At 39.2% G+C, this 121,896-nt stretch overlaps 1 protein-coding gene across 3 annotated transcripts; it reads right to left on the reverse strand.

Annotated features, from left to right (window-relative positions):
* Window positions 1–39,759: 39,759 nt before the first annotated feature.
* KLHL4 (kelch like family member 4) lies at window positions 39,760–116,776 on the reverse strand. 3 transcript variants are annotated; one of them, XM_073360869.1, is made up of 11 exons: window positions 116,076–116,776; window positions 71,532–71,705; window positions 70,962–71,098; window positions 66,324–66,520; window positions 60,222–60,434; window positions 56,199–56,385; window positions 49,977–50,201; window positions 47,989–48,151; window positions 44,786–44,998; window positions 43,006–43,177; window positions 39,760–41,531 (listed from the first exon to the last, which is right to left on the reverse strand). In XM_073360869.1, the coding sequence occupies exons 1-11, from the start codon at window positions 116,492–116,494 to the stop codon at window positions 41,472–41,474; spliced, it is 2,160 nt and encodes a 719-aa protein (XP_073216970.1). In that variant the 5' UTR covers window positions 116,495–116,776; the 3' UTR covers window positions 39,760–41,471. The 3 variants fall into 3 exon arrangements, with proteins under 3 accessions (XP_073216970.1, XP_073216971.1, XP_073216972.1); XM_073360870.1 differs by lacking the exon at window positions 43,006–43,177; XM_073360871.1 differs by lacking the exons at window positions 39,760–41,531; window positions 43,006–43,177; window positions 44,786–44,998 and adding an exon at window positions 45,767–46,169.
* Between the last annotated feature and the right edge of the window lie 5,120 nt (window positions 116,777–121,896).

Genomic DNA, 121,896 nt, shown 5'->3' on the forward strand with positions numbered 1-121,896 from the left:
TTTGAAGTTCCATTTGGAGAGGGAAATCTTAGTTTCCAAATGTTAGCTGACTGGAAATCTGTCTGCAGCTTCATCATATTTCCAGTACATCCTGATATTGGTCAGGTTGGAAGGAGAATTTCTTGTGATATTGTTATCCATCCACTTCCAGTCTTGGATGAAACTAGGAAGTTCAGAACTACATACTTTTTTTTAACTGAATTTTTTTCCGGCATGCAAAGGTTTATATTCAGCTCAACATTTTTCATCTAGTCTTAGCGTGAGGAAGAGGCAAAGGCTTACTCTGATTAGGCAAGTAGCAATTCAACACAAAATAAACATTCTCTTTTTTTTTTAAGCAAACTATGCACCTCAAGACATTTCAGTGTTTGAAACTTAGATCTGTTTCCTAAGTCTAGCCATATTTTTTTTCTTATGGATTTTCACTGTTTTTGTCTTGATAGGGAATAATACTTACCTAAACCATGGCAAAAAACCCAATCATTTAAAAACAAAAACTTCAAATTGGTTCAACAGAATCGCATTGGAAATCATGACATTGAAGACTCTACAAAAAAGCTGAGTGTTTGAAATAATACTTAAATACTAGGTTCATGCTGTTTTTTATTTTAAAGTGGAAATCTTGAAAAGGTTGAATATGCTATGCAAACACAGTAATTGAGGATGGGATGAGGGGGAACCAAAATAAAAAAAAAAATCAAACAATAAAAACAAATAAAAGCCACCAAACTAAAATGCTAGGTTATGGACAAAACACTTAGAAAGTCCAAATGCATTATTACCATTGCATTGTATCAAAGAGAGAGAGACATACGTATTTTAGTAAATGTCCTATTTATTAGCTTATTCCACCATCTAGTGGACAGCTGAAAATGATAGTGTTGAGTTGATTTCAGTATCTTGCGTAATGCTTACTGAAAACTTACAAAAGACTGATTTTTCTAGAAGCTTCGAGCTTTTCATAGATCTTTTCCTGATAGATATCTGCTGCTGATTTGTGCTGTTGATTTTAAGAACCGATTTAGAGCCTTATTTTGTGCCTTGTTACATCCGTTTAACACAATAGAATTACACTGGTGTAAGACCAGAAGATCAGTGTATGTGTGGGAGGGTGGGGAATGGAGAAATAATCTCTTTCAGATTAAATGAAAGTCAGCCCTCACCTTCTACATCTCATTGTGGTAGGAAAGTTTTAACATTGCTTGAAGTCCGTCACCATCTGCCAGTGGTAAGACTTGTGCTCCTAAGTCAGATACGAGATTTTGAAAATCCCCTTACGCACCTAAATATGGACTTCGAAGACTAATTATAGGCTCCTGTTTTTGAAAAAAATTGTCATAATAATTAGGACCATTTCTATAGATCTCACCCTTATTTTTTTAAAAGTACTAGGAATAGAGACAAGTTTCATTTATGAAACCTGCTTTTTTTATTTGTGGTAAGTTCAAATCAAATTCCACCTGAGAGGATACTTTCCTTCTCTCTCCCCACGTATACGAATATAATTAGGAGAGAAGGTTAAATTTGTCAGTAGTACTTTGTGAAAATCAGTTGTAGTAATAACCGCCACATAAACATCAGACTAATGTAAATGCATATGTTCAGCAATGACCATGTGCCTGAATTTATGTATCTATTTATATTGTACCACTATGTCTTTCCAAAAGAGCCCATTCAATTTGTCAGTAATCCATTAAAAATGGAGGTCTTTATTACTTTCTTTAGTTTCCTTGTAGGCAAAACCAGAAATGAGACTGCGAGCCCATTCATTAGTATTCACAAGGTTTCTTGTTCTCCTACTTAGGTTCTATACTTCAGTCTGTGCCCTAGCAATTTCCACAATGATAGATAGCAGCACACAGGTCTGTTATCACTGTGGTAGTCTCCCATAGCAATTTCTACAGTGATGGCTTCAAGGGGGCACAGTAGTAGTGGACACAGCCAATTAATTTTGTCTACCCTTTTTCTTTTCATAGTTTGATACTGTAACTGAATGTCAAGTGAAAATTGCAGTTCTTGTCCCTAAAACATATCTATCCTCAAAACAATATAGATAAGCATCAGAATAGGTGGTGCTTATCCAAACTGTGAATGCTTGAATCTCTTGAGATTTGCATATCACTAATTAAAGTTTAGAGATGCATGTGCCTATAATTAGCAGGGTTTTTATGACTACAGTGGTCCAATATTCTTCCCTATGATGGACAGACTTGTGGATTTCAGATCCCAGAGGAAAACTCTTAGGCAATGTCATATAGTTTTCTTTTCCCCCTATTGCCTCATGCAGTTTTTTTCTGAGGGGGCGGAGATGTTCTTCTGCCATGTGATTAAATGACTGATAGGCATTGCAGCAATCACATGCCTCAAGAGAAGCTCATCCCATTGTGAATGTACAAAATATTGCATAACCATGCCCAATCCTGTAACAGTTCTGCAATTTGACGATAGGAAGTCAAACTGTGCTTCCCGCAGAAGTGTGAATAGTGGAAAGCTTTGTCTGGCCAGTGGGAAGAAAAGGAGTTGTGGCTCCTCTAAGGGTTCCCCTCCTCCTTTGGGTTCAGAGGATAGGGCAGGGAGCATATCCCTTGAGCCAGAGGCTGACCAGAAGGAAATCAGGTGGGCTGGATCATGTGTACCTATGGGAGGAGAGGTATTTACATATCCTGTCCCCTTTTGGCCAAGGTTAGGGAGTAAATTATTCACTATCTGGGAACCTGATTGGGGGTGTGGAGGGGTCAGTCAAGCTAATTACTTAGCATCTCCATGTGGAAGGGGTCCAGTGAAAATACGGGATCTTGTTCCATACGGGATCTGATTCCCTGGTGCTTGGAATTAGCAATGGACTTAAGAGAAGGCATCCCCTAAGGAAGCTGAGGGAGAGGAGTTGGGTAGGGTTGTCGGGCATCCGGTTTTTGACCACAGCACCCGGTGTGACCCTAACTGCTCTGGTCAGCACTGATGACTGGGCCATTAAAAGTCCAGTTGGTGGCGCAGTGGGGTCCAGGGCTAAGGCAGGCTCCCTACCTGCCCTGGTTCCGCATGGCTCCTGGAAGTGGACGAGAGGTACTTGCGATCCCTAGGCACATGGGTGGCCAGAGAGACTCTGTGTGCTGCCCCTACCTGAGTGCTGGCTCCACAGCTCCCATTGGCCAGGAATCATGACCAATGGGAGCTGCAGGGGCCGTGTCTGCAGGCATGAGTGCAGTCTGCAGAGTGTCCCTGGCTGCCCATGTGACTAGGGGTTGCAGGAACCTGGCGGCTGCTTCATGGGAGTCGTGGTAAGCACTGACAGGACCCCACACTGCAAACCCCCTCCCACACCCTAAGCCCCTGCCCCAGCACAGAGTCTCCTCCTGCACCCAACCTCCCTTCTGGAGCCCTGCACCCAACCTCCCTTCTGGAGCCCTGCACCCAACCACTCCAACCCCCTGCCCAGTCTTGAACCCCCCCAACCCCTCGTCCCCAGCCCCCCCCCCCAGAGCCCACATCCCCAGCCTGAGCCCTTACCTCCACCCCCACACACACACTTCAACTCTCTGCCTCAGCCCGGAGCCACCCCAGAGCCTGCACCCCCAGCAGGAGCCCTCACCCCCCCTCTACCAGCATCCAACCCTCTGCCCCAGCCTGGTGAAAGTGAGTGAGGGTGGGGGGAAAGCGAGTGACGGAGGGAGGGGGGGGATGGTGCAAGCGGGGGATGGGGCCTTGGAGAAGGGGCAGGACAGGGGTGTTCAGTTTTGTTTGATTAGAAAGTTCCCAACCCTAGGGCTGGGGCACCTAACAACTGGTGCAATCAGAGGACAATGCTCTTTCTCCAGCCCCTTATCCTTTGTCCAAGGGGAGGGCAGCTGGACAGGTTTGGAGGAGTGGAGGGGCTGGTGACAGCCCTGTCCAAATATGTGGAAATGATTTAAGGAAAGATAATGACCCGCACTGTACAATTTATTGCCATGTATTTCCCAAATGAACTAATACAGTTGCAGAGTAATTAAACTACATCCTTTGCATCTTGTCTTCCTTTCTGTGTGGCTAAGATGATTGGCTGATAGTGAGCCAGGTCTATAGCTATGTTATGCCTTATAACTCGAATTGCTGTTCATTTGTCATTCCAGTGGCTCTGCATATGCATCAGTGTGATGGGTACCCTTTATGTCAGTGTTACTGAAATTGGGTCAGAGGTCGGTGGGTAATTTGTGCTTGGAAGACAAGAAAGCATGATGATGGGAAGGGAAGTGTGGTGTGGTTATTGTCCAACAGTTCATCGATTGTGCAATAGGATCCAGTATTTTCAAAGGCGCATAGCATCCTGCCCCATGTACAGTAATTTTCTGTAACAAGATTCAGTCACAACTTCATGTTGAAAGCAGTGTCCCTGAATTTTGTCTCTCCCCTCTGCCAAAAAAGAAATGCATCAACTGATTTAAAATTGATCTGTAGATTTAACCTGAGCATATTTTTTTAAAAGGTCACCAACTGTTACAACTTTGTCATTATATCAAAAATAAAAAATTAAGATCTTAGCACTATTTTTCAATATACTCACTAATGAATCTTGACGAGCAAGTCAAATGAACGGCTGATCTAGATGGATGGATGAAAGAATGACAAATAATTGAAGATCAGTAATAAAATGTTTTTTTCAGTAACAATATTAACTTTCAAACTGGATTAGCAAAACTTAAAAGTGCTTAACAGTTAAACTAAAATGTTAAGTATGAAGTTGGTTGAATAGGATGAAGCTGAGGATTATCAAGTTTAGGGAATCATAATTTCCCCTACAGAAAGTCAGCTGGATCTGTTTTTGATGATACTGGCTGAATGCTCAGGAGTGGTCTAATTTATAAGAGGAAATCAAGGCTGTCAGAATGGTTCTAGGGATATGAAGGTTACGTTTCATAGGATACTGCTCACCCATGAACATCCTTTTTATGAAATTCTGGTAAATAATGTACACAATTTCATTGGGACAGTTCCACACTCCTAAAACTTTGAGCACTTTGCATTTATGTATTAATAGTTCTCTTTTGCATTTTCATGTTTCAAAGTATACCTTTTGCTTATTTTTCCCCATGTAAAATTGCAAACAGAAGCGGTACAGCACCGGGTTTCTGCCATATGGAAAAGGAGCAGGTCGGCGCATGGGGTGCTGCTTCTGCCCTCACGACCCTTCAAGAGGAAGCAGGTAGAGCAGTAGCAGCTGGTCTTCAGCATGGCTCCCCACTAGCAGAATCTTATGGCTACGGTACTGTGGGGACAGAATGCGCTTAGGCAACTGTGCACCCCTGCACTGCAGGGAGCTCCAAAGAGGGTGACAGTTTACTCGGTAAAGACAAGCTATTGAAGTGATTATACTAGTGGTAACTGCAGTGTCTTGTAAACACAGGCGCACATGCAGTGCAATGTATTCTTGTTTGCAGAGCTCCAACCATTTGTTCATATGCTAGATTAATTTTCAGCAGTAGGGTTCTCCGATTACAACACAGTGGTGCAAGCACATTTTATGCTGGGACTTTAGGCCTGAATTTCTCATGTGTCAAACAGCTGACGATGTCTCTATTTCTAAGAGTAGTTTTAGGTTGGGTAACAATTAGCTAGGTGGGAAAATAATCAGACACTTGCAAAATTGTCATGAAGTCATTTATTCTTGATCTTTTTCTTATACATAATATGCTTTATTCATAGATGTTCATGAGCAATTCTATATACAAGCTCAAGCTAACATTTAATATACTGTTGTCATAAATATAAAGGGAAATTTAAACACCTTTAAATCCCTCCTGGCCAGAGGGGAAAACCCTTTCACCTGTAAAGGGTTAAGAAGCTAAGACAACCTCGCTGGCACCTGACCAAAATGACCAATGAGGAGACAAGATACTTTCAAAGTTGGAGCAGGGGGAAACAAAGGGTTCTCTCTGTCTATTGCTTTTGCCAGGACCAGAGCAGGAATGCAGGTTAGAACTCCTGTAAAAAGTCAGTAAGCAATCTAGTTAGATATGCGTTAGATTCTGTTTTGTTTAAATGGCTGATAAAATAAGTTGTGCTGAATGGAACGTACATTCCTGGTTTTGTGTCTTTTTGTAACTAAAGGTTTAGCCTAGAGGGATTCTCTATGTTTTGAATCTAATTACCCTGTAAGGTATTTACCATCCTGATTTTACAGAGGTGGTTCTTTTACTTTTTCTTTAATTAAAATTCTTTTTTTAAGAACCTGATTGCTTTTTCATTGTTCTTAAGATCCAAGGGTTTGGGTCTGTGTTCACCTATGCAAATTGGTGAGGATTTTTATCAAGCCTTTCCCAGGAAAGGGGGTGTAGGGATTTGGGGGGGAAAGACGTTTCCAGGTGAGCTTTTTCCCTGTTATATTTGTTAGACGCTTGCGGATGGCAGCAATAAAGTCCAGGGACAAAAGGTAAAATAGTTTGTACCTTGGGGAAGTTTTAACCTAAGCTGGTAAAAATAAGCTTAGGGGGTTTTTCATGCAGGTCCCCACATCTGTACCGTAGAGTTCAGAGTGGGGAAGGAACCTTGACAACTGTTAAAACTGTATGTCTAGAAAGCTAAAAGTATTGGTTAAAACATAAGCAGCTTGAGAAGTAAGGCTTTCTAAAGCATTTTGTAACAGACCCCATAGTCTGAGGAAGTTTCCTTGCCAAGGAAACAATGACTATAAAGAATGCTGCAAATAGTTTGGACCATGTTGTATATTTATTTAGAAATACAATTGATAAGAAATATATATCTGTAATCACTACCAAGTATAACAAGATATTTGTTTGGTCTTTAAAGAATGATACATTTAGTTGATTCTTAAGAAGCCAATGTAAAATGAAAATCTCTTACCATGAAACTTACAAAAATGATTTATGATTAAATGGCAACAAGAGAGACAAGGTGGGTGAGAATATCTTTTATTGGACCAACTTCTGTTGCTGAGAGAGATGAGCTTTCGAGCCGTACAGAGCTACAAGGCATTTGTGGCTGACTGAGAGTGGAACAGAGATGGCTTAACGTAGAAAGTACTCACAACTCAAGGGATGGGAATAGCTTAATACTAGTGTACAAGTATCTACAGCTGTCTTGTCTTACTGTTTCATTATCATCAACATTAATGGGGATGAACCAAGAAAATGAGACAAATTGCTTTAAGTTGTTGCATAATTAACTACTAAACAAGTGCAGAATGTGAAGGACAGTCGAAGGGACATGAGGAGATTCTATAGATAGACTCTATGCTAATTTCGATATGGATATTTCAGTAGACAGAACAAGGTACTGCCAAAGAAATTGTAAACTGGGATTTAACATGGAGTCATGGCAAGATGGCCAAAGACCTCACCACAGGGATCCCCAAGGGAAACAACCTGTGGATATAGGTTGCTGACTAGAGGTTAACCAGTGCATGCTGAATAGTTGCCATGCTATGATGTCTTTTACAAACTGGTATGGCCGAACATGCCTTACAAAAACTGGTCTATAAGATGTTTACGTGACTGTGTGAACTTTGTTCTGGCTTCTAAGCAACAGTGTACAATTGCAAAAATGTCTCAAAGGAGATGCATCATTTTCTCTTGGATGAGGAGAAGAGCCCAAATCTGTATTTTTGTTAGATGTTTCAAATCTTTTACAGGAGCCTGGATCACCCCCACATTAACTTTGCCAAGAAGAGAAATCTAGATAAATAGGTGTGTATTCAGCACTTTGCTCAATGAAGTTAACATACCCTGACAAAAAGGACTGAAAGAAAGAACTGGATAGCCTCTGAGAACACCTATTAATTCATTCCTCTAAAGTCCTGAATTTCAAAATCCAGAAAGAGAACAAGAATACAGCTGTCATAACACCTGAAATTAATGGCTACTTGAGATAGATTGAAAACTATTTTAATAGTATTTTTCTATTAAAAATAGCTTTCAATCTGCCTCAGGTAGCCATTCACTGAAATTGTGAACATGACCTACAGAATACACCTTACATAGATTTACTTTACCCAAGAGATGACTTGGTTATATTCAACTAAATGCTTCTCAGGAAGTACATACCTGAGTTAATCCTAATAAAATAACTGTATAATGCATGTTTTTAACAAGTTTAATTTTACCTATTTAGAAATAATGCTAACTTTAAAAGTCATTGAGATTGTTGGGGTTAGCTATATGAGGCAGTTAATATAATAAGTTTTACTGGTAAGAGGAAATTATGCTTACCTATAGCAAAATATAGTGAAGAGAAATCTTGAGTATTTCAAAGAGATCAGCTTAGAAATCACACACATTTTGTGGTTTACAAAAAAAAAAAAATCCTGACATCTGTCTTAGACAAAAGAGAAGGAAGCATTGAATTGGCTTATAAAGTAAATCTTTCTGCCACTGTTTGAATATTTGGTTAAAGTGACGTAAAGAATGTACAGTACTGGTGAAATGCCAAGGAAACTAAAATAGCTTTAAATCATCATTTGTATAATTAAATTTGGAGGGGGCGGAGGAGAATAAAAAAGCTTGGCCTTGAGTATCTCTTTAAAGTGTGTGTGTGTGTTAGGGATTGCATTAAATTGACATCTTTAATAATAAAGTAACTTTAACTTTAGAATTGTTTAAACTGTCAAGGGCACCCTATAAAATAATTGGCACATACGCTTGACTCGCTAAATTAAGACAAACTCTGTGTCCTATCTCACAGCTGGAAATAGACTTTTATCTGAAGTATCCTTCAGAAGAATCCATTTCAAAGATTCAATGGTCTATAAAAGAGAGGGGTACATAATCCCAAATTATCTACCTTTCACCTAAGAAGACAAAGACACCAGCCCTTTGACTTTGGGAGATAACTGACGGAGCTCCTGGGACAGAATTTATCTTGATGGAAACGTGGTGAGGATTTTACCCTGAACCAAGTCTAGCTTGTTAAGTTTTAGGTACTAGAAGACTTTTTATATTTATTCTTTTGTAGCCATTTTTGACTTGTATTTACTTAAAATCTATCTCTTTGGAATTATATAAACTTAATCTAATCCAGTACTGCATTTCAAGTGAACTGTTTTGTACCTCCGGTTAAAGTAACAAACTGTTGGATATTGGATATTGACTCTTTAAAGGAGCAGTGAATCTGGGCATTTCTCTGATTGTTCCAGGATAGGGCTGGACATTACAGAACACACATTTATTGGGAAATTCAGGGTTGTGGAGAGAGTCACTTTACCGGTTGTTGAACAAGGCTGGTGGAGACCAAAGAAAGTCTGTGATAGTACAGGTAGGCTCCTGGATCCAAAGCATGGGACCAGGACTGCCCAATACATAGACCATAGAAAATGGATTTCTCTTTCTCTAATTAGAGTTTGAGTTCTGTCCTCTGGGATAGGCATTATGCCATATTGATGACACTCCATTCCAAATGCTGGGAAAGCAGAATACCTTTCTGAGTGGGGATGTGACCCACTACATCTTTTGCAAATGTTTTGAAACCCAGTGTTTTTTATCTTGAGACTTGCTCTGTAAGCACTTCAGGTTTCTATGTCTTTAGCTAATTGTGTGAGTTAGAGAAATGACCTTGCAAAAGAAACATGGGCAAAGAACATGGACTGCGTGTGTGTTGAGCCCTCATGTCAACTTGGGGAAGGAAAACTTGGACATGGAAGTAAAGGACGGGGGCTGGGGGAGGGTGGAATAGCTACAGCATTAAGAGATGTACTTAAAAGCAAAAGCCAGACAAACCATGATTTAGTTGTAAATTTTTTCACTTGAGAACATTGTAGTTATAATGCAACCTGTAGAATTATTGTAATCAGATGTGATTAAATGTTTAAATAATCTTCATTATAACTGTAACTTGTTTCATTTCTTTTTAATGACTAGTATGTCAAGATCCAGGGTTGCCATAATTGTTGGTTAGAGAAATTGCTCCTATATTTTTCTGCTGAAAGAACAATTTAAAGCGCCATTATAGAAGAACTGAAGGGCATGTGCTGAACAGGGAAAGCAAAATGAATAAATGACTCTCAAAAACTTGGATGATCAAAAACATTTTTATTACATCTAAGACATATATAGTATAATTTGTCAGAACTGAACATAAATTCCTTTGACACAAAACTATACTGTTTAATGAAAATAAGCTACACATGGATGGAATCCGCCACTGAATGCTCTGTCAACCTCCTGCATTCCAAGAATAGTTGGTGACAATAAATATGGAGAAAAAGTAAAGAACTTTCTACTCAATTTTACACATCATTTACTGTACCTGCACTGATTCCCCGATTTAATGGACATTTTTCAATGTCACATGCAACATTAGGAGGAAAAGTTATTTTATAGGTTACCTGAGCTGCTCAAAGTGAGCCACTTATCAATACTGGATGGATGGACATACAGACTGACAGATGCACATGTACACCAATATCTCTTTTCCAATAGTGTTCTTGACCATTTTTTTTCAGATTGATCTAAAAATAACTTCCCATGGGCAAGAAAAATCACTTTCACTTGTGCTATTTGTTGTGTATATATCTACAAAATATGTTAATATATGCAGCAACAAAACACGTTGCTATATGCAGCTTCATATAGTAAGAAATAGACTTGATTGTAGAAATAGGTTTGATTGTACTTCCATTAACAACAGAATTTTCTCAGTTTATCTTAGGTAAGAGAAGGATCAGGCCCAGTGTTGGTTGCATGGTGTAGTAATAGTAAATTAGCATGGCAAATCAGTGCTTCACAAAGTTTGGTAATAAATTCCACAGAGTTTCGGATTTGATAAATCTGATTGTTCTTCTTTGGTCATTGGGTCTTGATTGAATTGACAAGTTGCAGTAACCCAAATTCTCCCCATCTACTATCACTGATAGTATGAAGGAGCTGTTATATTTCCATTAATACAATTCCATATAGATCATATAACTTGACAGACGAACACTCTCAGAATGTAGGAGGAAAGACCAAAACAATTACAGCTTTATTTTTTTCCCCATTTCATAAAATTCTAACTAAGGTATTATGCTATTTCCATTTGGGAGAAGGGAAAACTTTATGGGTAAGACACTGGACAGGGCTCAAGATCTAAGGTAAAATTTTCAGAAGTGTCTAACTGATTTAGGAAAATCACTTTTTTGAAAATGGGACTTAGGCTCCAAGTAAGTCATTTAAGCACTTCTGAAAAATTATCTTTTACTTCCTCACTCTACCTGTGTTTTTAAACAGGTCAGAATTTGGCCATAATGACCACATTTTCAGAAAAAACATCTAAATTGCACTCCCAGAACTTGCGTGTGCACCTGTTTACCAAAAAAACCCCAGGAATTTACAGTGATCATATGATGTGTATGTGCACAATTATCTGTTTACTGTGTCAGATGCCAAACTCTGTGTGTGTATGTTAATTTTTTGAACACCATTTCAGAGGCTCCTATGAAAACCTTAGCACTTAGATTTCAGCCTAGCAACAGTATAGGCCTCTGCCTGTAAATTTTCTGGGAAAGCAAAGCTCAAATAGATATCTCTGTACATATGTTATGATTTTGTTCTACAGTCCTGTGGCACTGAGCTCGGGGGATAAATAATCTGTCATCTAAATCTTTATATCACGCTTGTCAATAGGATCTCAGTAAGCTGACTTTTTTTCATTAACTATTGATCTTTACTCTGGGAAAAAATGTGTTGTCAATATTTCAATGGGCATCAGAGTTTATTTTTAGATTCTCTGTGATTTCCAAGAAACGTATTGTCACAGCCAGGCAGGTCATGGGTTGCCAGAGCTAGTAGTCATAAACAGAGTTTCCAGTCACAAGACAGAGAAGTAAGCTGGCTCAGGATACCTGGAGGTCAGGACCCCGAATCAGATGCCAGGAAATTAAGCCGGGGATCAGGAGCAAGAAGCACAAGGCACACAGTGCAAAACAGGATGGATCCCAGTTCTGACAGCTTCTTGTTCCTGCTGCTGGCTTAAGTAGGGCCAGCAGGCCAATCAGCTGCTCTAGGACTTTGCCAATAAGATGGCAGGGGGAAAGCCTCAAACTGGAGCTGGGCTTCATGGGTCCCAGGTAAGCAAGCATTAGCAGGCTGCCAGATGGAGGGTTGGAACATGACTGTTCCGATAAACCCTGCAAATCTGAGACCAGTGGGTCATGACATCTATCCTGGAAATTGTTCAGATTGGATGTATCCTCTTGGAAAAAAACTTTCACAACAGGAGTGCTGTTTTAAATTTATAAAAATGAGTTAATGTAGCAAATTTTGCTAAGATTTGGCTTCCTATATATGATTTTCATTTAATCTATATGTTTCATATAAATGTATAGTGCTTACTATTGAACTACTTCATACTGTACTAATATCATTTTTGGCATAATATTATGAAATCCCATTTTTTAGGATCATTGGGAAATATTATTAGCAGACATTGAATTATTTTATCCATAAAATAACCAGAGTTCTCTAAAATACCATATGATAATTCCTAATGCATGCTCATACACTGTTTGAAAATGAAATCTCTCTCTCTGACGATTTTTCAAAGAACAGAACTAAGTGGTACATTTCATAAATGGAATGCCAAACAAGTTTAGGTTAAACATTTGAGAGTGCTAATGACAGAAGTAGATACAAAACTTGAACCTTGCCCTCTGATGCTTTTCACTTCAGTTTCAATGGGTCTGCTGTAAGTGGTTACAGAATCAGGCCCCTATTGCTGAAGTATTGTTTCTCAAACTGTTCTTAGCAGCTTGAGCTATAAGTTTAGTTAAACATTGTAATTTGCAGACTTGCATAATGCTTTTTTTTCATGCCAGAACTCTCACTAAAAAGATAAAATTAAAGTATTTTACAACAAAATCACCAATTTCACCAATTTACTACAATTTTTTTCAGGGGGTCAACAAGCATGTGGACAAGGGGGATCCGGAGGATATTGTGTACTTGGATTTTCAGAAAGCCTTTGACAAGGTCCCTCACCAAAGGCTCTTAAGCAAAGTAGCTGTCATGGGGTAAGAGGGAAGGTCCTCTCCTGGATTGGTAACTGGTTAAAAGATAGGAACCAAAGGGTAGGAATAAACTGTCAGCTCTCAGAATGGAGAGAGGTAAATAATGGTGTGCCCCCGGGGGGTTTGTACTGGCACCAGTCCTATTCAGCATATTCATAAATGATCTGGAAAAAGGGGTGAACAGTGAGGTGGCAAAATTTGCAGATGTTACAAAATGACTCAAGATATTTCAGTCCAAAACAGACTGCGAAGAGTTACAAAGGGATCTCACAAAACTGAGTAACTGGGCAACAAAATGGCAGATGAAATTGTGTTGATAAATGGAAAGTAGTGCACAGAGGAAAACATAATCCCAGCTATACGTATAAAATGATGGGGTCTAAATTAGCTGTTACTACTCAAGAAAGAGATCTTGGAGTCATTGTGGATAGTTCTCTGAAAACATACACTCAATGTGCAGTGGCAGTCAAAAAAGCTAACAGTGTTGGGAATCATTAAGAAATGGATAGGTAATAAGACAGAAAATATCATATTGCCTCAGTATAAATCCTTGGTACGCCCACATCTTGAATACTGTGTGCATATGTGGTTGCCCCATCTCAAAAAAGATATATTGGAATTGGAAAAGGTTCAGAAAAGGGCAACCAAAACATTTAAAGGTATGGAACAGCTTCCGTATAAGAGAGATTAATAAGATTAGTACTTTTCATCTTGGAAATGAGACGACTAAGGAAGGTATGATAGAGGTCTACAAAATCATGACTAATATGGAGAAAAGTAAATAAAGAAGTGTTTGCTCTTTCTCATAACACAAGAATTCTAGGGGGGTCACAATTTTCTAATTGTTTAAAAATGTGAATACGCTTGAAAAGTAACAGACCAAAACACTTATATTTGCCTGAAGCTTAAACGCTATCATATTAAAAAAACAAACACAGGGGTCTAACATGTATTACAAATTTTAAAAAAAAAAGATTTACGGTTGAAAGTGTGTTTCCACTGCTAAAATGTTAAAGTAATTGGACAAGGAGCTGACATAATAATTTGTTTACTTAAACTGGGCGGAGGGGAATCTCATATTCAAAGGATGTATGTATGTTTGCAAAGAGGGAAGAGATTGGGGAATCTATTCACTTAAGAAAAAAAAAAATCTCATAAGAGGCAAGAAACGCTTGGCAAACTAATATTATTTGTCAGATTCTGGAACTATACTTGAATTTATCTAAAATATACTGAGTACAGTGACTATGTAGCATGACATTCAGCTAATGTAATTTTGAAGGCCAGCGGAATAAAAACCTTGTTGGGAGATCTGGTGGGAGAGGGAAATATTTTAAAATGTTATATTTGGCTCTATTTAATCTATTCCTAAAGCAAAAATAAATAACTTGCCCAAAGTATTTTTATGGGGTCCAGGGATGATTACACAGTATCTAGAGAGGTGAATTCTATAAAATTCATTCCATTCCTTTCTTCTATATTGTAGAATAATTTCTACAAGGGGATTGAGACCACCTCCAGCACATCAGATTATAGAGGGTGCTGCACGGGGGCCCTTGTAGGTGTTCTGTCCTGCCATCACTTCCCCTGCAGATGCAAAGGAGAACCATTTTCCCCAGAAGTGCTTGACAGCAACAATCCAGCCTGTGTTCATTGGCATGTTAGTTTACTTGTCTTTTACAGAGGTTTTTTGGGTCTTGTTTCCTATCATTTTTGTCACTCCAGTACCGAGTAAGTCCACCTCCAACTACTTTGGACCCTTCTCCATCACCTTTATTCTCAATTCCTCCTCCGTTGCTCCCTCTCTGCAGTGCCATCTACCCTCTTTCATTAATCTCAGAAATGAAAAACCTAAAATGCTGCTATAATAATTCTGCTTCTGCACAAAACAAAATTCAGCAAAAGGCCCAAAATTAGTCTTCCAGGAACATTTTGAAATGTCCTCTGTGCTCATAAATGTTTACAGAATAGTGAAGAAGATTGAGGACATGTTTGAGTCGAAGTGTGATTTAGAATGAATTTGCAAAAACCAATCTCACTATTCACCAAGCACTAATCTCCATTACCACATAACATACTTAGAGCTCTTAAAATGAAAGGCTTGTGAAGTCAAGTTGCAAGATTTCTCTCATGTGGCACCTACTTAGTGTTTGTTTTCCCACTCTGTATTTGCAGGAGACTTTAAACACCAAGATTTTTGCCAGCCCCATCTACCCCCAAAAGGTGCTTGTTTTACTGAATAATTGTTTTACATTTCATAACAACATACACTCTTGTGGCTATGTTGGTAACCAGAGTGGTAACTCGTTCAGCATCACTAACAGCAGAATTCTTAATTGGTTCCTAGTGTACAGCTGAACTGATGGACTGAAACAGAAATTTCAAAGCATGGTCATTTCTGTGACTTTACAAAAATCTGCCATGTCTACTAGGAAAGCATTAGTTGAGCTAGTCAAATCTTGACTGCATTGTAATTTATGCCAATAGAAGGTCTGCATTAGCATCAGTGAGCTACTGCTAAGTGCTAAGGTCAGTTGTGCATTTCATACTTCAGCTGCAGAGGAAGAATTTTATTGCTTTTCATAGTCATGCTGTAGTGAAAAGGGTTCTTTACGATGCCACAGACGATTAATTGAGGTACATTACCTAGAAACTAAAAAGGTCACACATGGAACATAATCGACACCTCATAACCCCTATAACTGATTACAGAAATGCAAATGAGTACTTCTCAGATTCCTCTGAGTAGCATAACTCTTCTCCAGCCTTGAATTAACTCTCCATTTTCTTACCATCTTTATACTTTAAAATGCTTAATTTACCTTTTCAAGTAATATCAGTCTAAGTTAAAAAATTGTACATCCCTATTCATAAAAAGCCTATTAAGTTGCAATTATATTTTTGTATAATGTGCACAGAGAAAGGAACAGAACATATATTCTAAATAAAACACTTCTTAATGCTTCAATAATCCCCTTCAAGGCCACATGTAATACCTGTGGCATAAGAGCTCAAAAAAGGGCAAACATGGATGGAAACTTGGAACTCTACTAGAATTTTAGGTGATGGACAAACAGTGAGATTACTTAACAAAAATATCATAGCACCTTTTATGAGCAACCCCCCCTTCTCCCCAACATATCAAGAATAGGGGTAGGTCAACTAAAGGATAAGATAATGAAAGATGTGGATCTGAGTTCAACCTATTCTATTTCATGCAACATCAAACGTTGGATCCCATTCACTTTAGGAGGAATTGAGTGCTCAGAGTAACTTGTATATTGCCATGGTGTTCATTTTTTAGCATATCTACACAATGATATTGCAAGGTGTCACTGTAGCATTCCTGAATTGTCACACAATATTGCTGTGTAATTTTACTACATGTAACACTGTGACATGCTGACCCATCATTGTGACTAGCATTCATTGGAAAAATTCTGGATCCTTGGCAGCCCACCTTGTGGACTGCTGGGGAACTGAAAGCCTGGAAAGCAGTAGCTTCCAGACATGCAACTGTTTGGCAGTCAAGACTCCCAGAGCTTCCAGGGTCTGTACACCATTCCGAATCCTGGAAAATTTGGGGGATTGTTCTGAACCAGAATGAAACTAAATTTTGAAATATTAAAATGTTCTGGGAAATGTAAAAAGAAAAGGAGTACTTGTGGCACCTTAGAGACTAACCAATTTATTTGAGCATAAGCTTTCGTGAGCTACAGCTCACTTCATCGGATACATTCACCCACAGGGACAACAGCAATCTTCTGCCTTCCTTTGGTGACCCCACTGTGCAGAGCAACTTGAAAAATCTGGCTTGGGTTCCACAGTAGCTATGCTGACAAACTGCTTTTTTGATTTCCTCATGTTGCCTGGTATCCTCCTTCCTGAACAGCAACACACCTCTTTTTGGCATTATGCTGGTCACTTTGTCTCTAATCTTCCATGTACAGATAGATGATTTCCCTCTCTTCACCCTCCATTCCCATTGCCATGAGACTGCAGTATTTCCACATGCAGTCCCCAAGCACTCACCATTATCTGCCATTTGGCAGTGGAATTATAGGAAAGCTAAGTATAAAAGCCTGTCTTATTCCACATATTCAACTGTCTTATTGAATTGTCATATTCCACATATAAATCCCCATCTGGATGCTAATCTCCTGGGTAAATAAGAGACACTGAGTAGGAGTCAAGGCCTATTTGAGGGTTTTAAAAATAAATGCATAGTATATGGGGGCAGAGTTGAGACTGACTGTGGAACCTTAACTTTGAATTCCTAGACTTTCAAAGAGTATTTTTTTAAGCATCCTTTTGACTTGCAGCCAGATTCTGCTATGCTTACAAGGGGTAATACTTTTTTCACAAATAGGCCCATTGGGCCAGATCCTCACTAGTATAGATTGACGTAGCTACCTTACCTTTAAGGCAGCTTGTTGATATGCACCAGCTGAGGATCTGGCCCACTTATTGAATGGGGAGTATTCATGAAATAAATAAGGTAAGAGCATTAAATATTTTCCCTTAGAATTTTCTGTTTTGCAAAAATGTTTAAAATCTTCTAGTAAGGCTTTCTTGCTCAAACAATTCTGTGTTTGTAACCTACAATGAGTCTCAGTGAAGATTTTTTTGTTTCCTGGGAATATCTTAAAACAGGCCTGCTGTTCTGAGACTAGTGAATGTACATATTTAAATAGTTTAAAGTGTGTAACTTTATTTTATTTATAAGATAGTGTGAAAAGCTAATTAAGAAAACTCAAGACCTTCAGCTCAGGTCTTGGTAAATACAGTGAGCAGTGTGTGAAGGAGCACTGTGGCACGTTTTCGATTCACATTTAAGGTAGTTTTTTTCTCCCCTTTTATTATTATTGAGACAAAGAAAGCATCTTCGGCCCTATCTAATCCTCACAGTGCCATGATACAGGAGTGGGTGCTCATACCCTTCTATCTTCAGATAGAGGGCAATGGCAGGAAGGGGACAAAGGATTTCCCTCCTAATGCTGCCACATGGAGGAATCCGAGATGTGGAAAGTCTTGTACATATCATATTACGCAGTCATGAGAGAGCTACCATCCCACAACACTACAGCCCCTGCCCTCCCTCCTTGATATAACACTTGAAGGGTGTTGGAGCGTCATGGTCAAGAGAAGGGGACCCAGATAGTGCTACTTTGTCACAGGAATTCATACTAGCAGCAGAAAGAGCAGGGACTGTACAAGTACTGTGATTGTCATCCTAGCCAATTGGTGTAGGTATTAATTCTCCTGGTAACATGTCACCTGAAAAGCAGTTTAATTCAGAAAAGTGTAATAAAAAAAACCCTGAAGACCAATTTAGATTCAAGTTAAGCAGACATGACCTTTGACATGTCAGTTTTCAGCTATTGCAAGTCATTATAGGTAAATAAACACAGAGGGGAAAAGTCTTGCCTTCTTTGAAGTTCTCATTTGAGCATCTTGATACTGTGTCCTAACAAGTAATTAAGGTTTTATAGATTTTTATTTTTAACTAACTAAATCCATCACCCATTAGTCTTTTTAGTAAATGACAGAAAACTTTATACAATTAATATATAATATTGTCTCCTTTGCAAGAGCCACATATTTTCTCATTAGTTTTCTCATCTGTGAATAAAGTTCCTTGCTATTAAATCCAAAATACATGTGAAATGCCATATCTTTGATATTCCAATTACAAGACTTAAAAATCTGGCTTCTTAGAGCACACAGGTGTTGATGATGATCAGCAATATGCAGCACCATTAATGAGCACCATTTGAGTATTATTTACACTCATTTAAAACACTTCTCTGGACTCATTTTAAGGAGAGGTCAAATGTTTGATAAGATACAACCCTCAATTTCTCATGCTGTTCAAATACTGCAATTTGTTCCTCTTTCCCCTTATTCTATCAAGCAGAGAACTTGCTTGTTGTGGACTTTTCTATGTCAAAATGCTTAAACATAAATCTCCCTTATTGCAATATCACTATTTCTTAATTTTTTTAGTCATATAGTGTTTCCATTGTCATCTCTGGGCACCCACTTAAAACTATACCATTCAGTCTATGCTGACATATCTGTGTGTGGTGTCCCTTGTGGCCGAGAAGAAATAAAAACTTAGTTGTACTGAATTTAAAAAGGGTTATTTATGCCACTGAACAGAGGCACAACATGGTAGTTCTCCCTTGGTCCCAAATTAACACAACCCATACTGTCTACTTATCACACCAGGTTTCCCTAAAACCTGGCCTGCACTACACTGTTCTGGAAAGGATTACTGATTAATCCACAATATCAATATTAATGAAGTGCTAGGTCCTTCCTCAAAAAAGAAACTGAACTAACCCTCACCCAACATATACTCTCAGGGAGAAAGCCTTAGTAAAAAGGCAGCGTGCCCTTAAAGTCAACAAATTTGTGCTCTGTCAGATCATCTGGAGACGCAACTCAAGCTAAGACCACTAATAAGACTCCTTATTTACAACCTCCATAAGAAAAGGAAGTGATGTCCCCTCAATTGAAAGACTGTCACCTCCATTGTTTCTTCTTAATATCTCCTACATCGTCCAGCATCACTGTTGTCTTATATAGGTTGTCTTTGTAAATAAGCCCTCATTTAAATCCTGATCTCACCCAGAATCCTCAACAAATGAGCAACCATACCATCAGAGAATCATGAAATGGAGGCATAGAGCTGTGTGTCATCAGTCTACTGATGTTACCGTACCCAGAACCAACTGAATTATGTGATTCAATTTCACTCCAAGCCACCTCCAAAATCATTTTCTCCATCCCTGTTCACAGACCCTCCTTTGACAGAGGTGTGGCCCATCCAGGAGTGGCGTGTGAAAGAACACGTTCCACTGACTTTTCAAGGAAAAGGGTTTTACTCCAGATATTTCTTGATTCTGAAGAATACTGGCAGCCTTTGACCTATTCTGGATCTCAGAAAGTTGAACTCCTTCATCTGAAGATTCAGATTCTGTATGTTTACCATGACCTTCATTATGCCTTCTCAATCCCTTTAAGGCTAGTTTGGGGCTGTTGTTTTCAGCCCCATTTGTTCTCACATCAGTATTAATCCCTCTCATTGAAAATACCTGAGATTTGCCATCAGTTGGCACACTGTCTATATAAGGTCCTTCCTTTCAGACTTTCTGAAGTACCTTTAAGTCTTCATAAAGTGCCTGTCAGCTGTGCTAGCCCAATTCTGCAGACAGGACATCCATGTCTCTTCTTACTTAGGTGTCTGGTAGTTCAGAGCATTGTCCCAAGGAGTTCCAGCAGAAGCCATGCAAACATTCTGCAGTCTGTTTCCATGGTTGGGCCTTCTCACCAACTGAAAGAAATCTCTCACGGTTCCCACCCCGGGCATGACTTTATTCAGGAAGTCCCTGGATTTGGTGCTGGGGAAAGTTTCTGCCAAAGGACAGGTCTTATGACCTGCACAGCTGTAGAACTCTTACTGGAGGATTCATGTCGGTCAGTGATAGTCTTCTGTCTGGTGGATCTAGGTGGCCTCCATTAAGTGTGGCTGAGCATGAGACCTCTCCGGTGCTGGTTGGCAAGATACTATGTCCCCAACATAAATTACAGTATCTGTGTTGTTGATGCTGCCCAGAGAAGAGCTTTACACTCTCTCTAAAGGGACAAAGTTTTAGGGATCTGATCTTTTCATCTTTGTTTCTTGGGCAATGATAGTTTCAGATACCTCCAGCCACAGTTCAGATATTCACTGTCAAGGCCACTGAAATATCTGAGAAGTGAGATTGCATATCAGTAGATTAAAGCTTAGGGCAATCCACTGGGGGTCTGCTGTCTGCTTTCTTACATTCCTTCATCATTACCTTCATCTCCAGCACAGCAATGGTACGATATTGCAAAAAATCTTCAATGCACAATCAATGCATAGAGAAAATGCAACCTAGAAGTCAGATTCATCTTCCATAGACAAATTTGTTTTTAAATGGATTTTTTCTTTTAACTGAGCATAATACTGTCATACAGTTCTGGACTCTGGATGTGTAAAGAATGCTGGTGGTTTTTTTATATCAAATAACAAATTCTACGTTTACTTCAGTGAGAGCTAGACCTATGTCCAAGGGCAGAATTCAATCATACATTTAAAGAATGTGTCTATTCTAGGTTGGCTGGTCCCTGTGACTGAAGTAGATCCAGCTTACTTGTGCCAGAACAGAACTAACTGAGCTGTTAAGGGGTGGGGTTGCACCTGGGGCTAAAAGGGTCAGGAAGAGACCCAGTGAGTCAGAACTGACTGAGAGAAAGGGAAAGCAAGAGAGCTAAGATGCTGCAGGAAGCAGGACTGCCAGAGTCCCCTGGGATGGCAGGTAGTAAGAGCCTAAAATGTAAAGAGTAAGCTGAGGATCTCTGTAGAAGTTTAGACAACAAACTTACCTAAAAGAGACTGTGGATGTGGCCGTGAGCCCTTAGCAAACTGAGGAGAAGCCCTGCCCTGTGACAATGTCTTAACAGAAAACTGAAAGAAACTATTTGGATAAAAAAGAATAACAGGGAAAAGCTCTATCATAGCAGCTAATTAACAATTTCTCAAGATTCAAGTGTATGTGCAGGTCAAAATTTCAGACTACAGTTCAATGGAGGAAGAAGAATTTAAATAAAGTTATGAAAGAGAATTTGAGAGTCAGTATAAAAAATGCTGGGACAGTAATTGGAAAATGAAATCCTTACCAGCGTTGACTGCAAAGGGAGTAAAATTTGGCATGCGTTAAATGAAATGTTACTATACAGGTAATTTATCACTCAAAGTAAGTCTGTCTCAGTCCATTTCATTTTGCTTCATTAGTTCCTCCCCTTTCTCCTTTCATTCATCCTCATCTCAGTCATACACACTGTTTACTTCTCTCCTCCTCCTCTTATAGATGAGTTTGTTTTGGTGTTTAAAGAAAATAAGTCTAATGTATCCCTTTTGCCTAAACCATGTGTGGCGTAGAGATTATCTAGAAGGACTTTGTAAATATATAAAAATCAAGTATCTTGATTGTGGTATTACCGTATGGCAAATGGCAGAAGAGGCATCATGTGAAGACTGATCAGTACAGTTCTATAGATGTTACCGGTGCTTTGTCAACTTTTATTTTATTTCCTTTTGGTTGTCATGTCTCAGTCTGTAGTTTTGTGTGCAGCCTAACTAATCTGTGGTTTTGGTGTCAGCCATGTTTTTTGCTTTCAATTCTTAATTACTAGTCCTTATGCTTCCCCTTCCCCTCTATCCTTATAGTTACATCTCAAAAATGTTTAAGTCTGAAACCTCCAGGATACTAATGAGCCACAATGTCAGGAAGAGATTTAGGACTTTTAGCATATGTGGATAGTGCTAAAAAGCAGAACCTATGCTTTAGACAGTTTGATACGCACCTGTATTGTTCTACAGCTAAAAACAATTAGAGCTGTCTCATTTTTTGTAGACCTGGCTTGATGTCAGTAATTGGACATGACTGAGACCTCCTTTTTTGGAAGACGGGATTAGGGAGGTAAATGGATCAGTATAGTAAAAGTAATGTAATGTGTAGATCTATATGAAGCAAGAGGTTTTCTATGTAACTTTGGATGCACTGTACCGAGTGACCCCATACTTATGCCTGATCAACTCAAGTGTAGTTTAACTGTATGCCAATAAATGAACCTGAGCGATGAGACTGGAGTCAAATGAGTTCTTTGGGAACTGAGTGGAAGACTTCTCGGGGGAACTCGAACAAAAGACATCTTATGTACCTGTACAAATAACTTCCAGCTCATTCCCAGACAAAAAATTAGGTTTAAAATGGAGTTAAGTTTGAGAGTACACTTCAGGACATTAGAGAAGTTATCCTCAAAACAAGTATTATGAACCCAAGAAATTTAGTTAATTTTAAACCTAAAAGAAATCCTGTGGAAACAATTCACTGTAACAACTCTCAAACTGTTGTTTATATTAAAGGTGTAGTTCATATATGACACCAAGATTTATGGCATGTCCAAGAAGAACAGCAAAACCCTAAATCTGTTTTCATGAAGTTTTCTAATTGGAAGAAACTTTATTGAAAAGGAAAGAAGTTTATAACAAATTGTTGACAGAATATTAAGATGATTAACAGCTATTATATAATGTTTCTGGCATCCTGCTATAATTATATTAATTGGAGTTGTGCAAAGCATATGTTATTAGAATATGGGAAAACGTAAATATTTCCATGTCCTTTCATTTCTGCTCCTTACATTTTGCCAGAATCATAAAAATACTTCTGAACCAAAGACCAAATCCAAAATTTTGGGGTTATATTTACAGCCTTTCTCTTAAAAGTAATAGAGGGGGGTGGGGGGAATGCAACAGAGTTCTGTTTGGGTAGCCAGTTGTGCCTGTTCTATCCTATGGGCTGAGCTCTGGCTGGATGACATCTTCCATGATGCATCTGCAACCATGTGACTCTCATGATGCAATACAGTCTCCCTGCTGACTGAGTGGCATGGTGCATCATGGGAGATGGAATCCAGCCAGAGATTCTGGTTCATTTGGTCACAATGGAGCATCAGGAACCTGAACTGCAGCTCCCATGAAGCAATGTGCTACAATAGGAGGAGGCTGTTCAATGTTGGACTGATTCAAAAAAATATTTTGAGTTAGATCAAAAAATCAAAAAGTTTTGATTTGGGTTGAACCAACGTGAAACTAAATATTTTGTAGAAAATCCAATATTTTTTGGCAAAATTTTCTTGTGGAAAATTTTGATTTTGTGGAAATGGAGTTTTCTAACAAAATATTACTATGGAAAATTTCCAATCAGTTTTAATTTACACTCGACCCCTAATTCAAATTTTAAAAATTTCTGGTACATTAGTGTTCCCACAGTCTTCTGCAGATATTGGGATATCATTGCTCTGCCCTACTCCATCTGCCTTCAGGTTAGGGTTGCCAACTGTCCAGGCTTTCCCAGGATCATCCCTTTTTGAGGTCATGTGCTTGGTGCTATAAGGGTGCACAGTGCATGCTGCTAGCTATCCAGCTTTATGGACTCAGCATCATCCTGAATGGCCTCATTTTTTTTGTACCTCGGAGGTGGCAGTCATGCTTCAGGTTCATTTTAGAAGCGAGATTTTGGTGGCCTTTCCCCAAAAACCTCTCTACATACCCCCTAAAATCAATAGCATTTGATAGGACCTCAGTGATGCATTCATTCTATTTTCTTTGCCTGATACTAGGGGCAGCGATGCTTGAGAGTCATTCTCAAGTGGCAGTTGAGGAGTGCCATGTTAAGTATCCTGACACAAGGCAAAACCACTTCTCTGACACAGTCCTCACACATTAGAGAACAGGGAATGCTGACCTGGCTGTTACACCCTGACAAAATTTCCCTCCAGGCCTCAAAGAAACTATTCCCTTCTTGCAACCCTGTGGTGGCATGACCCGAGCATCTGAGTTTCAGCGGCAAATAGATTTAATTAGTGGTACTTTCTGCAGAATTTAATTTGGATAAATCCAATTATGTCTTGGTAATAAGACTACTAAATTTTAATGTCTTTAATGAGTGGTAAAATACACTCAAAAACAAACTGAACAACTCTCTCTGCCCCAAAGGTCTTTAGAGATTAATACATTTAATTGGTTATTGCAAGAAATCAGACCAGATGTGCAAAAAACGATTGATTTTAATAGCTTTTTCCTAAGCAGACCCCAAGCAGGGTTTGATATCATAGGTAAGGAGTTGGAGTGTCCTCCTTTAGCGTAAAGTCTTTCCTACAGCTGGTTGATGAGTGCAGAGCAGCAGAGTTAGTTACTCCTGGGGGAATTCTGCAAGATTGTATGCCCACAGAAAAAACACCTCACCGCAGAATTCCTGTGCTTCCCTGCTGAAAACATCAGGGAAGCCATGCCTGTGTGTGTGTGAGGAGGTCAAGGATGACTATGACCATGGGTGCAGTTTGGGGGGGGGATTGCCCCCCCAAACAGAGACTGGGCATGAGGGGGCACACGATGTTATGTGCCACTTCCTCCCCTCATTTCTGCAAGCGCAGAGCTGCCCAGCTGAAGGAGGCTGCACCTCTGCTCCGCTGACTCTGCAGCTGAATGCTGTCTCCTGGGTCCAAGTGCCGGTCAAGCTCCCCTTCTGTGTGCTGAGAGGCTTCCTGTTTTCTGTGCAATAGTGAGTTCCAGCAGTGGGGCTAGGGGAAATTAGGGAAAGGGTGGTGAAGGGGTTGAGGGAAGAAAGGGGTTGGAATAGGGCAGGTGGAGGGAAATGTGGGAGTGAGAGGAGGGGGCTGGGGCATTGGGCAGTGAGGGAGGGGGATGAGATGGGGAAGAAAAGGGGATAGAGGAATCATAGGGGGAAGCGGGAGCCTGGCATGCAGCATCCCCTGGGCAGCAGCTGGGGCTCCCCCATTAAGCAGGCCTATCGAACCCTCACCCTGACAAACCCTACAACACCCCCTCATGAGCCTCCCACACCCAGACCCCCAGATCTCCAAGCCCACTTAGCCCCAATCAGTTTCACCTGAACCCCCACCCTTATGATCCCCAACTAGCTGCACCTGGACCCCCACTCCATCAAGCCTCACTCCCCCAGCACCTGGATCCCCACACTGAGCTCCCAGCACCCGGACTCCCCTACTGAGCCCCCCATACCCAGACCCATCCCATCTCCCACACACAGTCCCCCCTGCTGAGCCCCAACCACCTTCACCTGGATACCCTTCCAAGTCCCATTGCCCCTGCATCCCCCAATGATTCCCTGTGCATCCAGATGTCCCACTGAGTCACCCACACCCAAATTGCCCCACACAGAAGCCTCTCACCCCACACCTGGATCCCCCCCACACTAAGCCACTCCACACTTGGATCCTGCTGGACTGAGGCTGCCGACCCACACATCGTGTGCCTGGTGCAGTGGGGCAGGGCCCCGGGGTGTTTTTGGGACAGACCCGGTGCTTACACTGTGTCAGGGTTGGGTGCAGCCTCACTGCCAAGTCCCTGTACTGGGAAATGTGGGGGCTTGAGGATGATCTTCCACCTCAGTGCAACCATTGGCCTGTGCTTCCCCACTGCCATGCTGGAGCCACATTTACTTATTGACAAATGTAATTTGCAGAATTAACCAGAATTTTAAAATATTGAGTGCATAATTTTTATTTTTTTTTGGTACAGAATTTTAAATTTTTTGTTCCAGAATTCCCTCTGGAGTAATTAGTGCTGCCTGATAAAGATAAATATAAGTACGGATCAGAAATTGAGGGGCATGTGAAGTAACCACACAGAATCAAGAAATGGTTGCCTGTAGGTTCAAACTTTGGCCAAGATCTGCTGTTTGCTTTGGTTTCAGGAGTCCCTTTTCTCATTGCCAAATATGCTGGACTGTGGGTAGGATTTTGTAGAGGGCACATTTCCTCCATCCCAGAAGAGGTTGTTTGTGAATTCCTTTGGATAAGGATACCAGGAATAAAAACAAATGAAGAAATGACAGTAGGCATCTTACTAAGACTACCTGAGTTGGAGAAGAACACAGACCTACTGTCTAGATCAGGGGTCTCAAAGTCCCGGCCCGTGGGCCATCTGCAACCTGAGAACCTCCCCACTGCAGCCCGTGGAAACTTTTTAAAAAGTTCCCTCATCCGGCCCTCATGTGGGAGGGGAACAGGCAGGAGAGATTCACATGCCGCTCCCCGCAATTTTGTTCCATCCTGCTGCTCCTGGGACCCTCCCGGGGTTGCACTCGGCAACGTGTCATTCACCTCGGGCAGCTCCGCTCCCTGCAAGTGGTTCCCTATTCCTGATGTTGCTGGCTGAGCCGCGGAGGAGAGACCCATGCAGCCACACTGCCCATTCTCTGCTATAGGTGCCACCCCCTGCAGCGCCCATTGGCTGGGGGAGAGGGACAGAAATACCATCACTAGTTGCTGGGCAGAGTCAGCCATGGAGACAGCATCACTAGTCGAGGAGCAGAGTCAGCCGGGGCGGCATGAGGTCAAGGGAGCGAGGGAAAAGGGTGGGAAACCGTCTGGGAGGTAGTGTGAACACCATCTTCGGTGATCTTATTGGCCCACTGGGAGGATTTGAGGACTGGCACTGGCCCTAAGGTTAATTGACTTTGAGACCCCTGGTCTAGATCAACTCTCAAGTTACTGAGAATTAGAAAGGTCAAGCCAGGAAAACTGCACCAAGTGATCACTTGAACCTCAGAGTAGGGGAATACGTGAAGCCCCAATTCCAACCATTCCATATGATTTTTAGTTCTAGGATACACTAAAAGTCAGAAGGGGAATGTTTTGTGGATGTATGTTTGGTGTGGCCCAAGGTGTCAGAAATCTCATAAGAACAGCTGATCTCTTCACATTCCTCATGTAAAATGGCAGAAATTCTGTGAGCTCAAGTAATTAGGTAGGACTTCAAGTATTTGAGAATGAAATTTTGTGACATTTCAGCACTAATCCAATCCCTGAACCCTCGACTATAAAATACCCCGGGTTGTATATACTCTTTTCTGTCCATATCAACTTCACAACTGTGGAGTGCAACACTGAGAGAACTTCATATATCCAGATCCCCTCTGCGTAACGGATAGCAGTAATCGTGCATCATAAGCGGTTCGTTTCTGTTGAAGACAACTTTGTTCCAAAGTTTTTATAGGGAGGTAGGTAAGTGGCAATTTGGTGCAGAACTGATATCTTGTGAAATAAACTGTTATTTATTCAGCCTATAAACCAAAGATTGATGTTGTCAAAACATTAATATAAGAAATATATTCGTGCTTAAAGGTCTTGGCCAGTGTTTCTCCCACCCAGCTGGAGAGTTGTTATGAATTAGACTGAGATATAGGAATGGGAGTTCAGCCTTTCCACCCTGCAAAGAGGAAAGGTGTCAGTGGATCTTTCCTTCCCGTACCCCTTCCACAAATAATCCAAACAATTCAATTGCTGTTATTAGCTAGTGATGAAATACTAATTCTAATGCAACTTCCATACTGTAAGAAAGATTGGAGTAATTTGTTTTTGTTTTGTTCCATGGTCCCATTTATAGGCCAAATTGATTTTTAAAAAATGGACAGTCACAACCTGAAAGCCTGATCTAGCTGGTAGTAATTGAGCTTTTCAAAATGGGGTGGTTTTGCTTTTTATTTTTTGGTTTCAGTCTGAGACACGTCATATTCAGGGTTTGTTTTTGTTTGGAGTTCATTTGATACTGAAACTAAATAATCAAGTGTCCTGTTTTCCTAAATTCATGTGAAACCTGGCATAATTTGCATACTTTCAGTGTAAAGCTGCTTACAGAGTCAGTCCAGGTTTAGCTCACAGATTGAAGAATGCAGCCTGTGCTACAAAAAGTTTCCATACCAACTGTTTACATCTTGGCCTGGATTAAGCAATTACGGAACTAATGGTTGAAGATATTACACTACTTCTGCCAGTTATTTTCTATAGAGGTGGGTAGCAATCCCTACCACTGCATAATCATTATTCAGATTAATAGTTCCATTGAAACCCCAGGACTACTTACACAAGTAAAATTTGCTGATTTGGGCTCTGTGGTAGTTGTGCTAAATGGCCAAAATCTGCCCTTGTGTGTGTCATGTTGTCCCCAAGTCTGTAGGGAAATTAGTACGTTTGTAGCAGAACTTTGGCCTCAGCATCACATTGAGTCATGGTGCTATCACAGCTAATCATCCTCTAGATATTTTAGAGTCTGAATAATTGCACAGAAATGAAGTAAACTCACTTATGGTTTATTACTTAATTGTAGCATAAAAATTGTGTGGACATATGTTGTCTAGTTGTGGTGGACCCTTATTTGTAGAAAAAATGCATAATATACATAATGGAATAGATGCCAGTCAGAGTTTTTGTTTAAAAAAGCAGCTGTTATATGGAAGTGAGCTAATGGTTTTTATGAAATCGGGCAAATTAAAAAAATATGATCCGTATACCAAGTAAGCAAAGTACAGTATTATACAACAAATTTCATCCCACAGGGAATTTTGTACCTTGAATTTATAAACTGCTAAATAAAATAATGGAAGTATTGACAAAACTTAACTATAACCTTGAGAAAGTAACAAGTTTTAATACTGTAGACAGCAGATATTTTTACAGATCTCCTAATTGTACTTTCTAATTAGCTTTTAAGACTCCCATCAAGGACCTGACATCCTGGTAGCACATAGCAAGGCACTTCTTAAAAAAAAAATCTTTCAGAAAGAGGCTTTTATCCTCTATTTTTGGAAAGCTGCATTTGGTAGTTATTTCACATTGATGATATTGCATCTGATGCATCATAACATATCTCTTCAGTCATATTTAAGTGCAGGGCTTGATACAGCTGAAGCAGTGTCCCAAAACCTGCACTTGGGGAATAGGAGTTTGAAAGAATTGAAATGGAAAGAATACAAGATTTTATTATTGGCTGATTTTTCACTCTTAATTTATTCAGTAGTTTTCTGTGGAAATATCTTCAATAGCAACCCTATAGGTTAGAATGACTTAGCACTCTCAATGCCAAAAAAGTGTGGTTTGTAGGCATTTATTGAAAGGGCTCAATTCTACAAGGTACTGAGAACCTGGCAGGATCATATCCTTAGAAGTGTTTTCTTTCAAATGAGGAATGTGAAGAGCCTATTACTGCATTAAGACATGAATAGAAAATAACAGGATTCCAGATCAACTTTTTCTCTTTCCATAAAATGATTCTTAAGCCCAAAGCTGGATGTGAGCAATTGCTGAGCATAGAGTGGCTTCTCCAGATGCTTACATATTCACATCAATATCATTTTGGTAAGTACTTTGGGATGTTCTGGACATATAATTGGGGGCAATGAAAGAGAGGTGGGCTTACCCATAAGCCCTTTTGAGGGGAAAGTACTACATCAAAACAAGTGAAATATAAAGGTATTTCAAGAACATATTCCCCAGGAAGCATAAAAGGTTCCGAATAAATCGTGTGGATATAAACCTTTCAAGATAGTGACTATTATCTAATCAAGTCCCCAACACCATTTTTTAAATAACTGTTGCACAAGTTTTCTTTCATCTCTAGATACAATATGTTTATGGCAAGGTGCCAGTTAGCAGAACTCGCATATCTACTTCTTGAAGGATGAACAAACCTGACAATCCTGGGAGAATTTTAAGTACTTTAGGATGGAAAGGTACTGGCGAAAAATGAAATTGGCTGTGAACAAACACAACAAATACAATGAAGCTAGCAGACAAAGTATATATAAAGTGAGGTTCTCAAAGGCTGAGCTTGATGTAGAGAATAAAAAAAGGATCCTTTCTTTTACAAAGAGTCAGGTTGGGCCCTTTGGGGTATCAAATGCTGAATGAAATATAAGATGCTGCTATATTATAACTATGAATGTTTGAATATAAAATCCAGTAACCTGCATATATGTCAGATTATTAGAATTAGTATGACTTTTATTTCCTGGTTTGGAAGTAAAGTAGCTGTATTAACAAAAAAACATGGGCTCATGCTGTTTTTAGTGTGGAATATCATTTGTTCTAAAGGAAAAGGAATGTTTCTGAGTTGTCTCATATCGCTGTTGCTTTCTGCTTTCCTTCATGATTATCGTTCTTTGTTGGTGCAGTAAATAATCAAATAAGACGGTTTTAAATTTAACAGATTAAATGTATTTTGAAAGCCCCCCTCAACTTATTTTTGAGCCAATCTCTCTACCTGCTTCTTTGTTCCTTCTCTTCACTTTCTGAGTCAGTTCCTGGCTCAACCTTCCCAATCTTTTCCTATTATAACAAAACATTGTTAATTTTGTATACACAATGTAGCCTTTGGGAGAGGGAAGCTATGATAATTTACTTTTATTTTTTAAAAAAATGTGTTTGGTTACACAACTGTTGTAGTGCGACCTCTTTCACAAAAGGAACTGGTTAATAAACGGGATTGGACTGAGTTTTGCTTTATCTGGGGAAATTTTTTTCCGAGTCTGGATGTGAATCGTACTACTTTTTATCAGCAAGGCCTCAGGCAGTATATACCATTTCCAGTTACAATCAAGAGTTGTTCAGCAGCTAGATGAAAGTATTTTTCTTATCTAGAAGATTTGATTTCATCTATTTTGATGTCTACTGGCGGAATTCTATTTTGATTGTCCGGAGCTTCTACTATTGCTGCTGGGACTGATTGTTGGCATCACATCTTGCAAATTTTTACAGGAAAGGAATGCCAAACAGCAGCTGTAGGTATATTAAAAATTAGAAGTGGGAGGATGAGCGAGTCAGGGCATCGGGGTTGGGGCATGGCATTGGTTGAGTTAGAGGAACAAACTGTGGAAGCAGAAAAGTAAGAAAATTAGGTGGGTCTGAGGGTAGATGTCTTTACTAATTGAGGAATTGAGCAAAAGAAAACCCTAACCCTAACAACCCAAGAGTTGTAAGAGATGCTGGTACCATTGCTTTTAGTTGATAAGGATGGAATGCTGACTTAAGCGAAACCTTGAGATAAGGTAGGATCTGGAGGGAATTTGTATAAACAAAGGATAACCGTTAGCCGTTGATGTATGTAACGGGAAAATATAAATCCTTATCTTATACTTCTTGTATGGGGAAGATCTGCCTAAGGTCAGGGGAGCCCCTGTCCGACTGCAGTCTTCCCTTGCAATTGCTCATAATAAACTCTCTGGCTTGTCGCTAACAAACGCAGAGTGAGGACTTGTTTTCTTCCACAAAACCTTTGAGGATTGGAAAGTTGGTGATAGCTGGGGTAGTGTAGGGAAAATGGGGCTTTCAGGTTTTGGAGAAAATTGGGGGAGAGGTCAAAGGAGGAACAGGTGGAGCTATCTCTTTATTGGGCAGTCTGATAAGGGACTCCTAGAGGAAGGAAGGCGTGAGCAGGAGAAATGATTACAAGTTTAATATACTCTTTAATATTTAAACTGCCGTGAAAGGTTTATGTACCGAGAGAAGCCATGCTGTAGCTTTCATGCTGTTTGTTCGTTGTTCTGGGATCTAGGGAATTCTAGTGTCTCAGGATCTAGTCTCAGAAAAAGAGAAACGCATGTGAAGGGCTGCAACTGAGGAAAGGAGCTTCTTTTCTCTCTCACACATGCACATTTAGTTATTTATAATACACTTTTCTTCCTACCTTAACAGTTCCCTTTTCACCTAGAAACATCAGTTGATTTTGAATGAATAATGAGATGGCAGTATTTGGGAAGTCTACGCACAACCATTCTGTAAGGGGTGTCTTTGCTAATTTGCTGTAAAATTTCAAAGCTTATTGTCATCTTTTGTACTTGTAAAGGTCAGATTTAAAATGTAGACTAAATGTAAGAAGTAAGGCTGATCAACGAAGGACAGAAAGTTTTCTTTGCCTTGTTTTCAGAACTAGCAAAGTTGCCCAAAACAACTTTCCAATGTTTCCTCCAGGCATGGTGGTCATTAGAGGGAAGAGCAAAGCATCCAAGTTGTCTGTTATGTTTTAGAGGAAACTGACCAGTAGATGTGAACCTCTCTGGATGTCCTAAACAGTGAAACATAAGTAGTGATTGTGTTTTCTGGACAAATGGTGTTGTGGGATCTGGAAGCAATGGAGACAGAGGTCAAACAAATTAACATGGCAGTATGGGAGAAATTCAGATAACAAGAAGAATAACAGCAACAAATATTCCATGAATGGGCCTCTGTGTTAAAAGAAACTGTTGGAGGATTGAAGTCAAAAAGTTTCCATAATATAGACCTGATTAACCACTGAAAACTCCTCTCTTGCCTACCCTTGTCTGTATATAATATGCTGAATGAATCATACATTTTTGGAAGTATTTGATTTAAAAGAACAAATTAAATGTGTTCAACTATCAACCAACAGTTTGTGTGCTTGGTATTCAGGATTGTTATACATTATGTAGTTATCACCTTGTTCATTCTGATGATTTTTATTATGATTAGCCAAACTCGGGCACCCCTCCCCTTTTGAGAAGAGTTCTTTTTATCCTTTCAATTCACAATTTTTGTAACCCTTATAGACTAGTAAAAGGAAAAACTCAAACACTAATTTGCTGAATGTATCATGAAATTTGTATCGAATCATCCATGTTTACTGTCACATTAAGACAATCATGGGAAAAATAGGAGGGTAGTACGAACTTCAGCAGAGCCTGGCATTGTGTCCAAAGTTGTTTGTAAAAATTCAACAACATACCTATGCCAAATATAGAGAAATGGAGGAGATGGCTTTGACAAGAAGGCAGTAGACGATAGTAAAGTATTATAAAATGGGGAAGATAGTTTGTCCATTTTATTCACAATTTAAAATAACTTATTACAATACTATATTTTCATGGTAAAAGGAGATTTCATAAAAAACCTTATCATATAGCACCATCTTCTGAGCAAACTTCATATTGCAAAATGTATGACTAAGTTAAAGATCATCTAGTTAAAATATTCTTACAGACATTTTAAACTGCAAAGTTTGGATCGAATCCAAACATGACAAAGTTGCAGGATTTTAGTTTGGGCCCCTCCCTAATGTTTGTGACATATTGAGCTTAAATATCTGTTATTCAGAAAACCTCTAGAACTTGTATGTGAAAAGTAAGATTTATTCTCCATTCATTCATTCATTCATTCATTCATTCATTCATTCATTCATTCATTCGCTTTGTGATAAGTGCAGTATATGAGCACATTCTGAGAGCAGTGCAGAATTGAATCTTGTCTCTTGTACCCTTCCTCCTTTTTTCCTTCATGGTAAGCAAACATTTTATTTTTAAAAAAGCATCCTGATTACACTTGTATAGATTGTTGGACTCATTGGCAGCCACTGGGACATTTTATGAACTTCTGTCCCTGAGAAGCAGTCACATTAATATTCGGGACTAGAAACGGACTGAATCGCTGCAGAAAGTCTTATAGTCTGTTACCTGACATTTCTTTAAAGTCCAAGCAGAGGAAAGGGACTGTGGTCAGTGAGAAAGCTTCTCAATTTGCTCAAGCCATTGTTGGCCATCTTAAAATGGGTACAAATCTTCTCAGGGAACTAACAGCTGAGAGAGAGTATAGAAGGAAAATAAATGGGATCTATTGTGAGGCATCTTTAGTAACCAGTCTGCAGGCTCAAAACCAGTAACCTGCTTATCCAATCCCATAGTCTTGAGTATGGGTTCATAGTGGGGTGAGAATATGACCACTGATGGAGAAATATCCCACTATTATCTTGGAGAATGAGTCTCAGACACGTACAATTTCACTTGATACCAACAGTATCTTAGAACAGAAAATATGACCAGAACAAAATGATTCTACCCATTCAGGTGTAACTAAAGACCTACAAGCACGACAGTGGCAGCTAGCATTTTTAGGTGCTGACAGCTACATGTGAGAACACAAAAGCAAAGCATTTTTAACTCCTGTTAAAATCATTGCATGAGCTGAGTTCAAAGATAAACTAATGCTTTAGGTCAACAAACAGGCTCTGTTATTTGCTATGACTGGATAAATAGCAGAAAAATAGTTGTTGAATCAATTATTTGAATTTTGAAATGGTTAAATAATTTCTTCTACAAATACTGCTCACCCAAGAAGATTTGGCTGAACACCACAAAATTATGTGTTGCATAAAATACCTAATGAAAAGCAGAAAAATTCACAGAATATAGTATTCAGCCAAGTCTGTTTATACTATTTAACTTTCATCCATGTATATTGTCAGTGCCTGAGATTGGGAAACCTCCTAAAAAACATCTTACAGTTCTAACCTTTCATTTAACCCAATTTTCTAATTAATAGGTAATACTTGAATGAAGTAATCTTTAATCCTTTGATATTGTTGAAGTAATCAAGTGGTGGAATTCCCCCTTATTTAAGTTAGGCTGGACAAAACTTGAGATGATACAGTTAAGAACTATCTAGTCCATCTAGAATCTTATACCAAGCTCATCATTGTGCTGTGTATTCAGTATAGGAACAACTGATGTAGTAATGGCCCAGACCTCACAAATGGTTGATTCAGTATCTAATTTCTGTAATTCCAGAATATTTGGTACTGTTACCTGGCCTTGGACTTGGGGGAGGTTCTTAAGCTACTGCTCCCTCTCCAGCCACATCACTGTTTTATTTTCACTGTTTAAAGTATAAATTAAAATCACTTTTCTTTTTGGATTATGAATGACTCTGTTAAACATTTTGTGATGCTGCATATTAAGGACATTACATAAAATATCAAGTGTTGTGTATTGTATCTCCTAGGAAGTAGAATTCTTAGACTGAGGGAGGGGAGATTCAAATACCAAACTTCACATGCACCTGCAGTGTGAAAATCTGTGTAGCATCAAAAATTAGCGATCACATATGCATGTTAGCCTCGATCACTCCTGGACTCAGTTCCCTATCAGTAAAATATGGATATTCTTTCCCTTCTTCAGAGGGGTGCTATTTTTTGTTTGGCACACAGTTATGAGGGTGATGAGGGCCTAGAAAGGTCCATGAGAAAATTTATAATTCTTGTATTTAGTGCAGGGCTTGGATGATGAGCAATAAATAAAGTATGAGGCCCACTCATTGAAAGATGGGGTTAAAAAACAATATTGAACTGAGGCCTCACATAGAATTGTCCATCATGACACCTAGGGAGCCAGAGGTTATATGGAAACAAAATAGTTTGTGATCACATAATAAAAATCTGCACCATAATGCAGTGAGGAGGGGGGAAGAATTTAGATTTATTGGTTTCCTCTCCCCACCCAGTTCTAACCTATTAATAAATAACATTCACACTACCTCTTTGCAGAAGCATCTTTGCCCTTTTTGAGAGGGCTGAAATTAATGAGCATCTGGAACGTTCTTCCTTTCTTAATGTTACACTGGACAAAGCCTTTGAGACTATAAATGTAGTTGCAGACCCTCTAGCTGCTAACACTCTATGACTTTAAATCATGGCGAATCTCAAGACACGCTCCTATCAGGGCCCTAGACACCCTATCTCTGTTACCCATTCTTCCCAACTTTCAGCAACTAATCATAAGAAGAAAAGAGAAGCAGCAGATAAACCATCTGTGCTCAGCCAATCCATCACATTCTGTAGAGAACTATCTGTTCCATTTAGGTTCCTTTGCCAAGCCCATTATGGGCATCTAAACAACAGAGAAACAATCTTATACAACATGGTGGGGGGTGAACCAGTTGAACCAATCGTTCTCTTATGTCTCTAATTACTCTGATTCTGTGACCAGTGTTACTGCTGGTCTGCCAATGGAAGGCCTGACATGGGGAGATACTGTCTTTTTGAGAAATGGTGTATTACACATACTGTACACTGAATTTTATATTACATTCTTAATATGCATGATCACAAACTGCTTTACAAAGAGGGTCACTCAAAATCCAAAGAGAAAAGGGAATTTTCAAGACAAGTCTTAGAGAGGAAAGAAACTCAGTGATTTGGACAAAGAAGGAGGGACAGCATAAGTAGCAGTCACTCCAGTGGCGAGAATCAGGTTGAAGGGGGATAATGCAGTACTGGGTCAGAGAGGTAAGAGAAGATCACTTTCTGTAGAACCTTACTCCAGAAATAGAGTTTGCAGATGGAGTAGCAGGTATGAGCATTGTATGGGCTGCTGCCATATAGTAGTTTGTAAACGATGAAAGCCAATCGTCACTTCTGCCATCATTGTAGATTCCACTCGTGCTTTTAAAATGGGAAATCTGAAGTGAAGAAGCCTCATTGTAGGGGATACCTATGTTCTCCTCTCACCTTAGGATGGTTTATAGTCTTCTTCACGCTCCCCACTTTACATTTTTCTCATTTCTGTCTTCCTTTTTCTGGATTTGGGGTCTCAGTACAACCTCTTCCCAATAGACCCTAGCGCTTATGTTTTCCTTGATAATGGTCCTTAATTCTCCAACATTTATCAAATATTGTTAGTTACAAATATTGTAGAACAACAGAAGACAAATATCTTCAGTCTGAGAGAAAATGGTGATTAATGTTCAATCCGTTCCATCTGTTACTTACTTTTATAATTTTAATTGTACCATTTTAATATTGGAATCCAGGCTTGACCTCACTGCCCTTTTTGATTGTCAAGACTTCTAGATCTAGATTTACAGTAGACTCTTTCATCCCATCACCCTAAAAAAAAATCCTAAAAAATAAATCAGGATACAAGTGTAACCATGTTTTCATCCTTAAACATTCATTTCAGTAGTCTCTCAATCCTTCTTTTTTTTAAAGAGGTCAATATTTTCTTTATCTTGAAGAGACATTTTTAAAAATCCATTTTTACTGTTTACTGTCTGAGCATGCTAGAGATTTAAAGGAGTAGGCCCGGGGAAATCGGATTTTGTTTGATTAGAGTACACATCCGTGCCAGTAATATGTGGCTTGGGAAGAGGGAGAATTCATGTTTCCATTTTAAAATTTACCGGCCAGTGGCATTCATTTAGTTCCTTTGTAGTGCTTACATGTTATCAAGAGACAGAGCATGTTATATGTAGAGGCACTTGTGGCAACTCTCATAGTTAAGGTTTTGTTAAGATTTTCAGTTAGAACAGGAATTCTGCCCCTTTTTTTTGGAAGAGGAACACAACATGTGCACTTTGAGTAATATTAGAATTTTTTGAGGATTTTCAAGAATTAATAATCGGTCCTATTAATAAACTTGTCCTGGTGAGCCTCACCTTGTTTAGTATCCCTTTCACAAAAAAACTTTTCAAAATCAGATTTTAAAGATGTATATTTAAACAAGTTATTTCCCCTCACTTACCATGTTTCTTTCTCCATTGTGCTTTTTGTCAATGAATATAGACCAAATTTCCCCATCTCCTCTCAGCCATCCTCACCCTTATGCTCTTTTCTCCACAACCAGGCTCATCCTTCATCCCCATATTATGTTGTCCCAGTTTAAAGTGAACTGGCAAGCAGGGTTTTCCTCTGGATGGGCATGGGGAGAGAAGGTCTTGGAGTCTGAATGCCATCTGGAATGATATGTTAACCTTTGTGAAACTGGAATAATGCCCTAGTAGGACTATAGCAGCTGGCATCTAATGCAGCTGTAGAATTGGAAAAATCATAAAATCCATGATGGGGATTTTGGTCAATAGATACTGTTAGAATAGAATGGAACTTGCCAGAATCCACTAGCTGCATTTAGTATTGAGAATAACAAATTAGAGTTTTCTCCTTTGGAAAAAATATACCTTTCCCTCTCTGTGTCTGCATTGAGAGCTTTGCTTCATGGAGAGTGCCTTCTAGTACCTTTTTCAACCCCCTCTTAACTGGCTTACTTTAGTTAGTTTAATTTAAAGATAGATCAGTATCACAATACCATCCTACTTTTTGTTTTTTTCTTTCTAAATATACAGTGTATTAATAGCTGGAACAGCGGTATCTTGAAATGAGGAAAAATGAAAAAGAGTGCACTTCTCAATGGTTATGTAGTTCCTAACAAAACTGGGAATTGGAGGAGGAGGGGAAAGAATATGCAGAAAGGCTGGAGAATTGCCCTTGATAAATTCTTACTATTTTATTCCTAGGATTATGTCATCTGTACTCTTTGAATTCTCTCAGTGGCTTCCCTGGTCTTCTACATTAACCTTTCACATTTCCCTTTTCAAAGGTCTTTATAATTATCCTCATCTTCACCTCTGCCTTAATTTCCAGAAAAAAACATGGGTTTTGGCATTGACCCTATATTCCTGTATTCATCCTCACTTCTCTCTAAGGACTTTTTTAGATCCTCCAATTTGCTGCTTTGTGCCTTCTTTCACCCCATTCTATATTCTTGGAACATCTTCCCATTCCTCGTAGGAACCTTCCTCTCCATCTGAGACCCATTTATTTTGCTAAAAGTAGTGATTTCATCAATGTCTCCCAACCTCCCTTCTAGCACCGGAGCCCTTGTTGTGTGTCCTACATTTGACTTAGTTTTTAAATTGTGGAGAGAGTTTGTCCTTGGTTGTTGGGGGTTTTTTTGTTTATATAAAGCTACGTAAATATACATGTAAAAGAAATACTCCATGAATAGTAATAAAACATAAAATGTGGAAAAATACAGATTTCTCTTTTGTTGCTTGGATACTAGCCAGATGATTGATTGATTGATTGAATAACTCCAAAGTGATTTGGATTTAGAAACCCAAAAGACTTGAAGTCTGTTCAAAACTGGTAATTAGTAAGTGAGATTCCATGTGCTTCATGGACTGCACTGTACAGTGGCCCCTCTAAGTAAACTTGTCAAATAGCAACCCTCAGCACTTTGCAAGTGAGCCATCTGGTCTTTCTGTAGAAGGATTGGGAGCACCTGAGTCTTTCTGCATCCATAGAAAGGGGATTCTCATGTGACTGCATTAGCATTGTAATAACCTTCTTAGAGGTCACACAGAATAGAGAGGTAAGATGCTGAAAGGATTTGGACATTGAGGGCAGGGGAGTAGATCTTGGTTTATTACCTGAACCTGTTATGTCAAGAGAGTGAGATTAGCTCAAGAGAAGAGCAGGATGAACAGCACAGATATCTGGTGGAGAGATGGGTCTAGTGTGCTGAGGGCTAGGTAAGATTTTCTATTCCTCTTAAAACTGTCATTTCTCAGCTATTGGAAGGAACACATGACCTATATTGATGCAGCATCACCAAGAAAGGAGAGAGACTTGCTACTATGAGCAACACTGGGTCTTTTATATAAAACTACTTTAGGAAGAAAATGTCTTTTTGTCACTAGTACTGTTGGAAATACATACAAGTTAGGAATCACACAATTCTTGAAATACTGTTTAAAATTGCATAGAGACTTTCTTAGCAGAGAAAGTAAAATTTATTTTAATTCAGCATGCCATATTATAAACATAATTTGTGTGAATTGATTTGCAACTTTAAAAACATTTTATTTTTATAAATAATCCCATGGTTGCTGAGTCTTAGAACTTTTCTACACAATATATAGTATAAAGCCTGTTAAAACAGCATATTGAAGAGTTCTGAAAATGCAACATTCCATTCCCAAAGTTGCCTACATATTCATAAAGCACATTTGTTACTATTTTACCCTGAATTTTTCTCAGAATGAAATGATGATGAGTTCTAAAGGCTAACATAGACACTATCCAAATATCATGTTTTACGGTATAGAACATTTTACATATATGATAACATTCCCTAATGTATAATTCCAGCACACAAAATTATCAGAAATGAAAAAAAAAATCCTTCATATAAACTGGCACATGAAAGAGATGTAATGCAGTTGAATATTTTGTGCTGTTTTTCAAGTGATCCTTTGATTCAGTGAAGTTTATCTTCATTCTTAGCATTCTAGCTGGTTTCAGATAAAATGTAAACATGCTTATTTTAATGGTACATAATGTTACACAGTACACATGTTCTTTGACTACATTATTTTCTACTGTACATGTGAGGAAGCTGGCACTCTTCAGCTGAGGTCCTAGATTGTCATATCAATATGATATACATTTTTCCATTATGCAAGCTATATTTGATTAATGTAATTACACTAACATTTTACCAGTGATAAGTCTAACGCATGCTGATTATTCCAAAAAAGCCAAATTTCTTTAAAATATTTTGACAGATGGTTAGTGGGCAATAAACTGACTGTGTGATCAGGGTGCTACTAGTGCATATCAATACATTATCAAATTACCAATTTTTAGATACTGCAAGTTACATTAGCAATCTTTTTTTATAAATGAGATTTCATTTCAGTGGCAGAAACTTAATAAAAGAATGATTTGTTCAGACTCGGGCAGATATTTTAAAATGTTAGAGAATTTAATCGTCTGTATTGCTAAAAATGATTATTCTGTCATAGTGTTTAATAATAAAAGGTTAGACAGTATCACACTTATTATTAGTAACTAGGTTTTGTAATTTGGCACAGAATCAGTTCCACAATTTTCGGATATAATTTGCTTCTATATGCTTTTTAAAAATCCACTAAATATTCTCATTTGTGAAATTAGATGTCATTAAATGTAAACTTACATTAAAGGAACTTTTTCTGTGATTTTCAGTTGCCAGTGTTAGTTCTCAAACAGCCTTTTGCACAGTTACCTATCATTGAAGATTTATTTTATCCAGTGTCTGCTTTTCACTTACTTAAACACACATTTCTTGTTTTCGAAACATATAAACATTGCTGCTGATACGGACAAGAAAATGTCTATTAAGTCTTATTCAGTGACACACATCTATCACTTTAGCTGCTGTTGTATATTATTAACAACAACAAGTAAAGTTTTATAATAGACTTGAACCATTTAAACATTATTATTGTATTACTGTGTATCAGGTGTAACAAAATATTGATATTTGCATATGATTCATGTTTTGCAAAAACCTGTCTGTGCAATGGAGATAAACTTCAGTTTTGTGCTCAAACCACGTAATGGCTCAGATCTGAGTCTTCCTCCAGTAGAGAGCTGCAAAAATGTATGTAGTTTGTAGTATGTTCTGGAACTTGTCTCTTTTCCTCCTGTCACATGGTTTTTATGGAACTGTACTCAGGGTTTATTTCACACCAGGGACATCCATCATGGCAATTTCACCACAACAACACAAGCTCCAGCTCTTCCAATATTGACAGGGACTTCCTAAAAGGAGGAAACACATTTCTCTGTTTAGTTAATTTCATGTAATCTGTCACTCATGGACTCAAAGGAAAGCAGTGTTTTTTTTTCTAGTATGTAAAATCATTAAATATGTTTAAATAGAACCATGCAAAAGAGTGATTTAAAAAAAATGCAATGTTTGCTGTTAGCAGAATTTTAATGAACGCTGTCATGATTTCGTGGCCATATGGGGCTTTTCAGTTAGTGGAGAGAAAACTCAGTTTCTTGTGCTCCAGGAGCATGGGTCATGCTACCTACAGGAGAATCTCTGACAACTATAAGTAATAGGAGGTGGTCCAGAACACTGGTTCTCAACCCCTTGGGGGGTCACAGAGGTTTTCCAGGGGGTACATCAACTCATCTAGATATTTGATTAGTTTTACAACAGGCTACATAAATTCAGTACAAACTCAAATTTCATACAGATAATGACTTGTTTATACTGCTCTATATATTAAACACTGAAATGAAATAAATCAATTGGAATGTAAACATTATACTTACATAACTAAATGGTAAAAATAAGATAGCATGCTATTACATAAAGTTGAGCAGATCTTAAAATACCTGCCAGTAGAGGGCGGTGGTGACAAACATTAGTCAAGGCAATACCAAATCTATGCAAATATCAGTATTTTGATCAACATGTAAAATTCCACAGAACGGGATCAGTCTATGTGAAACTTTATTTTTAGGCAGAAAGAGAGAACCAAAAGAATCGGAGGTTCATTATAAAGTGAAAGTATTTGCTTTGACCTTTCACTTCTGCTTTCACTGTGGTTGACACATTATAGTAGGAGCAAATAATCTTCATTGATTAGAGCTGCCTTTTTATTCGCGTTATCAAATTTTTACCTTTTTCTTGTATGTTCCAAAATCTTGTAGATTATTACAGCACATTAGAATTTCATAAAGAACTGCATAGCTACAGTACACAATATGTAGTGGTGCAATACAGCTAAATGGTCAATTGTAACTGCAATCAAACAACTATATACTATCTACTTAAGGTGTTCTGCTCATCAGACTCTGAAAGTGGCTGTGCATCCACTAGCTTGGGAAGCGGGGATTGTGGCGTTTAACATTTGATCAAATACATCTCCGTAATAGTCTTGTGTTCAACAGAGCATATCCTGGTCTTGGCATTATAAGTGTGATCAGAGCCCACGGTTGAGGACATTTTGCAAAATTGCTGAAGCTTAAAGTGTGTTACTGTAAATTATTAACATATGCTCTCAGTGTTAATTCCATCTTAATATAGTTTTTGTTTGGGAATTAAGTTGATGTCATATATGAGGCACTACCAATATTTTATACATACGCAAAATAGTATCTTGATTTTTATATGTCCCAGTGTACAGCATATATAAATTATTTGTTTTTAATGTACTCACCTCTACTGTCCCTGTAATAATTAGTGTAGTGTCAAGTTTTTAATTTATTTATATGACATTACCTCTGTCCATTCATTATTTTGTGCATCATATGACTCCACAGTGTCCAGGTAACTGTGTCCATCATAGCCTCCTATTGCATATAATCTGTCCCCAAGAGGACAGACGCCAACAGCATCACGTGGTACGCTTAAAGGTGCCACTGTTGTCCAGGTGTCAGTTTTAGGATCATATCTAGGATATTTTATGACCGTGATTAGAAAAATAATTGGTCACAGGTAAGATAATGATTATAGCATTTTTAAATTCTAAACAACTCAGATTAGATGAACTACAGTACAGAAGAAAATGAACCAATTCATGGACAATTACAGTTAACAGCAGAGAGAGACAGAAGTAAAATGGTTTAATATTTTATTTAGCCACTAGAGGACTCTTCAAGCACACGCACAAAAAATCTTCTCATTTTACAGGACATAGTCACTGCCTATCATCTTAGATACAATTATTTCATGCTGTATAATGTGAAGTGTGCAGCAATAATATTGTGACAGTAGCTTAATCAGATAAATTGCTACAGATTTCAATGCATTCTTCTTCCCCTTTGCTCATAAAGCATGCAGCCACTATTTCAAGCCAGAGTTAACATTTAAAGTAAACTTCATTGCAAACATGAAACATTTCTCATGTAGGTAATATTTATTTTGATTAAAATATTTATCTTTATAAAAGTCGACAACTCAAAATATATACAGTAAATCTAACATGAGTTTTTTAGTTTGCTTCTGCCTATACAATCGCTTCAGGATACACTGGTATAAATCTCAATTCCCATGGAGTTAAGTTATTCCAGATTTACATCAATATAACAGAAAGCAGAATTTAACCATTCTGTCTATCCCCTCTGGTGTTTTGCATGTTCACCAGTGTTTCCCTTGCCTTTCTCAAAGCACCGCACTGCAGGAGACACCCAACAGTTCTCTCAGTACATACTGCCAATACTGCTAATTAAATGTCCAGACAAGTCACTGTTTAAGCAGGCTATGAGCATACTCTTTTCCTAGTTCATATTGCAAACTGGGATGGTGTGGGGGGCAGCACATAATATAACAATATTATTGTCCTTAAAAAGATGTGTCCAGTGTCTGCATTTTTCGGAGACTCTGTACGTCTGCTGGTAGCATCTCATATGCAAATATGCTTCAATAAGGTTCATTTAAAAATCTTTGCATAAAAGGGTTAATATGAAAGCTTTTCTTCAATAAATGCATACAAACCCAGCAACTATCTTGTAATATCTTGTTGCTGTTCATACTTAGCTCATGGCTTTGAGGGTTTAAGTGGGACTTAAATGGTGCATAGGCCTCGTGTTGTTGGGTATCTGGATAGAGATGAAGCTCACCTTTGAAGAACAGTAATTTAGGGAGGGAATATGCCACATGAGATCAACTTAATGTGCTTCTGAAACAGCTTTGTAAAGGGATGAACAAGTCCTCCATTAGCCATGATAGTTTATACATGCAACCTAGGGGTTTGGTGAAAACATAATTCGTTCAATTGACCTTCTAGAAGAAACACATCAATAGGGCTGATAAAACCTTGCCGGATTCTACTGCTGCTGGGTACGGAAACCCAAACTTTCAGATTCTGTTGATTTGTGTTCTATATGAACCCCAGCCTTCAAAAAAATCTATTTAAATTCAGCAGACCCTTAGCATTTTTATAATTTTACTTTTGTAATATATTTTGCAAATGTAATGTTCCAAGCTAAGGGATTTCCATTGTTGTACTGTAAGTAAATTTGTTTCCAGAGATTTTAAAAAAATAAATAAAAATCCTTACCTTTCCACACAATCAGAAAGTCTAGAACAGTGGTTGGAAGCAGGTGCGTCATGACCTCCCACTGCATATAAAAATCCATTGTACGTTGCAACACCAACACCGCCTCGCCTCTTAGACATTGAAGCACACATACTCCATTTGTTAGTATGAGGATCAAAGCATTCCATGGATTTTAAGCAGGAGCTACCGTCCCGTCCACCAACGGCATATAATCTACAATAATCCACATAGGGATAAACCAGTGCTGTAAACATATGTTCTGTCTTCACTCATTCATTTTAATAGAGATCTTATTTGTTTATTTTAAAGCATTTTAAGTGAGGCTAATCTCACAGACTGAAATTTGGAACTAACTATGCACTAGGGTTCTTTTCCATAATGCTTTTTGGAGAATATGATTCTAATCTCAAAGGGAAAGAATGCTACCATATTTTTGCATGTCTCACTATTAAGTATTATCAGTAGTATAGAAAAGAAAAATAAGATTAAAGAGCCTTTTCACATATGAACTATTCATTAAACATAATCTGAAGAGACAAAACAGGAAACAGGTAATCTTAAAAATAATATTGTTTTCCTACAGATGCTACAAATGTTTATTTTTGGATGGTTGACTTGTTGAACAAGGTATTGTTAAACAATGTTATTATTCCATTAATAATTTAAAACTTTATTAAACTGAATCTTATATCAGTTAAATTATTTGACACATCATTCCCTGTGTCTGAAAGACCTCAAGGTAGATTTCAGCAGGGACCTGTTATATCATCCTTTCTATTAAACTTGTGTGAAGCTACTGGAGGACACAGTGATGTAGTTTGCACTGTCTTGCCATTAGTATTAAAAAGGCATTTTACTTTCGGTAGTATGGTCTTTTTTGTTTTTTCCAGTGCCTGGCTAATATTAGGACCTTGATTAAAATGACCTGACTGAAGTTCAATCCAGGTAAGACACAAATGATGCTGACTGGTTGGGAGCAGAGAGAATATGGTGGGGATGGTGCTTGCTCTGTGACTCAGGATATTTTTCAGCCTTTTGTCAATAACTTTTATAAATCCTGGGACCCTTCTGGATTTCCCAATGTTTCTTGGGGGTTGCTCCCAGGCAGCTGCAGTGGCTTGATGGTGATTAGTGTGAGAATTTATTTCAGATCTGAACCTTATCTGTTATCCATGCCTCTTTCGGTTCCAGATTAGATTTGTACAATTTCTGCTTGCAGATTACTCAGACATTATATCCGGTGCAGAAGGGGGCAGTGTATTAAATGGTACCTGAATGGGGAAAATTGAATGTGTTCTTGAAAGACTTCATGAGAGTCCTATTCTCTTTTAGATGTAGTTCTTCAAGGTCACGTTGATCTTTCAAACCTTGCATGATGTTTATCCTACACACCAGAGAAATCATCATCTATCTCCATGAAAACCATCTTTACAGGTGAAATCAGATGATATATTCCCACTAGAGCTGGTTAGGAAATGTTTGTTCAAACCAAACTTCTTACTCTCCGCCCCTAAATTTTAACATTTTGTATGCTCATGGCAGTTTCTTTGACTCTGGCACACTCTTCATGGGTTGGACCCTACGAAGCTCGAGTTTTTGAATTCAGGGCAATGGATAAAGCTCACTTCCCTGCACAGTTGTTTGGCTGAGGAGGTATATACCTGAATGATATTTTTTCTTAATGTAAGAATATATACCCAGGCGCAATGTGATGGGCATGTTTTAGAAATTAAATATAAGATGTACCTCTCCCTTTCTCTGAAGGAGAAAGACCAAATACCACTACAAACTGGTATTGTTCCTACATGTTTCCTTGGGCAAAACACATTGTGTGTACTGAAACTCAATTAAAAAGTTTTCTGGTGTAGTTAATAATTGATGGATAAATATTCTAATTTCAGTACCATTGCTTTTTAAAAAAAAATAGATCCTGGGGAAACAAGGGAGAAAGTCTTTAAAAGTCTACATGGAAGCTTTTCACCAAGTTGAAGGGCAGTAGTAGGAGCTAAATGAATCACACCTGATCTCATCATATCCCCTGTTGTGTAGTAGATTACCTCACAAAACTAACAGACATAATTTAGGTCAGGTTGGAGCCAGGCAGCCTGTTTCAAGAGTGCTTGAGGCCTGAGACACCATGGGGCTGGATTTCCTCTTTAGCAAAGGGATTTCCTGCATATCAATGTAGAAGACACTAAGAGGAGTTTCTTGTAAAATTTATACTGAGGATGTCTGCAAGGTATTTCCTCTGTGATAAAATGGGCTTGAATAGCTAGTTCTGCTTCTCTAAATGTTTTGAGTAAACATATACATGAAACTCTTTTCTTAAGGTCATTTGCCAGCTTCATTCTGCCGTTGCATATTTTGGGTTATAATTTGCTTGAATCTGAAAGTTTTATATAAATGGATTTGGCAGCATGGGATGCAGAGGGGTGTGAGCCAGGGGACCTTGTCATGCTCATCCATGCCCCACAAAACATCATACCGAGAGGCTTCGAAAAGCAGCTGTGCCATTTCACCTGGTTTTCCAATTTCCTTCCTGACTGGTGTGTGGGGAATGGAGGATAAAATTGATCCAACCATATACCAATTTAGGAATTGCTCCACCAATAGCTGAAATGCTGCAGCCCCTTATTAAATTGGAAAAGAGAAGAAAATAAAATGTGCCTCACTACACAACACTGGGAGGAGGGGCAATTTTTAGCCAAAGATGCATGGATAGAATGTCTACTTTTGTGCAAAGTTCCTGGGGATCTGTAGTGTCTCTGAAACGTACACAGAACATCCATTTTAAATTCTCATCAGAAAGATCCAGGAACAATAAACTGCCTGGAACTCAATTTGTCTAGATTAGATGGAAGAAAAGACTATATAAACCCTGACAAGACTAAAAACTATGGCTCTGGGGAGATAAATTATTTCAAACCTGTGGTATCATTTCAAATTAGCATAACTATGAATAGCTAAAATACCATAAAGATACAATTTATGAAGGGAAAATTTGAAAGGCTATTTACCACAATAATTTTTTGAGGTTGTGTGGTCTGTGATGATGTCTTTTTGCTATTCTACAATCTTAAATTCTCTTCAGAGAAGACGTTATTAAATATTGGAAGTAAATGGTCACACATACATAGCTGAGCAAAAGTAAGTAAACAACCCTCCAACCCACCCCCAGTCCTTCAGCTTGTCTGTTTACATACTTGCTATTTAATGGGGCAACCCCCACTGTGCTTCTAGGAGTTGACATGCTAGCAACATAATTCCATTGCCGTGCCTGGGGGTCCCATCTTTCTACTGTATTAAGATAACTCCATCCATCATGACCGCCAACAGCATACATTGGTCCTTCAAGCATTGCTACGCCTTTGAAAAATAGAATTGGGGACAAAATTAGATAGGTCTGACATCAGAACATTTCAGTAACTAATATTCATTGCCTGCTATAGTTATGGCTTTTCATTTCTCTAAAAATGTCTTTACAGAATAATCATCTCATATAAATCTATATAAAATCTGCATGACACTGAGCAGAATGTAAGTCACAGACACTTAATGTGAATACAGTATTTCTGCTGGGAAAACACTGACTTTCACTCAAAGATAAACAGGGAAGCAGTTTTAACATGGACGCTCCCCGCTCCAGGGTTTGGCCATTTCCATTTGTACTGAACCCTTCAGGTTAGTAGTAGTAGTATTTATTAATATGTTTAGGAGTTGCACATAAGCTCATTGACGCTATGCATTTAGGTACAGGAACAAGATCATTCAGCTACTGTGGAGCCTTTGAGTTTTCTCATTTCCCTTTAGGGATGGATGGCCCTTCATATTGTTTAGTATACTTTATATTATGTTTAGTTTTTGTTGGTTTTGTTTGAATCTGGATGCCTAAAGTTCGACTTCTAAATCCATATTTACAGGCCTAAATATAAATAGCCTGATTTTCAAAGACACAAAATCTAATTGAAGCTAATAGGAGCCATAGGTTCAAGACAGCTTTGAAAATCAGGCTGATTTAGGAACCAAACTATAAACATTCAGGTTTTAAAGTTATAGTTTATATATTGGGTGAATCCTCCCCATTGAAGTCAGTAGTAAAACTGTCATTGATTTAATTGTGGCTAGGATTTCACCTGTTTATGTCAGATATGTAGAGCTCCTACTTGTCTTATCAAAGCAAATAGTTGCAAAGTTGACAGACCTGGAAGAGCGCTAAGCTGTGATGTCAGTACAGAGTACTTGGTGGAAAGGTATAACATGCCATGGGACTGGGGTGATTGAATGGTTATGAATCTAATTTCATCAGTCATTTGACTTTTAAAATTATTATTCTTATTGTGTTTACTGTAACGATTATCTTTGTGAACAGCTTGAAGATTTTCATGAAATACTTGTTTCTAGAATTGTGTCCTTCTCAATTCACATGCTACAATTTATCCCAAAGAAGGATTTTCAGCCTTTTAAAATCCTGCTTATATTGAGCCACCCAGCCTTAAATTTGTCCCTGTTTTTGTTGTTCTGTAATGGGAACACACAATTGTATGTTTATGGTTGATTTCACATAGTTATTAAAGATGTATAGAGGGATATAGTCCAAAGGTACATTAAGTTGTATGAGCTTTCTCTCAGTAGGATAATTGGTAAAGTAGAAGAATATTTTTCTAAATAGAATTGAAAGGACAAATTCATTGAATGTTGTAAAGTGTGTTGATTATAGGATGTAGGTGTTTGTAAATATATTATTCTTTGCACACTTATATTTAATTATATTTACCAGTGTTATAGGTCCTTATTTTCAGACATGCTGAGCACTCCCAATGCTAATTGAAGTCAATGGCATCTGCAAGGTCCATCGTGTATTGCAAACGGATCCCTTAGATAGTCAATGGGAATTTAGAATTTCCTACTAATTTGTTACTTTTACCTTTGTATATATTTTTGCAAATGTTCAGAGCAAAATTAGCATTGAAAGGCCAGTGCAAGTTTGTTAGGATAATAACAAGGCAGGATTTTATAGCAGTGGGAAAGTAGCTGGATTTGAAAAATATCCTGTATAAACATTGCTTTGTACTGGTAAATATTTAAAAAAATTATGGCAACACTTAACTTTTACATTTATCATTCTTAAAATCAGTAGTATTAATCTGTAAATGTGGTGCAATATGTATTGTACAGTAACTCTAACTCTTACCTAAGCCGTGTCTGTGAGTTGACATAGGAGGCATTATAGTCCAAACTTTGGTAGTTGGATTGAAACATTCAACTGTATTAGAGGTTTTCAGGCCATCTCTTCCTCCCACAATATAGAGCTTGTTGTCTATTACTGCTACTCCAAACTGCAATCGTCTACCATTCATGGTACCAATTTGTATCCAACTGTTTGTCCTAAGGTCATATTTCTCAATTGTAGTGGTACCTGTTAAAAGCATAATTATAAAAACTTTAAACTACATCAGAAGGTCCTTAGTGTTTAACATTCAGTAGTTTCTATTCCAAAACCCTCTCCACTCCCCAACGCATCCCCGTCATGGATACCATTACTAAATTTGAAGGCTTTGACAATGCTGTGCATGGACTCTTATTGAGATCTAGTTCTTAGGTTGAAAATTGGGGACTTACTGAGACAGCTGCATTAAATGCATTGGTATAGCATCGTCAGGCATATAAAAGTAAACCAAGCACTAGAGACTGCAGAATTAGATGTAAACAAATGTTTTGGCTATAGTTAATTTTGCAAAGTTGTTAAATTCATGAGTTATTTAGGTACTGTGAGGTTCTCTTCTCTTCATTTCCTTATGAATATGGTATCTGGGGGCACTGTGGTGCCTAGCAATATTCGTACTTAAATTGTTGCAACCATAAGAAAAATTGCAGATGCCATGTTTAAATATCTGCCCTTTAATATATTTATGAATGTATATGAGTCCTGCATGTGCATCCAAAACAACATTTGATATACTTTTTATTTTATTAAAAACAGACACGGTAAAATTGTCTTGTTACCATGAATTCCAGCCATGTCATGGGCTTGAAATAATCCTATATCTGCAATAATACATGATCTGTATTTTCACTTTTCTTTTTACATTGCTGTGTTTTTTGTAATGCTTTGAGTGAAAGGGTCATTTCTACCTCTATTATTAGAACCCTGACTCCATGCCACTCAAAATTACACTTTTCAAAGCAATGGCTCCTGTCAGTCATTCAGTAGTTGCTGTTGCTTCCATAATTGTTGATTTAACACATCGGGGAGGCAACTGCCCAGTAACTAAGGTAGGCAGGCGGCAATTGTTAATCATACCTATGAGTCCGAAGATTCTTTCTAGCATGATTGGGTGGTTTCATTCATGTGGTCTTGAAGGCAACCATATGGAAAAACAAATTGATTTTCTGCCTGTCCCCTAATGTGAATAAAATCTACTAATTTTGATAGAAGTGAAGGCAAGTACCACAAGCCCTGTAATTAGCAATTAAAGTATGGTTTATGGCACCAACACAACAGCAGGAAGAAACTGGAATGAAGGTTTAGAATTTACTGCATAGTACTCTCACAAATCCAGTCAGGAGTGACTCCACACTATGTTTAAGTATATTGAAATAACCAGAACAATATCTAATGTTCTCTTTTTATCTCCTTCTGGTGGCTGTTGCATGCTTTTCAAAATCTAATGACTCTTGAAATTAATCTGACTAATCCCTACTGCTCTGACTAACACCATGGAACACATCGCTGCCTACCAGACCCTGTTTGGATATACCATTCCAGATACATTGGAGGAATAATGGGGCAATGGAACTAAAGAAATCGAGAAGTTTAAAATAACATTTTAAAATGGTTTGTCTTTTTATATTTTGGCCGCCTTCTCCCCCCGCCCCCCCCCGCTGATCTTGTCCCTTTTCCTAGTTTTAAACTTTCTTCCCCTTCCCTAGTCTCTCCTTTTATTCTGAATTTGTATATCCCTTTCACTACCTCTTTCAATGCTCTCCATTTTGTTTGCCTATTTGCTACTCATTCCTTTGACCCCTCCCCATTTGCTCTGCTCTCCTAATGCGTGAGCTTTCACAAAATCCTCCAGTCTGATTATTTCAAAAGATTTAAAGAAACATTCAACCCACTAATTTTAAAAGTAGGTGAAATTACATTAACTCTGTATGGTGACACTAGTCAGCTCTGTGTTTTTGGGGAACCAGGGCGCAGTATCTAGCCTGTTTGACTCCTGAAAGACACACCACCCCACAAGTCTCTGATTGAACCAAACTGATCAGAGAAAAGGCTTGCAGAAAGCAGTGAAGGGCGTTGGGAGACATGGCTAGACCTCTTCTGACAAGGGTGACAAGATTAAGAAATCTCCATTAGTATACAGATTGAACAACAGAGACCACTCCCCTAGCCTCATCTGCTTGAAAGATGGGACAGGGAGACCTCTCCATTTGCATACAGAATGGAGAACAGAGAAGCGCACTGAACTCTGGTACCTGAAAAGCAGGGAAGCATTGCATGGGGGATCTCTGTTCCAGACGTTAATGAACCTACACCTGCACACACCCAGATCAGCAGTTATCAGGCCAATTCTAGTAATGAATCCTTGATTGATATCCAAAATACTGAAGCAGCCAAGTTGTACTGTGAGCTCCCTGGAAGAAAACACCACCCCATAGCCAAGAGTGATCAGCTCCTATAGTCTAGCCTAAAGAAAACCCTTGAGTCATCAGTTTACCCATAAACAAAGCTAATGTTCTCCTTGAACCCTTGTTGTTTCTCTACAAAAACCCCTACCTATGCCCAAGTAAGTGTTCTGATGCATGGGCCCAAACTCTGCCTCAGTTCCACTGGGACTCCATCTCCTGACTGATAGTGCTGGGGGCTCTGCCTTTCTCCAGCACTCAGGACACTGAGCTACCACCATCACCTGGGAACCCCGACCAGTTCAAGCCTCATGGAATGGGTGAGATTTCTTTTTCTTTTTCTTTTTCTTTTTCTTTTTCTTTTTCTTTTTCTTTTCTACCTCAGGTATTAACCTTTAATAATATAACTGTTATGTTGGTTTAGGCTCTCCTTGTGTAGTTATCACTATTATTGAATAAGTAACTTTTATGGCTAAGCTGGTTGATTCTCTCTCTCACAACTTTACTCTTTTGTGTTTTTAGCTTCCCCCATTTACTCTGCAGCAACGCTTCTTTTACCTAAGCTAAAGATCCCTACAGTGCCCAAAATACTCATCAAGTGGGTTACTACCAGTATAATTGTGACGTGAAAGTGGGGATAGGGACATGTTAAACCTATGGCACATAAGAGTGGCAGCTGAAAGTGCTGCTTGGCCCAGCCTGATGAGACCAGGGGCATATAAGGATGACAGCTTGAAAATGCTGCTTGACCCAACCCATTGAGTATAGGGACATATAAGGGGGTCAGCTTGAGAGTGCTGATTGATCTGGTCTGCTCAGACTTGCTCTGTGTGTGTGTGTGTGTGTTCTTCTGGTTCTAGGGCTGGAGGATCACAGTCCTGGGGAACCTAGGTCCTGCAAGATAGCTCCATTGGGAGTGGACTTGCAGAAGGAAGGAGTAGAGCTCCATATGAACACACAAGTGACATAAGCAGTACATTAATAGAATTACAGACCCCCCCACCCCAGAAGAGTAACCCTAATAAATGAGCATACCCCAAAGTAACGGGCACATCTGGTAACAGTGTATCTGTGCATACCAGCTGTAATTTTCAGAGAAGCCTACAGGAGTCAGGCAGCTAGCTCCCATTCAAATTCAATGGGATTTGGGAACCTAGACGCCTCTGAAAATTTCAGCAAATAAGCCTAGTTTTGATCTTCCTTTGAGCTGTTTCACAATATCCTCTGATAAATACAAATGGTACCATAGGTGGTTGTGGAGTTTTTTTGGTGGTTTTTTTTTGGCGGGGGGTGGTGGGAGTGGGGGTTTTTTGTTCTCCTCACAGAATTGCATTATTGGTAGAGGTGATAATTTACTCCCATTCCCCATGCTGTTGTACTAGTGTACAGTAGTTAGGTGTTGATTGATTTTATCTTACAAATCCAATGCAGGCTCAAGATGTGAGTCAGAGTGGTTATGGGAAAGTGGGGAAGTGAGGAAATACTGACTTCCTAACCATCAAAAGGCGAAAGTTCAAACAAATGGACTCTTTCCAAGATAATGAGTAAAAAGAGTCACTGATGGGAAGTACACATGTTCATAAAAAAAGTCCTTTCTTTTTATAGTCCTTGCTTGGAAAACAAATTGCCTTTTTTTTCTTTTGATGGGGGAAAAAAACCCTAGTTTATCTTTAAGCTTACAGTTCTTGGTAGCAGATGATTTACAACAATATCATTTAGTTTGATGAAACTAACTTCAGGAAAGAGCCTCAGTTTCTTTCCTTTATCTAGTGATAGGTGTCATCACGTGTGTTTCACTTTTAAAAGATTGTAGAGTTGCAATTATTTCAGACTCTTCAGGGAACACAAATCAATCATGCTAACCATTTTTCTTGCTCTTCATAACACTGGCTGTTATGGATATTTGATGTTTAGGAGGTGAGCTGTAATTTTTAAAGGAACTCAGTATATGTAATACTTTTAAAACCTAAAAGTGGAATGGGCAACTGTCTTGAAATGCTATTAATATTCATTACATACAGCAAAATGTAATAAAGGAGTGAATCACTAGTCTTGAACCTAATTATAACATCCTATCTTGCTGCTTATTTTCTGAAGAGCAGGAGCTCTGTGACGTAACCCTATGACATTTTGGAATAATTGTATTTCCAGGCTCACATACTGTAGGTATGAGGGTAAGGTTCCTGCAGAACATTAATCAGTATGTTCCTTAATGTATGAACTATTCCATTTTTAAAGTGACATACATAAAAGTATTACAGTCCATATGAACTTGTACTTCCGGTCTCTTGTTAGTAATTTGAAAAGGCTTAATCACAGAGTGCTGTTGAATGACATTTCTATGTATAATTCTTAGTAAATCATTAAAGAATAGGATGCGGACTGTGAAAAGAAACTGCTAAGTGATATTTCCTTGATTTTTTGGTTGTGTACATGCCATTATGACTGAACATGACTTCAGGTGTGAGAATGTGCTCACCACACTGTATGCTTTGGGTTCTTGTCCAGCTGGTTGGAAGAAAAGGGTTTGTTGCATCTTGAGGGGATCCTTCCACATCTGGTAGCAGAGGTAGAGGAAGGGGGGAAAGTTTACTTGTGCAGAGCAACGAGGAGCAGGAAATAGCTGGAACAAATTGGGGGAAGTGGAAGGTGGTGGTATTTATATTTCATGCAGTCCCAGAGAAAGCTCTGCTTCACTTGGATCATTGAGAGGCTGAGAGCACTTCCCCCTCTGCCCCATAGAATCTAGAAAAAAGGAACAGTGTCCCTTCGTGATCCATTGTGAGTATCACACTAGTTGCCCTTTCCTCTCAGGGGCTATGATGGATTTTTTCCCTCACTGTCAGTATGGGCTTTTTCACCTTCTCCACAGCAGGTTTGGGACCCATTAGGGTGGGGCCAAGGGAGTTAGGTTGTAATGTTGCAATTTAGTAAGTAAAATTGTGGCATATGTCAAATGAAGGTTCCTGTTATGGAAAGGCTATAGTTAGTTATTGGATAAAATGGATTGGACAAGGTTGTAAAGGAAATCAGCCCTTATGGGAGCTGAGGAAGGGAAATTCATGGCACCTACATCTGTTACACCAGGGAACCAACTTCCTTCCTCCTCTAGCCCCCTTAATCCTCTTATAAGGGGAAGGCAGTGGCGTTCCAACAATGGGATGGCTGGGAAATGTAGAACACCACTGTAACAATTAGTCTTCAGGGACAAGCTGTAGGAATTTTCTTTGCAGTACTGAAAAATGTTATGTATTGTTGCAAGAGTGAAAAAAACCCAAGACTCTAACGAAAGGTTCTCTTTTTTAAAATATGTGATTAGCTTTGTTTAGAAGCGATAATAAATGATACTCTTAAAATGGTCCAATAATATTGAGTTAATTTTTTTTACTTTTCTATATTTTCCCTCTCACCTTTCAGGATTTGGTTGAGACTGGTGCTCAAAGTTCTAAAACAATATGCAAAAGATCGTTTCACAGTATTTCCAAACTGGCCACACGTAGGTAATAATATAATTTTCTTCTCATCATTTTTTCAGAAAAATTCTGCTGTAAACCTCTAAATTTTTGAGTGCTCTTCTGAATTGAACCTGAAGTCTAAACTTTGAGAAGTTAATCTATTACTTACAACTGTGGGTCTTCCTGCTTGAAGGCATAGCACAGAGTAAGAGGATCATTTATTCTTTCATCCCTAAATTTCTGTGTTTAGAAACTTTCTAATAACCCAATAACTGCTTTGTCACTTATTATCTGGGTGTTCCTAAAATAACTGAAAAAACTTCCAAACTTGCCTTTAGTAGCATCCATGCCTCCCACAGCATAAAGTGCACCCACTGTAGACTTCCTAGGTTTAGTTCGAGGACTCTGCAGCATGGACCTTCTTTCCGGTAGGAGATGATACTTCATAGCTTCCATAAGAAGTTTCTGACACTCAAGGTCATGTGTGAACATTGGGCTATTTTCAAGATCTGCTAGTAACTGAGAAATCAAACAGATTGATCTATACTCATTTAAATAATAAAAGATAGGATAAAGCTTAATATCTGAAACAAAATCACAGATCTAATTATCTTGGGCCCATCTTTCATGTGAGGTTTGTCATAGTCCAAATAAATTATCTGATGCAAACTAATGTAAATATAAGAAAATAAAATCTTGAAAAGGTTTTTATTTACTCTTATGAACAGCCACAATCTTGCTCCCATTGAAGTCAGTGGCAAAACTCCCTTTGGCTTGATTAGAAGCAGAAGCTCGTCCAATATAATAAAGGAGGCAACTTTACTAATAGAGAAACTAATTAGAAGTCCTATGTCCAGTGATGAGCTGCCAGAAGCTCAAGAACCAGTTCCTTCACTCGCTCCAGGTCTTTGGCAGCACTGAAGGACTCGCCGCCGAAAACCCAGAGCGAGTGAAGGACCCACAGTCGAAGTGCTGCCGAAGGCTTGGAGTGCCGCCAGGTCAGTAAAAATTCTCGTGGGAGCCTCCCCAGCTGAGAGCTCAGGCAGAACAGACAGGACGGTCCCGTGGGCCACATCTTGTCCATCCCGCCTGAGCTTCCCCACCCCTTTAACAACCAGTTCTAAACCAGCTTCAAAATTTAACAACCGGTTCGCCTGAACCAGTGCGAACTGGCTCCAGCTCACCACTGCTTGTCTTTTATTTTTTAAATGAAATATGTGTAATATCGATATCCAGCCTGCAACTGTAGAAGCTTATGCACTTTGGGAACCCACATGCAGTGTTGGAGTCTAGGTTTGATCAGCACTTCATATTCTGACATGCGTACCAGACTGACTAGGGTCCCTCTCATACCCTTTAAAAAAACTAGGAAGGAAAGAGGAATGACCTCCGATTCTGACCAACTAGCATGGTTGAAATGCATAGAGTAAAAATATTAAGAGAATCAGAAAGCCATAAAATAATTATGAAGTGATATCTAACAATGCATGTCATATAATGCATTGCAACACATTACATTCTGTTTTGATGTTGGGTTGCATTGACAGTCTCATACCACAAATATCACAAAGCTGTAATAAGATGTCAACTCACTACAGAATTGTAAAGCTGTCTCTGTGACTCCCTTTGATAAAGTGTCCATTTCAATGTTAAAGGTTGAGTAATGATGCATGTAATGAAATGTACACTGCTGGTTTCTATGTTGTGTGGTATGCTGCTAAAATTCAAGACAATAAAAGTTTTGGATGTTTTTTAAAAATTATTCAGTCTTCGGACTGATTTGCAATTTAAATTTAGTGATTTTGTAGGATATCCAAGTTTCTGTTACTAGATGAGAAAATACAGCAAAGCACTCACTACATTTCAGGTAGATACGCTGTAGACTGGTATTTTAAAAATGGGCAGATTTTCAGCACGAATAACCATATTGGCCTTATGATATCCTTTTTATCTGTTTATTGGATCTTTGCAAATCAATAATAGTTACTTGACCATTTACCAAAATATCAAATCTTTTTAGTATAGAAATATGTTCTTTACCAAACTGAAAATACGTACATCTGTGTGTGAGAGACAGAATACGCCCCTGTATTAGCACCCAACACATGATTGTAATAATCTTTGTACAAAATATGTCTTTTCAGGTATCATTTAAAAACTCATAATTAGCTGGTCAGTATCATCCTGATAAAATATTTGTGGCAACATTTTATGTAAAGTTATAAGATTTACTTGTATATTGTTGTTAACACACATTTCAAACACCACAGCCCTGCCAAAACAGAAATCAGCAAATAGGAATGTTCTAGACAAAGGAATGTGTACTTGCCTTAATTTGCACTTAAGCAATAAACAGAGTCATCAAGCTGGGAGGGAAACAAAGAAGGCTCAACCAGGTGAGAAAAAGCCATCAGGGAACATCCTTCCAAACAGACTCTTTGTCTCTTAGTGCCCAACTTGAAATATTTTTTTCAAGAGGGGGACTGAATCTATAAAAAGGAGGGACAAACGCCCCCTGGGGCCTCTTTTACTCCCCCTGCCTATCGCATTCACTGCACGTGAAGAGAAAAAGGAATCAGGTGCTGGACTCTGGGTGAGGGGTCCTGATCTCAGAGTTTGCTGAGTTTGCAATAATTTGCTGGAGAAACTTTTCTTGAATCTAATATAGTTGTTTGGGCATTAATAAATATCTGTATTTTCTGGTAACCATTTCTGATTTTTATGCCTAATTACTTATACTCAAATCAATTTCTTTGTAGTTAATAAACTTTTTACTGCTTTATCTAATTGTGACATTCCCCTGGTGTTATCTGGACCAATGATCTGCTAGGTCAATCCTTGACTCTGGGATCCAGCCTTACCCTGCTTCGTTATGAGAACCCCCCCTCCCAGGCTGTTCACTCACAGCCTCTGGCATGTAAGCTGCTGCCAGCTACGTGAGTGAGCACTTTTGGCCAGCAGCTGCTTGGATTGTACAACTGAATGACACTAGCCAATATCTCCAATCCCAGACACAACCCTAGGAACCCCCATCTTTCAGCGTCCAGTTATGCCCACTGGATGCTGCAAGCTTATATGAGTTCATCAATTTAACAAAGAAATTGATATGTACAAGGCTTATCATCCCAAGGGGAGTCTCTGACATACTTCAAACCAAACACACTGCTTCAGATAGAATAAACAAACAAAATTATTAACTACAAAAGATAGATTTTAAGTGTTTATAAATCCAAGCACCAGAAGTCAGATTTGGTCAAATGAAATAAAAGCGGAATGCATTCTAAGCTGATCTTAACATTTTCAGTGCCCTTGCAAACTTAGATGCTTCTCACCACAGGCTGGCTGGTTGCCTTTCAGCCAGGCTCTCCTCTTTGATCAGTGCTTCAGTTGCTTGATGGTGTCTGTAGATGGAAGTGGAAGAGAGACTGCATGGCAAATGTCTCTCCCTTTTATCATGTTCTTTCTTCCCTCTTGGCTTTGCTTCCCCACTCCTTCAGACTCAGGTGAGCATTACCTTATTGTAGTCCCAAACTGACCAAGGAAAGGGGGATGACTCACTCGAGAGTCCAACAGATCCTTTGTTGCTGCCTAGGCCGGTGTCCTTTGTTCCTGTGAGGCTGGGCTGGGTTTGTCCCATCCATGCCCTGATGAGATGTGAACTGCCCCTCTGCTCCTGGAGAGTTTTGCCTGGGCTTGTTTTAAGCCATGAGGACACATTTTGAGCCTCAAACTATATACATGAAATTACAACCTATAAGAATACTATAACAACAATGCTCAGTGCATCATGAGCCCTCCAAAGACATCCGACAGGACAAATTTGCATTGGATACCACACAATCATATTTTAAGGATGAACAAGGGGGTGCAGGGTGTTCCCTTAAGGTTCAGAGCATCACACTAATCTAATGTGTTTAAACTGAGGAGTCTGAATAACTATTTGAGATAATAAACTGGGATACAATTCCCTTAAAGGAATAACAAATTTAAAATATGTGTACTGTCCCAGAGAGGGCTGAGTAGGACAAACATGTCTGTGGAAAAATCTGAGACTGGGGTGTGTGTTAGGGTCACTCTGCAGAATAACCGAGGATGGTGAGTGCCACAGTGTAACCCAAAGATGGCTGGCAGGTAGCAGTTGCATACAGACCTTCAAGGTGTGGCTTGAATACTGGAAAGGCTGTTTCTGAGTGGCCCAGGTGGGAGCTACTTCAGCAAGTCATTGCAAGGCTCCCAAGATTGTAAGGCAGGAGTGACACAGCCCCCTACTGAGCTGGATTGTACCCTGGCAGCGAGGAAAGATTTTGAGCAGGTAGTGATTTAAAGCTATTACCCCTTACTATACATTCATATACCTGTGGTGGGAGTAGCGGCAGCCTAATGTAAGAGAGGAGCATTCCTAGGTCTTGTTGCCTGCTTTGCAAATCATGTCTCACCCACATCATTAAAGCCTGGAATATAGCTTCTTCATCTGGTACATTGATGTCATCGCTAGACAGGAGTTTTGCAATTTCACTAGCAGGAAGCAAAAGAAATTCCTGATTCTTTATTACTTCTGTGAAGTGTTCCTAGAAAGGAATAGATTTCAATGAACTCATGTTACTGACACCCTGATACAGTATATGAACAGAGAATGCATCTTTTGCATAGATTGTATGCCTGCTTCCCAATAGAATCTAGACAAATGTTCTACAGATTACTGAATCTAACATGGTTTCTTAAGTACAGCCAAAATTAATTTCTTTAAGAAATTGTTTTCCATGCCTAAAAAGAAATAGATAACTTGAAATGTAGAATGCAATTGAAAACCACATAGAAAAGATCTAGAGGATTTGTACTGAGTTTCTATGCCAACCTTTCATTTGTGAATTCCAGACCGTGACTTATGACTTAAGTGAGATATCAAAGTGAGTTTTGTGGCTTTAGCCTTCTTTAGAGATAGTGTATGAACAGGATAGATCTAGAGGCCAGGAACTGTTTCAGAGCAAAGCACAATGAGCCCCCAATCCAAACTGGGCCTCTGGACACTGCTGTAATACATAAATAATAGTACACCACTACTAACAAGATAGGTTAGAATTCCTCTGGATCTTACATCTTTGTTCTTGGAGACACTGGCAGTTGGGTCTGAGCCATGTGTTCCATTCTAATTACTGCTGCCTCAGCTCCTTCTAGAATCTTCTGTCAGTCGGTCTCTTTATGGTTAGCAAAGGAGCTCCCGCACAGGAACCGTGCACTGGATTTTTTTCCCCCATGGCTACTCCAGTTCTTTTGAGGAAACTAACTATTTTTAGGCAGCTCCATCTCTTTCAAGCCATTGGTCACTCCTTCATCAGAGGCATGGAGGGCTAACATGCATGAGAGGTTCGAAACATCATCATAGTTGCTTTGACATTTCAGTACTAGGTAGAAGAACAACTATGTTTTTTCTGCCTTAGCACACTAGCACCTAGCAGGCTCAGGGGTCCTCCTTTGATACATCAGCAGTGGCAAGGAAAGGCAACCTGGTGAGTTGGCAATTTTAGGGGTGCTCCCTCAGGAGTGTATTTAGAAGGTTCTGGCGGGGGAAGAGGCAGAGGTGAGACGGAGCTCAGGGGAGAAGCTCATACCCAACTGTCCGTGTCAACAATCTAATACCTTGGAGATCTCGAACCAGTTTGGCACTAGAAAGCTGAGGCCCCAGGACAAGAATCTTGGGTGGTATCTTCAAAGAAACAGAATTACAGGGTAGTGATTTTTTTTTTAACATTGTGCTATGTTGTGAACAAACTTTCGAAACACTTTGGCTTAGTTGTCACACTCTGCCCAAAGAGAGGCCCAGGAACAGAAGCACAATGGTGGTGAAGTTCATTAACAACAGTATGGAGAAGATTGTATGCCATATGCCTAGAGAGCACCCAGGTCCAGAGAGAGATAAATTCCTCACTTTTTTGAGCATTAAACACTCAGATTGAATGATTTATTCTTAATATATAGAGGGATTATTAAAGATTGTTTTACTATTAATATGATATTTCATCCAAGATTAGAAGTAAAACAACTCTCTAGGTCTCTCAAAACCCCTGAAAGTTGCACCCATTTTATAGAGATTAATGACCTGAGTTTCAGCTGCATGAGGAGCATGGTTACTAAGTACTTCTGAAAATGATTCTGTAAGTGATTTGTCCAAAGTTTACAGTGAATCAGTGACAAAATCAGGAATAGAATCCAGGATTTTTGACTCCATCTTATGCTCTGAATCAAGATGGAGTGATTTAAATCCAGGTTATTTAAATGACTTATTTTTAAAAATTGTATGTGCGCACACGCGCGCGCTTTTCATGAACAAGCTTTTCTATCTTGATTTAACATGAGACTTTCTCTCTGTAATCCATTACTCTATTGTCAAGTACATGTAAAAGAAGGAGGAAATTACCCAGTTTTGGAGGCCTGATGCTGCCCCAGTTTCAGAAGAGGAAGCAGCACCTGCTAGCCCCTACACTCCAGCACAGTCTCTACACAACGACTATATGTTGTTCTAAAACAATTTAAGATTGAAAATCAGAGCTAAATTATACTAATAAACCTGGAATAGAATACATACAATCAGTTTGAATGTCCAATTTATTGCTGGTTAGATATTGATGAATGCAAATGTCTTAAATACACCAAGTTCTTACCTCAGCATTCTTTTGCAGTAAACTGTGACAAGTCTTGACCACATATTTGTACTACTAAGGGCAGAAAAGATAGCAAGAGAAAATACATTTTCTCTTTAACAATACCTTTTGTTAGACCATGGAAATTCAGTCCTGGTTATACATTTCTCCCGCTAAAATCTCAAATACTTGGGGACCCAGGCCTGCAGTTTTTACTCAGGTACAGTTCTCCATGGACTGCAGGATTTTGCCATGAATCTTGGTGTCCTAAAATCTTTCATTCAAAGCAATATTTTTATTTTCCCAAAAAACACTACTTCTGGAAGTCTAATTACAAGTCAGTAGTAAGGAAAATAAATTAAAGATGATATTTGTTGTACACATGTAGCCAGGTATGTTTGCATTCAGTGGATGTGCTTGAAATATAAATTAATATCTACAATTACATTAAAGTAGTATATCATATTTGAAAATATAATGCAACCTGGAACAAGGAGATGGAGACATTTTCAAAGTTGAAAATATCACGCGTTTTGTTTGTAGGCAGTAATATGTTATAGACTTCATTATAGTAATGTTAGAGACTTTATTACTATTTAACTTGAAAAGAGTTATTGTATTTAAAATAGATATAAAAATAACAGTATTGGGGGTTTAAAGGAGATGTTCACTTTGGTCCTTAATACACATCCTGCTCTAATGTTGTGATACTCCAGGGAATAGGAACAGGAAGAGAAATCCACTTTAAGTTACAAAAATAGTACAAGCTGTTTATCAGAACAGGCTTCATCTGCATGAGAGAGATACCAGGCAGGAAATTGTTAATACTTTGCATCAATAACTAAAGTAATTGAACAGAAGTTCTCAGGTTTGCTTTTTTGTGGCTGATTTTCTAATCTGTTTACTATTAGTTCATATTGCAAGCAATCTCTCTATCTGCAATATGCCTTTGTAAATTGCTCCCTTAATTTGGATATTTTTACATGTTTGAACTGGTGATGGGCCAAAATCATAATCTTTTATTCAGTTCACTCCCCTGAAGTTCAGGGTGTGTGCAGTATTACCTGACCTTCCCCAAAACATTTTGTAAGACAGGTTCAATCTACTTTAAAACAAATTTTCTTTTAAATTTATTCCTCAACTGATTCCAGAAGGTGCAGGTTTCCTTTCTTGTCCCTAAGCACTTAGTGATTGGGCGATATAAGGCCCCCTTCTGGGGCTTGCAGTGTTCTTCTCTGCCTCACTTCGCCAGCACCATGCTTCATTTTGTAAACAAGAACAGGAGCCAGTTCTGGAGGCTGGGATTTGCTCCATCTGGGTAGCAGGAAAGAGGGGGAGTGGGAGTAACATCTGTGCAGTGTGACCAAATCTCATGACTTTACCCTGAGTCTTGATATATTTTATATTCTTCTGAAAGCCTCAGCTCCTGGATACATGTGAGTATTTAAGATGTTAAGGAGAACAATTTTTCTCAATGCTCCTTGTAACAATCTTTTATGTACGTGGAAACTGTTATCATGTCCCTCCCTCAGTCTTCTCTGCTCCAGACTAAACAAACCCAATTTTTTTCAATCTTTCCGCATAGGTCATGTTTTCTAGACCTTTAATCAGTTTTGTTGCTCTTCTCTGGACTTTCTCCAATTTGTCCACATCTTTCCTGTAATGTGGCACCCAGAACTGGACACAATACTCCTGAGGCCTAATGAGTGCAGAGTAGAGTGGAAGAATTACTTCTTGTGTCTTGCTTACAACACTTCTGGTAATGCGTACAAGAATGAAGTTTGCTTTTTGCGACAGTGTTACACTGACTCACAGTTAGCTTGTGATCCACTATGACCCCAGATCCCTTTCTGCAGTGCTTCTTCCTAAGCAGTCATTTCCCAGTTTGTATGTGTGCAACTGATTGTTCCTTCCTAAGTGGAGTATTTTGCACTTGTCCTTATTGAATTTCATCCTATTTACTTCAGACCATTTCTCCACTTTGTCCTGATCATTTTGACTTTTAATCCTATCCTCCAGAGCACTTTCATCCCCTCCCAGCTTGGTATTGTCCACAAACTCTATAAGTGTATATATGTATTCTAGTAATATTATAGGAAGGGACACAAAAAGTGCCGTCAATCTGTTCATGCTACTTGCCCACCTTACTGGGTGAAAAACTGGATGGGGCCATCAGTGATTGGGAGATCCCAGTAGAAATGAGAAGGCGAACACACACTGGGGGATGCAGAGGTGACCTCTCCAAGTGCTTCGTCTCCAGCCACTCATTGGCCAGATGGGAGAGCGGGGGTAGTGATTGGTCCCTAACACATCCCTTTCATTAACTTAAACCCTAGCCAAGGCCATGTGGAGCCTCATTTTGACCCATTTCAACAGCCCCACCCTTCCCACATTAAACTGGTAGCTTCAGAGCTGTGTTATTGCAGATGCAGTGGGGTTGACCTGTTTTGGGGTCAAGAAGGATTTTTTTCTTCCCATAGGGGCCAAACTAGCTAAGGCCCGGTGGGTATTTTTGCATTCCTCAGGGCATCCTGGAGGAGTTAAATAAGAATAGGATGTAGTGTTTGCTAGGGATGTAAGTTTGTCACAACTTGTAGCTAGTTTCCAATCTTAAAAGGAAAAAAGCAAGAGTTCCCAGAAGTGTTTTAAAAAAAAAAAACAAAAAAAAACAACCTGACATTTTGCTGATGGGCCTTGTGCCTTTGGGGGCCAAGGTTCCCCCTTTAGTACCCTCTGTCCCCCTGTCAGAGAAACTGATGCAGTGATAGGATTCAGAAGAGTGATCTGAGTCCTAGGGTTAGGCTGAGGAGAGTCTGTGGGTTATGTGGTAGGAGCCATGTAACCCTGCACTGAAACCACTTAAAATGCCTGATATCTGAGAGTATAGTTGGCAAGGAGGGTAATACCTCTCTGCTGTGTTAAATTTAATAAATTTGTAACCTGTGACTTCAAATTCATCCCAGCGTTTGTCCTCATTTGCCACAATGTCCAAATTAATTTACTTCTATCTCTGGAATGGCTTTTAGAATTGTGAAGCCTTTACACTGCTACTAAATTTGTTGATATCTTGTGCTCATAGTTTGAGAATAAAATTGCTATTTGTTTCCTCAGAATGTTTCCTCTTACATTAATTTTGCTATACTTGCCACTTTTTTGTATTTTTTTCTAAATCTCATCTACTTTTTCTTTTTTGCCTTTCTTCCTGTTTGCCTACCCCTTGAAAGCAGTGTTTGACTTCTCTTTGCACTACCATTAGTCAATAAAGATGAACTGTTGTCCTTCCTTGACGGCCGCTAGACCAGAATCCTGTTGACTTTTCAAAGGATACAATATAGCTTGCATACAGTATCTTCAAATATAACAAGATGGCTGTTCATACTTTTTCTTTTTAATAACAGCAAGTTATTAAATAACAAGTCAAAAATATAAACAACAAAATCAAATGTTCCTTTCTAATGTTTTTATCAGCTCCCAATTTCATCCCAGTAATTACACCTATTACATTTTCCTTTTGAGGATGGATTGTGGCACATATTTCTTGTTAGGCATTGTGCAGGATACTCCTGCACTGGGAGTTCCTGGACGCATGGTACCTTAGCAAGGCTCAGTGTCTCTAGATCTCAGGTGTGCAAATGGAGAGCACAGCCTCTGCATCAGTCTGTGAAATTACAGCATCAATACATCTCTGCACTCAGCTAAGTTCTGCTGCAATAACCCCTGGCCATCTTTCCATCACCCCATTGATTTTACAGATCCAATATAGTATTCATGCCTGCTCTTCATACTGTCATTTCAAAATGGTTGGATTAATAATCTTACCATAGTGTACAGATGTGCCACCTTCAAGAGTTCCATGCAACCCTGTGCGTCTCCAAAGGATCGAATCCCTAAACAGTTTGAAGGATGGAGCTGCTTCATGAGAAAGTTGCAACACACTTCAATGACTTGAGACAGCTGGAGAAGACAAGCTGCAGCCAGCAAACTTTCTATAGTGTCTTCCTTTAACTCTAAAACTCCTATAGTGTGGTTTAGATCAAGAAAATTATGCATTAATTGGTTTGCCATTCATTTCCCTTGTACCTACGGCTACAACTACCCTACGAACAATGGGTGTGATTTCCAGCTCCTGTATGCGTACTCATGCTAGCTCTTATCTGAGCTAGCACAGTAAAAATAGCATTGCCATGGTAGCACAGGCAGCAGCACGGGCTTGCCACCCCAAGCATATACCTACAGGGTTCAAAGGGTTTTGTATTTGGCCCAGCTCGCCTGTACTGCCACTGCCTGTGCTATCATGGCTACGCTACTATTTTTGGTATGTTAGCTCAGATGAGAGCTTGTCCAAGTATGTGTATGCCATAGCTTGTATGTAGATGTACCCCACAGGTCTATTTGTATTTTTTTTCCCCATGAGTCTTTCCTCATTGGGGAATAATCTTTGGAAAATCTGGGCAAGCCTTCAGGTTGTATCACCACCTCTTTTCCACTGAATGCATCCAATGAAGGGAGCTGCTTACGAAAAGCTTATGCTCGAATAAATTTTTTAGTCTCTAAGGTGCCACAGGTACTCCTTTTCTTTTTGTGGACACAGACTAACATGGCTGCTACTCTGAAACCACCCCTTTATAGCCACTGTTTCAGTCTAGGTTGCAAATGAGTCTGCTGTCGTCCTATATCCCTTCTGTGTGCATTTGTCAGCAACTGGATCTTATCTAATTGTCAGCCCCTACCGCAACCCACTTCTGATATACCATTCCATGCTAATGACTGCACAACAACTAACAGTGGGGCAAAATTTGTCTGGGCTTACCCAAAGAAAGGCAGCTCTGCTTTGTGGTTGGGGGGCGGGGAGAGAGGAGGAAGGTCAGAAATTGCTGCAAAAGGTGCTTTGCAGCAGTGACTCACCCCTGCCCCCCAGGAATGTGCATAAAGGTACGAAATCTGGGGGAGGGGCAAGTCTCTATGTCCAAGCAGTGAGGAAGCCAGCACCCACCCAATCTCCGCTAGTGAAGGTGAATGGCAGGCTGGTTTAGGACCTGCTGTGGGCATTACGCTAGTAGCCCTTTTTAAAGCGGGGCTGGGAAGGAATTTTTCCCACACCACAACAATTGGCTTCAGTGGAGTGTGATTTTTCAACTTCCTCACAGCAGGTGTGAGGATGGACCTTTTCTGGTGAATAGAAAAAGTGGTAGGCGATTTGTCACAACTTATTTTGTAATATTGGGTGGATGTTCAGTGAATGTATTCCATAGGGAGGGCAGCCAGTGACCAAATAAATGGCCTGGTAAAGGACTTAAAAGGAGGTCCTGGATAAAGGAACAGAACAGGGGAGGGGGTTCGGGGACTCCTATGATCGGTATGGCTGGGAGCCAACCCCCTCCATTCTCATAGCCCTCCTTAACCCTCTTACGAGGCTGGTGGATGGTAAGGTCCAAGCCATGGGTCGGCTGGGGGACCTGGATGGAAACAAATAGGGGCTGGTGGAAGTCCTGGAGAATTGAGTTTAATAAGCATGGATTTGCCTGCACTGTATACTTTATCTGCTGGGTAGGCCCAGACATCTATAGAATAAGGTGGTGGCTTGATTAAAACCCATAACAAGTCTCCTGTCCTTCTTGCGGTATACCCAGACAATTCTGAGTCAAGATACAGAAGGATGTTTGTTGATCATTCTTAGGTTGGGTCAGTACTGCTAACCGGGATATAAAGTGTATCTCTGTAAATAGGAATCAAGGGATTGGGATGGAGGAGGACCTGCAGGGAAAATCTAGAAACAGCCAGTCTGGGGAGAAATCTTAGGCTGAAATTCACGGCATCTTGTTTGAGTTACCCACTAACCCAAACCCCAGAAAATTGGTAATTTTGTACTAGGTAGGGGGTTGGTAGACTCTGTTTAATGTAACATAGTATTGAAGGGGTCAACTAATATTAACAACATGGAAAGTTTATTTCATGCTTATATGCTATGCATTTATTTTCAAATAAAATACTATGCCTGTAGATTAATTTAAATTCTGATGTTAATTATGAATTAAACTTTTCCCATATCTCATTTTTAAAAGACTTTTACAGTTAATTTATATTAATCATATTTTTCTTTTAATTTTACCAACTAAAATGTGTTAAACTTTTATAAAATTGCATTCATCCATTTTCTTGAATTACACTTACATATTTTGTTCCATAATATCATTGTTGTGAGGTTTATTTGAATATTAGTGTAAAATCTCTAGTTGTAGGTTGCACTTTTACATAATACCTGATATTTCTACAGGTTCTAAGACCATCAAAGTGGAAACAGTCTTCTATATTTTTAGCACTTTAATGTAAATATCAAAACACAGTAAATGAAATGAGCACTTGGAAAACATTTTAAATGCCAAGTTCTTGCACAGTAACCTTTTTAAAATTTAATTTTACTTTATATTTGCCATGAAATAATGTTTTACTCTCTTTGAAATGATGCATGGAAAGCTTGGACCCACTCAACAGGTATGAGCCACAGTTTCTCATGTCCCGTTCTGGAGGTGATGCATGTAGAAAATTGTCTTATTCAAAGCAAACCAATGAGTGCATGTATGAGAAAGGGAGAATGGAAGATCAGTCCGAGATAGTTCATCTCTGTACCATAGACTGTGCAAGGGTGTTGTTCTGGTAATTTGTGTGCTGCTACATTCTGGGAGACTGTTTTTTTCCCCCTTCTCAAGATTCAGGCATGGGAGAAGGAGCTCCTTTAGCACCTATGGCAGAGTGACCTTTATTCTGAGTTGAATAATCTCCCAAAGAGCTAGTATCTGCAGCCTTTCAGTGCTTGCATAACTTTGAATGCTGTGGATATTTTTAATTGGATTGTACACTAGAGTAACAGAAATCTGTTCTACAACATTTTTTCTCCACAGATTACAGAGCAGCAAGAAAAAGACAATTCACACTTCTCTGGTTTGGTCTGTTTGGCTATTGACTAAGTTCTCAGAATCAAATTAGTAATTAATGTAAACATTGGGGTGCAGTTGTACTGAAAAGAGTGGGGAGAGTAGAATAGAAAAGCTGAAAATACTCTGCTACTAACATAAAATATCTTAGACCAATTTTTTTCAAGTAAACATCAGTAGTTAATTTTTCAAATTTGTGGCTAGTTCATGACATTAAGGAGTACATCTTATTCCCCTTGATCCAGTTCCAAGGACGGGCCTGTGCCTCTCCCCCTGAAGGAGATGAGTTGCTGAAGTTGAACCTGGCCATTTGGTGGGGCATCCAAAGGGCAAAGGTTCTCAGCATGCTCTTCCCATATAACTTCATGAACAAAGCAACAGGCAGAATCTGGCCTTTATTCATTTAAATTACTATTCCTCTTCTTTGTGCCTGAATTAAAAATAGCAGATGTTCTAATCATGTACAGAGTAACAGAATATTTTGACATTCGTATATCTGTTGGAATAAGTACTTGCAGTGTTGATATAGCCATGTTGGTCCCAGGATGTTAGAGAGACAAGGTGAGTGAGATGATGTTTTATTGGACCAGCTTCTGTTGGTGAAAGAGACAAGTTTTCAAGTTACACAGAGCTCTTCCTCAGTTTCAGAAACATATCTCTTTCACCACAGACATTGGTCCAATAAAAGAATAAGCTATTTGTCATACAAGATGTGGAGTGTGAGGGAGTTGTCTATTTTTATATATATCACGTGCACCTCAGTTTACTTATTTGATATTATCCTGCCTGACTGCAAAGAAGTGAATCAAAGGAGGCTTTTTAGAGATGGGGGAGGAGAGAAACAGGAAACAAAACAATGGCAAAGAGAAAGTACAGTCTGAGAAAATATCATGGGGTTCCTTGAGGAAACAATGGGGGTAGTTAATAACCCCCTCACTCTCTGCCTCACTCCAGTGAGGTTTGTTTTTCCCAAAGCCAAACCTAGGATCTAAGTGGATTCTGAAACCTTAAAGATGCTGGCACGGGTAAGAAAAGGGATTGAGTTGGTTGTCAGAAGCTGCCTGAGATGGAGATGCCAATGCAGACTCATGGAAGGAGGGAAAGAATGCAGCAAGACAGTCTGCTTCTCCCAGCTGAGATGGAAGTAACTGGACTGAATTGAACTTACCACCCAGAGGTCCAGTCCCAGAGGGGTTGAACCATGTTGTTCCACCCTTCAGAGAGATGAATGAAGCCAGAACTTTCACCTTAGCGGTGCACTCAAAGGACACAAAAGGGTCTAAAGCACAGCTTACCCTGTAACTATGACATATTCTTATTTTTCCTCACAATAAGAGCTAGCTAGGGTTGTTGTGGGTTATTTTTATTTTGTCATCATATTTAGTAAATAGCATTCTACACAAATATATTTTCCAGTATTGGGTATGTATCTAAGCACTAATATAAAATGGATGAGGTGAAAAATTTTGCATGCTGGACAGTGTTCACCTTTCTTTACAGAATTAGAGAATAGATTAGGAATTACCTGTATAGGCATAGTGCACCAAAGCTTTCAGTGCATCTGGGTCCACTCCTTCCATTTTGATCTCTTCTTCTTTTGCTTCACGCACATCATTAGTAAACATTGCAGCAAAATAATCAGACACAGCGCTAAGAACCAATCTTGAAATGGAAACAGCCCATTATTATGCAATTCATTTGTGTGTTTAGGAGAAACATATTGGCTGCCTTTAAAAGACTTTATCCTTACAGTGGTTTACAGTGAAGTTAAAAGGGAATTAAGTAATCTAAAGTAATCTAGTAAATTAGAATCTGAACTTTTCTTTCAGAGGGTGTCTTTGTGCTGTTTGCTTCACTCATCTCTCTAAAGTTTGACTGTAGCAAAATAGAAAAAACTGGTTCATACTTGAATTTCTTTCTATTTACAATAATGAATTTAAAGCTGTGATCATATCATTTAACTGTCTTCAGCTGATGTGCTAATTATTGTAACCATTCATTCATAACTAATCAGGGACAAGGTGGGAACTCACATTGTCTGAGCTCTTGGAACTGTCAGGCTATAAAGGCTAGTAAACAATAAGGAAAATTCCACCTGTGAGCTGGAATCTTGTGATTTCCAGCAATGAGAAGAACATCACACAGCTGCTTCTGCTGGAGATAGTTCTCCATCTTGCGAAATGTCTGCTCTGCATGATTTGTAGATTGGAAGTATTCGTCTGAGCCATTGGTGTTCATTCCAGTGGGTGAACAGCTAGCTATTGATAATCTGTTAAAGAAAGAGAAAATGAGGTTACTGTAGCATTATCAAACCCGAGAATGCTTTTAACTTCATCTTTAATTGAGCTGTGGAAATTGCAGTATAACTGGAAATCTTTAAATATATTGATCTGGTGAGAGTGGACTTAATGTGTCATTTTCCATTTGATTCTTTTAATTATACTTCAGACCTTTTGTAAACTATTTTAAAACTTATTGTAACTATAATAAACATTTTCTAAGAGAAAAACAAAATAAAAAGAAAGGGTTCATATCTGGCAAATATAAATAATATTAGGGATATATTACACTATTTTAGTGAGTTCTATGAAGTCAGGCAGAGGATTCTAGATTTGAGTAAAAGAGATTATGAATCAGGACTAGGTGGCGCTGGTTTTTTCCTCCAGATACTACTTCCTTCTCATTTACTGCGCTGATTTTATTAAATCATACAGTAAATATAATTTGGGTATTTCCAATTATTTTAAGTAGTTTTTGCTGCTCAGATGTGTGCTTTAGGCAATTGTCATAAGTATGTCTACCAATTTATTAATATGAATGCAATACTGATAGTTTAAAAGCTTGATTTTAGAATTATTTCCTGTGGGTCTGATCCTGCAAAGACAACTAAGTCCACCAATTTCTACCAAGAGCAGTTCCATGGGCATCAATTAGAGGACTATTGATGCTAGTAAAGGTTTACATGGGTAGAGCCTATGAAGATAAAGTGTCATGGTCTAAAAAGTTCATGGCAAATCCCAGACTTCAATACAAAAATAACGCATTACATTACACTCCTAAAAATACACAAAAAAACCGCTGGTTTTTGACCAAACATTTGATTGATAATTCATATTAATTAATCAGCAAGCACATGAGTGTCAATAAATGTAATGTGAAAAGTCTCAATGAATTCATGATTGGACCTCTCCTCTTCTTGCTGAATACCATATTACTCAATGCATGATTTTTAATTTTTTTAACAAGTAGGTACCTAATCTGCAGGCCATTTCTATGAACTTTAATCGTCTGATATGCATATTATTTTTCCCAGCTCCTTTCATCACCTCTTCAAATGATGTTTTTGTTTTTATTTTTTTGTCAACTTTTAATGGATGTTTACTTTTTCCTAACTCTTCTTGAGTTAAGATTAATCATTTCTTTGGCCATTTATCATGTTGATGAAATCTAGTTTGCTATATTTTTTTCCTGATACTTGGTACATTTAAACTGGAAAATTATCTTTACAGTTATATTTGGATTTATAGTGGGCCTGAAGATGTCAAGAAGCAGCAGCAAACCTTAGTTCTTTTGGGTTCATGCATTGTGCATGTGAAAACTCAAGTGAAAGAAACAAGCAACTTTCATGATGATAAGGTCTTTCAGCAACATGTTCTGGATTTGTAGAATCAAAGCTTCCATTTTAAAGAAATTTCTCACTTTCACTGTTTTCAAAGGTAGTCTTCATAATATAACACTTTGGTCCTGTAGGGTTGCTGCCATTGTGTGTGTGCATTGGCCAGGTCTGGAGTAGAAGAGGTTTTCAGATATAGCTATACCAGCATGCCTGCCTAGTATAAATGCACATTATGCAGACAAGAGTTCTGTTGCTGATATAGCATCTACCAGTTCTCTCAGTGAAACTACCTACACTGACAAAAGCATTTTCATGTTTGTATTACTGTGTCTACATTTGTGATTTTGCCTCTATAGATGTGTTGTTCAAAAGTTACATCCTTCACCGACATTACTATACCAGCAAAGTTTTCTAGTGTAGATCTGGACACTTTGTGTTTTTATTTTGGCACTATCTCAACATTGTGTAAAACCTATTTACTTAGGGGAAGTCTACACTTAAAATGCTGCGGCAGCTGCTCCGCTCTAATGCTTTAATGAAGATGCTCTAAGCCAATGGGAGAGAGGTCCCCGGTGGGCCTAGTTAATCCACCTCCCCGAGAGGCAGTTGCTATGTCAGTGAGAGACACTCTCCCACTGACATAGCACTGTCTTTATGGTGGGGAGAGGGTTAGGTCAGTATAACTGTCACTCAGGGGTATGGATTTTTCAGACCCCTAAGCGACTGTAGTTATACTGACATAGGTCTGTAGAGTAAACCAGATATTTGAGAAAGTGTAACTTCAAAGTCAACTTGAGACCATTAATTTTGCACCTAATTCAACTTCTATTGAAATGAATGGCAGGACTTAAAAGAGAGCAGCCCCTAAAACAACAACAAAATAAAGATTCTACTGGAGTGAGGCAGCATTTTCATGTGCCCTTTAGCTCTTCCCCCCTCCCACCGCCTGCCCGCCCGCCCAAACAGAATGAACTCTTTTCTTATTCTTTAAAGTGAGGTTTCCTTGTCACATTAAATAGTTTGGAATGAAATTCAGATTTTCCTTGCCCATTCATCTTTGGAATTTCTTCACTTTATTTCTCATTCTTTCCTTCTTTATAACAACTGCAATTATTCAGTTTGTTTGTGCAATGGAACTGGATACGGTGTGTCTGATTCTGCTTGTTAACCATACAGAATGTGCAAGCCATTATTACATTTAGGAAATAATAAATTGAGGTAATAAGAAATTCCAGAAGCTTTCACGTAGTTCTTGTTGCTAAGAAACGTCTTCTGTTATCCATGTGTCCACAATGTCTGTATCCTTCACAGTCTAGCTGTCTAGAGTGCAGACCAATTTTTGTGACCCCAAAGGTGAAAACAGAATAATTCTATCATAAACATACTACTCAGATTGAAACAACGAGAAGTCCTTGTTGCACCTTAGAGACTCACATATTTATTTGGGCATAAGCTTTTGTGGGCTAAAACCCGATGCATGGAATGAAAAATACAGTAAGCAGAATATATTTTATAGCACATGAAAAGATGGGAGTTGCCTTACCAAGTGGCGGGGGGGCGGGGGGACGACAGTGCTAATGAGCCAATTGAATATATTTTTGTAGACGTTTGGGGATTATGGGAGTATAGATTGTTTTCTGGTTAAGAAATTGGATATATTCCTTATTTATTCCTGTCAAGGTTTTTCTGCAGTTTTTTTCATTTTGTTACACAAAGGAAAATGCCAGTGCTGTAAGTCATTCAAAAAGTATTCGATATCAAACCTGTGTGTCACAAACAATCTTGTAATTTGGGTGCATCATGCCAGATCCAGAAAGCTGATGATAGAGCTTTAATTCCATATGATAGATGTTATCTAGTATGCAATGAAGCAGGTTTAAATTTCACTTGATACATGAAGTGAAACTGAATAAAAATTAAGCTGGTTTACCATGAAGTAGTAACAAGTAAAATTCTAGCAAGATGATGACAAAACAACTAATGACTCGCAATCTGACCAACTAAGGGCCTCTACCTGATGTCAATCAAATAATAGAATCGCAAAAATATGGGGCTGGAAGGGACCTCGAGAGGTCATCTAGTCCAGCCTCCTGTGCTGAGGCAGGACCAACTATACCTAGACCATTCCTGATAAGTGTTTGTGTAACCTGTTCCTGAAAACTTCCAATGACTGGGAATCCACAACGTCCACTAGAAGCCTATTTCAGTACTTGACTGTCCTTAAAAAATAATGTTTTCCCCCAAAATATTTAGCCTAAATCATTCTTGCTATACATTAAGCTGATTACTTCTTGACCTATACTCATAGGATATGGAGAAAAATTGGTGACTGTCCTCTTTATAACAGCTCTTAACATATTTGAAGACTGTTATCAGGTTACTCTTCAGTCTTCTTTTCTCAAAATTAAACATGCCCAGTTTTTTTTAACCTTTCCTCAAAGGTCATATTTTCTAAACCTTTTTCATTTTTGTTGCTCTCCTCTGGACTCCCTCCAATTTGTCCACATCTTTCCTGAAGTGTGGCACGCAGAACTGGACACAGTACTCCAGCTGAGGCCTCACCGGTGCCAGGTAGAGCGGGACAGTTACCTCCCTTGTCTTACATACAACATCCTCACTAATACACCCCAGCCTTAGCCTTATATTAGTCTTATTTGCAACTGCAACACATTGTTGATTCATAATCTGTTTGTGATAGTCTCTAACGCCCAGATCTTTTTCCCAGTCATTCCCCATTTTGTACTTGTGCAGTTGATGATGTTCTTCCCAAGTATAGTATTTTGCACTTGTCTTTATTAAATATATTTCATCTTCTTGATTACAGACCAATCCTCCAATTTGTCAAGGTCATTTTGCATTCTAATCCTGTCCTCTAAAGTGCTTGCAACCCCTTCCAGCTTGGTGTCACGTGCAAATTTTATTAAGTATATTCTCCACTGCATTATCCAAGTCATTAATGAAAATATTGAATGTTACCAGACCCAGGACAGAGCCCCGAGGGACTCTACACAATCTGTTTGACAGCAAACCATTGATAATTAACTGCTCTTTTAGCACAGTCTTTCATACATTTTACTCCCACCTTATAGTAATGACTAGGGTATATACCCTAGATCAGGGGTCGGCAACCTATGGCACGCGTGCCAAAGAAGGCACACGCAAGCCAATTTTTAATGGCACGCTGCTGTCTGCCGACCCCAGCAGACAGCAGCATGTCATTAAAAATCCTGCCTGGCCCGGACCACTCTTCTCCGCCCCCCGCCCTCTCCTTGCAGGGCAGGCAAGCTTCCCCCTTCCCCCGCCTCTTCCCCCAGCGTGTTGGGTTCCTGTCCCTCCTTCTCTCCCTCCCTGCAGCCTATCAGCAGATGGCCCTTGCTATGGAAGGGGAGAGGGAAAAGTGGAGCCGCAGCGCGCTCTTTGCTCCCGCTTTCTGCTCCGGGGACCTTGGGGAAGGGGGTGGAATCAGGGCATACCCCTCCAGCCCCCTGCCATGAGCCGCTCATGGCAGGGGGCTGGGAGCACCCCCATGTCCCCAGCCCTCTTTTCTGACCTCATGAACCCACCCATACCCCTCAGCCCTGGCCCCTGCACCCCCCTCACACACCTCCAGCCCTGACTCCGGCATCCCCCACACATACCCAGCCCCCCTCCACACCCCATGCCCTGACTCTTGCACCCCCCACATTCTCACCTGCACCCCTCGCATCAAATGGGAGCTGCATAGGTAAGCGCTCCACACCCAAACCTCCTGCCCCAACTCTGAGCCCTCATTCTAGCTCCTGGCCAGACCCTGCACCCCAGCCCCCAGCCTGCTCCTTCACCCCCAGCCCTGTTCTCAGCATACTCCCACCCTCATCTCAGTGCAGAGAGAGGAAGAGAATGGCTAGAACCGGGGAGAAGGTAGGTACTTACTCTATGTGGACAGGGCCGGGACCCCAGACTGGCAGCGGGCTGAGCGGGGCTGGCGGATGGAACCCCGGCTTGCAGGAGCTGGTGGACGGAACCCCAGACTGGCAGCGGGCTGGGCCACTCAGCCCACTGCTGGTCTGGGGTCCCGGCCGCTGGCCCCACTGAGCCCACTGCCGGTCTGGGGTTCTGGCTGCCTGCCTCTTGCCAGCTAGGGTCCCGGCCGCAGGCCCCGCTCAGCCCACTGCTGGCCTAGGTGAACGGAACCCCAGGCCAGCAACGGGCTGAGCGGGCCGGCGGCATAAGATCAGCATTTTAATTTAATTTTAAATGAAGCTTCTTAAACATTTTGAAAACCTTGTTACATACGACAATAGTTTAGTTATATAATATATAGACTTATAGAGAGAGACCTTCTAAAAAACGTTAAAATGTATTATTGGCGCGTGAAACCTTATATTAAAGTGTGTCTTCGGCACACCACTTCTAAAAGGTTCTAGATGGTGCTCTCTACACCCAAGCAGTGCATCCCATGTCTACAGTGTAGTGTCCCACTCCCTCCCTATTGCCAGAGCCTCTCCCCACCTCCGTGAAAGACTCCAACAATAGAGAGATGCTCTGGCAGCTCCCCTGTGCTGGAATCTTTCCCCGCTGCCTCCCTCTTGCCAGAGCTTTTTGCTACTGTGTGTAGCTACACGCTGCATTGTGCACACAGCTTGCCTTTCACTGCAGCATGTAGCTACACGTACCCTAAACACCACCACCAGTGTAAATAAGGCCTGGGCTCTTCCAGAATCACAAATTTGTTCTGCTTGGCTATGATTAGGGGGAAATATTTCTGACTTGATTTGCACGAGTGAAAAGCATCAAAGGTATTATGTGCCCAAAGAAGGGGGATAGCAAGGAGGCAAATGAGTTTGCATCCTCAAATGCTTAGCCTGTGAACACCTGCCAGACGCTAGTTTTTAAATAAAACTGAAAACAAATATTTCCCCTTTTTCTCCCAGATGTGCAGAAGTCATGATAAAAATTCATAGAAATGCTATATTTGGTTATTTTTATCATTTTTAAAAATGTATTCATTATAGTTTCCCTGTCCTTCCAAGATCTATACAGACTTGGACACAGTACAATAAAATAACACATCAGAGAGTGAATCTGACATGGACAATAGGGTAATGCTAGTCTCTCACTGAGGAGCAGAGAAGAAAGCCAAGGGACAGGCTGCAGACAGAGTTGGCTGGCTGTTACAAAAATTAAGTCTATGTTGAAGTGGCTCCAGTCTTATTCCTTCTTCCCCTCCCCCATACTAAACCCCACTCCTGTATGCCATTACACTTTTACATTATTCTGACCACTATTACTAAGTAAAGAACACTTCTGCTGTAACTAGAAGTAGTGATTGAAATGCCTTAATTGGTATTTAAGTTGTGTGATAAGTTCTTTTTTTAAACCCTTGGGTCTTTAATATTTTAGCACCTGAGAATGCACATACAGTGATATTTCTCCACCGAATAAATTTCTGCTAACAGAATAGTAATACTGCTGAAGGAATTTAGAAGTGTTTTCCATTTAGCCACTTGTTTTATCCTTTTACCTAAACAATAATCTGGCTATTCTGTCAAATAGCTATGTGAGCAAAAAGATTTGTAAAGCATTACAGTGTTATCGTTCCTGCCATCTCTGAAGCTATGGTGAGCTCTCAGGAATTCATTATGTGTATTGTTTCTGGCTAAAGGAAAAATTAGCTAGTAGTGTTATATGTATGTTCATATTATATAATATAAATGAAATCATTAGGCCTAGTAAATTTTAGATTAGGATGATATGGATCACAAATATCGCAGTCTAATTAGTCTAATTAGTTTTGTTAGAAAATGCATCATAGCTTTAGAAGTGGTGCACGATAAAGAATAAGTGACAAATAAGTTGGAAAGTTTTGTAACTCTTTTGAAGTGGCAAAATTCATGGAGGATGTATGTACAGAAACCCATTGCGGTGTTGATCTTGAAATGCACACACAAATAAGGGGGAAGGTTACTGGGGCTTGAGAGGGTGGTTGCTGTTATGCATGTTTTCTTAGAAAAATGCAGAGGAGCCTTTCCCCTTTTTAAAGGTGATATGGAAAGTATTCCTTCCTTTTTGGTGTCTCATGAGCTCAAGCCAGCTCTATATTACAAAGTTTTGTCGGGGTAGTTATATTGGCCAGAGTGTGTGTGAAAAAGCTACACCCTTTGCAGATGTAGCTATACTGGCAAAAACACCCATAAGAGTGCTCATGTCGACATAGTTAATGTGGGTCAGGGAGGTGGTGCTATGATGCTGACTGAAAAACTCCTTCCATTGTCACAAGCTGCATCTGCAATATGGGCACTGCTGGTATAGTTAGTGCTATAGCTATACCAGCAAAGCCTTTGTCGTGTAGACATGCCCTCATTGTACACCGTTCTATAAACATTCTTGGATTTATGTCATTTAATGATTTGTTGGGATTTTCTTTGAGAAAATCTGAGAAGATTTTGACAACTCTGTTCTTACAGACATTCTAGTTACATTAGATGACCGTGATTGAAGACAAGTGAAACTTCTAGGTATGGTTATACAAAATATTTTAATTGACACACAGACAGAAATGGAGAAAGGTAGACAGGAGGAAAACAACATCAAAATTGTTTGAATTTGTCCCACACCCTGATTATCTGGTATTGTTTTGTAATCATATAGTAGAAAGCTTCACTGTTGCATAATTTTACATATGGTTGGTTTTGGAATTGGATGCTATAAAATGTTTTTGTTTCATGCAGTAATCCATGACTGCCTAGCAGCTTGTGCGACAATTTGCTTTTGTAAATTGGTATGACACCTACTTCAAGTGCCTTTCCCTCATTTTGCATTTTCGTTCACCTGTATAGAAGAATACAGTAAACATTCTCTTCTTATGTTTCCAAGAAAATCTTTAGCAAACATATTCTTGTGCATGAATTTCCACTTATCATTTCACTTGGTGGTTTTGTGAGTGTATATACATGTAGGTGTTTCCAGCAGACAGTGTAGACCACAGAGCTACTTAGGTGCTTTAAAAACCCACATTGAAAAATCCAGTTTCTGAAGAGTTTAGTGGCTAAACTGCCTAATCTCTGCAAGACTAGAGCTTCTTTGGATCTGCACTTACAGCACACCTTGGAAAAAACACACTGAGACGGAGGAAAAAACTTAGAGAAAATAGAGAAATGCTTCCAAAGAAAGATTTCACGTCACTGTGAATTGCACACAACTTTCCACTTAATTAGGCCCCATCCCACAAAAAGCTATATTTACAAAAATTATATTTTCACACAGTAGAAGCTGTACATTTTTGACACTCCATAATGTGTGCAAAAAATGGCCACACTGCAACTTGGTTGGGGTTTTTTCATTGGTTGTTTTGTTTGTTTGTTTGTTTTCTTTTGGTATTTTGTTTGTTCATTATGGAATAATTTGGACACTCCTGGAATCTTGCTTAAACCATTAAGACCAACAATTTCAACAGCGGCCAATGATTGTCTCCACTTTGTGGTGCAGAGTGCCCTGTGGATCTGCAGATAAAAGTGCAACCATTACTCCTTGTTCTGTGATCCCTTTCAGTTCACTCAAACTACTGTAACAAGCATTCGGGTAGTCAACAGTGAGAGATGCAAGACTGCCAAGTAGGGTGATCAGATAGCAAGTGGGAAAAATCGGGACGGGTGGAGGGTAATAGGTGCCTATATAAGAAAAAGCCCCCAAAATCAGGACTGTCCCTATAAATCAGGAAATCTGGTCGCTCTACCAGTGCCAAGTGACTCTTAAACATGCTTATAGCAAAACAATATTATAATTAGAGCTAGTCAAAAATTTTCAGAATGCTGATGAATAATGTAGGCAAATGCAGACAAAACAGTTTTTTTCACAACTCTCTTCACATTTGAGACCAGCGGTGCTAATACTTAATTGTATTCTTACTGAGTGTTAGAGAATTCAATGAGTTCCAGTCTTGCGTCCTAACATTCTACTCATTACATAACCATCACACTGATACTTTTTTCTCAGACTTTTCAGAATAAGGTACAAATTATATTCTGCTTTTCTGATTTGTTAAACCCTCTCCAAAATGAGTCGCTCTCTTCCTAGGGAAACAAATCGCAATAGAGGAGGGGAAAATGAGGGAGTTACACAAGTATCCTACTTCAGTAATCAAAATACAGGTAATTCAAAATGGAGGAGTTTTTTTGAGGAAAATTCAAACGGCTGAATGTGAACTATTGGGGCGGGGACCATGTCACCTTTGTATTTGTATAGCATCCAGTATGCTATGGGCCAGATTTTGCCACCTTTATTCATGTTGAGTAGTGTTTTATTCCTTGAGGAATCCCACTGAAATGACTAAGGTACAACCGATGAAGAAGGGTGGCAGAATCTGGCCATATGGCTGCTACTGGAAACAAACAAACAAAAAAAAAACCTATGCTGATGGCCCAGTGTAACGTGTGCAGATTCAGGAAAATAGAATTCTGCTACTCAGTTCAATAACAATGAATGATTACCTTATCAAACGTGCTGTCACAGACTTACCCCCATACTCCCACTGAGTAGGAGATATTCTGAGATGCTGAGATAAAATATTTAATATCTCTATCTCTTTTCTCATAAAGTGTTTGTAACAAACAAAAGGAGAAATAAAACAGTCCAGCAGAATAACATGAGAGTGACATTCGATGTCATGCTTAACAGAAATTAAGAAATGACTCACAGGAAAATATTCTGTCCTTTCCCATTCCTTTGCCCTTTAAACCAACCTCTAGTACTAATCAGCAACATATTCAGCTTTCTTCTGTCTTCTTTATTCTGTCCCTAATTATGCTTTAGACTTGCTTTTCAATCATCTTTTCAATACAGCACATTTAACAAATGTTGCACTATTGGATTTATTATTCACCACTGATGTGGCATACACGTTATATTGCTAATGGCACATAGAACTGGGTGCCCCTCTTCCATTGCTTATGCCTCAAGCTTCAAATATGCATATCACATTCAACTTCACCTTCGAATTCTAGCTTTAAACATTATAGTATGCACTCATCATTTATTCTCTTCTATGTATTTAGATTAGCTTCCACGAAGGGCTTCTAGAAGAAATTGCTCTTAAAAAATGTAAGTGACATTATCACAGAAGAAAATCATTAGAAGAATAATTAATTAGAAAGCTAGTGTGTAATATTTTCTCCAAAAGCATGCTGTGTATTTAGTTAACAAACAGCTGAGGAAATAATTGCTTTATGGGGGTGGGGGAGATTTATAAGTTAGAAACCATCATTTTGTTGTCAAATACTTTTTTGATACAATGATCTCTTTTAACAGTAATGATACCAATTTTCACTGATTGCCAGATCAGCTCAGTATCACTTGCATTTGTGTAATATTATAGGAAATTAAAGGAGATAGTCTATGTGTATTAGTATTGTAGGTGGTTTATTACCATCAGTATCAGCTGTTCTCCTTTCTAGTCCTGGAGGAATATCTCACCCTGTTTCCCCCCCACCACCCTATTTCTCCCAATATAGAAAGAGTATCATTTACTAGTAGATGGCTATATAATTTCAAATTTAATGTTGTCTTTATTTACAATGGTAATCTGTTTAAATTAAAAAAAACCTCAAATAGGTAAACATTTCTGTTAGCAAATCAACAGCTAATATGTGTTGTTTAATGCAGTGAGCAAGTTAAATTGCTTTACCAGTGCATCTAGAAATGTAGCTAGGCAAACATATTGAAATATGAGCTGTAAAACACTTACAGATTGATACAAGCATTAAATATACTTTTTTACAACTAACATTGCTATATAAAAATTTAGATAGCAGTGGATCTAGATTGATGCTTGATGTCTCTTTCTACTGCAGATGATTTCAGTTTCTCTACATTTGTGTATCTAATTATCTCCCTGCAATGCTAACCACTGGAAACAGTGTGACAGGAATGGTCACAAAACCCTGACCAAGGTCAGATGACTGGGTTTAGGAAATAAAGGTCAATACTCTCTAGCAGCCATCTTGTGTTTCAAATTTATTGTAATTCCCATTATAATTTTAGTTGAATCCTATGAGTTCAGTTTGGCAACTCCATCATGAACAGAGCCAGACAGATTTCATTTAGCTCCTGCAGTGCTGTAATTGTTTTGAGTTATGTCTAGGACCGTTTTATTCAGAAAACCATACTGGAGAACCAGATTTTATCAATTAATAATTATATCATTTCATTAATTATTTGTATTACCATAACACCTAGGAGCCCTAGTTATGGACCAGAAATCCACTGTGCTGGGTGCTATATATACACAGAACAAAAACGGTACCTGCTCCATAAAGCTTGCAAACTAAGTATAAGAGAGGAGACAATAGCTGGATACAGAAAGATAGCTAGGGGAGCACAAGGAAATGATGAGACCAAATTGGTCAGCAGGATAGGCATTGGTAACAGTACCCCAGCAGCCTAACCATTCTCTAGTTTTTCTTTAGGCATCATAGCAAAGGACAATATTGAAGGAGGATAATTATGTAACTTTGTGTATGTTTATGGAGAGCTCCTCCCAAGTGTATGGGGCTACATGGAAGAAAGCAGAAAGGTGCTTGTTTAAAAATTTTTAAAAAGTGGAAGGTGGCGGTTGGCATCATGGAACGATTGGGGGCAGGAGTCGATGTTTGGATAATGAATGAGAGATGATAGGTAAAATGGGGATAGTCAATGAAAGTGGACTTTGCCTTGAAAGTGAAGACAAGCAGCTTATGTTTGATGTGATAGAGAAAGGGAAGACAGCTGAGGGATACAAAGAGTAGGGTGACATGGTCAAAGTCATGGCCTAGGAGAGTAATCTTAGTAGCAGCATTCTGAGTGGATATTAGTGGGGCAAGATTACACTTGTCAAGAGAAGAGAAAAGGAGGTTGCACTAATTAGGCTGATGAGCATTTGGATGAGAGTTTTAGCTATGTGTATGCATAGAATCATGCGAACGTAGAACTGGAGGGTACCTCGAGAGGTCATCTAGTCCAGTCCCCTGCACTCATCACAGGACTAAGTATTATCTAGACCATCCTTGAGAGGTGTTTGTCTAACCTGCTCTTAAAAATCTCCGATGATGGAGATTCCACAGCCTCCCTAAGCAATTTATTCCAGTGCTTAACCACCCTGACAGTTAGAAAGTTTTTCCTAATGTCCAACCTAAACCTCCCTTGCTGAAATTTAAGCCCATTGCTTCTTATCCTATCCTCAGAGGTTAAGAAGAACAATTTTTCTCCCTCCTCCTTGTAACAACTTCTGTGTACTTGGAAACTGTTATTATGTCCCCTCGCAATCTTCTCTTTTCCAGACTAAACAAACCCAATTTTTTCAATCTTTCCTCATTGGTCATGTTTTCTAGAACTTTAATAATTTTTGTTGCTCTTCTCTGGACTTTCTCCAATTTGTCCACATCTTTCCTGAAATGTGGCACCCAGAACTGGACACAATACTCCAGTTGAGGCCTAATGAGCGCAGAGTAGAGCAGAAGAATTACTTCTCGAGTCTTGCTTACAATGCTCCTGCTAATACATCCCAGAATGATGTTCGCTTTTTTTGGAACAGTGTTACACTGTTGACTCATCTTTAGCTTGCGTCCACTATGACCCCCAGATCCCTTTCCACAGTACTCCTTCCTAGGCAGTCATTTCCCATGTTGTGTGTGTGCAGCTGATGGTTCCTTCCTAAATGGAGTACTTTGCATTTGTCCTTATTGAATTTCATCCGATTGACTTCAGACCAGGGCTGGCTCCACAGTTTTGGCCGCCCCAAGCAATGAAAGAAACTGCCACCGCGGACAGCAAAAGGAAGAAGCTGCAAAGGGAAGGGGCTGCCGCCAATTTGCCGCTGTGGTGGGCAGCACAGAGAAGCTGCCGCCGAATTGCTGCTGTGGCCGGAGGAACTGCCGCCCCTTTCAAACTGCCGCCCCAAGCACCTGCTTGGAACGCTGGTGCCCGTAGCCGGCCCTGCTTCAGACCATTTCTCCAGTTTGTCCAGCTCGTTTTGAAGTATAACCCTATCCTCCAGAGCACTTGCACCCCCCTCCCCCCACAGCTTGGTATCATCTGCAAACTTTATAAATGTACAAAAGGCCATACCATAAAGATGCTGTGCAGAAAGAATCTGCAAGATTTAGACGTAACCTGGGTGTGAGGACATAGAGAGGGATCTGAGTCTAAGATAACATGCAGGTTATGGGCTTAAGTGACCGTCAGAGTGGTGGTTGTGTCTGCAATGATCAAGAAGTGAGGGAGAGTTTAGGGGGAAGGTTTAGATTTAGAATAGCAATTGATTAGAAATTGTTGAGCTTGAACAGATGGCTAGATATTCATGAGGAGGTGTCAGAGAGACGGGCTGAGATTTTAATGTGGACAGAAAGAGACAGATCAGGAATAGAGAAGTAGATCTGTGAGTCATCAGCATAAAGATATGGTTAAATTTGTGTTTGTGTATGAGATTACCTGGAAATAAAGTATAGTGGAAGAAGAGATGACGACCAAAGAGAGAACCTTTGGGGGTGGGGGGAGGGGGATGAAAAGGATCCTCCACAGAAAATCCTGAATGAGCTACTGGAGGTAAGAGGACAACTAGGAGAAGACAGAGTCATGGAAGCCAAGGGAAGAAGAGATTTCAAAAAGAGAAGCATGGACGAGTGTTGGAGGTAGCTAACTGGTCAAGAAGGATGAGGGTGGAAAACCAGTTCTGAGATTTTGATAGGACGAGGTTCTTAGAGACTTTTCGGTGAGAGTGGTTTCATCTAAATGCAACGGGGAGAAACTGGATTAGAGAGGGTCTAGTATGGAATTGGAGGAGAACTCCAGACCACAATTGTAGACCGCTTATTCATTGAGCTTTAGATGTATGGGAGAAAGGAGATGTGGCAGTAGTTGGAGAAGCAAGTGGTGAGTTTTGAGATGGGAGAGAATAAAGCTTGTTTGTATCATGAGGGGCCAGAGGAGAGTGAGAGGTTAAGGAGAAAAGTAAGGGAATTGATGAGCAGGTGAGCAGATGTGGTAGGATCATGGGGGCAAGTGGAGAAGTTAGAGGAGGAGGGCGGATCAGAAAATTCTCTCTCTGACAGTGAAAGAAGAGGAGGGAGAGTGTTATAGAGAGGAAAGCAAAGGCTGAGGCATGAGGAAATTTGAAAAAATACTACATGACCTTCTGTTGGAAGAAAACAGGAAGATTCTGTACATGCAGATAAGTGGTGGTAGGAGTGTGGGAGTGTTTGAGGAGTGAGTCAAAGGTGGTGAAAAGGCAGCGGGGATTTTAGCGTGGAATTCAGTTAAGTTGAAGAAATAGAGTTGTTCAGATAGGAAGGCAGGACCAAAGGAGGAAAAAATGAATTTGTAGTGGAGCAAGTCATTCTGTCATGGAATTTCTGCCAGTTATGTACTGCAGAGTGCGAGCAGAAGTGTATGTTGGGAGGTGAGCCGGGGCTAGGAGTTGACGGGGATGACCTTGCAATGGGGGAGAGGGGCAAAGGAGTTAAAATTGGAGGAGAGTGACGCATGGAAAGAAACAACCATATCAATAGAGGAAAGGGAAGAAAGGCCAGGAAGTGGCCAGGAAGGAGAGGGATAAATGTTGAATTAGTAATCAAGCCAGAAAAATAAAATTTGAGTTGGATTTTTGTCTATATTTGAGGTGATTTCTCTTCTCTTATTTATTCTTATTGACAGAGTACAAGTTTTCTTTGTTTCATTTTAATGTTTTGTTTTTTTGCTTTTCATTGGCAGACAGAATAATAAGGCTGAGAATATGTTAGAAAACCTATTTACAAGAAAATTAAAGATTGTCTCCTTGCATTAGTATTGTGGTGACATGCCTGCTGGTTATATAAAGGGTACATCTGTGCTCAGATCTTTTGTACATTATATCAAATGCCTATTATACACAGCGGAACTGGAGAGCAAATGCTATAAATACATTGTTAGTAGAGGTTAGGGAAATTATATTGTGGGAAATCTTTGCAGTTTGCCATCTCATCTTGTCTGCACCTGTCAAGCTATACACACCAGCTGACCACTTCCCTTTTCTAATAGTGATGAAGAATAAGAATATAACCATTAGAAGTCGTGTGTCTCTGTCCAATATAATAAGAGAAGCATGGATTAAATGTAATATGTTTAATCTGAAAAATATTTTGGGTATGTTATCATCCATTGCCTATTGTGATCCTCCATGCAGCATACAGTAATGGCAGAGCTGATTTATATACACTGATTACCTGCTGGGCTAATTATACTAGATTGTTCAGCCAACTACCTTATAATGATTATTTACTATTTGTGAACATAAGAGCATAAACTTAAAATTTGATTACAGTACACTGGACTCAGGAATGTGACTTATCAATAGATATATAATGAAATTGATTGAGCCACCTTAAAATCTCTGTGAGAAGACTACAGAGAATAATAATAAAAAAAACCCTCCCATTTCTAACATATGCTTCACTGTATCACTTTCTTTTTGGCATCAGAAAGAGCCTGCTAGTGATGGTGCCATATATTTTTCTGGTGATACACATTATTTACTATTTTTAATGATTTTATATTGAATTACTGTGCTGCAATTAATAGAAGTACAGTAATTGCAACTATTAGCCTCATGATTGAAAGAATGCTCTTCAGTAACTTGGTGATTGCTCAGAAATTGCAAGTCAGTGTGTGTTACTGATAATAGTACAAATAATTCCATAGTCCAGGTTTTTCTTTGCTGTGTAGACATACCAATAAACATTAAGGCCAGAAGGGACCATCATGATCATCTCCTGCAGATAGCAGGCCACAGAACCTCGCCCACCCTCTCCTGTACTAGACCCATAACCTCTGGCTGAGTTACTGAAGTCCTCAAATCATGGTTTGAAGACTTCAGTTTACAGAGACTCCACCATTTACTCTAGCTTAAGCCTGCAAGTAACCCAGGCCCCATACTGCAGCGGAAGGTAAAAAAGGTAACCTTGGGGTTAGGTCTCAGTCCTGCAAAGTTTTTACAGGATTAGGCATAGGCGTGGTCTTACTCAGATACTAGGGGGTGCTCAACTCCCACTCCACCCCAGGCCCTGCCCCCACTCCACCTCTTCCTCCAAGTCCCCCACCCCGCCTCTTCCCACCCCACTCTGCCCCAGACCCTTCCACACTACACCCTTTTCCCCAAGTCCCCAACTGTGCCCTGCCTCTTCCTGCCCTGCCCCATTCTGCTCCCTCCTCTAACTACCCCCACTCCTCCCCCACCCCAACCAGTGCCTCCTGCATGCCGCTAAACAGCATTTCCGCGCCAAGTGAGAGGTGCTGGGAGGGAGGGGGAGGAGCTGATCTGTGGGGCTGCTGGTAGGTGGGAGGAGCTGGGGGGGGAGTGGGGCCTAAGTGAGTAATGTGTAATAGGAACTATAATACTCTTATGGAAAATGACATTGGTTTTTGAAAGTTTCCCAAAACCTTAAGTACAGACACTAAAACTAAAGAATTACAATAGGGGTTATGGGCCAGAGACGATATGACAGATATCTGTTTTTGTGCAAAAAATGCTGGGCCAAATACTTCTGTTGCATTTGTACAAGCCCAATGACCTTAGTGTGAATGCAAATATGCCACACAGCAAATGGGTTCACAGAGGTTTGGCATGTATGTTTAATTCTGTTTTTGTATTTAATTGGGACCATTCCTTTTAAGTTTAAAAATCACTGTATGTTTCTTACCTTTTAAAAAATATACCCTTCTGGAACTTGAGGATTCTAATGCTCTTTGATTCTAAAAGTAGGAATGCATATCCTTGTTCCTCTAGAAAGTCTGATGTACTGCAGACTGCTAAGTCATTCTGGGGGCGATTAGTGAGAGGAGGAACAAAAATGCAATGAGCTTCTCTTTGACAGGAGTTGTCACGAGTTATAGCAAGATGTTTCAATATTTTTTCATTTCTCTATGAGATTGTTGTTGTCTTAATTCCTTAACCATGCATATGGTGATTGGAGAAGGTGCAGAGAGGAAATTGAAGCCTACAGGTTGGTTATTGCTGATGTGGTATACAGTCTTCTTTTTAAGCTATGGAATGTGCTGCTTTTGTGGTACCATCTAGAAACTCACTTGTAGTCCAGTTTTTAGGTATAGCTAAACAGTGTTGATTGGTGATCCTCAAAAATTCTAGAGGTTCAGTTAAAAAAGGGCTTTCAAATGTTGCTGGTTATCCCCAGTCAGAACAATAAAATGTCATGGCATGAAGCAGAATGTGCTCCACCAGGGGTGATATAAGTAGGGAAAAGTGAGTCTGAAATAAGAGGTAGAAGTTTAGAAACAGCCAAGAAATAGGCTGGCCTCCCTTCCACCTAGCTACTTTTGTCTGCCTTTTTTGATCTTCTAAAATCAATATATATAAAAAGAATAACCAAAAATTCACCAAAATACACACATAGGTGAGTAAGGGTCTCGGACTCTCACCTTACATGAAAATATATCCCTTGAAAGTTTTATTTTTAGAAATTGATTACTGAACAAACATTTGATTTCATTGTCAATCTCTATCTTTCACCACCACAGACTCTGAAACTTCCCCAGAATACCTGACTGTCTGGGGCAGCACTCACGGCCCTGCACACAGGGTCCCAGCCCCACGCCTGGGGCTCCCCTCCCACCAGCCCTGTTCCCAGGGCTCCGCTCCAGGCCCACGCGTGGTGTCTTGGCTACTAGCCCTGCACCCACCCCCAACCTCGACACCCTTACAATGGGTCCCTCCCCTTCCAGAGGGGGGGCAGAAAGGGGTAAGGGGATGGCTTTCAGCACCCCCACTAGTAAAAATGTTCCAGCGCCACTGGACAGAGCAAAGAGAAATTGGTAAGGGGTCCTTGAGACCAATTCCTCCCTCCATTCTACAGCTTGCTCCCTCCAGAGCCTTTCAGTGGCTCAGGGCTACTCCCTGCCAGCTATGTCAGCCAGTTCTGTCTCCCAGAACATTACAGAAGTTGACAAAGACTCCTTTTGAATGTCCAGGGTTGGAGCCTGGTGCTTCAGCATGTCCAGGTCATGGCCTAGAATCTCCCTTGAATAAAACATGGCACCCTAGGAAGCCCACTACTGTACCCAGGCTAGCACCCTGGTGTGAACTACTCTCTTCGGGAAAAGAAGCTGCTCGGAAGAGGTCTCACATCACTCCCCACACTCCAAAAAAGCACTAAGAGAAGAAGAGCCCATTGATTCCCTTTATCTTCTGAAGATTCTGGTCCAGGAGATTTCTGTAGGAGTTACTGCAAGAAGTACAAAGGAAACATTCCAAAATCTGTTTCCCTCATGCCATATAAATCTGTAGAGTACAGCAACTCCTCAGCATCTTTTCCCCCTACTCCCCTTCACAGTGTGCAGCATGAGGGAAAATCATCCCCGCCAGCTTCCCATGGTCACCCTCACAGAGTGCAGCATAGCAAATCAATGCAGAAAAGACCAGGCCATAGTGTTGTATTGATCCTCTAGGTGTGCATATGCTCTTCTCAACAAAGGGAATTCTCCCTCCATGGGGAAGGAAGGCCAGCATTCCAGATAAGATAGTAGACTCAAAAAGTAAACCTAAAAACCTCAAACCCTCCTCTCCCTGCTCCAACCCACAAAAAACAAAACTACAGAGAATAGACTTTTTCAGGCAACAATGCACTGAATATTGTAAATGATGTTTAGGAGGTCTGCAGCTGTCTTAGAGAAACTATGTATTCCTTATCATGTACCCTGGGAGGTTTAATAGTGGGTTAGGGATCTCCTGCCACACCTGAGATTGGGAAAGTATTGGTTTGTCTTCCCCAGAGGCTTCTTTGGATCACTATGTCCTAACTTTTGGGCTGTCATTCCCAGGTGGCACCATAGGTCACCAGGTCCTTATGTTCAGGTTATTGCTCCCAGTTCCTGTTTCAGTTTGCTATGCTTCATCACCACCTTGATGATGAGTCCCTGTCTACAATTATATTTTGAGACCTGTCAGGCAGTTTTAATCTCTTTCATGTGTGCCATGTTTATTTTGTATGGCTGTGGGTTTTTTTAACCAAAATGTCATGTGGTTAAAATGTCTATTTGTCTATGGCTATGTCAAATGTCTCACAGAAGTCTAAATATATTACATCAACATTTTATCAACCAAATTTATAATCTCATCAAAAAAAGATATCAAGTTAGTTTGACAGGATCTGTTTTCCATAAACCTATGTTTTTTCAGAGGTGGGACTACCCTTCACTGCCACTGATTGACAAGGTTGGTCATCTTCCATGGCTGCAGAGAGCAGAGACCCAGTGTCTGAACCTTATTACTCCAAGAAAGGAAACTTAAGGTAAGGCACAGATAAATTTTACAATTAATTGGTAGTGAAACATTGTGGAAATGTATTGATTTTGATTACATTTCATATTAAGAAAATGGAACTGAATGTTAAGATCAAAACGTTACATTTCAACCATTTTCAAATGAAACATTTTGATTTTCTATTTCAAAATAACTTTGTTTTAAAATTTTATATGGCATAATAAAAACATTTTAAAAATCAAAATGAGACCAAACTGTTTCAATTTAATTGAAACATAGCATTTTAATTGATCCAAAATACTTTTTTCCCAGAACTCTGTTTAATGGTAAATTTCAGCTGTTTTGGTTTTGTTCCTTTTTGGAATGGAACATTTTTTAAAGTTGTGGAATTTCCCATTAAACAGAAAATCTAGTTCCTGCCCAGCTCTAGTCACAAGATCATCTTTCTTTCATGAATGAAACACCAATAGAAGCTAGAATTTTGTTTGCGTTTTGTCATGTTAATCTGCACTGATAGATTTTCATTTTGTCATTTTAGTCCCAGCTCCTTTTCCTTGTCCTTATACTGAATAATTTTTCCATTTAGCAAATATTAGTTTGTGTCCTTCCTCTGAAACTGATTATTTTATGTTAATTAACTAAAGTAAACGTCGCAGGTGATAGAATTGTATTAGAAACATGGTAATTCTCTCAGGCCCTGATCCTGCAAGCTTCCACATGTAAGCACAAGAGTCTGCTGTCCTGTACCTTATTATAGCATCAGGGCCCTAAATTTCTATTATATGAATGATAGATGTCTATTTCCTGGTGGGAATAGAATAATTGTAGTACACTCAGTAGTTGTTACTTTTGATCATAAGAGATAGCAAATTATATGTGTGATTCTCATGCTGCATTTCAGCAACCACTCAACAAAGCAAATCTAAATCAAAGTTTAAAGGGGTAATTTTACAATGCAGTAGTACATGGTGCTCTCGGCTGCCTGTTTTTAGTAATGTTTTTGACTCTCTATTGACATAATCTTATCACTTCTCAGTGTTGGAAATGGTTAAAATAAGTTATCTCCTGTATTACAAGTACAAATGTACTCGTTGGCATTTCTACAGAAATGTTCAAAGTGTGGCATTTACAAAGTATTTATTAAGGAAAAAGTACTGCAGTTGTATTTCCTCTCCCCCGCCTCCCCCAAGCACAATGATGTATAAAGAAATGCCACTATAACTTGCACCAGACACAATTTGGGAAAATCATATCTTAATTCCTCCTATAAAAAGAAGATAATACATTTCATTTCTGGAGTTAGTCCACTGGCAAACAAAGAAGCTGAAAACACAGCAGGATACAAAAACATTTAGAGCTGCTATAAACTGATAATCAGACGAAACAATAAACTTACTATTTATTCTATGAACTATTCAGGAAAATACAAAACTATATAACTTTACCTGAAATGCTCTAAGAAAGTTGTACCTAAATTCTTATACTGAGATTAGGCTAATTGTGTGGTTAATTGTAAAAATTAATGTTCAGGACTATTGTAATGCAGATTATTAATGATTGTGGGCATTCCCATTGTTCAGTTTTCTTTTTATTAAATATGGAAGATTATCTGAAGCACTTTATCTAAGACAGCATGTTGTGGGTTTTTTTGTATTGACATCCTGTGCCTGCCTTACAGTTTTATACCAACAGTTTGCTTTCTAGGGTATATTCTAGAACAAGGAGGCTTTAATGTAAAATTGTCGCTAGTATCTTATTGAGCAAAATGAAAAAAATGAAAATAACATGGTTCAATTCTCCTTTGGCTATGACAACTACAAATCTCTAATAATAATAATACAGTATCAGTGAAATAAACTATTTGTTCAAGTGTCAACATGCACCGTTGTCTCTGCAACAGTAGTGATTTTTCTGCTGCTGTTTGAGGGTTGTCATGAAAGTTGCTGACAACTGTCCCTGATACATCAAAGAACCTCTTTGACATAATCTTGCCACTTCTCAGTGTTGGAATTGGTTAAAATAAGTTATCTCCTTTATTAAGGATATGAGTAGTGTGTTGTCTTAAACAACTTGTGGTTCTGATCCAAAGCCTACTGAAGTCCATGGAAAGTCTCTCGTTGACTTCAGTGGGCTTTGGATCAGACCTCTTGAGTTTAAAGTTAGTCACGTTCTTAAGCAGTTTGCTGGATCAGAGACAGAGTGCTCTGCCCCTTGCAGTTTATAAATAAAAATCTGGATTCACACCTACCAATATGTTGTAAGGACCATATGTTCAATTCCTATGGAAGAAGATAATTTGTATTTAAAGATCAATGGCATAAGGATATGAAACACTGTGTTGTATTATCCGAGTTCTGTGCACCAAGTTTCTGGTCACATGAGGCAGAGGACGAGACCTGAACTACTTGCATAAGCCAAAGCTTGGGGCACAGCTGATTTGCAGGACAGGAAATGCTGGGGGGCAGAGGACTGGCTCAAGGTGCTAAGATGTACAACTGCCTAGGTGACTATTAACTCCTAACAACAATATAGCTATTCCTGTTTTAAAAAAAAAACTAGGTAATTCAATGGCAAAAAAAACTATGTTAATACCCATGCAACCTTAACTCTGCCCTCTTTCACAATGCCCCAGTACATCATATTAACGCACTACCTTTGTTCTGGCAACAGTCTTAAGATTCTGACGACCTATGCCCCGATGTACCTTTAAAGTCTGTAGATGGAGTGGAGCTTCTATATGTGGATCTCCTCTTTTTATCATGGACCTGGTCCAGTAGATAGGACACAGGACTGGGACTGAGGAGACCTGGGTTCTCTTCCTGGCTCGCCACTGACTTGGGCAGGCCTCTTCACCTCTCTGCGCTTCGTGTTTCCCCTCTGTCACCTCCATCTGTTTTGTCTATTTACAGTTTAAATTGTTTGGAGCAGAGATTGTCTTCCTACGATTGTACAGCATTTAAAACAATGGGGTCCCAAACTTGGTGAGGTTCTTGGACAGACGTGTAGAATTTTATAATAATCTGCTGTCCATACACATTTTTGATCCAAAATTCTCACTTATTCACTGACAGTACTGCTCACCATGTTTCAAGGATGCACCGCATCAGATGATGTGCGATGGCAGAAGATTAGAATACTGGTGGTGCATCACCATCTCTGATCTCAATAGGAAAGAGCAAAACCTGTTTTATTCCTTTATAGCTGTGAAGGAAGCCAAATTCATTCTTTCTCCATCCAGCTGGCTCTACATCAGCATAACTGCACTACACAGAAAACTAGTTACATCAGTACAGTCTGTGCTCATCCCCATAGCTGAATACCTCCCACTGTGAGGAGCTGGCTGCCTATTTCACTGAAAAGATCAAACAAATCTGAGATTGGTTAGCTGGTCTCAAAAAGAACAAAGAAGGACAGAGAGAGGTTTTCATTGTGCCTTTTTTTGTTTTTGACTGAGTTTGGCTCAGTCACGCAGGCCATAAAGACACTGAGAAACATATTGTCCTATATATACCGGACAGACTCCACCTCCTCCAAACTAATGAAACCCATTGCAGAACCCTGGATCTACAATGGACTGAAAAGCTTGTTTCAGAGAGAGAATTACTTCCCAGACACACTAAAATGTGTGATAATATAGCTAGTCCTCATATGACACCAATGACCCTGGCCGTACTGCCTGTCTCAAGTGGTGATCATCCCCCTCCAAACCCAAATATTTTGTTTTCTGCTTCTGTCCTGTTCTAAGCTCAGATGTTAACATGCACTGCATATTATTTATTCACGCTCTCAGAAAAGTCATTTGATGGGTTTCTGTTAGATTTTGTTTATGTAGTTTACTTTACAAGTGCAATAAAATCCTTTCCCTATTTTTCTGAGATATGTACTCATTATTCAAGAAATCATTTTTGTCTTTTTAATAAATTAGGTTTTTAGCCTCTGAGTGCAAGGTAATGAAATAATTATATTAATCATCTTTACAATTTGAGATTACATAATATAGGGCTGTCTTTATCTGAGAACATCAAGTATTTAATACTATATTTTAAATAGTCTGACTTATAGAAGCATACCATTCTTGGTGTTAAAGTTGGACAGATGTTTTCTGTATCTGGAAAGAATGCAGTGGTAATTGCCTGTTATCTATTTCAATGGGTCTTTGTCAAATGTGCTTTTAAGCCTTCACTTAACTGAATTTGGACAATGAAAAATATAAATAAAATAAAGTCTGAAGAGCTAATATGATGTTGATATGAATGGCAGAAAACCTTGCTTAAAGCCTCACTGCTACTGAAATATCTAATTTCAGTTGTGGTTCCTTGGTAAAATATTTACATAAAGCACTACCATAGACAATAAATATGGGAACCAGAACAAGGTGAATTTTATGTAGGAGAAGCTTAATCAATATGGTAGGGTAGAGATAATATTGCCCCAACTTCCCCTTCCTCCAAAGTGATGTACATAGAAGGTTGGGATAGCCACGGTAACTGCAAACCTTTGCTTCCATAGAAACAGTGGTATCAGGAAATAACTTGTGATGTTGATGTGTGTAACCACCACACTCCTGTTGCACCCTGATGACGTAGAAGATTATAGTCAGCACCAAAGGACGTAATTTAGAAATAAGTGGTGAAAGTGAGAGGAAAAACTAAAGAAAAAAGGGATAGGTATGGATGAAGGTAGGGGGAGAAAAACATAAAATACAGTGTATTGAAAGCTTTGTTCTTTAGTCCTGCCATTGAAAATGGTTTAGATTGTAAAATTTTAATGGAGCAATGAAATCAAGGTAACTTCATAAAAATACATATTGAATTGTAAGCTGTGATAGAGAGAGTGAGACTATCAAAGGCCCTTTGTGGTAATGAAAATTTCCCCCACCGTGGAAAAGTAAGCACCATTTTAATTGCCGGCAGTGCTACCATTATCGTCTGATGTGGTGAAGGTGAAGTGGCCTATTATTCATGGACTGAATAGAGACACTACATTTATGGCTTATTACAACAATCTGTAACCCACTAACAATCAGACTGCCAGCTGCTTCCCTCCCCCCTTACTTTCCTCAATATGACTAAAGGGGTGTTAAACGGCCACTTCACCTTGACTGGTCCCTTGAAATATCTCTTAACTACTTATGCTAAACAATCTGTTCTACCTTGTATTTAGTTAATGACACTCTGGGTTAGTTTCCCAAACCTAAAGAAGAATTCTGGGTAAGGGCTTGTCTACACTGGCAAGTTTCTGCACAGTAAAGCATCTTTTTGCTCTCAAACTGCAGATGTATACACACTGCCACGCCACTTTGTGCGAGAAACTCCTGACTTGCAGTGCTGCACAAAAACCACCTTGACAAGAGTTGTAAGGCTATTTATGCAGAGGCTCCAGCTCTCCATTGCCAGTGTAGACACTTGATTGCTTTCTGCGCTGTAATTGGCCTCCAGATCTGTCCCATAATGCCTCAGGTGACCGCTCTGCTCATTGTTTTGAACTTGGCTGCCCTGGAGACATACACTACCACAGTGCACTGCTGTCTTTGCCATTGCAAAAGCTGCTAATGTGGATGCACTCCAGTGTCACAAGCAGCATAGTGTGGACACACAACAATGGTTTAATTCCAGCGTTTTAATAAAAGTACTATAACTTGTGATGCAGAAACTTGCCAGTGTAAACATACCCTAAGCTCAAAAGCTTGCCTATCTCACCAACAGAAGTTGGTCCAATAAAAGATATTACCTCACCCACTTTGTCTCTTTAATAATCATAGTACTCAGTCTGCACTCAGTGCTGGTTACTTTTTAATGTACTGTTAACTAGGTGAGCCAACTGCAATCTGAAGTATTGTTCATGATTTCTATTTGTGGTAATTAGTGGGAAGAGGATGTAGTAGGCAAATTATTTGTTGTGAAGCAATTATCTGATGAATTTAGCCCTTTTTTCTATTGTGAATAGGTCCCAATTTCTATAAATACATAGGTTATTTGCAAGTATTTGACAAGTAACTAACATGAACAATTCTCATAGAACGGTTGACAGTGAAATGTCGACTTTACCTATTCGCTATTCTTTATTTATGGTGTGTGATTGGTCATCTAGGTCACATCATATTGATTCTGCTCCCTAAGCAGACGATTGAAACTTCTAAAATATAAGAATAATGAATAGTGAATTATGAGTAATGATTTATGGGTAGCAATTTTCTAAAATAGTCCTTCGGTTTTAAAAATTGAGCTAAGATTTGCAACATTGTTATTAAACTGATTATCAACAGAATATTCATAAATATGATCTATGAATAGTGTCAGAGTGATTTCATTACATTTATTCAAGAAAATATTTATGGCTCTCTTCTTTTACTATTTGAGCAGCTCAAGTTGAGGTTATAGTATCATCATAAGAGAGATTTACCATAAGTAAAATATGTTGTTGTATGATGGTAACTAAGCTTACAGTAAAGAAGAAAAATCATTAGCTGAAAGGAAAACTAACTTTTTTCCTTTGGCCCCTGTAGAAGATGAAATTGGTAGTGTGGATTGCTTAACAACGGCTGTTTCAGCTAAAATGTATCACATAAAATAATTTGTCCCTTAAGATTGCTCACCATTGTGTGTGTCACAGTGCTTCTCTATTCCAATCAGCTTTACAAAACTAATAACTCCTGGTAATTTTAAAACCTGAAGAGAAATAATCATGTATTTAATGGGGATTCAGAACCAACATGAGTTTGAAAATATTATTTAGTCTTTATTTAAATATAAATCTGCCAGCTAACTTTTTTCTAGACAACATTTATGTATTTGATGGAAAAATAGTAGGGCTGTCAAGAGATTAAAAAAATTAACCGCGCTGTTAAACAATAATAGAATACCATTTATTTCAATATTTCTGGATGTTTTCTACATTTTCAAATATATTGATTTCAATTACAACACAGAATACAAAGTGTACGCTGCTCATTTTATATTATTTTTTATTACAAATATTTGCTCTGTAAAAAAACAGAAGAAAGAGTATTTTTCAATTCACCTAATAACAGTGCTGTAGTGCAATCTCTTTATCATGAAAGTTGAACTTAGAAATATAGAATTATGTACAAAAGACATTCAAAAATAAAACAATATCAAATTTTAGAGCCTACAAATCCACTCAGTCCTACTTCATGTTCAGCCAATCACTCAGACAAACAAGTTTGTTTACATTTTCAGGAGATAATGCTGCCCAATTCTTGTTTACAATGTCACCTGAAAGTGAGAACAGGCATTCTCATGGCACTGTAGTAGCCAGCGTCGCAAGATATTTATGTGCCAGATGCGCTAAAGATTCATATGTCTCTTCATGCTTCAACCACCATTCCAGGGAACATGCTTCCATGCTGATGATGGGTTCTGCGTGATAATAATCCAAAGCAGTGCGGTCAGACACATGTTCATTTTCATCATCTGAGTCAGATGCCACCAGCAGAAGGTTGATTTTCTTTTTTGGTGGTTTGGGTTCTGCAGTTTCTGCATTGGAGTGTTGCTCTTTTAAGACTTCTGAAAGCATGCTCCGCACCTCGTCCCACTCAGATTTTAGAAGGCACTTCAGATTCTTAAACCTTGGGTTGAGTGCTGTAGCTATCTTTAGAAATTTCATATTGGTACCTTCTTTGCATTTTGTCAAATCTGCAGTGAAAGTGTTCTTAAATGAACAACGTGCTGAGTCATCATCCGAGACTGCTATAACATGAAATATATAGCAGAATGCAGGTAAAATAGATCAGGGCACATACAATGCTCCCCCAAGGAGTTTAATCACAAATTAATTATTAATTATCCCATTATTTTTTAACAAGTGTCATCAGAATGGTGGCCGAAGCATGAAGGCGCATGCAAATGTTAGGCATATCTGGCACTTAAATACCTTGCAATGACAGCTACAAAAGTGCCATGCAAATGCCTGGTCTCACTTTCTGGTGACGTAAATAAGAAGAGGGCAGCATTATCTCCTGTAAATGTAAACAAACTTGTTTAGCTTAGCGATTGGCTAAACAAGGAGGAGGACTGAGTGGACTTGTTGGGTCTGAAGTTTTACATTATTTTGTTTTTGAGTGCAGTTATGTAACAAAAAAAAATCTACACTTGTAAGTTGCACTTTCACAACAAAGAGATTCCACTACAGTACTTGTATGAGGTAAATTGAAAAATACTGTTTCTTTTGTTTTTCATTTTTAGTGTACAAGTATTTGTAATAAAAAATAATATACACTTTGATTTCAGTTACAACACAGAATACAATATATATGAAAATGTAGGAAAACATCCAAAATATTTAATATATTTCAGTTGGTATTCTATTGTTTAACAGTGCGATTAAAACTGCAGTTAATCGTGATTCATTTGTTTAAGTTAATTGTGTGAGATTCAAATGTTCTCAAAGTTTGTGATTGCAGCTTTTGCATTTTGATTTGGGGCCCATCTCTTCTTAATACTGGGATTTTCTCCTAAATAGAACTCTGAGTATTTCCAAACCAATCCAAAATGAATAATCCCTGCAGAAATTCCACATGTGTTAGCTAAAACTATTCCAGAATATCTGACTTTTGCCAGAAGTCCTCAGTTTTTGTACAAAAATCCCTCAAAAGGTTTACTTTGGCAGGTTAAGATGCGGTTCTGTCAGAGATTGACATAGAAATAGTAGTGCTGGAACCAAGTAATAAATTGAAGATCAACTGGTTCTTGGGGCTGGCTGGTTATTAATGAAAGAGTTCTAAATAACTTAATTTTTAAGTGGCTGAACTGCTAACAAAAACCTGCAATATGTCATTAGTATCAACTTTCATAACAAAGGACCGAAGAGTAGCAAATATTGTACCTAGTTTTAAAAAAGAAACCAGAATGAAACTGAAATTACAGATCAGTGAGTCTTCCTTCAGTAATAAATAAATTGAATGACATTATAATTTAAAAGTAGAATTATAAAACACCCACATGAAGATAACTGGAACAAACCAGCAGAACGTCTGCAAAAGAAAACAAGTGCCTCTTCCGTAGATTTTATTTGAGCATTTGAACAATAAAAATAGTGATTCAAAGAGAACCTGTTGTAGTTGCTAATGTGATACATAAGGTTGTGGTATAAAGGCCATGATCTAGCTTTCTGTAGACAGATTACTCCATAATTTGGCACACAAGTTTTCTTTCTCCTTCCTCTGAAACATCTGGTACTGGTTTGAACCTGTATGCCAATGTCTATGTTCCTATTGGTTGTTAGTGTAGGCCAGTCATTCTCAACCTATTTACCATTGTGGGCTGCATATGCAGCTTTTTGTGTGTTATGTGGGCCATAGTCACACAATATATGTACTACCTATATGGCCCTGAGGATGTCACATGGGCCAGAGCTGTGTGCTGATTGGGCTGCAGGTTGAGAACCACTGGTGTAGGCCATATTAAGTAACTGAACTCCCAACTTTTACCAAAACATTGTTATTCCAGAACTGATGTAACTTTTTTATGGTAGGTCCACAATTTCCTATACACTACTCCCTATTTAAACACAGACATGCTTTTGAACATAGTCTACTGGAGAAAATTCAATGTAAAGTGCTGATGTAAGACATGGACAGACAAAGTTGAAACTATTTATATTTTATCTGGGTCAGGACCTTTTTTTTCCCATTGCTTTCCTTTTTATCTTGCGAGTTTTCTACAGACCATTGAAAGCTATGGCAATCCCTTCCTGCTTTGTACCAGCCATTCTTACATTGAAAATTTAGCTTTAAGTATATCATAACACTCAGGACAGGAGTGTTTTATTTTAAGGATCTGCTAATGTAGGACAACACAAAAAATCCTGATAAATGTGATGGGCTGATTACAAAAGAAACAAGTAACAAACAATACAAATATTTTGTCATTCATACTTTAGCATTTTTAACCTCTTTTAAGTACATGATATGACTTCTACATTAAAAGATGACAAACAGGAAAATCAGATCAATGATCACCATCAATTTAGTTTATGAAATGTCACAGTAGTATCCAGCAGGAATGAAATAATGGCTTTTTCCTCTAATTGTCTCAAATGTGGCGCACAAAAGAGGATGTTTTATTAATTATACAGAACTATGTTTGATTCAAGAGATCATCCTGTATATATGAACAGAAGAAGCATAAATGTGATGTTTTGCTTAAAAAAAAATATTGGGAGAGATGTACTTTGTGCAGTACAAATAGGAGCTTTATATCTGACAAATGAATACTCTTGAATTATTAAACAGGTTGCACAGTTGTTCCAGACCTTACTTCACATTTGTTGCCAGTTGTGTTAAATTCAGTTTTTAATGTACTGTAACACTAACTAAAACAGTGTAATGAAGCCTTAATTTAAACAAAGCTAGATAGTAATTGAACTAGACAGTGATTTGTTCATAAGGGTAAATGGAGAGCATGTACCTGAGTGCTATTGCTTAGAGGACTCTCATGTAAGCTTCATATGGAGCATCTTTATTTGTATATTTTAACAGAAATGAGATCTAAAGCCATTAGTTTTCCTTCAAGGTTCACATAGGCATGGTTAAATGTATGAAAAAAAAATAAGAAAAAAAACCTCTTCGCAGTCTTAACGTGGTTGTTTTGTTGTCTCCCCCCCCTTCCCCCCCCCCGCCCTCCATAACCTTCCCTGTCTAGAGGGACTGTTATCACAAGCTGAGACTTTGCCTGGTGGACCAACAATAACTGCCTGGGTTACTACAATAGGAAACCGGGAAAATTGCTATTGCCAAATGTATGGATTTACTGTACAAAATACTGAAGTAGACACATGGCAGGATATTTTTTAGTAGAGTAGATAAAAAGATGGAATGTTTCTGACAAGATACAACACAAAGAGGTGTGTGTTTGTGTGTCAGATTTAAAATTCTTGGTACTGCTATGGTTTAGTTATATTTACATCAGTTTTGAATGATAAGAAGCTGTCAGAGCTGATGAGCTAGGAAACCAGCAGAAAATTCTCAATCTCAGAATTGTTGGTGCACCGGAAAAGAGAGAATCTGATGACCTGGGAATAATTCGTGTGGAATGGCTGATGTCTGCTTCATAACTAAATGGTGCCTTTCACTACAGCAACTAGATTGCCTCATAGCAAGAATCAGTTTCCCCCTTCCTCCCCAATCCAGTCTCAAACTGGTTTGGTAGTTCTGAGACTTTAAAACTACACAACTACGTGTCTTTCTTTCTCCACCTGCTGATGTAAGACATGGACAGGCAAATGATATTTTAATAAAGGTGTGGTCCACCAATAAACAATTTCTCCAGTTTCTACATTACATAGTACTAAAGATTTGGTGAGTTTTGTTATCATTATAAGTGTAGTTCTACTCATATATATCATCACAATTTTCATTTCAGTGACACTCATCTCATTTCCTCTTTATAGGTAAAGAATTTTATATTATAGATTTAACTAACAAACAAAATAAAACAACTCTAACTGCTCTAACAACAACTTCATAACTGCCCATCATGAAATTTGTCAGATTATGGATTGGCAGGACAGTCTTAGATGCACTTTATTAAATTATTACTGAAGGTAAAGATAGGAGCTTTTTTTGTTGTCTCAGAACACAAATCATTTCTAGCTGTTGTCTGAACCCAGTCTACTCTTTCAACATCCATTATAAAATCTGGACACCAGAGGTGGACTTATTTCCACTGTACAAATATGCAAAGATAAGATCACTGCCCCCAAACATTTTATAATCTAAAATGTGAACCTGTATGGATCAGAATTTAAGAAACTCTGAGTGCACACTTTTTTGCTGTGAAAACTCAGAACTGCATCCTGATATTTTAAAAATTGCATTTAAAGCTAAGCTTGTGTCCTGGAAGCAAAGAAATCACAATGAATGTGGCAAACGAGACAAAACACGAGAGATCCCCCACAAATACAGGGCATGGGTAAAATATAATTAATCAGATACATATTTAAACAATAAATATTTAAGAATATATAATTCTTAAATATATAACATATAAATATTAAGAAAATATAATTATAATATATATAATTCCTAATATTCCAGTGCAATGTAAAATTATAACATACACAGAGCTTGCTGAGCATCTGTGCTCAATTCATATTGTGTTTATATATATATAAAAAAAAAGGTTTCCCTGGCAACACACACCATACGAATGATCTGAGAATAGCTGTTCTTCCACACTTAAGATTTCTTACCTTTCAGTGGTTCACACATCAGTTTTCATTTACATCCAGGTATGTATTGCCCAATTCTGAAAGGTGCTGAATTTCCACAACTTTCGTTAAAATCAACAAGCATTGAAAATATTCAGCACTTTGCAAGATTGGCACCCTCTGCTCTTTATTTCTAACTTGTAAGGGGAACTGAAGCATAGCAAATGTTGACAGTCTCTGCCCTCTTTCTCTGATGAAAACACTCCAATATTGCCACTGTCTGTTACTACTGTTTAGATCATTGTATTGCAATAGAAAATGTAACAGTAATATAGTGTAGCTGAGATTTTTGTGCGAGATAATGTCATGGGAAAAATGACCTGTGAAGCAAAGTGGTATACTGCATCAACATAATTTATTAATTAATATTATTAAAAATACTTTGCTCCTGTATAGCATCTTTGATGAAAAGATGGGTATTTGCAAACACTGATTAAGCTTTACATTGTCCTTGAAAGGTAGGTAATTGATACTTACTTTTAACATGGGTAAACTGAGGCACAGAGAAGTTGGATTATTTGCTCAAGTTTATAGAGGAGGTCAACAACAAAACTTGGAATAGACCATAACAGTTTTGATTGTAGGACCCAAATGTACATAGTCAAAAGGCATGGGATCCACAAAGGTACATACTCTCACTCTCTCTTTCTCTCTCTGGCCTAATGTCTGTTCCACTCTGGATAAATATTTAAATACAAACACCACAGTTATGAATTGACCAGTTTACCACACACCTCATTTGGAACCGGAAGTACAAAACTAAGGCAGCAGCAGAGGCAGAAGAAACAAAGCTAATACAGTACAGTCCTGTGTTAAATGTAAACTACTAACAAAAATAAAGGGAAAGCAGCATTTTTCTTCTGCATAGTAAAGTTTCAAAGCTGTAAACTTTTGAAAGAATTATAAGGTTCAGAGTTACGAACATTTCAGAGTTATGAGCAACCTCCATTCCCAAAATGTTTGTAACTGAGGTTCTACTGTAGCTGTTGTGCCACAGAGAGAGAGAAAGAAAGAATGACTCTGCAGTCCAATGGTTAGGGCACCCACCAGGGAGGTGGGAAAACCCGGGTCCAGTCTCTCTGCTCCAATCACTCATTCGTTAGTTATGCATTGTGGAGCAGCTGCAAGAGTAAAGATTGAAGAGCCTCCCCCCCTTCCCCATCAGAATATCTCGTAGCTCAGTGGTTAGAGCACCTCTCCTGAGAGGTGGGAAACCCCTGTTCAAATCCTTTCTCTCGCTCTGGGAGGGCAGCCCTTCCCTTCCCCCAATTCATTTCCAAAATGTCTGGGTAGTCCTAGCCAAACACTTGAATGTGGGAATCAGGGTCCGGTTCCTTAAAGGAAAGTTAGGTGCCTAAATTCCTTGGAGGATATAGGCCTAGGTGTTGGTGAGTAATGAAAGGGAGCAGGAGGGAGCCTCAGTCACGCCAACAGGAAACTATAACAAGGAGAAAAGAATCTTTAATAAATTAACTAGATCCCACATAGTTGTGGAAAGATCCATGAAGGGACTTAGGCATTGCAGTGTCTAGAAAATCACAAGAACAACAGTATGATTCACAAAAGCTGAGTTAGATTCCTAGGCTCTCTGCACAATGAATAGGAGGGATAGGCACCTTAAATGCAATCCACAAAAGCCAGTATGCTAGGCAGGGAGCTGCCTAAGCTAGCCAATGGGAGATGTTGATGACGGGTATCTCCTAAACCCTGCCCCTCCTATGGAACTAGGCTCCTAAGTCCAGGCTGCAGGAAGGTGCCCACCTCTGCAAGCGATCCGCAAACAGGACCCCATCTCCTAGAGTCAGGTGGCTTAGGTGCCTAAGGCACATCTTGTGAGAATGAGTTAGGTGCCTGTCTCATGCCACACAAACAAGCCAGAGGAGGAGGAAGTGCTGGTGGGGCTCACCTTGTAACTTTTAGCGCAGTAGTTAGAACTCTCTCTTGAGAGGTGGGGAGAAGGCTGTTCCAATCATTTCTTCCCCTTTGGCAGAGAGGGGGGGATTGAGCCTGGGTCTTCCACATCCCAGAAGGGTGTACTAACCACTGGGCTAAACTTTATAAGGTGACCACCACTTCTTCCAGCCAGATTTTGAATAGGATCTGATCTGGTAGGCAGTCTCTGAGTGTGCCTACTCAATCAGGCCCCATGCAAGAGGCAGCTGAATGTTTAGGTTCCCCCAGTTCGTGAATCACTCTGGGGCTTAGGTAGGAGATAGGTGGAGCAAAGTTGGGACTCAGAGGCCTAAGTCTCAGATTTAGGCACCTAAGTACCCTTGTGGATCTGAGTCTTAGTATTTTCTGGTGATGCAGACTGCGTTAACAAGCTGAGGTATGTGTTTTGGTTAGCTGTCTGTTTTTGGTGCTAGCCCATGTTCCCTAATGTAAGAAATGACAGATAAATAAATTAGCTTTATTTTTTATGATTCCCATCTATATTCCAGGCCTCACTCCATCACTACTGTATCTGACACAGGTTGTCTATCAAGGGATCTTCAAACACCTGGTAGTGATTCAGACAATATGAGCTTAATGCTCCCGATATAGTTCTATTGATCAGGGACACACTTTCTTCACATCTATAGGACCAAGTTTATCTTCGTTTCTGTACATCCCACTTCAAATGTGATAAAGGCATCTAATTGGAAAATTATTTGCAAGTAAATAAGGCCAAGACTGTTTTTGTACATGAGACAAAGGTATTCTTGCAACAAAAGAGAATTTATGGTATATAAGCCTTTCTTACACATGACTTCCAATCTGCTGACAGCATTCGCATGAGACATTAGAGACAGATAACTGTATTTGCTTCTGTTTATATAATCTGAGATACTGTATAGAGGGGACTCAGAATAGCAGCCCTGTTAGTCTGTATCCGCAAAAAGATCAGGAGTACTTGTGGCACCTTAGAGACTAACAAATTTATTTGAGCATAAACTTTTATGGGCTTATTGCATCCGATGAAGTGGGCTGTAGCCCACGAAAGCTTATGCTCAAATAAATTTGTTAGTCTCTAAGGTGCCACAAGTACTCCTGTTGCTTTTGTATAGAGAGGAAAAATTCACAAGAAACTAACTTTTCCTTGAGTTCTGTCTGTGTGTGTATTCATGCAAAGTGGAAAACTGCTGCTTGCAAATAACCGGTCATATGTTAAAAAGGTACTTCCATCTCAGACTCACATGATGCACTTGTTTCATAAAAGTTTCTTGGGTTTTCCAGACCTTTGTTTGATAGCACTTAGTAGTTTTTGCAAAAAAGGCACATATTTCAGATGAGCTGGTTTTCTGCAGTGATTGCAAAGAATGGTTAGATAGGTTAATATTTGTAGGTCAATGGTATTGTGCAGAATTATGCAGGTTATCCTCTCATAACTTTTTTTAGAATTAGGGAGTTTGGTCCCAGAGTTACTGATTTTGAGGAGGATATTTTTAAGTAATTGCAGACACATTTTGACAATCTTTTTTATAGTGATGCAAGTTAGCATGTTTATTTTAATGAAGTGGCAGCACATTACCTTGAGGTGTAGAAGATCTGATTTCAAGAATAGATTTGAGTCTTACACTTTTTTTTGTACGTGTCTACTAATTGTTGCATTTATACACTCACTGGCAGTCAATACATAAGTAGTACACGTCTCTCTCTTTGAAGTTTACCCATCTCATGATATGAGTATCACGCTCTTAATGTCAATGGAATTATCAATCAGAAATAAAGACTGGTGGAGTCTCCTCCTTTATTTCCTTTTTCCTGTTCTTGAGCAATTGAAACCATTCCCTTAAAGGAATATACAAAATTCCAATTAAGGATTTCTAATACCATCTTATTAAAACTAATCTGTTAATTAGTGAGACCTGCTCATGGGGTCATGAAATTGTTCAGTGTAAAAATTCTTTTGAGAGGCTTAGCCAATTGGAAGAGTATGCCCATCTTCAGTTGAACATCCTTTTGCATATGGTACATGGAGAGACACTGAAGGCAGTTATGTGGCTAAAACACACTGCATCGCTCTGAAAGCATACCCTGTTATGTATGACACAAGCACAGCAACACTGGAGACTCAGGTGAACAGTCTATTTGCGGAAGCAAGCTTTGCAAACCTATAAGAAAAGTTAGATACTAATTCATAAAAAAGGAAGCTTGAAAATCGTGGTGTCAAATTTACCAAATGTGTAGGTTTGTCATTCAGTACTATAGATTTCCCAGAAACCTCCAGAATAATTCTGACCACACACTTCTTCTAATACTTACTTTAATTTTGTTTTTATTCTCAGTTTATAACATTTCAGCCATGCATTTTTCTTTACTTATTTATATTTGCACATAATTTTTAGCAAAAATGTCATATCTCGGTAAGGGAACTTAATATTAAGAACTTTTTCACAGTTCTTGGGGCGGAAGGGCCAGATCGTGGCCTTTCATGTGTGCCAGAGCAAGGGGAACTAGAGTGTATAAGTAGGGCCCTACCAAATTCACGGCTGTGAAAAATGCATCGGGGACCGTGAAATCTGGTCTCCCACATGGAATATGGTCTTTTGTGTACTTTTACCCTGACCAGCATTTCTCAAACTGGAGTTCCGACCCAAAAGGAGGCTGTGGGGGGGGATGGAGGGGGAGAGAATCATGGTATTGTCACCCTTATTTTGGAGCTGGGCAGCCGGAGAACGGCGGCTGCTGGTTGAGGGCCCAGCTCTGAAGGCAGCAGTGCAGAAGTAAGGATGGCAGTACCATATCATGCCATCCTTACTGCTGTTGGCACCAGTGCTGCCTTCAGAGCTGGACTCCCAGCCAGCAGCTGCTGCTCTCCGGCCACCCAACTTTGCAGGCAGCACCCTACCAGCAGCAGCACAGAAGTAAAGGTGGCAATACTGCAACCCCCCTACAATTACCTTGTGACTTCCCCTGCCACCCACAACTCCTTTTCGGGTCAGGACCCCTGCAGCTACAACACTGTGAAATTTCAGATTTAAATAGCTGAAATAACTAAATTTACGGTTTTTAAAATCCTATGACCAAGAAATTGACCAAAATGGACCATGAATTTGGTAGGGCCCTACGTCTAACATATCCTTTATGCCAACGATCCCTACCATTGCTCTGAAATCAGGAAGGGAAGCTAGCTCTGCACAGACCCTATTTCCCACCTCCCAATGCAGCTCCCTTCCACACTTGCAGAATGAAACATTTTGTTTTCTTGTTCTGAAATGACTACAATTTTGTGAATTTGAAATGTTTTGAACCAAAATGATTTTTTTCCCCTGAATACTCCTTTGCAGAGAATTTCTAAATTTGGGGAGTGAGTTTGTTTCGAATTAAGCCACATTTTGAAATCTTAAAATCCTTTGTAAAAAGGAACTTCCATCTTCTGCACAGCTCTATATTTTTTTTCTCCAATATAATAGTTAGACCTTTGGTATAGTTTAGAGTTTCCTTTTTCTCTTAGAAATAATGAAAGCATTGTGTTCAGCATCTTAAGCCCTCAGTTTTATCTATGCTGTTTTCCAAACCTCTTCCTCTGTCTTGCATGACTGTAACGTATAGCTTGCCTAACATCCAGTAACCACTTTTAAAATCAGTTTTCAGCTCTTGATGAAGATCAGAGGCAAACTATTTCTTGTCCAGCCACATTTTTTAGCGTTCTTTATTACATTAGTGAGTATGTCAAATAGTGTTGAAAGGTTTCCTTTACAACACTAGAAGTTCAGTGAGACCATGGGATAAAATAAAACAGCTAATGGCTTCATTTAAAAATAAAGATTGCTGCCGGATGAGATCAGCAATAGTAGTTCTAAACTTTGCCTGAAGCATCAAGAAATTGTCTTACAAGTCTGACTCTTTACTCTTGGCAGGGAACTAGTCTCCCGATGGGGCATATTGAACACAGTAGTTCCTCACCTGTTCTACTAAATATACCATGGTCTGTCCATGTTCTAGTTAAGGTTGGAAAATGAGTGCCTTGTCATTTTTATTCTTTTCACATTCTGCACTGAGACAGTTAGTAAGTAGCCTGCTCAAATAACTAAAGTAATGACATTTTACAGCCACAATACTGTCTTAATTCCTGGGTGCTGTATACAATTAACTCATTAATTTTTTCTTTTTATTTATTCTCAAACATTATTAACTAGTCTAGAAGTTTAAGCTGAATACTCAGAGTTGTATTCTCAGTAAGGAGAGGATTTTTTTAGCCTGAATATGCTCAGTTTAAAAAACAAAAATTTTATGTTCTCTTTTCAAAGAAATGATCAACTCTCATCCTTTTTGATAGGAACTGATCTTTTGCTCCTGAGAAATTAAAATGCCATTATGTGTCACTGAATGTCTGTTGCAAAACTTAGATGGGCATGAGTGTGTAGTGTGAAAGCTTCCCCAAAAGGGTCCTTTATTAATAAGAAATGTGACAGACTGTGCCACTGGCAAATGTCACATTAACTAAGACAAAATGATATTACTCTGAACTGGCAATTAGGACCAGAGAACTCTCATTGATTCATTTTCCATTGTTTTAATAGTCTACACTCTCCCAACCTGTCAGGATATTGCAACAATCAAACGGATAATTCTTTCATGATGTTCCTACCTGAAAAATGTCAGCTGAGGCTTTTTTCTGATAATATCAGACATTTATTTAAAAAAGAAACAGAATTGTAGCGTTTGTCTATCGTACTCACCTCCAGTGTGCCCCCTTGTGTCAGGGTGTGATGTTGCAGGGACTTTTGTCTCTGGTGCCCCCGCAGGTCATCTTTCTTTGTGCACCACTCAGCCCTCTAGTTGAGAAGTTGCTAAACTAACCCCCTTCTGGGGCAACAGATGTCCCAGTACAGTCAAAAGTCCCGAAGAGAATCAACCTCTCTTCTGGGTCTGGTGCTTAACCCCTTTCCAGGGGTTCCATTGCCTCTCTCCATCTCTAGAATGAAGCTTCCTAGAATTTCCAGCCTCCAACAGCCTCTGGCACTTCAGCCTTTCATAGGATCTTGTCTGCTCCCTGTTACTTCTCTGATCAGAAGGAACTTTCCTGCCTTTTTGGGGCATCCGTGTCCACTATGTTATCACCTGATGCCTTCCAGTCCCACACCCTGTGATTGAGATGTAACTAATTAAGTAATCTATTGTTTCCCGTTAATAATTATTAATCTCTTTCTAGCCTGTGATTGTTTTTATCCTATCACACCACCTTCTCCTCCTCCTTACTGTGCTGGTCCAAATTCCTGTTCTAGTTCTTCTTTTAGTTCATGCACCCACATAACCCATAGGTCTTTTTCCTGCAGACTCTCTTGATAGTATTCCTCCGGCTGTTCTTTGTCTTGTATGACCTTTCGTATGGCCTGATCAGCAGTCACCAATCTGTGTACCCTGAGCTTTCTGCTCATCCTTTTCTGGTATCTCCCCAAGTTGAGAATCCAGTTCTGTGCTAGTACAGCCTCCTCTGTCCTTTGGGATCCAGCAGGCAAGACTCATTAAAACTGTTCTAAAATTATTCACTCAGATACTTTATCCAATGAGTTCCTATCAGGACACAACCACCATGTCATCAAGTCAATTGGCATTGTCCTTTGAGCAAGGCTCTGCTCGCAAGTGGTCTAAGATAGCCTCCTTCACATATAACATAGTCTGTCTGTGGCTTCTGCCTTCAGACTGAACTCTCCTCCCTTTAATGGGACCAAGGTGTCCATGAAGTTACCGAATGCATCCCATCCCACACTCTGCAGCTGACATGCATATTATTAGGTACATCTATTGCACCTGTGCTATAATTAACTTTCCCTTTCCATCCTGTGATGGGTTTCACCCCATCATGAGCACCTACAAGAGAGATACCCTCACTGTAATAACACATGAAGGGTCTACTGGCTTACTGTATAGACAGCTGTCTATCGGAGAGAGTGAGGGATAGGATTTGTAATAATGTTTATCTGTGTGGATGGCATACATAGCTGACATTTAAATGAGTTTTCAGTCTTCAACAAGAAATCTACTACACATTTCTTATAAGATACTTCAGTCTATCCTCTCAGTGTTTCCTCAAGTGGAATCTCAGACACTTCAAAATCTTTCAGAATGAATGACCAGATATAACTGAAAATTGTAAGTGGAAACTACAGAAAATACATTGCCTCCATGGAGAAAGGAGTCCTACTGAATATATACTTCACCATACTATACACCATTACTAAGACTTTCAAAACCACCTTATAATTTAGAGGGGAAAATTCTACTCATATTAATGGGAGTTGTACATCTATATCTCCAAGGCTGAGGTTTTTCAAAAGCTCCTTACTTGGACAGTGCTCACATTTACCCATAGGTAACACATCGTGATATCATAGACACCACAGTTCAATCTCTGCTGAAAAATGGAAATAGCTGTGGTATCTTACATACCACAGTTAATTCTAATTCTCACATACTGTACAATAACCTGGATGAACATAGTGTTAAACAATACGCATGTGGTAGTGTGTTTCCTGGAATAATACATCTCTGCTTTTATAGATACTGTATGCTTCCACAGATCCGGATACATAATCACATCTATCAGGCATCAATTCCATATCAATGTTTTCATAAAAAATATAGCGAACAGATATTTAATATCCAGCTTATATATAGGTTTGATGTGGGAATTTGCCTACAAAATGTTACCTGGAATTTATTTGGTGTTTCAATTTTTTTGTTTTCTATAGGGATCACTCTTCAGTAGTCTATTTTGTTAATTTTAATCTATCTTCCAATTAGTGTGTAATCTAAGCAGCCTTTGCATTTTCCCTTCTCTAGTCACCCCTCTAGTGTATAGTATGTATGTATATTTTTCCCCTTAAAAACTTGATTTCTATAATGTAAGTAGCCTCCATTTATCAGACTTTCACTTCTGCATTTTATCTCTGTCCATAGTTGACATTAGAACTAAATTTCTGTTAAAATCTGTTCATGCCCTTCCCTGCTAATTTTGCCAAGTTGAAATAAGACTGTCTAAAATGTTCCATATAGGATCTGATGCCAGAATAGATCTTTATTCTTAAAGTACAAGGAAACTTTTACCATGTATTTTAGAGATGCTAACCTTTTTAAAAATCAGGTATTATTTTCTCAGCTTTTTGGAAAGTTCCCTTGTGTTTTTGGCTTATAGTGTCTCAAAAACAGCTTGGCCTAAAAATACCCAGCATTTTATTGTATTTGTCTGCTTGAAGACAGGTGCCTCCATGTACTTTGAAAGAGTTTGCTTATTTAATAAACTAGGGTTCCTGAGGTTAAGAAATGCCAATTTTCAGCTGTTTGTAAATATATCTATATAGGTTTGGAAGTATATTTATCTATATGACACAAAGCTGTCTCTTGAGCCCATTCCAGAAAGAGGGAATGGAAAAGAAATTCTGTATGTGTGTCCAAATGTTCCCTTGGGACTTCCTTTGATATCTCTGGCATCAATGCCATCTCTCTCTCAGGGCTTGCCTGACTCAAGGAATTGTGGTCTTTCTGAGGCCCAAGGCTGAAGGTTTGTACTGTCTTTTGTAGACACAGACCTTTACAGCTAGAAGACAGATGAGTCCTTAGGAAAAGATGAAAACTTCAAACATCCTGGCCAGATCTTCAGGTTTGAATCAATTTTTTTTTGCAGGGAATTTTCATCTAGATTCCATAAGAGTTACATTGCCAAATGGAAGTGGTTTCAAAAGCCTGTTTATGGTAAAGGTCTTGACCTGGTTTCCTGTCCTTTTCCATTTATCATAGAGTTCTTACTGTCTCTGGTTTGGTCAAAGTGACCCTTAGAACTTCTCCCCTCTTTTTTAGAGTCCAGCTACAAATAGGGCTTCTGAATCTAGAGAGGAGTGGAGGGATGGTTAGAAGCAGCATGGTACTTACACTTTCTGTGTTTTGAATACTGGGATTGAAGTAATTGTGTATACCTCCTGATTGCTACCTACTACAGTATAGTGATTCCATGGCTATGTGACTGCACACTTAAAGAGTATGGCAGCAAGGCACTTCTATGGAGGCATTACACTCCTAGAACAAGAGCTACTGTTGATAACACCTTTTGTATGGATTCAGGCACGGATGAGAAACTTGGAGTGTATGGCTGTGGTAATCTGCCATAGCTTTAACAGTGTAGTAAGATGTAGTAAGCAGATCCAGAAGACTGAGTGAGACTGATATTTCAGAAGGCCTGAGCACTGGCAGTTCCCTGTGACTCTGGTTCAAATCGTGGCTTCCTAACATCTCTGGGGAGAAGTCAGGCCCTGTGTGGTTTAAGATGATTGCTTTTGTCGGTACCTGAACAACGATAGCATTAAAGAGCAGAAAACGTATGTGTCAATTTATGACAGCAACAACTTCTATTGGTAACGTAGTAAAGGCTTTGTCTTTGTATTTGTTATGAACTGTAGTGCATCTATTATTTAACATCTACTCTTGCAATGACAATATGAATTAGTGTGTGTGGTTTGTGTATGGAGTTGTATGCCATAGAAATAACTTTTTTTTTTTTTTTTTTTTTGGTGGAGGGGCGTTGATGGTGGAAATTGAGATATAGGAGCTAAAGTAAGATTGCTTGGATGTATTAAAACTTCTTTTAAGGTATTTCCCCCACCGCCTTGCAGTTAAGTTTTATATTTTCAAGTTTAATAGGCTTTTTAAAAATATAAAACAAAGCAGAATCTTTTCTTAATATTTATGTGGAAAGAGCACTGGCTTGAATAGCTGCATTATTTCATAAGAGGCTTATATTTGTAAAAAAATTGATAGTCTCAGTATAAAACTTTTACAAGAGACACTAAAAGGAGAAGAGTCCAGAGAGAGATTTGTTTTCGCTGTGTGCACATACTAACATATGCTGTATATTTCTATATAGGTTTTTTAAAGCAAGAAGCAGACTCTAGTACTTTTACAGATTCTTGAAATGACTCATTGGCTGAAATGTTAGGACACAGAATTTTGTCAGATTATGATAGAATGTTTATATACAAAAGGGTAAATGTTGTGAATATATTGTTTTGAGAGAGAGGTCCTTAATAACTTCTCTAATTGAATTTGATCATTTCTTTTTCTTTTTCACTTCATAGTCAAAATGTATAGTTTTTTTAAAATTTGAAGCTCGGGTAGTTTCAGAACAGTCAGTGGACACTTCTCTGATGCAATACAGTTCTTGTTGGCAGTGTTTTCATTCACATACTTTCTCAGCAAATTTATACTTTGACTTAATTTTTAGGAAACGTTGACTGTTTTTTCATAACAGTTCCAAATATCCAGTATTATCTCAACAAAGCATGTTCTGACCTTAGATCTTTCATTCCTCTTACAATTGATTGACCAAGTTAACCTGCATACACCTAATTTTATCTGATCTGATTGCATTTGAGAACTTCAGTGATTTGTTTATATACACTGCTCCCTATTTGATTTTGTTTTGTGATGAATTTATATAATAAACACTGCCTGGTAGGATGCTACTTGAAATGAAATTTCAGGCTAAGAAATTTAAGAATGCATCTTCTTTTGTATAGACATATTTAAGGAATCACAGATGTCCTATATGCCAGATATCACAATTTGAACAGATAACTGCTAAAAATACACAAACTGTCAACTGTGTCTTACTGCCAGAAACTGTCTCTAAGTAAATTAGTCTTGCATTTTTGTTACAGTGTAAAGATCCTCAATTTTCCCGGTAGAGTGATAGCAAATCCACAAAATACAACAAATAAATTGCCATGTTAAAATATACACTCGATTGGATCTAATTTTGTGTGGAATTGTACATAATGTTGGTATCTGCTTATTAAAAATCAGCAAAAATAAAATAAGCATATTACCTGTCACCCTCAATCAAATGACTTGTATAAATATCTTAGCCCTCAATATCAACATTTTAAAATAACTCATACCCTGTGCTTCCTGCATTAAGATCTCATAGCTGTAAGTAATGTTTTATTACCTGAGCTTGCAGAGAGTATTTATTCTCTCTCTCTAGCAAATTAGCTGTGAAGGTAATATGATTTGAAATGAACCTTTTCAAAGCCAGGCCAAGTAGGTCCCTTTCCACATGGTTCAAGGATAATTATATTTATCAAGAAGGAAGTAAAAAGGGGCAGTGAAGATGCTAACAGACTGGTGGCAACAACATAATGGGTGCATCTCCAACATTTTACATTTCTCAAAGTTGCAGTTATTGATAAAATCAGAATGAGGGCTGTGTTTTATGATGGATTGTTTTTCATTGTTTTTATGCATAGGAAATTAGGGCAACAAATTAGCATGTTTTTTGGAGCTGCTAAAAGCAGTAACAAAGGAAACAGTGACAGATCTTATTCATTAGGAACTAGATCTCAAAAATGAAAAATGTGAAGCATAAAAGATTCAAAAAATACATAGCAAGGCTCATGTTCATTTTGAACACTTTTTTGTTTATAAATATTCTTTGTCAGTCACATCTGTATTTTACAGTGCAAGTTCAAGGAATATAGTAGGCAACTCTAGTTAAAAACAAAGACATTATTTAGGAATAATTTGGATAGGAGTATAGTGCAGACATCTAAAACGCCTACCTCTCAGTGGGTTCATCTGTATTGTCGTCTGTGATCATCTGCAACTCCTGTATATTTTTACTTGAATCTTCTTTGACACAATTTTCCTCTGTGCTTGCTTTGGGGATATCCTCATTTGCTCGCAGCTGTTCTATGAGGTTTTGTTGATGCCAGGTTTGAATAGATCGGTGGTGCACAGGGGTTGGACCTGGCACTGGTGCCAGTATATTGTGGCGAACTGGACTGTTGTTTTTCTTTAGCCCATTTCTGTCCCGAGAGTGGCTCTTCAACCTATTCTGAACCGGTGTCCCTCTATGCTCATATCCTTCCTGAAGGCAGCCTCCAGTGCCTGTGGAACCTTGAGAGGGGTGACTGAACCACCTCCAGCGTAGCCTTAGGATTTGTTTCACATCAAACTCTTTCTTTCCAGAAACTGACATTTTTGCAGGAAAAAAGAACAAAAGCCTATTCTTTTAGAAAGGAAATGGATTCTTTGTTATCTCTTGTGTTTCAGCGCCTCTTCTTAAGAAAAGACGACAAAGGAACAAATACCAGTAGCCCTCTTTTTTTCTGACAATATACTGCTAGCACTTCAAGCCGATGCTAAGCTGCTGTTAACTGTATAGGTGGGAATCCATACTGACAGGATGGTGAGGTCAGACCTTAAACAAGTAAATCAGCTTAGCACAGGAAAGCAGCTACCATAACACTACCCAGCTGCTAAGCTTACATACAGCACAGCACTCTCAGATATAACCTAGCCTCACATGATCCTGAGGGATCTTAGGCAGCAACTTAAGATGCAGAGAAGCACATACAAATAAAGTGGTAAGACCTTGTTTCCCATGAGGATTTGCATGTAGTCTGCTAATAAACAATACTGCATTTCACTACAAAATGATGAATGGTGAACTAATTATGTGGATTTTGCTAATGATTCACTCTGAAAGTATCCTGCAGCTCACATTTTCCTTAACAGGTCTACTACATTTGTTGCAGTAGACCTCACTTTACTATGTGAAATATCTATAAATAGTCTTAAGCGTTGAAGTGCTTACCTAAAAGAAAGTGAACATTCTTATTTAAAATACATTGTGCAGTAGTGTATGAAATATTGTCTTAACGAGGGATAGCATTTCTGGTGTATCATTATGACTAAGTGTGGGGACGAGAAAAGGAAGAGCTTACAAAAATTGGAGGAGAAACCCTCCCTAAATGATCATATCTGTGAAAAACACAATGCTTCCTGGCTAAGTGCCTGTGTAAACGCCCTCTTGCCCTCGTACACACTCTGTCAAAGGGTGGGATTTTTTTAAACCATTCTTTTGATAGTGTGCATCAAAACATGTTTTGAACAAAATTAATTATATTTTAGAGATTCGTTATTAGATAAGCATTAAATGTTCAGAGCTGTGTGAAGTGTATATAAATATTAGATAGTAATATACATAACTTTGACACACAGAAACTGGTAGTATTAGAAAAAGACACTCACTTTGTCTTACTTGGAGATATATCATGTGTAGTTGTCTGTGTACCATTCTTTAAGTACCATTTTAAATAACTGCTAGTAATAGTCAAACCTCAAAAGACTGCGGTTCAGTTTGGATAGGCCCTGAGAGGTGTGGGTACTGATCCAAACTTAATGCAGCACTTCCCCCATCCCCAATTTTTTTTTTTTTGCTCTCTCTCCTCCAACTTACCTATATTGTTTTCCATTTTCCTAACATTTCTCTTTTCTTGATCTCCAAAATTCCACTGTTCAACAACACTCAGATTCTGAAATCCACTTTCCCTTTCCCATCCTTAGAGTCAGGAATAGTTCAAATCCAAGGATTATGGAGGGAGGACAAAGCAAAATGAATGAAGGATAGGACTGAAGAACAATCAGACTTTATTTATGTTTGGTCATGAGGTTTCATTCCTACTCCCAGTACCCATGCCAAATCTAGATAGTATCATGGGTTGAAGCAGTGTGAAATTTACTGGGGACAGAGGGAAGAAAAAGTTTGAGGGAAGGGGGAGAAGTGAAATAATGAAGGAGAAGCACAAGAATGATTTACGTATATGAGGGAGGGGAAAGTAGTTATTTGCAGGTGTGGTGCTTTGGGGAATCTATCTGTCAACCTGTGAATTCTGGTTGGTATTGCAGAATTGTTAAGAAATGGCTTTATCATGGAATGCCTCTCTGTCTGTGTCATAAATATAAAGGGAAGGGTAAACCCCTTTGAAATCCCTCCTGGCCAGGGGAAAGCTCCTCTCACCTGTAAAGGGTTAAGAAGCTAAAGGTAACCTCGCTGGCACCTGACCAAAATGACCAATGAGGAGACAAGATACTTTCAAAAGCTGGGAGGAGGGAGAGAAACAAAGGGTCTGTGGGTCTGTCTATATGCTGGTTTCTGCCAGGGATAGACCAGGAATGGAGTCTTAGAACTTTTAGTAAGTAATCTAGCTAGGTATGTGTTAGATTATGATTTCTTTAAATGGCTGAGAAAAGAATTGTGCTGAATAGAATAACTATTTCTGTCTGTGTATCTTTTTTGTAACTTAAGGTTTTGCCTAGAGGGGTTCTCTATGTTTTGAATCTAATTACCCTGTAAGATATCTACCATCCTGATTTTACAGGGGGGATTTCTTTATTTCTATTTACTTCTATTTCTATTAAAAGTCTTCTTGTAAGAAAACTGAATGCTTTTTCATTGTTCTCAGATCCAAGGGTTTGGGTCTGTGGTCACCTATGCAAATTGGTGAGGATTTTTATCCAACATTTCCCAGGAAAGGGGGGGTGCAAGTGTTGGGAGGATTGTTCATTGTTCTTAAGATCCAAGGGTCTGGGTCTGTAGTCACCTAGGCAAATTGGTGAGGCTTTTTACCAAACCTTGTCCAGGAAGTGGGGTGCAAGGTTTTGGGAAGTATTTTGGGGGGAAAGACGCATCCAAACAGCTCTTCCCCAGTAACCAGTATTAGTTTGGTGGTGGTAGCGGCCAGTCCAAGGACAACGGGTGGAATATTTTGTATCTTGGGGAAGTTTTGACCTAAGCTGGTAAAGATAAGCTTAGGAGGTTTTTCATGCAGGTCCCCACATCTGTACCCTAGAGTTCAGAGTGGGGGAGGAACCTTGACAGTCTGTATGTCTACCATTGCTGGCAAGGGTGTATTACATCCTTTCCAGATCAGGGACAATGGTATGTTGTTAAGTCTCAAAGACCACCTACTCAAATGGAAACACCTGAATTACAATGGACTGACTAGACCTGGGGACTTCCCCAAACTTGTCTGCAGGGAGCACAGAAGTGCCAAATTCCCAAACCAGACTGAGACAAAGAGGACAAAGTTGGAGTTTTAAAAGGACTCTGAGTGGGGACTGAGAGCCACACAGGAAGTTTTGTGCAGGAGAGGAGAAGGGGTGGACTGGCCAGGTCAGAGAAGATAAGCTGAGGAAAGAAAGTTCCTTGTTGTTCAAGTGATTACATATTTCCATTAGACTAGATGTGTGTGCCTTTTGTACTTCAGTGCTGAAGAGTTTTCTTAAGCAGTACCTCTAGGAGTGATGACACCTGTGCCTTGTTGCCCCCCTGATCCAAACTGAAGGTATAAAAGGACAGGTCCATTCTGCCTACTCTTCAGTTCCTGCTTACCATCCCTGGTCAGCGATGGTCACTGACCAGGGATGGTCATATACTGTCAATTGTTCCTCTGTGAATGTGCAGTTAATGTTTTGCCTTGTTAGTGGTACTCGTTAGGGGGTTCTCAAACCCTCTTTTCTTTCTTTTCCTTCTTTTTTTCTTTCTTTACCTATTTCCTCCCACTGTTTATAAATTGGGTAACTCAAGGCTCTGCCTGGTATGCAGGGAGCCTGTGCCTACATCCCCTGGCTTCAAACCTTGCTCTAGAGAGGCTTGTGAGGAATGGTCTCACTCCCTGAAGTTCTTGAGTGAGGATCATGACAGGGACAGGTGTCTGATTTGCCAAGGCTTCAAGACAAGAAACAAGAAGGTGAGAGAAGAACCACTCAGATACATTGTTATAGAGGCCTCCCTTCACCTTGGCATTGTCTTGTTACCACCTCAGCCAATTACAGGGAGTTCCTCTCTGCCCAGAAGTGTTCCCCTGGCCTAACCAGAACAAAGAGCTCGGAGGAGATCCCCTTCACCGAGGCATTCTTCAAAGAGACATAATTGCTTAAAGCCCTCTCAGCCTCTAAAGCCAAAGAAAGGGACAGCTTCCATGTTGTCGAAATCTTTGGTGTGGGAATCCTCAGCTGCAGAGGCTAGCTATTTCAGTATCAAAGGAAGAGCATGCCCTTTAGCTTGGCGCTCTCCAGTACTGTTCCCTACTGGCTCAATCAAGCTATTGACTTTCTGATTCCTAAGTTGGTACCATCAAGGCTGGCTGTTTCCTCGGAGCCAGCACTGGAGCTGTTCCCATTGATCACAACAGGGCGACCATCCCAGAGGCCTATGCAGCAGCAAAAGATCTCCTGAGCCTCTCAGTACCCCCAGTGCTGATTAATCAGATCAACACTTTCTTCTCGGGGCTGTTGCATATGATGCATATGTTGCCTTCCATGTCAATGTCCATTATGACACCAGTCGCTTCAGGTCCAGTATCAAATTCATCTATCATGATGTCAGCTCCGATACCAACAGAAACTGCTCTGCCTCAGCATGCAGTACTGATAGCCAGGAAGTCCCTTATGTTGCCACTGGTACTGCAGTCCAGTCATAGATCTTGGTCCTGATCTCTGATGATGCCACCCAGTATCACACCTCCCTGGCCTGTGGCGTACTCATACTCCACCTCAGAGTCTGAAATGGGTTTCTCAGCCTCCAACTACAGGGAATCCAGGGCATCTTCTAGAGATGGTGACTGCTCTTGTAGGAGCCATCAAGACAAGAGCAGATAGAGAGATTGGAGGGTCTGGTCTAGACATAGCTGGCCTCAAGTACTATACCAGCTCCATCACTGGCCCTCCATTGCACTGCAGAAACCAACCCCCAAGAAGGGAAGTCTTGTCATCTGATACCAATAGACGGTTGGAAGTTGGTACCAGGCACCTGCTACACTACAGAAATATATCCCCTTGGAGCAAAGTGTCCCGGTGTAATAGTGATAGGCTGCTTTACCCTTCTTGTGCAGCACCCAGGATTGGGCCTGCCTATTGTTGGTTTCAGACAGGCCTTCTATGTCTGGAGTTTTCAACCAGCCCCAGGAGGGTTCTAACCTGCCTCCTGTGGGAGCAGGTTGTCACATTTCCTAAATGTGTGGCAGTCCATCACCGCCAACAAGTGGGTGCTAAGCACAGTGGAATCAGGATATATCCTCCTATTCTCGTATTCCCCTCCTTACTCCCCACCTTCCCACTCCCTTTTCAGGGACCCATCTCACAAATCAGTTCTGAGGGCAGGCATGTTCTTTAGGAGCCATAGAATGAGGGCCTTCTCAGTGTCTGGACAAGGGGTTCTAGTCCCTATACTTCCTAATACACAAAGCAAAAGGAGTCTTAGGCCCATTCTGGACCTTCAGAACCTAACAAATACATCAAGAAGTTATAATTCTCCATGATCTTCACTACAACTATTATCCCTTCATTAGATCCTGGAGACAGGTGTGCTGCCTTGACTTGAAGGATGTGTATTTCCAAGTGCTATTCACCCTGGCCACAGAAAATGTTTAAGGTTCATAGTAGGAGGAGATGACTTACAGTTTACAGTTCCATGCTTTAGCCTATCATCTATACTGAAGGGTTTCAACAAATGCATGGCAGTGATGGAAGTATACCTCTATGGATCTGATGTCCAGGTATACCCCTACCTGGACAACTGGCTGCTGTGGGACTGCT

The sequence above is a fragment of the Lepidochelys kempii genome, chromosome 9 (assembly GCF_965140265.1).
Source record: "Lepidochelys kempii isolate rLepKem1 chromosome 9, rLepKem1.hap2, whole genome shotgun sequence".
NCBI classification, from domain to species: domain Eukaryota; kingdom Metazoa; phylum Chordata; order Testudines; family Cheloniidae; genus Lepidochelys; species Lepidochelys kempii.

Excerpts from the sequence above, each read along its gene's own strand:
- KLHL4 (XM_073360869.1), bottom strand. The coding sequence starts at position 116,494 with ATGTCAGTTTCTGGAAAGAAAGAGTTTGATGTGAAACAAATCCTAAGG. Across the intron at positions 71,099-71,531 it reads CACAAGATTCCAGCTCACAG|ATTGGTTCTTAGCGCTGTGT; the intron begins GTGGAATTTTCC and ends TTCCATTTCAAG. Across the intron at positions 44,999-47,988 it reads GTTGCCCCATTAAATAGCAA|ATTATATGCCGTTGGTGGAC; the intron begins GTATGTAAACAG and ends GGATTATTGTAG.